Genomic DNA, 129,859 nt, shown 5'->3' with positions numbered 1-129,859 from the left:
GCACCCCATTTTTTGTGCCAAATGCTCTCAATAACCTAATCAATATTGGTATTTTTGAACGGGCTTTACAAATAGATACCAGAGATCTATCTTTGGCACCCTTCTGAAAACCAGGAAGGCGACTTCCGGTTTTGCGTTTTACATTTACATGAAGAAAGCTCACCTGGTCGTGTTTTCACTGCTAGGTAGTACTGTATATATCAGATTGTCACGACCAGACAACTTGAGTGGGGGGGGGGGGGGTACCCATTAGCCTCCCTCTCCGTTTGGCTGACTTCTATCTGATCTATCTGAAGCTTTGGTAAAAAAAATGAACTGCCTGAAACTAACTCAATTGCAGTGAACTCGATCCGTCAGTGCATTAGCAGTGCGTAATATTCGTACTAGTTTTTCACATACACATATTATGGCTCTGATGAAGAATGATGTTCATAATGCCTTTGATGATTGTTGAAATGAATAAATTTCCTTTTCCCTTTGAATCTTGATGATTATTATTCATATTTTTCCATTTTTAGTCAATTTTCTTAGGATGCCGACAACTGACCACATTTTTCAAAATGGTAAAAAAATAGCATTTTACTAAATTGTTAATAATTTTTTTCAAGTTGACAGAATAAATTAAATTCTTTCATAAGTTATTAGCTATGGTTCTAGCTTCCCATTCGTATGCTTATTCCCATATATTGTTCAATTGAAGTAATGTGAGCCAAAAACAAAAGTGTGCCGACAACCGAACACATTCCCCTACTGTTCTTTAAAAAAGGATCTATAACCCAGTGAAATGTATGGTTCACAACTCCCCACTAATGGTGGTTCACAACTCCCCACTTTACATATATTTGAAAAATACGTATCACCATCGACACACTAAAGGTTCATCCAATTTTTTTTGTCAATGAAAACCAATTGCCCAAGGAATGTTTTGCACTAATTTACTTAGAAATCAGCTTCAGAGAGGGACTTCACACACCACATATGGGCAATTCCACGCGAAGTGATCAAAAAAAGATGCAAATTTGAAATCGACCTTCACGCATTTGTACCAAATTTTGAGGAATAGTTCATCTAGGGCCAATATTTAAAAACCCAAATTTTTGTGTCAATCGAACCACCCCTCGGGCCATGGGTGCACCCCCCGTGTTAACAAATTGCCAAGACCAAGAGGATGACATGACGTCATATTGGCGTAGTCAACATAAAAAACTTTGTAACAAAATTAACGAAATTTGTCTAAATACAAATAAGGAGCACTTTAGTATGCATCAAAATAGAGAAAGTGTGCATTGTTTTCTATTGTTTACTGCTACGGCTGTTTGTTGATGACATTTCAAGCGATTTTGACGTTGTCAAACTGACCCCCATTGATCGGTGGAAAAACGATGTTGCCTATTGTCAAACTCTGTATGTAGAGATAGGGACGCCAGTTGCCTGACCAAGACCCTTGATTTTCTTTTGGTTATTTCTCTGGTTTTGTTTACTTTAGAATCAACCCGTAAGATGGCTTTTGAAGAAAATTGTTCAAGGAGTCTAGAAAAAATATTAACTTTTGGCGGCAGTGTTGCCAACTATGCGATTTTTTTTGTTAAATATTAAAAGTAATTTTTTCTCTCAATACATATTTTATAATTTAGAAAATTCTAGTGCCATCGTGTTCCTCAGACATTTTTACATAAAAAACGCTTTTAATCCACCTAACAGTGTGATGATACATTTCTTATAACTCTTATCGCTTTCTTCGGGTATTATATCGATTGAGAATATTTAGAATCACTCAAATTAGCATAGGACAATATCAGTGCAAGCAATGTAAAAGCGGAAATATGGCCAATAAAATAGAAATAAAAACGAATTATTGCTAATGCTCCGTTAAAAACATATCTGAATTCTTCAATCAATGCATTGTGTAGGGGAAACTGAATTTTCCTAAAGGGGTTATAAATGTTGTGCTGAGTCAAAAAATTCGAAAAACAAATTTTCGAATGGATTTGAAGCTCATACTCTCAATAGCGTTTACTCAAATTCCCAACGCGACTGAGAACTAAACACTGAAATTTCACCTCTTGATATCTCGCTACCTCTGAAGTGCATGCGTGCATAGTTCAAACCTTAATTCGATATCGATTTTTTCTAAGAATGACTTCCCAGTAGTATCACAGACTAACAGACATAACACTATGAGGGAATTCCCTCAAAAAACATCGATCCGACAATTTTCCCAGAACTCCCAAACACTCATTTACTGCTGGTTACCCCTCAGGTTTGGGAACAATTTTTCACTAGTGGTCTATCCCCCATATGCTTGTTCATATGTCAGTGGCGCCATAATTTCAAATGTGGCCACAGTCCCAACTACAAATATATTGAAAATGGCCGTTAAAGCGGGCGAAGCTTTGTTTTTGAGTGTTATGTCTGTTAGTCTGTGGTAGTATCTTTGATCTGAATTATTATCCCCAATCCTAATGCCAAAGAACAAATAAAAACTCGAAACCTGTTAGGGAAAATCATTATCATTACTGGAATTTTCTTTTGCCCAAAACTTTTCGATAACCCTCCATCACTTCTATTAAAAACTTTCAAATACTTAATCTTATTAGGAACAGTTGTTTAAGAAGCTTTTGTAATATTGTGTAGGAAAAGCTGAAAATTTATGAATTTTCTCTATCTGCAACATATAAACCCTTAAATATACAGGCCAGATTCGATTATCCGTAGGGTGCAGAAAAATTTCGCTTCGGATAATCGAATCAGCCGGATAATCGAAATAAAACAAATATTTTTTTCTTCATGAAATATATTTGTTATATGTTAAAAAACAGTATCTAAGGTACATGCATGAATGTTTGACTTATGGTACATGTATTAATGTTTGACTTATGGACGAATATCGATCACTTTATATTGTAAAGTAAGACATGTAATAAGTTATTTAGCCAACTTATTTTATTTTAAAGTATTGTGTTCGATTAATTTTTATTTATATAGGATGATGAGCCTTTTTTCACCATACTAAGCAAGGTGCCTCACTAATTCGGTAATTTCTTGCCTTACAATCAATGGAATGCGTAAAAATTGACATCAACCGCTTTGCTTCGTTGTTAAGAACCAATATAATAACACAAATGCGTTGAAAACAGTAAAATTCTCGTGTTTGATCACAATGCAAACTCGAATCGAGTGCCCCTATTGTTGCGCTACCATTTGACTCAATGCGTTGAACAAAGATGGCAGACACTGCTCTAACCAACAGCTTCAAATGGGCAGGGTGATAATAGAAACATGGCGCAAATAGGCTCATCACCCTACTTATGTTTGGTCAAATAATCAAAACGCATAAAACTGATTTCTCAGTGTGAAACTTCAGTCAACTTCATACTGGTTTTGGTTAATTCAGACAGAAATAACCACTGAGATTGAAATTACGCACCAATAGTTTGTATACAACAAAAAAGCTTTGGGAATCATCTAAAAGAAGCAACACGCTAGATTCCACTGAGAAGCCCAAAAATTTGTTTCAAAATCATCCAACAAAAGTCCAGTAATGGACGCCTGCTGAACGGTCTGCTGAGCGTCGCCCAACGTTGGTCCAACAAAGAACCAGCATTGGACGATTTTGAAATATGGATTTCTAAGGGGATGAATTTTGCACACGTTACAAGTATCAAAAATGCACAACTGTCTATGCGCACGACACCAAGAGGCGTACGTTGTTCAATCAGTAGCAGTATTAGCGCATTTCCCCAAAAGTCCACGTGGCCTTTTCTAATCGAATGGAACGGCCGTGCATCATGAAACACCGCGCTTAACCGTTCTGTCATAATGTTGCAAATTTGCATAACGAAGGGCTGTATAAGTAAACAAGTTGTGCCAAAAGCCAGCCCTGCGTTATGCAACGTTTTGTGCAGGTTAAGTATACCAGATGCAAGTGGTGCCAAATTAATCACGTTTAGTACAATTCAAAAATTTTGATTACAGAATTAATAAAATTGGTTTAATGAGCTGTACTTATCAATCAAATTCTTTTTTAAAAATTGTCCTTGCCTTTAATCCAAAATGGGAGGCTTATTACTGTTGCAACTAGCAAATACAAGTACTAGTTATCCAAAAAACTTGTTGGCAATCTAAGAGCGGCGGTGTTCAGTGCATCAATTTTGAAAAGAATTATGACGCGCTGTTCTTTTCAGAGCAGTGCAATGTACTGACTACAGTGAAGATCCTACTTTATTAGTCCCCGTGTTGGTTCACTACCGAATTTTTCTACAACAGATTTTGTCAGCCACATTTAAGAAAAAGTCTTCTGATTTAATTCCCCTATGTTACACAATGGAATTAAAGCGAAATCTGCGTAAGTGCGTTAAAAATTAAAAATGTCGATGTTCTTAAAGTATTTAAAAAGTTTCCATTGTTTTTAAAACTGATGCGATAATAGACTGATTTCGAAGAGTATTCTAGGGTTTTATTTCATACCTTCGATAATCTAAAACAATCTGAAACCAATATGTTCAGATTTCGTCAGCCATAATGGGGCTGACAAAATCGGTCATTGTATTCATTCTAAAAATTACGGAGAAAATCACAGACATCTACAGAAAAATGCAGTTTATAACCAATCGATTAGGGGCACCAAATATTATAGCACACCGCATTGCATTGAAATATTTGTTGATTAAATGAAATCTGTTTATTTTCCCAAATTATTGTAATTTTCAAGAGTTTAAAATTTTGTGCTTCCAGGAAATGTAGCTGATATCAATTTCTATCGATTTTTGTATTTAAATATTGGGATAGAAAAAAAATCTTTTATATGCTAAATTTCTGTATTTCCACGTATTTTTGTGAATATTTTGTGAATATTTTGTGAGAACATAAAATTCTGGTTTTCCAAAAACTATAGCTACTATCAATTGTAATTGATTGGTGTACGAAAATGTAAGTCATCGCATCGAGTTTAATTTTGATTGCTAATGCTAATGAAGTAAAATTTCTGCACTTCTATGAAGTTTTCATAATTTTTTAGAAAATATTTATTATTTCAGAAACTGTAGTTGGTATCAATTACAATTATAGATGTGTAATGAAGCTTTAGAAACAATAATATACAGATAATTGAAACAATTTCTTCGGACTACGGATAATCGACTCATTTTCTGCGGATAATCGTGTTACGGATAATCGAGTCTACGGATAATCGAGTCTACGGATAATCGAGACTACGGATATTCGAATATTGCCTGTACCAATTAAATTAGAATACCCTTTTAACATAAACTATCGCACGAATGGGAATAGGTTCGCCGAATTTTGGAAGAAGTCGATAAAACAACCCCTTGAAAACTACCTAAAAATTAGTGTAGTTCGATGCAATTGAAAGAAAATGGGATGTACGTATTTCTGTGAATAATAAATACAGTAAAGACCCGTTCTTATCATCTTCATGGTGTATATTGGGCTGACAAAATGGGGACATTGACTAAATCGCGATATTTTTTTTTCTTCATAATAAACTGAAGCTGTTAAAATATTCTTCCCTTCCCTTGATGTAGTCTATTAACTATTTCTGATTATTTAATATAGTCCTCTAGCGCAAAAATTTAAAAAAAAATATATTTAAGATAAAGAAAACATGGTCAAGAAAGGGTTAACTCAAATTCAGCCTTGTTTGTCTGCTAGAACCCATCAAACATATTTTCATATGAAGCTGATAAAATTGGGGGCTGATCAAATCGGGTCTTCAATGTATTATAATAGATAGGCAGTATTCGAAGATGTTTCTTGTAGACGAGTGTAGAACGACTTTGTTTCTACTTACTTGGAGTTACTTGGAGTCAGCGGGGTAGTCAGAAATTCGGTTTGGTGGGGATTTGGTGAAAATCTAACCTACTGTCCAAATGGCATAATTACGAAATCGCCATCTTTGAAGTGTTAATATTATGGAGAAGAAGTTTTTCAAAAAATTGTAACAGAGTTCCTGTAGTTAGCGAATTTGTTGAGACTTTTTTTTTAAAACAACTTTATTGTAGGCATCAATACTACGTATATGGAGTATGTCGAGTTATAAAATGATATTTACGAAGTGTTCCTAAATCTAGTTTTTTTTCTAAAATAACTTCCTATTGTGAGCTTCAAAAACTCAAGCTTTGGATATGGGGGGCGGGGGTGTGGTTAAACCCCAAAGCATCCTCTTGGCTACACCACTGCTTGGAGTTATTCATTTCGCTTTTCATTTCCCGAGATATGTTTCAGATCGATCCTATGGTTATAAATCAGAAGGCTCGCGCAAATGAAAATTTTTGCACCGATAAGTGATCAAGTTCCATCTAGACATCTTGGAATTGTTCGGTGGTTATTCTAGCGGTTGTAGATTGAAAAATGAAATACGAAATTCGTTTTATCGTAATAATATTTGGCTCATTTAAATCGATTATCACTATATTGACTAATAAATAGGCGACAAAGAGTAATCCACAAACAACAAGCCATAACTTTTAAAGTATTCGAAATATGTATTTGATGTCTTCAGTTATTCGCAAAAGTAAGAGCTACAAATTTGCTGAAGCCATTATTTCAATACAATGACTTCCAAGAAAATTTATGAAAATATCTACTCTTAAAGGGATTAATCAGTAAAATCACAATACCAAAAGAAAGGGGTACGCTTTAAATGCTCCGAAGATTGTATTGACCTAAAATTTTCCGTTTTGGCAGTAATAATACCTTGAATGTTTTTGGTCTTATTTCTGGCTATGGGAAATAATAAAAATCTTTCGTCCGCATTTAATGTTAAATATCTCTTTTGATAACAGTCCGATTTCAACAATCCATAGTTTGTTGGACAGGTATTCGTATAAGCTTTTTAAAAATATATAAATTGTTTAGATATGTCGTCAATTTCGGCACCAAATTTCAAAAAACTGCAAAAAACGCGATTTTTGCGCCTTCAAACATTCATATCTTGGAAACTAAACATCAGAATCAAAAACCATTTAATAGCGTTCTGTCTGGGTGAGAGGCCTTTCATTTAAAATTGGTTTGGATAAAATCGGTTCAGCCATTGCTGAGAAACGCAAATGAGTTTGTCCGTTACATACACACACAGACATGGTCTCAAATTGTCGAGCTGAGTCGATTGGTGTATAAGACTCGGCCCTCCGGGCCGCGGAAAAAAATTTGAAAAGTTTGAGCGAATTCTATACATTTCTTTTCTAAGAAATGTAAAACACTTATAATCTCAATATGATTTGAGCGCATCCTGAGATACGCCGTTTTGAAGGGAAAAGTCTCATTTTCTCATATAAAAATCCATTTTTTATCGGCCAAAATTGGAAAAAAAAACTTCAAACGGTCATAAAAATCGACCCTGATCTGCTAGAAGCAAACCAAAAACGTAGTTTTTCATCATTTCTCGTCTACCTCACGATAAATTATATGTTAACTCAGAATACTCAAGTTAAACTAATAATTCAATTTTTTTTGGTCTTTTGGCTTAAGTGCCAATACCTTATTTAGGACTGGTGGTATCCAACGGGGAAAAACGATCGGAAATGGTGAGTGAAGCTAAGCAATCATGTGAAAAAAAATTCCCGTCATACCTCTGTTCACTGGGCAAGGGACCAGAAATCGACAGTCTTCATTAGCTCTGTCACCCACCGAAGTACGATGGGTAATACTAAAAATTAGACATCAGACGATTATAAAAACCCGGGCCTTGGTATCTAGCGGGGAAATTAAATAGATCAAATGTGTTGGGGTGATCAGCTGCCGTTGTATGTGGTTCCTCGCTTTGCAGGCAGGGTACGATCACCGTCGCCAGTGGGATAATCATATGTTCTTTCTGGGATGTCACCATACTCAAGTTAGTTTTTTTATTGTTGTGCTCTTGTGGTTTTATATGGGAAATTGCGACTTTTTTGCTTAAAAACAGAGTATCTCAGGATGCGCTCAAATTATATTGAGGTTGTAAGTGTTTTTTATGTAAAAATGTCTGAGGAATGTATTAGAAGAAAAAGTAACGCTTAATATTTAACTGACATATTTAACATAGTTGGCAGCACTGCTTCCAAAAAATAATATTTTTTCTAGACTCCTTAAACAATTTTCTTCAAAAACCATCTTGCGGTTTGATTCTAGAGTAAATAGAATCAGAGATATAATTAAAAGAAAATCAAGGGTTTTGGCAATTTGTCAAAACGGAGGGTGCTCCCATGGCCCGAGGTGTGGTTCAATTGACACAAAAATTTGGGTTTTTATATATTGACCCTAGATGAACAATTCCTCCAAATTTGGTTCAAATCCGTGAGGGTCGATTACACGTGCCTTGATCACTTCGCGTGGAATGACCCATTTTTTATTCGCTTTTTTCACTTTATGCATTTTATTCACTTTTATTTGTTTAGTTTTATATTTAACAAGCTTACTATTGAGATTTTCGATTGTAGTGTAGTGCACTGGTTTTGCACTTTCTAGCAGAAGTGTCAATGGAACAAAGCCAGTTTTCTGCATTTCTGCTAGAAAGTGCAAAAATGGTGCAGTTCCAGTGCACTCCACTACACCGGTGTCAATCAATCGAAAATCGTATATTTTTCCGGTCATTTATTTTAATCATTTTGTCCAAATTATTAATTTGACGCAATTTAATTCATCCTATTAATTTTCCAATTTTATAATATAATTGATATTTGCATTTTATTAATTTAATTCGTTTTATTATGTTTATTTTTTCTTTTATTTACTCATTTTAGACATTCTATTCATTTTGTTTATTTTACTCATTGTATTCATTTTAGCGATTTTATAGTAACTCTACCCCTAACTAACAAATTTGCGCTGAACTAGATCCGATAACAATGAGACAAATAGAGGGACCAGAGTTAAAAATAATCGAAGCTCTTTTTTGACGGCTGAAAATGAACCTGATGTGACTCACGGTGAATAGAAAAAATATTCATTCAAATATCCATGTTATTCATTCAGTTGAATATCGTACAATATATTCATTTCACTAATTATCTAGGAAAATGTTTTCAAATGCCGGTAAAGCATATGAAACAACAATCATCATCGCTTACATTGCGCCAGGGCCTACTTTGATGCATTTGATTCGTTGCTGTATGGTCGCTTCGTGCAATAATCGGAGACGAATGAAAATCTGCATGGATGAATGGGCGGCTTGTTCGTTTGACATTTTCAGCTGCGTCACTGAATATTGAAAGTGAATGCGGCTGAATATGATCAATTTTCATTCAATGAATTTGAATATTTTTAACTCTGAGAGGGACTGAGATGAATTAGAGAGCGTCCACCCTTATCCAGTTTATTTCAAAATATTATTGGCAACCCTCTGCACATATATATCGCTGTCATTTGGTCGATTGCCGGTTAGTCAGCAGCGAAGTAAAGAGAGGATCGTTTCGTGTAGTGCATTGATTTCTTTTACGCGCATTCTTCATTCCTTTTTTCGTACTTTATCGGCTTCTGTTATCAAGAGTGCATTAGTGATAGAGAAAAAAAAATGGCCAGTCAAGCTGAGGTTCCAGCGGTTTTGAAAAAGCTGTTCAGGTAAGTAGTTCCATACTTGGCAGAGCTTGTATTTTTCTCGTTTGGCGCGATACGGTAATGTTGATATCGACCCTCCTCCAGCCACATCGATGCCAACAAAGCAAAGTACATTGCGGCCTTGGCCGAAACGGTCGCCATCAAATCCGTCTCCGCTTGGCCCGATTCGAGACCGGAGATCTTCCGTATGGTCGACTGGGTAGCCGATCGGCTGCGGGCACTCGGAGCAACCATCGAACTGGCTGACGTCGGAAAGCAGACCCTCTCGGATGGGCGTGTACTTGATCTGCCCAAAGTGATCCTGGGATCGCTGGGAAATGTAAGTAGGACTGCCGGGTGGAGTAAAATGAATTGAATTGAGCGTATTGTGATTTAAAGAATAACTTTTATCAGACAAACAACCGCTAATAGAAAATTTATCTCATCCCGCCGCGTATATGGTTTCTTGGTTGAAACCCGCACGAACGAGTGCAAGAAAAAACGATAACATTGTGGTTGAGTCATTCATGTCTGCGAAAGCTGAAGCCGCATTGAAAAAAAATGCACAGCGTAGATCAAGTTTAAGGTCGGCAATATGAGCATTCTACTATGTACTAACGGTTCGTGACAGTGCGCCAGTTTTCTGTCGTTGTGTCAGCCTTTTTTAACTAGCTATGAGCTAATTGTTTTAATAATGAAAGTCAGCTTTTTTGCTTTGTTTTGGAATTTGAAGTTTACTATTCTTTTGTTGTTTACGCTTCTGGTTGTACTGCAAGTGCGGAGGCGACAGTAGCGATCAATGACCTGCGTTTTTTGATCGTCTAGTGTGAGTGCATATCACGATGTGGACGAATGGGTTCTACATTTGCATCAACCATAGTGGGACAAACATTTTGTCGGGGTTTATATATTCAAAATTAGAAATCAGTATTTGCTTTATATTAGCGAATACTGCTTGATCAGTTTCAGACCTAAGTAACGAACAAGAGTATAGGTACAATACAAAAGTAGATTCAAGTCATTTTTTTTTAAATAGAGGACATGATATTACACTCTGGGACAAATGTGCGCAAAATCTCGTCCTGAGAACCAGTGTTGACTTGGTAGACAGTCGCCCCTTCATCCAATTAAATTTTTGCGTGGGACATACTATCAGCCAAAAAAACGAGAATACCTATACCTTCATAATAAGTAATTGAATGAATATCCCATGGGATCGCTAATACCCCCATCGCTTGGAGATAGTAAGCAAAAGCCCAAATCAAACAGACCTTCCTGCGTTATCATATCAAGTACCACCATACCGTCATATCAAAATGAGCGATTACCTCATTATGATGTTAATCTTTAAACACCTTCCACACGGCAGAAAAACACACTCTATTGTTAATAAGCTAATATGTTCCATCAATCATCCTCCACCTACCGTAGGACCCAGCTAAAAAGACAGTCGTTCTCTACGGACACCTCGACGTTCAGCCAGCGATTCTAGAGGACGGTTGGGACACCGAGCCGTTCGTGTTGACGGAGAAGAATGGCAAACTGTACGGCCGTGGTGCCAGCGATGATAAGGGACCGGTGCTCGGTTGGATCCATGCGATCGAAGGTTTCAAGGCGATCGGAGAGTCCCTTCCGGTGAATTTGAAATTTGTCTTCGAAGGAATGGAAGAGTCCGGCAGCGAAGGCCTAGACGATCTGTTGTACAAGCGGAAGGACGATTTCTTATCCAACGTGGATTTCGTGTGCATTTCGGATAACTACTGGCTTGGTAAGGATAAACCATGTGTCACGTATGGACTGCGAGGTATTTGCTATTTCGAAGTCGAGGTGGAATGCGCTGCCAAGGATCTGCACAGTGGCGTTTTCGGCGGAACAGTGTAAGTCCATTGATTACAGGAAAAGATAATAATTATATTTCTCATTTTGAAACTCAGATACGAAGCGATGAATGATCTGGTCTACCTGCTGGGAACACTGACCGATAAAGAGGGTAAGATCTTGATTCCAAACATTTACAAGGAAGTATCTCCGCTGTTGCCCAACGAACAGGAGATCTATGATGCAATTGAGTTCGACGTAGCCGACTATCGCGATCAGTTGGGTGCGAACCGGCTTCAACACAACGAGGATAAGACGAAGATCCTAATGCACCGCTGGCGCCAGCCAAGTCTTTCCATCCACGGTGTAGAGGGAGCTTTCTACGAGCCGGGACAGAAAACTGTAATCCCTAAGAAAGTTATTGGCAAATTTTCCATCCGTATCGTGCCCGATCAAACTCCCGATCTGGTGGAGAATTATGTCTCCAAATACCTCACTGCCAAGTGGGCCGAACGTGGCTCACCTAATAAATTTGCCGTAAGAATGGCCCACGGTGGAAAGCCCTGGACAGAAGACCCAAATCATCCACACTATCAAGCCGCAAGGATTGCCACTCAACATGTCTACCAGGTGGATCCGGATATGACACGCGAGGGTGGATCGATTCCGGTGACACTAACTCTGCAGCAGACTACCGGCAAGAATGTACTGCTACTGCCGATGGGTGCCTCGGATGACGGCGCTCATTCGCAAAATGAGAAAATTGACGTTCGCAACTATATCGAGGGGGTTAGTGTAGATTGCCGCGAAAGGGAAAATTTCACACTTATATTTAAAACTTTTTCTTTATATTTGCAGACTAAATTGCTTGGAGCTTATTTGTATGAAGTGTCAAAGATCTAATCTAGAGGAATACGAGAATGTTATGGTTTCAATAACACTAAATTTATGATAAGAATACTTGCAATCGTCGGGAAAAGTAAATTTCAACTCATTGTAAACCTTGTAATGAGCATTATATTTTCTAGCATTTGAAAAGAGATCACGTGAGTTTGTCACACGTTGCGTACTGTATAAGATTAAGTGTTGAACTATCAATTTTTTGTTATATGATTAAACCGAATAAACATCACACATGAACATCACAGAAATTATTTTTCTTTTAAATAAACCAAAATCAGCACTTACTAATTGTCACAATTTTATTGAACAACAGTTGCACATGCTACATCAAATTTACTCAACAATCCTGTATCGGCTGAAGAACAATACCCCCTCATTGTGACCAAGTATCGCCATACTTATTTTTGGGTAGCGATGGCTGGGGTTGATCCTCGTACTTCGGTCGGTCCACCTCGCGCCTAATCGGCGGTTGGTCGTCTAGAACCGGCGACCGATAGGGGGCCTGGTGTCGTTTTACATACTCCTCCCGATTCTGTCGCCGTAGTTCTTCGTAGGATTTGGTCACCTGAGGACTTGGCGGCAGCTGGAGATCCTCGTCAAATGCCTGATTGGCTGCAATATAAATCGTATTAAATGGCTAGTAAGCTTTTGCTTATGACGAGTATTAAAATTAGTACAATCGAGTGTAGGTCGCCCACTGTCATCCAGTCCGGAGTACTGCGGAACGTGTATATCTAGGTTGAATGTATCGGACCGATCCAGTTGTTTCTCGGTGTAGCTGTCACTCGGAGAGGTTGGTCCAAATGGAGATAGCATGCTACCGGCACCTAAACCTTGATCAGGCAATCTGGTGAAATAGGTGTGTAAAATTATATCAAAGTATGAAGACGTAAAATTTAATCAAAATAACTCACAGTCTCTCAACACCCCCAGGACCACCCTGCCGGCGCTGGCGAATCAATTCAGCAAGTCTTGAATTGGGAATACGCATAATTTTATCAGCGCACCTGGTTTGGTAGCTCAGCTTTCCCATAAAGTATCCCAAGGTAATACCGATAAAAACTTTTGGTCCAGCACCGAAACGTTGACTAGCCTGAAGTGATGATTGCAAATTATCAAACCGTACGGACAATATTCCGTTTACTTTTATAAGCTCATCATTTTAAAAATTTTGAACGTTGAACGTGAGAACCGGTAATTTACCTTTAAATATCCTCTCTGAACAGCATACCAGGTTCCGATGCCGCAAATCGTTCCGAACGGCAGTGACCGTTGGAAGAACGCTTCGCGGTTACATTCCTGCAGTACTTTTAATTCTTCCGGGGAAAACTTATAATTCTACAGAAAGCATATGAAAAGTATTAAGAAACCAAGAAAAATTAGCTAGTATTTTACCAGAGCATTGCGTTGTCCATCTTCCAGTGCGTGTACCTGTTCTGCCCTATCCATTATTTAATTTAGGTGAACGACAGTGTGAAGTAATTAACTATTCAATTTCACAATTTTAATGAAAATAACCGAAAATTGTACATAACGCGTAATATGTTTTGATTTAGGATGCCGGGAAGTCAGCAAAAACATCTGATTCTGACAGTTACGCAAGAAGTCTTGTATGCAAGTCTAGGTGGGAACATTTTTTATAGCAAGGGTACTTTTTTCGAAAGGTCTCCCACCGTCCAAGAAGGGTTGGTTTCAAAACCGTCCAATGCAGGACGTTCGTTGGACGACATCCAAATAACCGTTCAACAAACGTCCAATGTTGGACCCGTGTTGAACGGTTTTGAAACATTTTTTTGAGCTTCTATCGTTTATCGTTCAGGCTAGAGCCTTGTTGTCTCTTGCTGTATGCAGAGTCGCACGGATAGAATTTTACAATAGCATTTACCCTACAAACAATCATAAAACAATAAATATTATAGTTATTACTGTTTCAACATTGTTCGATGCCACCCCAAGTAACCATAAGCATTAAGCCATTGCACTATATTGGCTATACATTTGCACTAATGTTGCATTGAAACTCCATTACAGCATTAACAATGCAATAAAACTCTATATTAGCATCAATAATGCATAACTGCACAGCCGACATATAGCATTATCGCTTGCTCTATATGCGTATATAAAGCTGATATAACGCGTACATGCTTCAAGGATCTTTAAAGCATGTAAGCTTTACAAGTGCATTTAATGCCATTATAGAGCAAATAAAAAGCCGATATAATGCTATTGTAATGCTGTGGGTTTATTTGTTATGCAACTCTTCTTGAAGATTATATTCGGCATATTTCATTTCAATCGAACATATGCAATATAGTCCTGGGAGCAAACGCAGCACACTTACCGTGAAGGACGAGGTAAGGTACCTCAGTTGAAGACTTACTAAAGGTAATTTTCGTAAAATTGTCATATCATGTCAGAACGAAAACCCATTAAGGATATTCATTACAATGCTTTAGAAGAGAGACAATTGCGGTTTTAAACAGAACATTTCATTTTATTTTTTTTCCTTTTTTCTCATCATACCGAAAGGAAATATAAGAAATGGTTTTAAAACCATGGCGGACAATGACAGCCAGATGAAGCCTTTTAATAGCATTAGTAATGCTAATATAAGGCTTTCAAATTTGACATTTGTGCGCTGGTGCTATATAATAGCATTAGTACTGCAGAAACGAGTTGTCAATCTCTGCACAGTAATAGCACTATATTTCGCCTTTTCTGGCATAATACCAGCATTATATAAGTATTTAGGGCTTCACAGCACTATAAGACTGCATTATATGTGGATCTAAAGCAGATATTAGGCTACGTTATAATGCTTATTGGTTACTTGGGACGTTCTCACAGTAGATTTACAATAAAATTTCATGTAACAATAAATTTCTCTGTTCAGCAAAAAACTGATACAGTGCATTCACATTAAATTTTACTGTTTTCGAGAAAAAAATGTATGAGAGAAAAATGGATTTTTTTAATGTTAAGATACATAACCACCCCCCTTTTTCGCTGTAAAAGTCTATTTTACATTGAACTTTACTGTAAAAACGTTAAAGTTTATTGTTTTTGTATTGTAGCATAACACTAAAACTTACTGTAAATTATTGTAAAATTACTGTACTGTCACAGTGAAAATCACGAGGGGAACGACACTCCTCGATTTGTTGATGAAATGAACATAAAATTTATATTTCTGAACGGATTGATAAAGATTTACATTAGTTAGTTCGAAATTGATTCGAATTTTCAACATTGCCAAAAAATAGTTTCAAATGGCCGAAGATGGTTTGAAATGTGTCATGAAAAACAAAATGAAATGCTCGAAATTCACGTTTTGACAGCTTCAGTGCTCGATGAAACCAAAACAAAACATTTCCAGCAACATAACTGCATGACCAAATCAAAACAAAAACATAAATTTTGTTGCCAGAATTGTTGAAAGATTCAAACATTGAGTATACAGAGTTGCCAGTTCCATCAAAATCGTCGAAATTCGAGCAAAATTTGCTTGAGATTTGATAGATTTTTTGTAATTTCTGCGATTTTTCTTAACAATGCTCGAATTGTTAGAAAATTGGGAAAATTTTCTAAAATTACCGGAAAAAGTACGAATTCATGTAAAACTGAACGGAATAAAACAATCATTCTGAAGTGACGTTCCCCTCGGAAAATCATGGTTTTGTTACTGCATATTTCGATTCGGGCGTCTCCACTCCACTCGGTCCATTGCTGCTTGTCGCCAGCCTCGCAGTCTTCGAAGGGTCCGCAGGTCGTCCTCTATCTGGTCGATCCACCGTGCTCACTTTGGGTTCCTGTACACTGAGGAAACTAAACATACGGTATTCATAATATCTTTCGTATGAACGATTATTATGCGACCTAAAATTTATTTCATACGTCACGTATGATTTCCATAAGTTTGCTTACGGAATGTATACGCCTTAGATATGAATTTCATACGATGCGATAATGAAACTTATAAGAAATTCTTGTGTGAAAAAAATCATACGCTTGCTGTATGAACCAAGCTTTTGACATCTTTCAAATGAGAACAAAATTGCGTTTGAACAGAAGCTGCTCGTTGATCTTCCAGGGGCGGTAGAAGCTTTATCTGTATTTAGAAGTAATTAAATGAGAAATAATATTTAAATATTCAGCTCATATATTTGTATACAGAGTGCGGTTTAGATACTGTTGCTTTAATTACTTGGTCAAGAGAAAATTTGCCAGGCGTTGTCTCGTGCCGATTTTAATTGAAAATTCGACGTCATATGGACATGGATATCAGAGTGGCGTGAGCGAAACGTAAGCTAAACAAATTATTATGTTTAATTCATCTAATTGTTGAGTTGAATGTTTTCCATGTTCTCTCAAATGCAATAGTGCTTACTGGAGGGCATTCGATTGTGGACGAGGACGTCGATGCGAACACCAACGAAATCGACGCTAAAGAAGCGACCAATAATTCTACTGACAGCAATATCAATATCAAGCAAATTCCAGTCTTGGCGTGGAAACTGGGAAATTTGCTGAAAACGTATCTGACAACTCTGACACAAGCGAAATCGAACAAGTGATTCATTCCGAAGGTGAATGCTGTGGTGATAACAAGATCAGAACTGCAATCCAAAATAGCGAACCGGATGCATCTGAGTCTGAAGAGGAGTTCACCGAAGAAGGCCTTATTATCGATAGCCACAGTGAAGGACAGGTCAGGGAGGCAACGATCAACGACTTGGAAGAAGCAAGAGTGTTATCGCCGGAAGATTTGAAGAGTCATCTTAAACAGTCAGTTTTTGGGAAGAAGCTACTCCAGAAAGCAGATGATTTGGAGTTGTCAGCAGAAGGGCAAAAGTTTGTCACGGACGTTGTAGCGAAATACCACCTGTCGAGAAAGCGGAAGACAATAACGGAGCAATTGTCAGAGTATGCGTCAGCAATTATTAAGTTATTTAAAAAAGAACAAAAGGTATTCAATGTGCCAATATCACTTAGCTTATACTAACATTTTCTGCATCTTGTACTTACAAAGGCACGCTATTTAAGACAGGTCGATTTATAATTAAACTGATAGAATCAGACAACCAATAATTGGAAATTGAAGAATTCATAAAGCGCAATGGAGAAATTTCTTTTGATAGCTAGAAAATGGATAAAAGGCGCTTACGACCAGCATTTTTTGGCAAGAACGGCGACTCAACGAACGAATTCAATGATCGGCCCACCATTCTTTGTTCATCATATCAACAAAAATTATTATTTTAGACCTAAGCAAAATTTCAATGCACCTCTATAGATTTAATTAGCTTTTAAGTTTAGAAATAAATATGTGTATTATATACCAATATAGAATTGTTTTATATAATAATGGTAATAAATCTTATAAATAATATAAAACAAGTCATAGAGGACAAAACTATTCATATTGAAATTCATAACAGATCTGATTAAATATTATATTGCACTGCTTCGTTATTCATACGATTGTAATATGATATTCATGCTGAAAATCATAACATTTTCTTACGATGCGTTTATGAAATTCATAAGGATATATTGCAAAAATAATATCATATCTAAAGTAGATGCCATAAGCCTTTATTATGATTTTCGAAAGATTTATTTCTTCAGTGAGAGTCGCCCTCAAGAACCACGCAAAACCTTTCGTTCGAAAACTACAAGGGCACGCTGGTCCTCCACGAGCATAGCCCAGGTCTCGTGACCGCCGGTCTAATCAGCGTCTTGTAGATAATCAACATCTTGCGGCGGCGAATTTTGTTCGACTGGAGCGTCCTCCGGAGGCCAAAGTAGGCACGATTTCCTGCCATGATCCGTCTCTGAATTTCTCTGCTGGTATCATTGTCGGCGGTTACCAGTGAGCCCAAATACACGAATTCGTCGACCATCTCGATTTCGTCACCGTCACTCCGAACTCGGGATGAGAGGTTCACATTGTCGTCTCTAGAACCTCTTCCTCTCATGTATTTTGTTTTCGAAACGTTGATGGCAAGTCCAATTCTGCTGGCTTCAGCTTTCAGTCTGATGTACGTTTCCAACATCACCTCAAAGTTCCGTGCCATTATGTCAATGTCGTCGGCGAAGCCAAGAAGCTGGACGGACTTCCTGAAGATCGTGCCACTCGTGTCTATCCGCTCTCTCCTTATTACACTTCCGTTGAGTCACCTTTCCGTAATCCTTTTCGAGATTCAAAGGGACTCGAGAGTATCCCTGATACTGATACAGCGCTAAGTAGTGTGATCGCGCGGTAGTTGCAGCAATCCAACTTGTCACCATTTTTGTAGATTGGGCAAACGACATCGTCCATCCACTCCTCCGGAAGAGTCTTCTCCTCCCAAATTTCGGCGATTACCTAGTGTAGCGCTCTAGCCAGTGTTTCACCACCGTATTTTAATAGCTCGCTGGGTAGTTGATCTACACCGGCAGATTTGTTGTTATTCAGCCGACCGATCTCCTCCTTGACTTCTTGGAGATCAGGGGCCGGCAGCTTATCGTCTTCTGTGCGTGCTCCAAGATCCGTTGCTATACCGCCTTCGTCCTCTGCTGCTTCACCGTTGAGGTGCTCGTCATAGTACTGTTTCCACCTCTCAATCACCTCACACTCGTTCGTAAGAAGGTCCCTGCACATATCGGCTTGCGGAAGGTAGCCTTTGCGCGTACTGTTCAGCTTCTCGTAGAACTTCCGTGTGTCGTTTACGCGGTACAGTTGTTCCATTGCTTCGCGATCTCGTTCCTCCTGTTGGCGCTTTATTCACCGGAGGAGCGAGGTTTGCCTGTTCCGTGCTTGTTTGTATCGCTCCACATTCTGTCTCGTTCCGTGCTGAAGCATCCTCGCCCATGCTGCATTCTTCTCCTCTATTAACTTCTTACATTCGTCATCGAACCATTAACTTCTTACATCGTCATCGAAAAAGCCTTACGTAATTAGTGTACGGCCCCTAATGAAAATTTCTTACCACAATTTGAAAATTCTTTCTAATGCCGAAAGATTGACATTTGAAAAAACTTCATGAATATTTTGCATACATCTCAATATCGTGGCGGTACCATCGCATTCAGGTACGTTTGCCTCCATAAATTTAACCAACTCCTCATTCATGATTTTTTCTGTAGGAGTGAATTTCATCTTATCTTATGGGTTGAGATCTTTGGCTGTCAGACCGAGTTTTAGAAATATTGAAATTACCTGAAGAAAAATAGTAAGTGTAATAAACGTTTAAAAACCAAGTCGAATATGCAGAAAGAGAATTAATAACCAATCATCATATCTGCCTTCAAAATTCGGTTTCGAATTTTGTTAATCAGATGGATAGAATCCTGTATATAAACTGGCATGTGTTCATTATTTACAATAAACCACCGACCCCATCTTGATATTTCCATACATGGTAAAAAATTTGTCCGTGAAACCATAGCATTGACTAGTTTAGGATCGCCGTCGGAGCTGTAGCCAATCACGTCTATACCTTCAGTTCCCAATAGTTTTTCGGTATATTTCCATCGATTCACAACATCAGTAAATCGAAAGGTGTTATCAGTTCCACAGTAATACAAAACGAATGGTGCTGCGCCTACAGCCATTGGTAATGCCAGTTGAACGTACGCTGTGTCCGCTAATATACAATCTTTCAAATGGTATGCATCTGAGGCATCGAAGTAGCGATGAACTGGAATTCCGTTTTCATTTAATGGAGAAACACATCCATCCATTAAAAAAAAAAAACTGTGCCTATTTTTTCGAACAAACGTATGCAATTACAATATTGCTACTAGTATTGTTCACTTATATATTATTACCTTCTTGCACATTTCTGGTGCTAGCAGAAATATGACGCAAAATCGTACTACGACCAGCAATGTGCATGTTGGCCTTTGTTGTGTTACAGTAAAATGTGTAATTTAAATGTAAAAAGGGAGGAATAAGAGATTAGTGTGTACTGCAAGAGGTGGGCATTTGACAGCCCGCTTGAAAACAAAAGATCGCTGCACAATTTGCTTGAAAACAAATCCCCGGAAGAACGGGTGCCAAAATAAAAATGGATAGTCTGATAAAAGAGGTTGACCGAGTACGGTCGGTGGCGGTCGGCGACTCCCGCCGAAAAAAGTTTAGTCGGAGAAAATAGTTGAACGAGTGCGGTCGGTGCTGTGCTTCCCGCTGGGAAAAGAGGAGGAAAAAGCCCACGAGGGCAAGGACGGTGGAACCGTGGTCGGTAGGTGCGTTTCCGTCGCCAATATCATCGTTGTGAACACCAAGTGGAAACTAGACGCGGATCCTGCTGTCGCGCTATTTTTTTAGTCAAGCTCATATTCCTGATTAATGAGTGCGTGGCTTCGTAATTTCGAGAAGGATTAGTGGAAGCAGTAAAACGGTAATCCGTGCGTTCTATGATATTGTTGCCAATAGTCTTTCGGAGTCCTGGATAGCAAAATCAGCTTTAACAATTGAGTCAGCTCAAAGCTTGGGAACCCGAGTGAAATATATTCCGCTAACAGACATCGATTTGCTCAACCGGTTCCTTGAATTGGTCGATGGATTGGACAGAAGTGGTAGGTCGTCCGAATCGCGCCAGCAATTTCGGGGAAGAAACTGCCAAGAAGTGTGCTGCCGCAAATATCGTTGAAGGAGGAAGTGGAAGAATAGTACCTTAGGCGACGGGAGAAACCGACGACAAAGGAGCTGATCGGTTACACGGTCCAGCAGGAAGCTCATGACGACGGCTCAGGCGACCCGGACAATTGATGACGTCAGCATTATCGGGTAAGCGTGCACATCTTTGACATTAACACCTCCCCTTATTAGCCCTTGCTATTTAATATTTGTTTTGGGATTACTAGACATTCTCTGTCTGTTTTGGGTGAAGCCAATTTTTCGTTACACCTTTTTAAATGCATGACATGAGTTACCAGTCGATATGAATTCGTAAGTAGATATATCTTTTTGTACATTGGTATACCTTTCGCCACATTTTTTTCTATTCTTGTTGCTGATATGAACAGCATTATACTCGCTTAACAGAGGTTGATTGGCCATTCGAAATGAAATGGAACGATCGGCCTTATCGTCCCATTTCCTCAGTTTTCCTGGTCGAAGTCTTGAACAGGCGTTTCATCTGATTCTGAACCCGAAAGCACATCATAATCCATTGATTCTGAAGTCAGTTTCTCGATTTCCATGCAGTTTTGGCCATTGCGATCTACAAATTGTTGTAAATATTAGTATAGTGTTAAACGCAAATCATTATTAGTTTAGGAATGGTTTTCTAGAACGGCATTAGTGTATATACACCTGAAGCAAAATTGACCGGCAAGCATGCTGTTTGTTCCTGTTGCTGCTGACATATATTTTCGCCAATCTCAGGTAGTTCTAACAAAGCAGTAAACAATCAATAAAAATGTCAAATCAAAGTATGTATGTTGGATTTGTTGTCTGCTTACCACATAACACATTTTCCATTATTGACGAGAAATCGTGATGTTCTCTGCTCTGCAAATTCCGTAACCTCTTTTCGTGTGTGTTTATGTGTTGAGCGAAATTCGACACCGGCCATGAACGAGACGGATATCTCACAACTTTAACATTCTTTTCACAAACCGGACACGTGATGAATGCTAACAATTTTCCACCCGAACCTGCTATGCACCGAATCGTCAGGTTGGTCAGGGAGTGCCGTGAAAGACAAGTTTTAAAAGGATTTTGCCTGGAAAATAAATAGATTGAAAATTAATAATTTAGTTTCAAAGTATGTTTTAACGTCGTACTTATTGTAGTAGTTTACTATTCTGTTAGCTAACACAGCCTTCTCTGTAGGGTTATCAATAGCTGCCAATTTCTCAGTATGTTCTACAGGTTCATCGTTCATTCCATTGAAGTAATGGATTCCATGTCGTTTTACAGCTGCGATTATAGCTTGGATACATTTTCTCTCTGCCATGGTCAATACGAATTCTTCCGGATTGTCAACAAATCCACCAAAATAATCTTCTTTCGCTTTGTTATTCGCCTTTATCGCTCGATCCACAGTTTCTCTCCCCCTAGCTTGCATTTCAGCTTGCATTGCAATAATATCAATGTCCGTAATATCACCCAACCAACTGGTTGCTGATAAACCCTGCAGGTCGAGTATATTTATCACAAGAGGAGGCATAAGTCCAATCGTTCGTTCCAAGCGATGCCAGAACAGCTTCTGCAACAATTTATTATTAACCCTTCGGAAGTAACGTTAATAGTAGCCATTAGTTCCTAAAAACGTTTCTGCACGTGGCGCAACTAGCGCGACTTCCGGAAGGTGAATTTATGGAGGTTGTTTAACCTTCCGGCAGTCGCGCTAGTGCACTGAGTGCACGCTGCTATGGAAATGTAGCGAAATCGTTTTAGTGTACCAGCGGCTTCTCGCTCAGTGGGCCATTTGCGCGACTTCCGGAAGATTAAACAATTCAAAGCCGCATTTGATACTATCGAGTATCGATAAAGATTGGTTATGATGACATATAATGCATGAATATGGTTTCCCGGAAAATCTGATACATTGGAATAGCGTTAAGGACATGCTGAATAGAGCCACAAGGTGGCAGCTAAAATGACTACCGTCGTTTCTGCTTCTTCTTTTTATTTCATCGTCAAAATCAAAACATTGCATTGGTGCGCAAGACAAAATCTTTTGTAACTTGAATGTCTTATCTCAGATTGCTTAGAAATTGTATCACTGTATGCAGGCATGTTAACACAAGCTGATGAATAGGTTCTCTTCACGGAATTTTGATTCGTTTGGGAAATTTGTACCTTTTTATTTTTCAAAACAAATGAAACACGTGGTGCAAAAACCAGTCAGCTGATTACTGAACGATACGCTTGTGTGCGTGCCATCTCATATCGGTATAGTACTTTCTAGCCGCACACAGATGCTGAACGTAACCCGAACATAGCCGAACATATCCGAACCTTTGTTGTGATTTTGGCATCGCTTCACCTTAATGGCTCGAATGCTGTGTTACGTAAGTATGAGAGAAACTATCCGGTCTCTTTGAATCTAAAAACGGGTTACAGCAAGGTGTTTTGTAGTGTAGAAACCATTTGCATAATTTATTTTTGGTAAACTTTTTCGCTTCGAGGACTACGTTGCACATAACTTTGGGACGTGGTGGAGATACGGTCTGATTGAAGGCTTAAGTAAAGCAAACTGGTAATAAAGGCATCGACCACAAAACACATGACAGCATAGATTAGAAGGAAGAAACTTTACTCTTCCCCCGAGAATATAGAATATTCATTTAAAAAAACATTAATTACACCGATTGTCTTATTCGGCGCCGCGAAATCGGAACTATATTGGCGGATAAGGTGAATAAGGCATTTATTAAAGTGCAAATGGGAATAATAATCGCTGTTACTTACAATTGCCTGGCTCCTGCTAGTATTTTCCATTACGGCTCACAAAATGCAAACTTAATAATACCGTGACACTTTACTGTTCATTTTCTTATCGACGTTCCTGTATACAGTACGCTTTTGCAAGTATGAATGTGGTGGTGTTTTGACGTTTAATCCCAGTTACAAAGTAGATGTGAAAGATGGAAATAAAATGCATTTTTTTTAAATTAAATGTAAATTCAATGCGCATTCTTAGAGTGATCCGCCCCTAGTGTGCACCGGTGTAGTGGAGTGCACTGGTTTTGCACTTTCTAGCAGAAGTGTCAATGAAACATACCCAATTTTCCGCACTTCTGCTAGAACCCAGTTAAACTCATTCCGGAACCGGTTCGGATTTCTGAATGGAGTCAGTATGGTTTCGAAATTAAATGTAACAACCGATTCCGAATCAATCGGTTTCAGAATGGGTTGTTGCGTTTGATCTGGAATCCATACTGACTCCATTCAGGATTCCGAATCAAATTCCGATTGGTTTGACCGGGAAAGTGCAAAAATGGTGCAGTTCCACCCGGATAGAATTTTACAATGGCATTTACCCTACAAACAACCTAAAAACAATAAATATTATAGTTATTACTGTTTCAACATTGTTCGATGCCAAGTTTCATGTAACAATAAATTTCACTGTTCAGCAAAAACTGATACAGTGCATTCACATTAAATTTTACTGCTTTCAAGAAAAAAATGTATGGAGAAAAATTGATTTTTTTAATGTTAAGATACATAACCACCCCCCTTTTTCATTGTAAAAGTCTTTTTTACATTGAAATTTACTGTAAAAACGTTAAAGTATATTGTTTTTGTATTGTAGCATAACACTAAAACTTACTGCAAATTATTGTAAAATTACTGTACTGTCACAGTGAAAATCATGGTTTTGTTACTGTACATTTCTATTCGGGCAGTGCACTCCACTACACCGGTGTCAATCAATCGAAAATCCCAAATGTTTACGTTTTACAGATAGGCCCTTTTCAAATGTGTAGAGTTTTTAGTATTGAGTGTTCCCACCTACCGTTGCTCGACTGCATTTATTTTGAAGTGTCAATTTCGTTCCATGCCGATTAGTTCCCAAGCTGTCACGCAATTTTAACGAAAACGGAGCGAAAAGTGTAAACACAACGCAGCTTTGCTGGTTTTACACGATAGTTTTTAGTGGTTTTGTGCTACCAAAATGGGTCTTGACTTCGAAGTGCAGGACTACATCAAAACCCTGAACAAGCACTGTCCGCCGTTCAAGTGCCCCAAGTGCGATAAAAAGTACAAATCGGTGATTGGACTGCAGTACCACTTGAACAACTACGACCATGACAACCCGTCTCCGGCAGCGGGTACTGTAAACACAGTTGCCGCTGCGGTTGCTGCTACTGCTGCTGCCGTAGAATCCGGTGGTGGTGAAACACCACTGGCATCAGGATCCGGTGCGTTGGTCGATAAAGGATCCGCTTCATCATCCAAAGCTGGAACCAGTGTGAAGAAAGGCACGACTGAAACACCTGTTCGAGCAGTGAAAAACAACAGTAACAAGAGGAACCAAAAGAAAAAGGTGGGAGTTACTCCGAAAAATAAGATTCCGCCTGCCGTTCCGCGAGAATCGCTTACATACATTGAGAGCGAGAATCTGGTGAAGATTGAGTTCGGTGGGAAGAATATTAATCTCTCGGTGGATGAGGAGTTCGCTTTGATCAGTATGGAAGATCACAAGCAGCGCTTGGAGGATTCGGATGTTGAAATGTTTCCCGTTCCACCACCGACGGAACCGAGCGTGACGTTGCCGGAAGGTAAGGTGGTTGACTATGTTGCATCGAGCTTTTAACAGCGATATAATTTCAGGTGTTTTCAAGGAGATTGAAGACTACACGATATGCGATGCACCGACCAGACCGAATGCTTATATTCGGTTTATTGAAAAGAGTACGGAAGAATTGGACGGTGAAGTGGAGTACGATGTTGACGAAGAAGATACTACCTGGTTAGGTATCATGAATGAGCGACGGGCGTCGCAGAATTTGTGTCCAGTTGCGGTTGATTCGTTGGAACTGTTGATGGATCGGTTGGAAAAAGAGTCCTTCTTTCAAGCATCGGTTACCGGGCAGAATGGAGCGATCGTGGATGATGACGCGGTTTGTTGTATCTGTATGGATGGAGAGTGTCAGAATACGAACGTTATTTTGTTCTGTGACATGTGCAATCTCGCAGTTCATCAAGATTGCTATGGAGTTCCGTACATTCCGGAGGGGCAGTGGCTTTGTAGACGATGTTTGCAAAGTCCCAGTCGATCGGTGGACTGTGTTTTATGTCCCAATACTGGTGGAGCTTTCAAGCAGACGGACAGTGGCCAATGGGCCCACGTGGTTTGTGCGCTTTGGATTCCGGAGGTGAGGTTTGCCAATACGGTATTTTTGGAACCAATAGATTCGATAGAAATGATTCCTCCGGCTCGATGGCGGCTGGTTTGCTATATTTGCAAGCAGAAGGGAATGGGGGCTTGCATTCAGTGCAATCGAAATTCCTGCTACGCCGCTTTTCACGTGACTTGTGCCCAGCAGGCTGGCCTTTGTATGCGAATGGATCAGGTTCGAGGTAACGACACCCATCCGGTTGTGGTGCAAAAAACTGCTTATTGTGACTCCCACACCCCGATCAATGCCCTTTCTTCGCCGGGAGAATCCGGGGGTGATGTCGATCCACGGGAGGCATGCCGGGAGAAGATGAAGAAAGCCCGCAAAATGTTAGCGATCAAACGTACTTCCGCGCCGGTCATTCTAATTCCTACAATCCCACCTGATCGCGTAGAGGAAATTGCATCTCTGGTAAATATTGCGAAGAAGCCGCAGTTTATCCAGCGGCTAATTGCCTATTGGACGCTTAAACGACAACACCGGAATGGAGTACCTCTGCTGAGGCGCCTCCAGAGCCAAGGACAAGCACAAGGAGGTCCGGTAGGTCGTGACAAAAATGATGGTTCCCCCGACGCCCGAGAACTTTATCATCAGTTGAAATATTGGCAATGCCTCCGGCAGGACCTAGAACGAGCTCGGCTTCTTTGCGAATTAGTCCGGAAGCGAGAAAAACTCAAACTTATTCTTATCAAAACAAGCGAACAGTGCGTGATGGCTCAACTGAACCCGATCGAGTCCGTACTGCACCGAATTCTGGATCAGCTGGAAGCGAAGGACGTGCAGGAGATCTTCCGGGAACCGGTGGACACGGATGAAGTTACTGACTATTTGACCGTCGTGAAGAATCCAATTGATCTGGGAACGATGCGGCAAAAACTCAAGACTGGATTCTACACCAGCATCGAAGATTTGGAAGCCGAGGTTGCACTGATGATCAACAATTGCCTGACGTACAACAACAAGGACACCATATTCTACCGAGCGGGAATAAAGATGAAGGATGCGGGGACGATAATTTTCCGAACGGTTAGGAAGGAACTGGAGCGAGCGGGAATACTGGAGAAAAATCATTCGCCATCAGCAATTCAAGTGATGGAAGACTCGCTGGTCATCGACATCGACGCGGAGTTGAATGTGTTGGTAAAGGAACCGCCCAGTTTGGGATTGATCGAGAAACTTCAACAACAGGTATCGAAGGCCAACGGAATCAAGCACGCTTTGACACGATCCAAGAAGGTCAGACACATCAGGAATGAGATCGCCAAAATCAAGCGGGCCATTGCTCGGGAGCCGGAAAAACCAAGTGCTGTAAGCTTCTGAATTAATATAGGTCAATCGTAATGAGAGTTATGTTTACATTTCCTCTTCTATTTTCAGCCAATCGAGAAGGTTCCGGTGGAAGTGGTGAAAAAAGCAGAGCCAGTAGTAACAAAATCACCGAAGCTTCAAACACCACCGGCCAGTCCGTTGAAGATTCTCAATAGTAGTCCATCGCCATCCGGAGTCAACCGACGGTATGTATTGTACTTCCTCACGAGATACATTTGCACTATCATTTATTTCAATTGATCTCGTTTCCAGAACGGCGGTCCTGTTCACGCGTAAGGCCCAAGCTGCCCTTAAGAAACCGGAAACCCCATCGAAGGAGGAAGCAGTAATTGCCGAGACCACCGAACTTTTGCAGAAAACGGCTAAAAAGGCTAGCCGTGGAAAACGCGGTAGTTCGGGCAAAACAAAAGGTACCCCGTCCGGACCATCCATCGGGGGAGAGGCCGGATTTCTCGGTCTACCGGGTCCTTCACGGTGTAGCAAGTCGTCAGAATCGGCGGAGAAGAAATCTTTCGAAGCCATTCCTGACAGTTTCCGGGTTTATCGAGGTGGCCAGGACAAGGAGATATCGGATTCTGACGATAGTAATCTCAGCTTTACCGGCAGCACCTGCAGTAGCTGCAGCGGGTTCAGCGGAAGCGGAACCGAATCGGAGTTTGGGTTTGTTTTCTTCTTTTATAACGCTAGGGTGATCAAATTTAATCGATTTTTTTTATCAACCAGCAGCTCCAGTATGGATGACGACCAATCGTTCTGCGATTCGGAAATGTCGACCAGTGAAGCGGAAGCCTTTCCCGAGAAACCTTCGCTCGAACCACTCAAACTGGTTTGGGCTAAATGCCGGGGCTATCCGTGGTACCCGGCACTCATAATTGCTCCCGACATTCCCAATGGATTCGTCCACAACGGAGTCCCGCTACCGGCTCCGCCCACGGACGTCCTAGCCCTCAAAGCTAACTATGACGAGCCGGTTTTTCTGGTGTTATTTTTTGACGTGAAGCGAACCTGGCAGTGGCTTCCGGCGAACAAGTTGGAACTGCTGGGTGTGAACAAAGAACTGGACCAGAACAAACTGGTAGAATCGAGAAAGCCCACGGAACGGAAGGCCGTCAATAAGGCTTACCAGGAGGCACTGCACTATCACAGTCAGGTCTCGAGTGCGGATGGGCCCGCGGGGAAACTGTGAAGATCGGTACGGACCGGTCGCGTCTAGAGATGTTATTGTTTGTGGCTTACGATGTAAAGAAAAGTTGTTGGAAAGTTATCGCAACGGCGAGCGTTTCTGTTTTATCACGATGACCCTGCACAATTGCTGGAATATGTTTTTTTTAAATAGGAATAGAGGCATATAATTATAAGACTACACTGTAATATTTATGATGTAGAATTCGTGTTATACGCGATGCATTATCCGATATGAATAAAACTGGGAAGTACTAAAATACACATTTGTTTTTGTAGTCAAATTTCTCCCCTGCCATGTCGCATGTATAAAGTACGTGAGACGATTCCGGGTGGAGCGTAGCTTCCGGTTCACTGACGCCCTAACGACGCTATTCGACGCGATTTAGTCGCTCTAATCCGTGGCGGTGGATCTAGCCTATTTACGAGTTACCGTCGAGGTTGATCCGGTGAAGCCCGACATCTAGTTCACTGGCGCCCCAACGACCCAAACCCTGTGGTATGTCGCGTACTACTCAACCGGTCCCCGTCGGTGAACCTAGTCTACACCGACGAAGAGTTCGCTGGCGGTGGAATTTCTCCCGAAACCCGATTTGTGGTTTCACGGCGGCTTTCTAGCCAACGGCGCTACTTTGTTGGTCCCTTCGCCACTTTCTCTGCAGCTCGGAGAGTATACTCCTAACCACTTTGTTGACAGCGTCCCAGATATGCTCGTCGTGGCACAATATTGTCCACTGGGGCATTCGAAGATCACGTTCCGGTGTCTCTTGCACCTTCATACACTCCAGGCAAAGGGGTGACGAAGCATGTCCAAACCGATGCAAGTACTTCTGGAAGCATCCGCGCCTGGACAAAAACTGCATCAAATGGAAGTTCACCTGCAATGCTTCCTATGCACTCAAGCCGACACATTTGGGAAGAGTCGGAGGGTCCACCTTCCGCGTTGTCCCGCGTTGTTGCTGCCATTTAGCCAAAGAGTCCGCTCGGACCAGTCTCCTTGCATTACGTGCACTTCTTCGCTGGCCGCATTCCACGTACTCGTCCAGAGTAATGCAGAAAGGGATCATCCCAGTGATAACGCATACTGCCTCCGACGATATTGTTTCTAAGCACTCGCGACGGCCATCAGCCAGAATGTCCTGTTCAGCTTTTTACGGTTCCACTTGGTTTTCAACACCCCAGCCAGGAACCCCATATCGGAGTATCGATGACGAAACAGTAGATAACAGACGTTTCGTGGTGCTTCTCGGACCACCTACGCTTGGTATGATGCTCGCTATTGCGTTCGTTGCTTTCGCCGACTTTTCGCAGGCGTAGTCGACGTGGTTGTTGACGTCGATCTGCATCCGCTGAAACGGTTTGCAGTTGCTGACCAACAACAGCTTCGTCGTGTGGTGAGCTATTTGCTGCTTGACTCCGTTCATCCAGCTCTCCATCGCGTCTATTGTCTCCGTCACCGACACCTCCACTTCTTCAATTGTCTCACCCATCACCGTTAGCGACACGTCGTCTGCGAAACCAACGATTTTCACTTTCCTGGACAGCCGCAGTGCTAAGACCCCATCGTACATCCCATTTCAAAGAGTTGGACCGAGAATGGAGCCCTGAGGAACTCGTACAGCAGCACTCTGCTCTGGAAGTAGCTCCCAAGGATCGCTGCAGCGATGACTTCCCAGCTGGCGCTGTTAAATGCATTCTTCACTTCTATCGTGACCACAGCGCAGTATCGATCTTCTCTTCGCTTCTGTTTGGAAGCCTTCTCAGCACTCTTGAGCACTGTCCGAATTTCACTGTCGATGTTCCTTTGCGGAATCCGAACTGCATCTTGGACAGTCCGCGCTCACCTTCCGTGAATTTCGTCAACCTGTTTTCCGAGTGTATCCAGCAGACATTTGGGCCTGTACGACATTTGGGCCGGATCATCCTGCGGCTTTCCTGGCTTCAGCAGAAACACCTGCTTCTGGACCTTCCTCATTTCGAGGAAGTTGCCTTCATTTGGACACTTCTGCAACACCATTCTGAACATGTAATGATATGCCAGGATCGCAGCTTTCAGCACCACGTTTGGTATTCCATCCGAACCGGGGGCTTCCTTTGATTTCAGGCGCTTCAATGCTTCTGCGAGCTCATTATTAATCACTACCCGATCGTCCCTGCTTGCTCCTTCTTCTTCGCCGTACGGTGCTGTTGGCCAGACAGTTGGATCGTACTTCGGGAAAAGACCCTCGACGATTATCTATAGCTTACTCGGGCACATTTCGGCTGGCGTCGTCGAGCCCTTCATTTTCGCCATCACGCGCCGCCCTGGGGATTGGCGTCTACTGCTCGGCACAGCTCCTTGACAAATTGACTTGCTAAGTTTGATCTGCCGTTTTCAAGCGGCCCAAGCGTCCCGAAACGCTGGCTTGCGCTGTTATTCATCTGGCTCCGATATTACTCTCTGAACCCGCCTTCTGGCTCTGAGACAAGCAGCGCGTAGCGTACTAAGCGTCTCGTTCCACCAGTAAGCTGGACGCCGTTTATTGCGTGTTCCAGTTTTCACGGGATTGTGGCAATCTTTCTGGTTAGATCAGCCGCATCCACGTTCTCGGTCCCGCCGTTCGGCCGAAGTACCTCAACGAAGAGGCCTCTGTTGAAGGCTTTCGTCTTCCACTTTCGCTCACCGGTCATCCTTCACCGTACTGCGGCTGGGTTCCGTTTTCCGGTATGGTAGCGAATCTTCTGGTGGTCACTATGCGTATACGTACCCTCTTGTGTTGCTTATTCTACTGACCCACTCCACAGCCCAGCCGTCGAAGTCACCACCAATAACTACCGGCTTTCGATCGATCAGCTGCTCGATTAATTGCTCCAGCTTTAGGCTGAACTGCTCCACTGTCCACCTTGGAGGAGCGTAACAGGTACACGCGAAGATGCCTTTGATTTTGGCTGTTTAGCTCCGTTATTCTCTCCATCCATTACGTTGTTTCAATCCTCTGCGTTTCTATGCTATGTTGTAAGAGGGATTCTGGTAGGGCCTGTAAATACTAACCTAACCGTACCGCAGAATTCACCCCCAGTTCCTCACCAACTTCAAAATCGGCAAAATACGGTTGGAAAGTCACGGGCTAGGAAACTGTACGTCCAGATGCTGACGAAGCCTCATTGTCTCATCATGGATGATGAGACTTTCGTCAAGGTGGACTTCCGGCAGCTTCCTGGGCTACTGTTTTTCATCGCCCAGCACAAGTTTGATGTTCCGGAGGAAGTGAGGAAGCAGAAACTTTCTAAGTTTGTCAATACATACATGGTTGGGCAAGCCATCTGCTCATGTGGTAAACGGTGTGCGCTGCTCGTGACTACCGTGACTGTAAACGGGGAGATCTACCTCAAGAAGTGAATACAAAATGAATGTCGAACAAGATTCGTCGCCAAATATCCGAGTTTCCATTTAAAATCAAACACATTGAAGTGGGTTCGACCGTATCCGATCTTCTTTCGGATCAAAGACAGTCCGCGAAGTATTCTAATATTCCGAAAGACGAATATGTATTCAGCTGTGCTAGATATCTTTGAAAGTTCGCCTAGATAAGCTCAAGATTGCGATATTTTGTGTAAACAAATGACGTTACTGGCGACAAGACTTTCATGAACGCGTTTACATGCCCGCTCACAAAGTTGAGATCGATAGTGTAGTTATCGATTCGAACTTGACATGCGTGGATCTACTGAAGGACGGGATTTTCTGTTTCCATTGTCCCTTGCTCCAGCGAGCGAAGATTTTGAGTGACTATCGCACCGGACATTCAAACTAGTGTCGGGTGACCTTTTGGCGAGACTGCTTTGCGAATTCTTCGACAAAGATCGTCTGCATGATCGGTTGTTTATGCCGCGCGTCATGCATGCAGTACTGCACTAATTGCAAGCAAATGAGTCTTCGTAACAATATTTGTTTCTCTTTTTAAAGGGCGTTACATATACCTGCAAGAAAAAGCTCTACCACAAATCCAAAACAAACAGCACCTGGTCGATTCAGAAGAAACAAAGAGCTTCCAACGCTTCCAGGAACACCCAAAAACTATGTGACATTTCAACCAGAGATTCAACTTACTACAGGATTGGTTAGACCTAGGTTGTGAACCGGCAACTTTGTGATATTACGGAACTCCTCCCGGCATCGAGGAGAATTCAATTTTTATGCTATGGCATAGGGTTATCTTCTCGATGATAATTGATCTTGCCTACTCTACGATCTTTGCTACAGATTTAAAAAGGCAGTCTGCAGTCATTTCTGTTCCCCTTGTTCCTATGAAACTGAGAAAATAAGCGGAAAAAGTTTACAATAGTTTTTGCTATTTTTATTGAAATTTAGGTCTTTGTCTTGTTTGTTGTTTATTCTGGACTAACAGGACCGTAGCGTAGTCTTCTGACGTGTTTGGTAGAGGCTCAGTTATGCGCATTTTTGCTGTTTGCTTTTTTCAGTTCGACTTTCAAAGAATAATTTTGTGTGTTCCAAGGAATGATACGCCTATCCTGACTAATTTCATGACTTAACCTCACTTATTTTAAAAAGCAGATTAAGATTTTAGCGCTTCCCTGAGTAGCTTAAGTATTATACTGATAACATTTCTAGTCTAGTCTACACATACACAGCCAATGCATGTAGGGATCCTAGAAAATTCCAGACATTCGCCTAAATTTCTTCTTGTCAATTTTTCTTGTCAATATTAATATTTGTGGTACATGTGGTATGTGACACAATCAATATTGTGGCCAGACCAACTGTGCGTCGTACAGAATGAAGTTGATTCAAAATTATACGGCAATCAAATTATTCATTTAATGAATGATTTAATCAATGAACTATTTTGAAGCTTGAATATGGAAGAAACGTGGACAACCGTACCGACTGTTTCAATTTGATGGAGGTTTGATAAATCGTTGGAAGTGACTTGGCTAAGACGCTTGAGTCACTCCTTTGGTCTTAAGTTTCAGGAATGGAGCAGAGATTATAAGCCCTGCCCTGGCTAGTGAGCCCCAAACAGCTCCGAGCGTGCATAATTTGACGGACGCACAGTGGTCAGAAATCCCGAAAAGCTGGCCAACAATCGAAAAATGAAGTTCTTTCTTTACAGCTGTTGAATTTTTTTATTTCATTTACATTCCTATTGCACCATATAATGATGTCAGTTCACCACAGATGAACTCCGTGAACCGCTGAATTATTAGGGGAGACTGAGGAGACTTGATCCCCGGGGAGACTTGATCCCATCATTGTAACTCAAAGGCGGATCAGAATACATTAATCGAAAATACTAGAAAGTTGCGTAGTTTTATCTAAACAACAGTTTCTTTAACACAAAAAAATAAATTGGACATGTGTTACCGAATTTTTACAGATTTAAAGAAAAAAAATCTCAGAAGAACTGAAGAAGATTTATTTTCCAAATTTTCAAACTTTTATACAATTGATAAAATCTACCACTGCATACTAGACTTTTGCATGCAGTAATACAGGAGAATGTCAATTATATGAATACGCTTTGATTGAGCTGATTTTTTTGTTCAACTATATTTGTACTAAAGTTTGCAGAAATAGATGATATGGGTTCACTTGATCCTTTCAAATTCGTGGAGATTTGATCCCCTTCGCCATGCTTCATACACACTACTGAAAATAACCAAATTCACACTAGAACAATTGAAGTCATTGTTGCCATAAAATAACAAAAAAAAACTGTCAAAAATGAACGCTTCATCATACAAAAACTTAACTGTAAATGTTTACTACAGCATACGTAGCAACGATGCATCCCACATTTGACGTTCCTCAACCATAATAGCGACAGCTTTCAAATCATTGCACAGAGATTTGGGAAATTCGTAATAAAAATCTGGTGAGAGATGGATAATATGTAGTATCAAAAATAGTAAATCACAACAATTTAATCAATACAACAATACATTTATAACATTGAATGGGGTTAGGTACCTATTTTTGCCCTATTAGGGAGGGTACCACATTATTTCATTTTTAATTTTATTATTTCAGCTTCTTTGCTTTGTTATTAGGAGCCATTTTATTTCGATTATGGAGGTTTTAGCCTTAAGGTCATTCGCCTCTTATTAAGAGCCAATATAATAACAAAATTGTCTTGAGAATGCTGAAAATCTTCTGTTTGAGCACAGCAAAAACTCTAATCGAGTACCCCAATTATCACAACACCATTTGAGCCAATGCGTTGAGCAAAGATGGCAGACGCTGTTCTAACCAAAGGCTTCAGATTGGTAGGATGATAATAGAAACAGGGTAAAAATAGGCTTATTACCCTACATGCTCTTTTAAACACGTTTTCAAAAAATAATCAAGTATCCCCAAATTAGGGATCGAGTCTCCACTAATCAAAGAATTTTCCATTTTTTTGTTGTTTTCCAAAAATGCTCAGTATAATATTTCCATGTAATTTTTTTATGATTATCAGTCAACCCTAGAAACAATATAAAACTACAAAAAATACATAGTTTTTTTTATCATTCCACGGAGTAGGATTGAAAAATAAAAAAGGGGATCAAGTCTCCTCAGTCTCCCCTACCGATAATGTTGCTGTCGGAAACGTTAAATCCAATGGAAGTTTGTGTCAGATTTTTTTTTTTAAATTCTGTGTTTGCAAGTGAATTAAACTACGATAATTAAGAAAATGGCTTCTCACGCATCATTATTCTTACTTCCAAGTGACATGCACTTACAATTATTAATTGTTTGAAAATTATTAATAGTTGTACGAAATACACACTAATTGAAAAATAGCTAAGTTAAAAATCACACTAGATACGATTGATTTTTCAATTGCTAAATGTTTGTTAAGCATTTTTTCAACATCTTTGTAAATATTACGGGCGAATGACCTAATGGTTGAAAACCAAATAAACAAAAAAAATCTTTGTAAATTGTAAATATTAACTGTAATTACCTGCAACTTTAGGTTTTATAGAATTAACTGTGGCCTCTTAAGGTTAGAGTGAAAAACAGTCATAAATTCTTAAGGATAAGAGAGCAAGTCGGAATGCTCCGCAAAAATGTGACTTTTTTATGTATTTAACTTTCTGAAGAATTACAAAAATGTCAAAAATCAAATAAAATTGATATAGCAAAAAAACTCTTTTTAAAGGGGTATATCGACATGTACATCTATTTCACTTTATAACTTTTTTCTCTTACGAGATAGATATTTTGCATCTTCGACAAAGTTCCTCAAAATAAGATACTGTAGATTGGACCTATTGAAAAAAGGCTTCATTTATCAGGACAGCACACAACCCTGTTAGTTCGGACACTTTCGCGAGTAAATTCTACCGTTTCTAATACAAAGAAGAAGGAAGATTGACATAAAAAGTACGCACCAAATATTTTTCCTTGCGCCTGCTACCGTAGCTTATTTCGATCCATCGTGACTTACCAGGCAGTATTCCCAAATGAACGCAATGTTCGCTATGGCTCTGTGGTCATATTAAACCCACACTTCGTGTATGAACTCGAACACGCTATTTCGTACCAAAACACGTACACATGTTCGCCTGCACAACCGAACCCCAAAAGAAGAAAGAAGACCTTCGGCCACGCCAGCAGAAGCAGAGGGGAGACGCTCTAGTCGTCAAAGTAAACGAAGGCGTGACGTACGCTGCGATCCTCAAAGGGGTGAGAGAGGATCCCAAGTTGAAGGAGCTGGGGGAGAACGTACTCAGAAAGGCGAAATGCTGTTCGAGCTGAAGAAAGATCCATTGATCAAGAGCTCGACCTACCGGGAATTCGTGGCAGAAGCGGTGGGAGGAGAAGCGAATGTGAGAGCATTAGTTCAGGAAGCAGTGGTCGAGTGCAGGAATCTGGACGAGATCACAACGAAAGACGAAGTGAGAAGCGCGCTAATAGAGCAAGGAAACCTGGAGAGGGAGCAGATATCAATACGATTGAGGAAGGCGTACAGTGGCACACAGACAGCAGTGATACGCTTATCGCCAACCGCAGCCAACAAGCTTATGTCGACCGGTAAGATCAAAATCGGGTGGTCGGTGTGCTCGTTGCGATTGATCCCTAGAGCCACTATGCAAATGGAGAGGTATTTCAGATGCCTAGGTTTTGGCCATCAGGCAAGAAACTGTAGAGGCCCGGACAGATCTGATCTGTGCAGAAAATGTGGGGAGAAGGGACACACTGCTAGAGACTGCACAAAGCAACCGAAGTGCTTGCTCTGCACAAATGAAGTCGGAAAAGACCACATGACGGGAGGCTTCTTATGCCCAGAGTACAAAAAGGCGAAGGCAGGCCAATAATGATGGAGGTTACCCAGCTCAATCTCAATCATTGTGACGTTGCACAACAACTGCTGTAGCCAGTCAACAACAGAAATGAAGTGCAACGTTGCAATTATTGCAGAGCCGTATCGTGTCCCTCCCGATAACGGTAACTGGGTGGTGGATAGTGCAGGGATGGCGGCAATCCAAGTGATGGGCGGTTTCCCTGTTCAAGAAGTGGTGGATAGCACACACGAAGGTTTCGTGATCGCCAAGATAAACGTCGTATTCGTGTGTAGCTGTTATGCTCCTCCACGGTGGACACCAGAGCAATACAACCGGATGCTGGACGCATTAACCGACTCGTTAGTTGGGCGAACTCCGGTTGTTATAGGAGGAGATTTCAACGCTTGGACCGTGGAGTGGGGTAGCAGGCTGACCAACGCACGAGGTTACAGCCTATTGGAAGCACTGGCGAAGCTGGACGTAAAGCTGTGCAATGAAGGTTCAGCTAGCACATTCCGTAAAGTCGGTCGGGAATCCATCATTGACGTAACATTCTGCAGCGCGTCGCTGATGGATGACATGAATTGGCGAGTTAGTGAGCAGTACACACATAGTGATCACCAAGCCATCCACTACACCATTGGTCGGCGAAATCGTACGGTGACGCAGAGAGTGAGGACTGGCGAGCAGAAGTGGAAAATAAAGGAATTCGACAAGGACCTTTTTGTGGAAGCACTTCGTGCTGACAGCGTCACTCCAATTCCGAGTGCCGATGAGCTGTCGGAAACAATAGCTAGGGCATGCGATATAACAATGCCAAGGAAAATGGAGCCGAGGAACTACCGGCGTCCGGTGTACTGGTGGAACGAAAGGCTAAGCATCCTTCGGGCTACTAAAAGCCAGAAGACGCGTTCAGAGAGCAAGATCTGAGGAAGAGTGTAAGGTAACATTCCGGGCGGCCAGGGCCGCTTCTAAACGTGAGATAGTGCTAAGCAAGTCCACCTGTTACAAGGAGCTGTGCAGAGAAGTAGACTCCTGGGGCAATGCTTATCGTGTCGTTATGGCCAGGATCAAGGGTCCAATGAAGCCAGTCGAAATGTGCGGCGACAAGCTGAAAATTAACGTGGAGGGCCTTTTCCCGAAGCACGACCCAACCGCATGGACGCCTACACCGTACGCTGATGCAGATGGTGGAAATGCAGGTGACAATCGGGTTTCCAACGACGAGCGTCTTATAGTGGCAAAAGGGCTGAAAACGAAGAAAGTTCCCGGACCGGATGGTATCCCCAACGTGGCACTGAAGACTGCGATCCTGGTGTTTCCGGACATGATCAGGATAGTCCTACAGAAACCTGGACGATGGCTACTTCCCGGATAGATGGAAGATCCAGAAGCTGGTGTTACTGCCAAAACCAGGGAAACTACCAAGAGATCCAGCATCGTATCGGCCTATATGCCTGCTGGATACTCTCGGTAAACTCCTGGAAAGAGTCATCCTCAACAGGCTGACGACCTACGCTGAACGTGAGAACGGACTATCGCAGAGATAGTTCGGGTTCCGGAAAGGAATATCGACGGTGGACGCTATCCGCATCGTCATCGCGAGCGCGGAAAAAGCATTGAAGCAAAAGTGAAGGGGTAATCGCTACTGCGCCGTGCTAACGATAGACGTGAAGAACGCGTTCAACAGTGCTAGCTGGGGAGCCATCGCCGTAGCGCTGCATGGAATGCGGGTTCCGGACTATGTGTGCAAGATTCTGAAAAGTTACTTTCAGAACCGAGTACTGGTCTAGGAAAAGAACACGGGGCAGAGGTCGATTAGGGTAACGGCGGGAGTACCTCAGGGCTCCATACTCGGCCCAACGCTCTGGAATATTATGTACAAAGGAGTGTTAACACTGGAACTGCCCAGGGGAGTGGAGATCGTCGGCTTTGCAGATGATGTTGTCCTGACGATAACGGGCGAGACCCTTGAGGAAGTGGAGATGCTGACGGCAGAGACAATAGGCATCGTGGAAACCTGGATGGTTAACGTCAAGTTGCAGCTGGCTCACCACAAGACTGAGGTAGTGCTGGTTAGCAACCGTAAGCAAATCCAGCGTCTCGAGATCCACGTCGGGGGACAATCCATTCCATCGATGCGCGCGCTGAAGCACCTGGGTGTGATGGTTGACGATCGGTTGAATTACAACTACCATGATGTGCCGCGACGAGCATATCTGGGACGCTGTAAACAGAGTTGTTACGAGTATACTCTCCGAGCTGCAAAGGAAGTGGCGAAGGGACCACAAAGTAACGACATTGGTTAGAACGCCGCAGTGGAACCACAAATAGGGTTTCGGGAGGAATTCCGCCCCCGGGAAACTCACCGACGGTGTAGACTGGGTCCACCACCGGGGACCAGTTGAGTAGTACGCGATGTAGCACCGGGTTCGGGTCGTCGGGGCGCCAGCGAACCGGACGTCAGGCTTCACCGGAATCGTCGGACCGACCTCGACACTCTACCGGGTAGCTCGTGAGTAGGCTAGATCCACCGTCGGGGATTAGACCGAGTAGACCGCGTCGAATAGCCAAAAGCGGGTCGTTGGGGTGCCAGTGAACCGGAAGCTACGCTCTACCCGGAATCGCTGGATGGACCTCAGCATCTGCTGGCTGGCCGTTGAGTAGGCTAGGTCCACCGCCGGGGACTAGACCGAGTAGACGAGGCGGGGAGCTTAATGGCTCACAGAAACGTACATCGCCGGGGAATTCACGATAGGGCTGATTCGGCGCCGTGGACTACCCGACAGAATCGTGACGAAAAGGGGAGCCAATTGGCTCACGAAACAAACACCGAAAGAAATTCCGTTGTCGGGGAACTCTCAATCGGATTAGGATGAGCGATAAAGCTGGAAGATTTTAGTAGAGCTAAATGGCTCAAGAAAGCGGGTATCGGTGTCGGGGGAAATTCCTCCGTCGGGGAACTATCGGTTGGAGTAGGATGAGGTCACCGTTGAGCACTATCCAAGCGGATCGTGATAAGGCCGGGAGCTGAATGACTCACGGAAACATGAGCTGAATGGCTCAGGGAATCAGCACCTAAACGGCTCACCACAGGGACGAGAAATAAACGGCGACGTAATGAATGGAGACAAGAAGCAGGAAGCAGTGCCACTCCATGAACCAAGCGAGGCTCCGAGATAGAGCAGCAGAAAGAGGTGCGACGAAAGCGCCCCCTCCCACGAATACGATGACGTAGTTCCGTGGGGAAGAAGGGCGTAAAAAGTAAAGAATGTTTTTAGTGGTTAGGCACGAACGTGAGTCGTGAGTCCCACACAGTGCCAATACACTACAGGCCAGGCTTTTGAAGCTTTTTTAACCTTACTATAAAAAAAAACAACCGAACCCCTTGTACGTACACTGTGTGCGTATACATAGGTTCGTGGTACCAATTTTATCTTTCTCACCCTCATCTTCACTAGCGTTGACTGTGTACGTACACGGATGTTTGAACTAGAGTTTGTACATCGTTCGCTTGGGTTCGATGTTCGAGGCGAACCTGTACATCGAGACGAAGCATGTTTGAGGTTGAACGCGTGCACGAAATTTTGTACACAGGTACAAACTTGTCGATGTTCATGGGAAGTCTGCTTACCACGTGTATAAGCTTAAATCCCTTTTTTGTCAAAAAACGAATTTTTTATATAGAACTTCCATCTCTCGGGTAATTTGTGTATACCACGCCAAATAATTTTGACCGGAAAAAACCACTCGTCAAGCCATTCTCGGACGCCTTCGTACGAATCAAAGTGCTGTTCTCCGAGCGCGTGACCCATCGATGAAAACAGATGATAATCGGAAGGGGCCAGGTCTGGTGAATTAGCGGGATGAGGTGACACCTCCCAGTTGAGTGTCTCCAAGTATTTTTTTTATTTCGGTTATAGAGGTTTTAACCATATAAGGTCATTCGCCTCTTCGGGTTGGAAATATCTCATAAGAAAAATCACTTCTCATGTCTTTGTTTATAACCTGGCCATTTTCACACAAAGCACGGCGCAATTTGATTAGTTATTGGTGGTAGCGGTAAACATTGACAGTTTCAGTTCCTTTTTAATTTTTTTATTCTTTTTAAATATTTTTTTTATTTTCCTATAACGCACTATCACTATAAGCCTCCACAAGGATTCGATGCCATTAGGCAGACGATTTTCTCAAATTAAAGCAAAAAATTAGAGCTTGCCGTTGTTGTTGTATGAAATCACTGATTATGTGCCATGATTGATGTCTGGTGATGAGCCCATTTTCGCCATGTTTTTATTATCACCCTACTCATTTGAAGTCGTTGGTTGGAGTAGCGTCTGCCATCTTTGTTCAACACATTGAGTCAAATGGTGGCGCAACAATAGGAGCACTCGATTCGAGTTTTCCTTGCGCTCAAGCACGAGAATTTCAAGATTTTCAGGTCATTTGTGTTATTATCTTGGCTCATAACAACGAAGCAAAGCTGTTAATGTCAATTTTTACGCATTCTATCGATTGTAGGCCGAGAAATTAATTACTTAATTAGTGAGGCATCCTCCTTAGTATGGGGAAAATATGCGACTCTAAATAGGTGTCGAACTCACACACTCTTGTCACTCTTTAGTGACGTTTCTCTGGTAGCTAAATATTCTCAGTAATGCCATCTATGAAGAAACAGCGGATTTAAGATTATAAACCTGGTATACTGAAAAAATGTCAAACAAAAAGATGCTTAAAGTGGTTGTGAAAAAAGAGGCATTTCAAAAATGTAGTGGGCAAAATGCGACACCTGCGATAGGAAAGATGGACTTCCCCCGCTCAAAACCTTCATACTCGTTTGGCTGCACTTTTTGACACTTCGCTAGTCTGTGTATAATGTCTCTGTAGTTTTTACCAGCTAATGGAGATTCGAGACTCATCTAAACCCTTACAGATCAGTCTACCCTCTAATCTCGCACATCCCAGAGGCTAAAAACACACCATTTATTCACAGTAAATCAGACGAACAAATTTTACCCGCGGCGCTTCATTGTACTGAAAATATTCGATACGATAAAACTTTATGCAATTAAACGTCACTTTTATGTGCGTTCTCATGTCAAAAAGTGAAAGAAATGAAAATCCATTAACCCTCAAGCACTCGCGCTGTTGTACTTTGTAGAACACTTCGAGATTTTTCGTTATCATTTTGTTGCCAAGCTATTTATCAATGCTAAACCACTATGTATTCCTCAGAAATCATGTTTTGAACAAGATACAATTATTTGTGTGCACTGATATACCTCAAGTGCAACAATACAATCTGAAATTGTTTGATAAAACCAGACCAATTGAACGCACGATGTGGGAAGTTCGATACAACAATATTCTGATCAATATATCTCGTGATCTCAATTATGTGGAGGGTTACTTCCTTCGGCAAACTTGTTCAGAAGATCAAGAGCTAGTCAATGGAAGATACAATAGGTTGTAATAAAATTCTGCCGCTAGATGGCGCCAGCGAGCATGTTATTTTCTCAGCTTACTGTATATCGAGATCTAGATTTTTTAGAAAGTCAGTATCTTCGACGAAGTTGCTAAGCAAATCAAAACCAATGAGGTGGTATAACTGCTGCTTTAGAAAACTACCGTTAGGCGGCGCAGTTGTTCAACCTAATGTATCTCAATTTCCTGATTGTTTGGCGAGTCAGTGCATTCGGTTCACGAGATCAAAACCTTCGAGGTGGTATATCGAATAGTATAAGATTCTTCCACTAGGAGGCGCTAGTGAGCTTGAGCATTTTTTCGACCTACTATATCTCAGTTCCCTGACTCTTTGGAAGGTTGTTGTTCTCTTTTTTCTTCAAACTAAACGGAAATGGTGAATGTTACCAAGGGAAAGAGTAAATCGATGATATCCCGAAAATAAGTTCACTGAATTGTCAGATGACGTTCCTTTTACTCAACTGAACTAATTTTTTCATTCATGATTTTGGAATATGCACGCAAAGAAATTAAAATTTGGAAGTCATAAAAATCCTGTGTACCATTTCTGTAACACCATTCAACCACCGACAAACTGACATGACACTGTATTTTCAAATTTGGCAAGATATTATTAGAGAGTCGACGCAAAATTTTGTAACTCGTACTGTCAAACGGACGTTCGTTTGACAGTAAGAGTTACGAAATTTTCAGTCAACTCTCTAATAATCATCGAAGCTACTCTATGTAACTAGAGTTCCTCCAGTAGAAGTTTGGACAAGAGAAAATAGACAACCATAGTTTCAAGGCACTTGGCTCAAAGAAGTTTGGCTATACTTGAAATAGTTAAAGGAAACTATAACCTTAGAAATATATGTTCTAGTTTTGTTGAATATTTGATAAACAGCTGAATCAATTTTGTAAACATATATATATAAACAATATTTGACAAAATATGAGGTAAATCAGGGCAAATGACATACACTGCATTTTCGGCGAAAGATCTACGGTCCGATCGTAAATCGTTTCATTCTCGGAAATGGAATAGTTTATTAAGCAATGTGATGATAAATCCCGAAGTTGTTGTAACGGCATTTAATTAGCATGACACTGGAAGTTGAAGTATATTTTTCAATATTATGAGCCATAGTACTCAAGGGAGAGCAAGGATGTGAGGGAAGAAAGTTTAGTAAGCGTGGAATAGGGTCATTTGAGCAAGCTTAGAGTTTCCCGGCTACTTAACCTTTTGCATGCTACCGCAGGAGTTAGGATCTTTTGGCATTAGAATACAAATCACCTGAGTCTGTGGCATGCCCGGACGAGCGTAAAGTAACTTGTTACTTCATGCTGTCGGAACCGACTTGAAGTTAATTCAATTTTTTCGATTCACTTTTCATGGAGTCTCCAGAGAACAAAGCCAGTCAATACCGCAATATTGCCCGTGCTTTTCCAAAGGAGACACGACGATTATTTTTCGTCGCAGCAAGATTCGCAGCGCTATTCGGCGCACGATTCATCGCAATGTATTTCTTATGGAAGGACACTAATAAAAGGTGGTGCAATTTTGTGTAAAAAACATACAAAAACCTGAAACTTTAGAAGCACAGTTTTAGTCAGTTTTATTGAGAAATTCAGTTAAAGTAAATAATTAGCATACATTAAACTTGGGTAATGCATATTTTTTGACGTTTTCAGCATTTATTATCAAATGCGCCAATTCAATGCGTCGCCTCAAAATGATTAAACGACTCGTTTCCAATGAAACGTGCAATACTTTCTACTTAAAACGTTAATATACGATGTTCCGCTCATTTGAATTCGAAAAACTTCTGCTCGTTTGAATATGTCTTGTCCAGACTTTTACTAGAGGACATTAGTGTTCTTTTACGAAAGACACGTTAAGTAATGATGTGTAACTCATTATACAGATGGAGTTACTGTTCCGAGTTTAAATTATTTGCCAAAAATTTTCACTGAAATCGTTCTAGTTGTCATGTCAGTTTGTCGGTGATTCAACCACTCCCGATGGTAATCGATAAAAGGGGCTGATTGATTCGAAAATCGTATAGCTCACTTATGACATGAATTATTCTATCACACTGTTTAGAACAATATTGATTATAACTATTGAATAGAATAAAACAATTTTACGTGAATGTGTTATTTTTACTTATTTGGCTGCTAAATACATCTGAATACTATGTCCAAAATCATCTTCCGTTGACAAAGATGATCATAGAACAAGGCAAAGTGAGACGTATCTCAGCCAACCAATTTTGTTTTCTTTTGGCATATCAGATTTTTGTGATAATAAAAAATACCCTGATGTTATGCAATTTGATGGAATTCTGCTTTGTAGTTTAAGAAATATTTCCATCTGTTCAACTGGTAAGCTATAAAATTTTCTTGCGTGATATCACGGTTGACTGGATGTTTCCTACCTTCATTTTTGCGTAAACTTGGCGCCGGCGCTAGTTTAGTCCGATCCTGAGTTAGTGTCGAGTTCTGATGAGATGAAGTCAATTACAGAATCAAACAGCAAATTACAGAATCATTTTTTTTTGTTGAATTTTGTAGTTTGTACGAACATAATATATCGGCTCCATAAAATTGTGTCAAGTAAAGGAATAAAAAAAAACAAATAACACGACTCTTTAATTTTATTAGTAATACTTGCAGCAATATCTGTTCTCTTCTGTTTTCATCTAATATGCTTGAAAAAGCACGTTTACTACTAATACAAATTTATTTCGGCTTGGATGAATCATTGCAGTGCTCAAACCAGACGCAGTTAACGTCTTTACATCTATCACTTTTCCCTTTTTTCTGTTTACACACTTAAATATTATTTTTCTTGCTCGCCAATTTTTGTTGACTTTCCCTATTTATTTATACAAAACATTCCGCCCGAAACGAGTCGATTATCTAATAATAGCTCTTGTATTTATAGATTTTTAGTGATTATACAATGCTAACGTATAAAACTAAAACTGGAAGAAAAGTAAGTTCGCTGGCTTCAGACCTCTTCAGCAATCGCTCTCCACCGGTCATGAGATTCCTGATCGAGACTCTACCTTTGCTAAATCTGAACACACTTGCGTTGAATTCACTGGAGTTTTCAACTTTTTCTTCATCCTAATCACGACTTCCATCTGCAAAACAGCCCTTATTTGTAGTACGATGACTGCATTGGTCGACTGTTGGATGTGTAGGTACTCATTGGTATGTTACTCTGGGCCTTGGAAGTCGGCACCGGTGTACTGCCCCCAAGGGTGCTGCTAATTCCGTATAGCTGCTCGGTTCCTGCCGGGGCGTAATCCACATCATAATAGATTCCTGACTGTAACGAAATATGCATTAAAAGGTAACCATATGTTCCAAAATCTGCGGCTACATACAGTAACGCTGGCATTGCTTCGGCTCTTGGGACGTGGCACGTTGAAATTCCTACCGAGCAGATCAGCTCGGTCTTCCTCCTCGCTGGAACTGGAGTTCTCCAAGGTTCGCATACCATTCCGGTTAAGCCCCATGCCCCTGTTGGAGGACAACAACATATGCCTACAGAACCACGATATAGTTTGTGTTTCGATTTTACTCACCTTGGCAGAGGAACTGGCGGCAGGGTGGCCGCGTGCATTGGTGGCAGCGTTCCGTGCATACTCAACGTATTCATGTTCCCGATTGTCTGCAGGGTTGGATAACCGAACATTGCCGACCCTGGTCGGGGTGGTGCTACTGGTTCGGCCTATAAAGGGATGCATTTTATTTTCAAATTCATTAATAGTTAGGTTAATTTAATACCGCATAATGATTTGTCTGTGCCATCACATCCGCTATCTGGGCCCACCGCATGCGATCCTCCAGGGTCACCTGGTAAGGCGCTTGTCCCATCACCGGGGTTTTGACCTGTCCACCGCCCATATATCCGAAGACGGGGCTGCCCATTGCGTTTTTGTGCTCACGTTGCCATTTGCGGCTGGAATAGGAAAAAATAATTGTAGAATACATAAAGCATCTTTTCACTTCCCACGGTGCCCTTTGAAATGCAAATCCCTTCACTCACCTCCACATGATCAAACAGATTAGAGTCAGTACGATAATTACAACCGCGGCGACGGAAGCTCCGACAGCCACGCCCAGCACCTCGCCATCGATTTCGCACTGTGTCCCATAGTAGCTGCCCAAGCACTTGCACACCTGTTTGTTGTTGGAATTGTCGTACATGCAGGAACCCCGGTTGTTGCAATATGAATCCGGACAGGACAAACACTCGCGTCCTGCTCGCTGTGGTTGATCGGCCCAGGGATCCCGATACCCATAACCGCACTCGCAGCGGAATGTTCCGAACATGTTGGTACAGTTGGCCTCCTCGTCGCAATCGTTCAGCTCATCGGAGGTACACTCGTCCACATCCTGCACGCTGGACACCGCACCCGTCGGACTGTCGACGTATAAAGCCGAATTTCCGATGTTGTTGTTTCGTCGGTGAATTACACCCAGTAGGTGCCGTTGGATGTCGGATTTGAGCTGTGGTCGTAGCGTTTCCGCATTCTCATCCAGGCTGATTGTGTAGTTGACAAACACTCCTTTCAGGCCCTGCGAGGCCGGATTTGTGGTGTAGATTCCGTTCACCCGTGCCTCCATGAACTCGTCCGAAAATGGTGTCATAGACATAGCGGAATCCATCTGTGCAGGTTGATTTCGGAAGCAAATGAGGGGAAAGAAGAAATGGAAAAAAAATATTTAGATTATGATAGCAGGTGAGAGTGTTCTGCAATGAGTGGCTGGATGAATGAAATGATCGAGTGCGCGCAGCGTGAAAGAGAAGTGGACGTAGGCAAAAATAGATCACCTATGGCCACGGGGAGAGGGGTGTCATTACGACGGCTATCGCTGTGCCAGCTTTGAGGCGTTGCGTGCAGATTTCGATCGATTCCTGTTAAGGAGATAGCAGACGGATTTTCTCTCCTCTTCACACATCGTATACTTAATCAAAGCTGGTTAAAATTTACATCGGGGTATTTCGAGCAAATCAATTGGCTTTTCGAAAACTTGCTAATTTTCTACACAATCTGGGCGTTTTAACTTCATCAGCTCGTATTATCGGTGCCCATTGGATAATAGCACGACTAATTGGAACTTATTTTGGCTTTTCTTCTCTATTTAGGTTGGTCAGAAGCATGTTTTCAATAAATATGTTAGTTCATCAATGTAAATAGTGAGAGTAACCTCATTTGATTTGTGGCCTTCGATTTGAATCTACCAAATAGCTCTAATCAGACCGTTTTGAACATTCGTTCGATTTGAACAAAACACTTGATAGCACATGGACTGCCCGGAGTTTTTCAACTACAACGGTAGATCACAAGACTACCTACTTTTTCCTTTAATCTGTCTTTCTCGAGACTAGTGAAAGTGAGTAATTAATGATACAAGTAAACAATGCAATACTAAATTTGCAATGTCTTCTCAAATTAATCTATTTGGACTAACTATAGATCTCTGAGATCTCCCAGATAAGTCGGACGAAAAGAAATTTCCATAATAATTGTATCTGACAAACCACATATATTTTTGAAATTGCGATTTTCTTATGAATCATATCTTCCATTAAAATGAAGGCAATAAGACATAGCATAAGAAAGATCATCGTTATAAATTTCATTCCAATCGCACCTAAAACGGTGCAATGATATAAAAAAATTGAATGTACTTTTAAAGTGGTCTGTTAAAGGTTGTAGGTCTAGTCAAATACAACACAAAACCACGTTTGATCAATTTAATATACCCTCGAAATCTTAATTTATAGCAAGAAAACTATTTTTCAGGATTTTCAGCACGTAATTTTTTACGCGGTCATTTTTCAACCGAAATTCTCCAAATGTTTTGGAAAGAGAAAGAAATGGCTTTTCCAAAGGTATGCTATATTATGTTCTTTTGTTAAAAATAGGGGAGACCGAGGAGGGTTGAAACAATTTTTTGTTTTTGTTAGATAAATCGACAAAAACTGTCATACGATGATTGCTTATTTTTAAATTTCTTACTTCTGTTTATGCTTTATCAAATTACATCAGAATAACTGGTACAAATCAATAACAAAGCATCAATATATTGATTATTGTAACAGTGTTCTCTTTGTTTCAACTCTCCTCATACCGACGTAAGTTGAAACAGCAATTAATGTGGGTTGAAACAAGTAACCAATTACTTTAAATATTAGCAAAACGTTCTCTAAAGCATTAAATGTTACAATTGTATCATTTTTATTCGTTCACGCTGAGATAATTCCTTAAAATGACATGCATTTTTATCATTATTTTCCACAGTGTATATCTATGTAAAAACTGACACTTGTTTTTAAAATTAATATTAGATTTTGGTTACAAATGCAGAAATTTCTGCACTTATCCCAACAGTAATAACAGTAAGATACTTTACCTAACCACTAATTAACAATAACTGTAAAATCAAGAAATTTGATACCCATTTTTCATATATTTAGTTATGTATTATTTTCCAACCACATCCCCTAGAACACCCAGCAAACCAGCAATCGTATATAAAAGTTTACAATAAATTACAAATAATGACAGACTAAATCAAAATTACAAATAGTGCAAGCAAAAATTATGTTTTGTTGTAAAAAGTTCACATAAAATGCAAATCTGTGATCGAAATACAATGTTGACTTGAAGTTATTTATTAGTCCACTACAACTTAAAACAAAATTGTACATGCGGAATAATAAAGACAATTTTGAAACATTGTATAGAAATTAATTTGCAATTGGATTAAACTGCAAAATCGTTCAAAAAAATAGTAACCTCCTTATAGCACTTCGCAAATTCTCTGCCAGACTAGTTCAATATTTGAGCAATATAAATGGCTTGAGTACAGAATATAGATTGTGATTTGACAGGTATAGAACGTATCATTGGAGTGCAATATTTAGGTTGGATTATGGTATTTTTAGATCGTAATCACAAAGCGATAAAAATGATCAAATATAATCGTTGCTTGACAGTGTATAAATAGATGAGTACATAGCGGCTATGCTGGGAATACGAAGATCTCAGGTTCGAAACTGGAAGTAAATCGTAGCAGGTAATTTTAATAATTGATGTTCCAGTAACTCCAAACTCGCCCATAAAAAACATATCTACCAGTATGGGCGTAAATGTCTTATAACAGAATTATGGAAATTTCATACTGATTTTTTTATTTTCATAATATTATTTTTAAAAAAATACTTCTTGTTACCACATTTGGGACCTGAAGCTGCATAAGCTAAATGATTGTATAATGCTTCTGATGAGATCAAAATTCGTCGTAAATCACATAGTTCTACTATACCGATTTGTTGTACGTATATGGCCTCCACTTTTGTTCACATAGAAGAGATCTGTGCATTTTATACAATCAATTCATATCGTTGAAGAGTACAGTTATTCAAATTGCAACTTATTAAAGTGAATCAAAATGTTGGCTGGGCATCCTACTTTTATTAAAATTGTTGATATGACCAGAGATACTAATTATGACTAAAAGTGATACGGGTTTATGAAAACAGGTAATTTGGTAACCATGTCGGTAGTATTTAGTTCATTTTGAATTATGGTCACTTGGCTCCAAGCTTCAGAAGCTGATAGGAGTAAACAATTATAACAAATGCATATTCCGTGGTTTTAAATGACCTAGATCTAATAAATTGAGAACGTTGATCACTGTTGTCAATTCAGAAAAAAAGATTCTTGTTTATTATTATTTGTTCAGGAACGTTAATGTGACTATAGCATTACCATAAGACTAGAGGTTCATCATCAGGTGTTTCAACTCTCCTAGGTCGAGAAGTAAAGCTTGATCCACAATTCACAATTTATACATCGCAAAGGTAGAAAAAACGCCTACAATTCATAAATGAGGAATCCCACGAAGATCCGTCCGAAAATCTTTAAAATCGTGACCGACCATCTTAGATTCCAATGAAACTTTACACGTTTCACCTTCATGCAAGACTAAATATTTTCCACAGGTAATAAGATTATTTTGACTCAAGAGCAACTTTTCAAAAGGGCGTTAACGTTTCTACGTGTATGAATTTCAAAATTTTTTTGTTCGATTACGGTATTTTATACAGCAAAACTGTCTGAGAACGAGTAACTTTCAAATGGTTTACAATATCGCCTTGATGTCAAAGAGAAAGTTGCACGAAAGTTTAAGGGCCTTTTGAAAAACCTATTATTGTTGATGGAGAAACGCGACTAACTTATGAAAAGGTCGTAATAAAACAAAATAATTGTGTTGTTAAAACAAAAGTTAAAATATCTCGAGAACTACTACATTTTAGAATTTTTTTGTTAAGAGCATTTCAATTTAAAATGGCGTTTAGAATCATATTCAAAAAGAAAATTGTATTTTTGACTGCAAATAGTAAGAATTATAAAAAAATGTCAAAAGTTGTTGTTAGGAAAACTTTTTTATTGAAAGCTTCTCCATGATCCAAATACACTAAAAAGGTTGCTTTTACGCTTTTAAATCGATAAACATTAAATTTTTGACATTTTTTGATGGGGTAACGCGAATAACTTTTAAAAAGAGCATAATTACACGAATTAATTGTTTTTAAAGTAGCAAAATTTCAAATATCTCGAAAACTATCGCATAACTTGTTCTCAGATAGTTTTGCTGTATAAAATACAGTAATCGAACAAAAAAAAAATTGAAATTCATACATGTAGAAACGTTTACGCCCTTTTGAAAAATTACTCTTGTATCAAAATATTCCAATTGCCAGAGAATATCATGGAGATTCATACAGCGAACACACCTGCAAAGTTTTGTTCGAATCGACGATGGTCATATTTTGCGGTCGGCCGTTTTCTTATGGAATCCCTCAAATGTTAACGCTTAGACTACATAACGGTGATATTTTCATGATCGAACATCACTTAACCCATTCATGCCCATGTTGTTTGTGGACAACAACGTTTTTAAACAGCTATAACTTTTGATTGAAGCGAGATTTGCTCACAAAAACAAGTAAGGCTCATTAATGTGATTATTGCCTTTAATTTGAGTATTAACAGTTACAAGGATCAGCTCTTGAACTGAAGTTATTGCAATTAGACTGATTGGATTCCGATGGAGAAGTGCTGCCAGGGACAGTTTACGATGACGACGGAAAATGATTTTTTCATATATCTTCGTTATGGTGCAATATTATTGAAAACTGATAAAACTTATCAATTTAGACTGTCGTTGGCTACGTTTTCCACGTAATTGGACTATTGTAATTATTCTAGGAGAATTGTATTGAGCATTAGAAGGTAAAAATTGACCAGCTTCTAGCACTGCCATGGAAGCACCTATCTTTATGAAAATAGGCTTTACGTGTTTCCGAAACCCACCGTTTTCAAGGAAAAATAGTTTTGAAACCCTTCATGCACTAGAAAAAAGTTGGGCATGAAAGGGTTAATATCCTATTTATACTAATTTGAAGAAAATAACGAAAACTTACTTTCGCTCATTTTTGTAGTGTGTTTGCCGTAAATATAACTTATATAACGTAGTTGGCGTGTATTGGAGGATTTGTTGGCCCGATATCAATAAAACAAATGCAATATTGTTTTATCCCTAATGGTACTGTTTCGCTAGTAATGGGCACTGTTTCAACTCTCCTTTGTTTCAAATCTCCTCGGTTTCCCCTGCGGTTTTTGGACAACAATATTAAAGTAACCATTATTTTGCGATTTTTTCAGTATTAAAATTGCTCAACATTTTTATCAAGAAGCGTATTTGCTTTTATGAAAACTTAGAGAGAGAATTCAATTTTGCATCCAACGACCTATTTATCATCAAAATCGGTTGAAAAATGCCAGTGTTATCATTTTTTTTTTTTACAACGGACGGTCTCATATAAAATTTTCAAAAAATAGATTTTTTTGATCGATTACGTATTCATTCAAAAGTAAATGTGTGAACTGAAATTGGAAAAAAATAACAGAAGATATAGTTATAGAATCCTATATTGCGAGGCAATACCTCACTAACCTCTTAAGAGTTAATGCAAGCAAGTTTCTAATTTGGAAAAAAATGAATAACTCTGCCATTTTTCAACCGATTTTGATAATAAATAGGTAGTTGGATGCGAATTTTCTCTCTAAATTTTTTTTATTAAAACCGTCACTTCTTTAGGAGAATGTTGAGCAATTTTCATAATTTTCATGGAAAAATCGTGAAATTGTGGTTGTTTTCATAATGTTGCCCCAAAACCGCAAAGTATTTTTAACAAAAGTATATAACATAGCATAGGGTTGGAAAGCTCGTTTCTTCTTCTTTCCAGAACACCCCAAATTTAAAATCGGTTGAAGAATTTTTTTAGCGCCGAAAGTCCAGAAAATAGTTTTTTTGCTATAAATCAAGATTTTGAAGGTATACAACATTTTTCGAACATTGTTTGTTACATTTGGTGAGATCTACATCCTATACTGGGTCACTTGAAAAGTACAAATTCACTGAAATTTTAAATCAAATCAAGTACTATAAAATTACAGAAAAACTGCGAACCTAACACCTCAATATTTTCTGAAATAAGGTTCAAAATGATGTCTATCGTTTGGCATAATCTTGAGTTGTGGACTTTTTCCAATACAAAAGATGAACTACAATTATCGGTAAAAACATGGTCTCTATTGCAGTGTCGAACTAGTGCATGGAAGTTTTGAAATATTTAACGCTGAACTCTAGGTAGGTAGGTAATATCCAATAACAATAAATTCAAATTAATGAAATTGATAAATTGTATAAAGCGGTGATTTTTTTTTACTTCCGATGTCATTTTCTTTCTTTAAAAAGAATTTTAACACCATGTGGGTGTTTTATTTCAGTTCATTAAAAATTGCATTTGCGGAGTTCATGTAACTGGTGCTATGATTGTCGTTTAAATTTTGAATAAATGCTGAAACGATTTTCTTCAACAGGAATTCAATATGAACTGATTAAGGACGTAGCCAGCCATAGGGCCCGAAGACCACCTCCCGAAACCAAATAATATTTTTGATGCCAAATAAAAATGGTAACTACCCGACGTATGGGGTCCCTTAAAACCCGTGGTGAAGTTATTTTTAAAAAATTGAAACGTAGCTTCATAGTTTAGAACCTAAGTTTGTATGGACACGTTTCTTCACGACAGTTAGTAGAAACATTAAACCTCTAGTAATTTTTGATTTGCTCCGCAGTTCACTTCTTTGGAAAATTCGAAGGTCAAAATCAAAGTCAAAGATTTAGTGTTTCAAAAATTGTCCTTAGCAAAATTTTGCCTGTCAAGCCATTTGTTTATAATTACCAAGGCAACAAAAGATTTTTTTCGAGGCTTAAATTTTTACTTTGCCATAAGACCACGACCATCTAGCATTCAAACGAAATTTTTGTTTTTCGAAAAATTCCCACGAATTCCTTTTTAAATTTTGTTACACAAATGCCAAGGTTGTCTATTGTCCGTTATAAGGTTGGCTGAAAATTATCATCAATTTATTTTGTAAAGTATCAAAGCATAAATTATCATATATTAAATTTTATTAGTTTTTCTATTCTATTCTATTCTTCTATTCTATTCTAACCCTTACACAGCCAGTATTGAAAAGCATCCTGGAAAACACTACAGTTATTCTGTGGTTTTTTTCTTGTCAACATTAATATTTGAAGCATATTTTCATATGTTGCAAATATTAAAACGGCCAGGCCTACTGTGCAGAGTTTGGTTTAAAGATGTTTCAAAACTAAACGGCAACCAAATTAATCAATTAATAAACAATTTGATTGACGAATAGTTTTGAATCTTAAAGGAAGAAGAAACGAGGACAACCGTACCAACCGTTTCCGTTTGAAGGGGATATGATAAATCGTTGGGAGTGACTTTGCTAAGAAGGTTAATGTCACTCCTTTGGTCCTTTGAGATGGGACAGAGGTATTTACACCTTGCCCTGGCTGTTAAACCTAGGATAAAGCGCCTTTACTCGCTATATATATATACATATATATATATATATATATATATATATATATATATATATATATATATATATATATATATATATATATATATATATATATATATATATATATATATATATATATATATATATATATATATATATATATATATATATATATATATATATATATATATATATATATATATATATATATATATATATATATATATATATATATATATATATATATATATATATATATATATATATTAAATTTTATTCGGTTTATTCAGATTTTATTAAAATATTTTATTTGCGGTCTTGACTAGCTGATTACACTAATCCTTAATCCGACCAATGTAACTATTGCGTTAATTTTCACTATCACTATAAAGCGTGGGTTCACGCTGAAATGCTTATGAGAAGAATGGTAGGTACAACGAATTGATGAAAACGAAAGATAGCAAATCTCTCGGGTAGGTGTAGGAGCACATTTAAAAAACAGCTAAGCTTATTTGCCACTAAAACGCTGGTTTTCTTGCCGAATAATTTTGGTTTAAATTGTTAGTTACATTTTAGTCCGCCATATTGGAATCGCCATATTTATTTTTTATTTTTATACATATTAACTTAAATTCGTGTTTATGAATAACAAAACCTTTTTCATTTCCCACAAAAGAAATGTTTAGAATTTGCTCAAACTTTGAAACCTTCATAACTTTATCGCCGGAGTTGGACGTCTGTTCTCTTTGATTTAGGCTATACTGATCAAGGCGCAAAAATTACTAGCTGCATTATTTATAATAAGAATGTAAGCAATCATTATATCGCTTAATATACCTATAAAAATAAGGCCACTGCATTAACCATAATTTGCCATTCCTCATACGCCTCCCGCCTCTCTCTTTCTCTCTCTCCCAACATGTTCGTGGCAACTGTCACGACTCACATCTATCTTGCTATTTTTCTATCCATTTCTAAGTTGTTTGATGCGATCTTCTGCTAATATGTGAGAAGATAAAAAAAATTTTGTCTGCTGTTACTCTATAAATAGTTTTTTGCATTTTAGTGTAGAAGAGAGCCATTCGCGGAAACCACTTTAATATTACATCCTGCATAGAAAATAAAATATTTGCAGCCCTGAAAAACATTCCAAAATGTTTGCATTATGGGAAAACTATAACTACTTTCAAATGTTTACACCCTTAAGATGACGGAAAATCTCTTCGAAACGTTGCACTATGGGTAGGCCGGTGAACAGAAATCAAAACCTACATCAACACCAATTTAATTCAGTTTTATTCAAAGCTTTAGATACATTAGAATTAAGGAAATTCATGGCTATTTCAGAAAAAAATGACTTAACTGTAACTGTAATATGGTAGTATGGATGTTTGAAGATGAAAATTTTGAAAAGAGACATTCCACATGCGTTATTTAAACTCTTCGTATCTCTATTGAATTTTGAAAGAAAGATATGCTCAAATATGTCATGGAATGCTAAGCACACCTTTTTTGTGATGATATTATTGAAAATGCATATTCATTGTACTGCCGTGATCCGCATAACAGTCCCATTTGCTATGGGTTTCCTATGCAGGTGGGACTGTTATGCGTATCACGGCAGTGTATTGGTATGAACTATCAACAACGGATCAATCCAAAAATTTACCCGAATTAAATCCGGGAAAAGAAGCTTCCTAAAGGTTCCATTCTCGAGGGGGGATGCAAGTACAATGATTTTTCTAATGGATCGTTGCCCATTATTTGCTCTATAGAGGGATTCCATTCCAAAATATGACCATCGTCGATTCGAACGAAACTTTGCAGGTGTGTTCGCTGTATGAATCTCCATGATATTCTTTGGCAATTGGAATATTTTGATACAAGACTAATGTTTCAAAAGGGCGTAAACGTTTCTACGAGTATAAATTTCAAATTTTTTTTGTTCGATTACTGTATTTTATACAGCAAAACTATCTGACAACAAGTTACAGGGAATGAATACTTCTATCCGAAAAAAATAAGCACTGAAAAAAATGTTGTGTCATTTAAAAAAAAAACAAAAATTTAAGTTAAAAATTCAAATTGCGGAAAAACCCATTTTTTTAAATTTTTTATGTTTTAGAAAAAAAAACTTAAAGAGAAAAGAATCATTTTGAATGTAATTGCATGATGGATAAAAAATCGGTAAAAAAGTTTTCCTAACAATAACTTCGTACATGTTTTTAAATTTCATACTAATTGACATACAAAATTGTAATTTTATTACAGAATATAATTCTTAGCACCATATAAAATCAAAATGCATTTAACAAAAATCTTCCAAAATGCGATAGTTTTCGAGATATTTGGAATTTTGCTCCTTCAAAAACAATTAATTCGTGTAATTATGCTCTTTTTAAAAGTTATTCGCCTTACCCTATCATAAAATGACAAAAATTAATGTTTATCGTTTTAAAGACGTAAAAGCAACTTTTTTAGTGTATTTAGATCATGGAGAAGTTTTCAATACAAATTTTTTCCTAACAACAACTTTTGACAAATTTTTATAATTTATACTATTTGCAGTCAAAAATACAATTTTCTTTTTGAGTATGATTCTAAACGCCATTTTAAATCAAAATGCTCATAACAAAATTTTTCTGAAATGTAGTAGTTCCCGAGATATTTTAACTTTTGTTTTAACAACACAATTATTTTGTTTTATTATGACCTTTTCATAAGTTAGTCGCGTTTCTCCATCAACAATAATAGGTTTTTCAAAAGGCCCATAAAATTTCCTGTAACTTTCTCTTTGACATCAAGGCGATATTGTGAAACATTTGAAAGTTACATGAAAACAACCAAAATATGATTCAACTATATAGTTTAATCATCAGACCTTATGGTTGAAATATATTTTGGTTGCTTTCATGTAACTTTCAAATGGTTTACAAAATCGCCTTGATGTCAAAGGGAAAAATGCAGGAATGTTTACGGGCCTTTTTAAAAACCTATTAATGTTGATGGAGAAACGCGAATAACTCATGAAAAGGTCGTAATAAAACAAAATAATTGTGTTGTTAAAACAAAAGTTAAAATATCTCGAGAACTACTACATTTTCGAAAATTTTTGTTAAGGGCATTTCGATTTAAAATGGCGTTTGGAATCATATTCAAAAAGAAAATTGTATTTTTGACTGCAAATAGTATGAGTTATAAAAATATGTCAAAAGTTGTTGTCAGGAAAACTTTTTTGAGGAAAGCTTCTCCATGATCCAAATACACTAAAAAGTTGCTTTTACGTCTTTAAAACGATAAACATTAACATTTTGACATTTTATGATGGGGTAATGCGAATAACTTTTAAAAAGAGCATAATTACACGAATTAATTGTTTTTGAAGGAGCAAAATTCCAAATATCACGAAAACTATCGCATTTTGGAAGATTTTTGTTAAATGCATTTTGATTTTAAATGTTGCTTAGAATTATATTCTGTAATAAAATTACAATTTTGTATGTCAATTAGTATGAAATTTAAAAACATGTACGAAGTTATTGTTAGAAATTTTTTTTACCGATTTTTCTCCATCATGCAATCACATTTAAAATGTTTTTTTTCTCTTTAGGTTATTTCCAAAATATAAAAAATTTAAAAAATGGGTTTTTTCGCAATTTAAATTTTTGTTATAAATTTTTGTTTTTTTTTGAAAAATGACATTTTTTTCAGCGTATATTTTTTTTTTGGACAGAAGTATTCATTCCCTGTAACTCGTTCTCAGATAGTTTTGCTGTATAAAATACAGTAACCGAACAAAAAAAAAATTAAATTCATACACGTAGAAACGTTTACGCCCTTTCGAAAAGTTGCTCTTGAGTCAAAATAATCTTATTACCTGTGGAAAATATTTAGTCTTCCATGACGGTGAAACATGTAAAGTTTCATCGGAATCTAAGATGGTCGGTCACGATTATAAAGATTTTCGGACGGATCTTCGTGGAATTCCTTTATAGTGAGTACACTTCAATTGATGTTTCAATGGCAGTCACAATTTGCAGAGAGGCATTCCTCTGTCGCTCTCTGCTTAGGGGGCTTGAAAGCACACGTGACCTTGTCTCAATTTATTATTTCCATTTGTACGTTAAAACACTGGAACAGAAAATTCTAATCTGCACAAAAATCTATTTTTCGGGAATATATGACCAGAAAGACAACTTTGAATTCCAAAACAAATTGAACGTTCTAGGTTCCTGATAACTAACTAAGGTCCATCAATAAAGTAAAAACACCCGGTAATCTTAAATAACGCCGTCAAGTAAAGAAGAACGAAACGAAAAGATGAAAACAAAAAAGAATGGAAGCCCCAGAAAATCCATTGTATATTTATTAGCCATTTTTCAGATAAAGGGATTTTCAAAAACAACAAGACAATGGTTCTCAAGTTCATACAATTCGGTTTATTCATTTACTATACTCAAAATTGTTTTTTACTTTCATTCTAAATAGCCAATTTTTCCAGTAACTTCATTCCATGAATTTTAGTCGTCTTGGTTATTTTACTCATTTTGAATATTTGACTGATTATAAATATGTGATCGTTGCATTTTAATTATTTATTTCATTCACCTTTTTTATTCATTTTGTTCATTTGGGTTCATTTTATCTCTTTTATTGGTTTCATTCTTTCACTCTGATCAGTTTTTTTTCGTGCATTTTACTCATATCATTCATTCAACTTATTTTATTCATTGTTTTCATTCCACGCATTCTGTTCATTGTTTGCCAATTCATACATTTCATTCAGTTTTTCCATTTTAATAATCTGACTATTTTTTCAGTTTTATTCATTTCATCCAAATTATTTATTTGACACAATTTTTTCTATTAATTTATAACCTTTTAACATCGTTTTATTCTGCTCTATTTCTTCTTTTTCATTTATTTTTCAATTCTATTCGTTTAGTTTATTTGGTTTGTTTGTTTCATTTATTCATTTCATTTATTTTTATTTTAATCATTTTAACCTTCTGGTAGTCGCGCTAGTGTACTGAGTGCACGATGCTCTGGAATCTAGTGGAATCGTTCAGTGAGCCATTTGCGTGACTTCCAGAGGGTTAATCATTTCGTTCATTCGATTCATTTTATTTATTTGATTTGTTCCATTCATTTGATTTATTGTATTCACTGGATTCATTAAATTCATTTGATTCATTTGATTCATTTGATTCATTTGATTCATTTTGTTTCTTTCATTTTATTCATTTCATGTTTAGTTATTCCTTTTAATTATTTCATTCAATTTGTTAGTTTGAGTCAAGTTAATTTATTCTATTCATCTGATAACAATTTTTAAATATTGTCTAGTTTTTCATTTAATGAGATAATCTAATTTGATTTATGTATGTTATAATTTGGATTTATATTAATAATTCTACTCATTTTATGAATTTGAAAACCTTTTATTTAATTTTTTGCTTTTTATTTCGCTCGTTTTATTATTTTCTATAATTTATTCAGTGTATTCGAGGTTTTATTTGTGTAGGACTAGAAACTGTTTTCATCCCACCTCTAGCTGAGTGCTTATTTTGCATGAATTCTGTAAACTAATGGATGATCCAACAATGATGTGTGTGAAAAATGTCTCATCTCACTGTTAGATGGATTAAATCGGCTTTTTTCTCTATTTTGGCTGAAATACCACTTATTTTTTTAATGAGGGTCCACCATATTGGATCGGCTATTTTGTATTTCGAAAAATTGATTTCAGATTCATAATCAGCGATGTCCAAACCCCATATTTTAATATTATTTTTACAAAATATTAACATTCTACCACGAATCATTCATCGAAAGTGTTCTCAAAATTTTAAACACGTTTATTTCAAAACATGATTTTTCAAAACTGCATACAATCTTATTTGAAAACGGTTCAATTTAAAGACTTCATCTTTTGACCTCTCAAAAGAAAACCTTTTCATTGTATAAAATATACAAATTCTTTGCATTTACTATTTTTATTGGAGCCTTGAATGGAAAAAAGTGTTAATAAATTCATCTCGAAGTTCGAGATATCACCGTTACGTTAAATTTGAAGTTTTTTACCCGTGCTTAGGTCATTCCTCAAATAAATTTAGTTTGGTTTAGAACCTCAGCATTAGTTTTGTGTTTCAGATCGATCTTGAAGCAGTAGGCTGTACGCAGTTTTGAAATTCCACGCGCACCCCCTAACCTTAGACAGAACGTCACCACGGGCGTCGTTTTGTTTATTGCGTTTTGAAAAAAATCGTAAAGGAAGATGAAAATTTAAGCTTGTTGAATCCCAAAACTGTTTCCTGCTATGTATTTTCATTGACCCACAAAAAATTTTGCTTACTTTTTGATCATTTTGAATGAGAACCTCCTCTTAACGCACAAATGACACTGAACGAGCAGCCGCTGCTGCTCTAAGAAGATTTCGCTAGATTTTCAAAGCAGCGTGCACACAGTGCTCTAGCGCGACTGCCGGAAGGTTAAAACCAGTACAGGAAACTGTTTATATACAACAGCGGTTGCCAGGCGAAAGGAGTGCTCTGAGTTACTATTAATCGAGCAAACAAGTAGAGAAAGCACAAATAGACTAAGGATTGAGAAGGGCAGAACTCTTATAAGTTGGAAGTGAGCGACTGTAGGTAGCAATCCATCGCGTGATCAGCATAATCTGAGTGAAAGAAGAAATGCCTTCGTTTTCATTGGACGAGCTCATATGCTCCATCAACAAGAAGGGTCATAACATCACGGCTATCCTCAATGCCACCTACAAAGCACTCTCCCGTGTTCTGTTTAGCAGTTTATGTCCGTTGCCCGAATCTTGTCGGCGAATATCAAAGCAGGTTTCAAGTAGGGCGAAACGACGAACCAATGATCACTCTATGACAAATCCTTGATACAGTTCGGAAATACAACCTACGGTCTCACCATCTCTAAATTTCAAAGCAGCGTACGATTCAGTAAAATGTGGTAGGTAGTGCTTCAATATGGCTTACTAACAAGACTGATGAGGCTGGTTCGCATAACACTCGATGAGACTAAATCAAGCGTCAGAATAACCGAACGTGATTGTGATTATGCTATATTTCCGACTTCCAGCTATATTTTTGATTGTGATGTTAGATGGTTTGAAGCATGGCGATGCACTATCTTGATGCTCAAAATAGCGAGCTTTGGCGTGGTAAAGAGGGACAAGTCTGTCTTAGCCGGGAAACATGTTGGTATACTTGAGCGATTCGTAATAATGCTGCCTAAACTCGACTCCTGCCAGCAGAAGACAAAAGATTCGTCTGTAAGATTTAAAGCCTGTTTCTAATGGCCGTGCCACTTCTAGTTTTCCAATCTGTATGTTTCACATCCTTGCTCTCACTTGAGTACTATGGCTCCAAATTTTCATATCTCATTCTCTAGCTAATTGAATGTTGTTAAAAAGTAAAAAAGAATATGTGACTACTTATTAGTCGAAATAAACAAGAAAAAAATCAAAAATAATAATTTAAAATTCAATGACAAAATCACACAGTGACTGCATAAGACTACGCGACGGCACGCCCTTTGATATGTACATATGAAAAACCTGTTTTAATCCACCTAGCGGTGCAATTGTGCCTTTCTCATTTCTCTAAACTATGGCACGGAGGCTTTTTATGTTCAACATAATTGTGGAAATGTCCATTACATTCTTAGTACACTTTGCACTTATACACAATGGCATGCCAGCCACGAACTTGATGAGCTACGTGTCGACGGTGAAACACTTGAAACAAAAAAATATCATACTCCATTAGCCTAATCATCATTAGATCAATGTTATCTGCTTGCTAACTCATTTTGTCATGCGGGGCTGGGTATGTGAAGAGGGCGAAAGTCCCATGAACGAATGACTCCCCAGCTTAAATTGGTATGCTTTGTGATACAGTGGTGGTTTAAAGATGATGGGGTTGAAAGGGAGGGGTATGAGGGCTGGATGGGGTGGTGGTCTGAGGGGTGATTTAAGGAGATTTTTAAAGGAGGGGCGCGAACAGTAGAGGGGGGGGGGCTGTAACCCCTCTCCGTAAACCATCAACTACGCCCCTGTTAAAATCCAGAAACCCTAAACGAGTCGAAAAAAAAATTTGGCCGGGATTAGGTTGACGTTTTTCAGAGTGATTGCATAACCTTTCTATATGAGAAAGGCAAAAATGTGCCAAAATCCAAAAAAGTGAATCGTAGTCAAATTTTTTTTTCGAGTTTGCATCAAATCTCGACGTTTCATGCACCTTGAACACATTTAGCATCAAAAATAAAAATTCTATTTTTAATTTTTCCTATAGTTTATATGAGAAATTTCTGTGTGGCCGCACTCTGAAACCCGTAATTCCGGAACCAGAATTCCGATCGATCCAAAATTCAATAGCAGCCGATGGGAAGGTTGCACCTTTCATTTGAGACTAAGTTTGGGCAAATCGGTCCAGCCATCTCTGAGAAAAATGAGTGACATTATTTGACACATACGCACATACATACACACACACACATACACACACATACATACACACATACATACACACATACATACATACACATACACACATACAGACTTTTTCCGATCTCGACGAACTGAGTCGAATGGGATATGACACTCGGCCCTCCGGGCCGGGATTAGGTTGACGTTTTTCAGAGTGATTATATGAGAAAGGCAAAAATAAGGGTTTAGATCATCTTTAATGAAATGCAAGCTTCAGAGAACAATAAATACTCAGTTTATAATTTTACAAACAAATTCCAAATTCACTTACCGCTCGAACCGCCTCATAGCTAAGCTGCTGGAATCGTTCACTCTCCCGGCTAGCGAGCACGTTGTCCCACTGAATCCGCCGCTCGTAGATCTTGTCCACTCTCATTGAAAGCATGAGCGAAACGATTCTCCGGCAGGGTTCACGGTGTTTTCGTCGGGCATAGCCGGGCCGACAATGACAGCTGGAGACACCGTTTTCAGTTTTGCAACGTTCGTTCTGGGCCTGATCACAGGTCGAATCATCACCGACGATACAGGTGTCGATTCGTACCGGTGGCAGAGGGTACTTTGGCCGATGAAGAACAGGTCGATGCGGTGGAGATTGTTGAGTAGATGGTGGATGTGGGAGTGTCGTTGCCGGAGGTTGCGATACCGGTGGTCGCTCTTGCGGCTGTTCCGTTTCAGCTACGGCGTAACCCGTTCCAGTTATTCCCGGACTGAGAGTTTTGGTCGGCCGTATCAGCTCACTAGTAGGTGTTGGAGTAGCGGTTTTCGAATCCCCGAACAGGTCAATGTATGAACGTTTGCCATCGATCGAGACGAAACCATCGCTTCCACTAGCCGTCAGAATGATACTTGCATCCTGTTGGTCACTCGGTGGCCGGTGGTAGTAAGGGTTCAATTTAACCGTTTGCTTCGAGCCGGAACCAGCCGGACCTTGGATGGCGGATAGCGTTACATCGAATATCTCACCGTAGTTTGGCAGTTGCACTCCGGTCGACGAATGGATCTCCGGTTTTGAGACGTACAGGTTTTGATTGCGCATCGGATGACTACCGCCTGGTTTGAAATCCGGATCGTCGAGAACGAGACCTGGGCGTGGATGGAATCGGTAGTCGGTTGTGGTTGAGGGCGCTGTTGCTGTAGTAGTAGTTGTTGTTGGCAGCGTTGGTGTCGGTATAGAAGAACTACTAGTTGACGGCTCTGGAGTATGAAGTTCCGCAATGGGTGTAGTAGTCGATGAATAGATGGTACTAGTGGTAGTTGAAATGGTTGAGATCGTTGCCGATGTGACTGTTTGCGTGGGGATAATTGACTCCTTTGGAGGAGTAGATAATTCATCGCTGGTGGACGGTTGAATTGTGTAACTTTCTGTAGATTCTGTTGTCGTCGGCAGGTACTCGATTGAGTTGATTTCGTAAACGCTCGGCACCTCGGTTTGAAAAGTGATCGACGAGGTTGAAGTTGGATCAATTGAAGTAGTCGTACTAGTAGGTGTCTCTATCGTATACTGAAACTCCGTCATTGAAGATTTCGTACTATGCCTATCAATTTTCTTCGCTGGTTTTTTGTCCTCTACTTCCACGGTTAATTCTGTCGTAGTTTCGTGTATTTCGTTTTCGGTTGTTGTCGTAATGGGGGTTTTTAAAGTTTGATCTACATCTTCACCCGTCGAAAGTTTTTCGGTTGTTTCACTGATTGAGTTACTCTCGCTTGGAGCCTCCGTCACCGGACTGTGCTCGAATTCCGGTCTACCGTAGTCCACTTGAGTGGGGAACGGTTTGTAGGGTGGCATTGGTCGTCGGTTTGCTGAGATCGGTGGTCGTGGTTTGGGTCGTTGCCATGGAGGCCTATTCTGTGATACGAAGCCTGGGCGATAGTTCTGCTGCATAGATGGAACAATTTGCTCCGGAAGTGGAACTCCTGTCAGGAATGGTCTAACTGGGGGCTCAGGCCTTTCGAAGTTATACGGTGGTCTAGACGAGGTCGGTGGTACGTTCATATCAATTTCGAACTCATTGGGAACGGGTTGTGCTTCGGAAATTCTTGGCGGACCCCGGTTATTGATTCTGGTAGCCGAGTGTCTTCTGGTGGGCTGCGTGTTCGTATGTACATTCACGTTTCCATTGAGCAACTTTACAATTCCCGTTATGATGTCCTGTATATCCGGATTGGAATTCTGTCGTCCGTTTATATTGTTGGCCACAATGAAGGGTGGCGCGTTCGGGGACTTTCCCGTTAAATTCATCGCCAAGTTTTTATTAAGCTGAAACGAATCATCCAGTAGATCCTTCCCGCTCCGCTGCTGTGTTTGTGCGGCCAAGCTAGACGACGGTTTTACGTCCTGATCCACTTCATTATTTTCAAATAGTAGAAAGTCTTTATTTCTACCGCCTCCACCGACGTCGTTAAGTATCGGCGAGGCTGATCGTTTCGATTTGCTTGCGACGGGTTCGTTATAGTCTTTTGGGTTACTTCCAATCACGTAGGTGAGCTGCGATGCCGCCAGCAGCCCGACCATGCCGCAGACAAACGCCTGATGAATGAGCATTCCTATACTAAATCGTTTAGATGACATGTTTTCTCCGTTTTGTCGGGTTCGTTGTGTACCGTTGCGACCAAGGAACCAATTTTACTTTCGATAAATTAGTTTTTTCCCTTTCGTTTTCGATTTATTGTTCACAGACGATTCTATTGTGAAACAATTTCATACTTAAATTGGTGCTACCTTCCGCGAGTTTTCGCTGATTTATTTATTTATTATTATACAATGTTTTTTTGGTTTAATGGCAATCTTTTTGCTTCGATGTGTTCGGTTCCGTCCGAATGAATACGTTGATGATACATATGTGGACGACTGTAAAGGGTTTGCTGCTGTCGTCTGGTACTGGCACCGGAACTACTGCTGCCTGTAGGGGCAATAATGTGCCGTCTCGCTGTGTTGATTTGTTTGTTGTCTTGCCGATGCCGGATAATCATCTTCCGAGGACTTCATTGGAACGAATTGCGAAAACAGTGGACTGATTATGTGTGGCTGATCGGTGGTAGTGATCTGCAAGAAAGTGAAAGAGACAAATTTAAATACATGTTATTCGACTTCAGAATAATTTAGCTATTTTTTATTGGAAATTTGAAAAAAAAAATATATAATAGTCGAACAAATGAGACCCGAGTTCAGACCCGTCGAAGTTTTTGAGTGACAAAATATAAAAAATTAAATTAAAACTAGAGTGATGAGCTTATTTCAACCCCATTAGACAACGGGCCGCACTTTATTCTGAATAATGTTTAATTGATGGTGACCTGTCACATAATGAGCTATCATCATACTACACATGTCCTGATGTCCTTATCACCTTTTTGAACTGTTCCAACAACCGCACATTTGGTCGATAGTTTTCTAATTGCACTATGCAGCCAGAGGAACGATACTGTCATGTGTGTGCTGTGGATAAGCAACAAAGCTGTAGAAATTGATGACTTGCTTCATTGATAGCTATAACAGAGTATTTCTTTGCTTCTGCTCTGGGCGAGATCAGAAGGTAGACAGAAGCATAGCTTACCAATAAACGTATATTAAAAAAAATATTTCGCTCGGGCGTTGCTTAGTTTTTTTTTTTGCAAAAATATACCAGCATTGGTATTTTACCGATTCTAGCGGTACTGAGGGTAGGGATGCCTCTTTGAAATCTGTGTTTGAATTAAAAAATCTTTTTACCATCTGTGATGCCTAAAATAGAAAAAAAATCTGTGCAAAATTTCTAAAAAAAACCTATGAAAAATCGCAATATTCCTAAAAATCTCTGTAAATCTTTGAAATTTTTATCAAAATGCCAAAAATCTGCCATCTATGAAAAAGAATCTGTGACCAAAAATTATGAAATAAATATACGACATTACAGAAAAAATTGTGTATATGAGGGGTTTAGTACCGTAGAACCGGTACTCACCAAAAAGGGTCAGTACTAAGACCCTAATAGACATCAGATCTAATTTTCGAAGCGTAATTGGGCATAGAAGGGAATGGACGAATTTCGCGTAAACTCGAACAAATGTTGGCAGCATCCTCTCAGATTTTAGTGAAACTTTCTGTACGTGAGAACTTTGTCACAAAAAGCCCCTTTGCATATTTTGTTTTTCCTAAAATGATGTAAACTGTCTTTTGAGAGGGTCAAACTTTTTTTTACCAATTTTCTTCAAATGGCTATAGTCTAAAAATGACAAATCCTGCAAAAAAATGTTGTAGGACTGATTTTCATAAAATTAGTAATTTTTTTTAATAAAAATAATTGAAAAAATGTCATTGACTCCTGAAAAAATCGATTTAAAAAAATTAAAGGCGATTTACAAAAAACCATCTTTGATTTAGATAAAATTTTGTTACAATATAGGTTATTATGTTCCCTGCCTATTGTCAAAAATTCGATTTGGGCACTCTCAAGGAAAAAAAAATATTTGAAAAAAAATGAACCCAACTGCTACTTGCCTGATACATGCAAAATGTAGCAGTAACGAATTTGGTATAGCATCTCGGACTGGACTGGAACGAGGCCGAAGGGATTCGTTTAACGGAGATCTGGTACTTGAACACTTAGCGCACGACCAGACAACATGTTTAATATCGCGTTAACTGCCACCACAAGCGCAGAGATCGCTCTCCACGACCTCAATACGCTGGAGATGGGCATTCTACGTATAATGATTGTACATGTACCCGAGATATCACCCGAATTAAGTCATGACCCTCATCCATTCTCTTGGACCAAGGTATGTTGATACCTTTGGAATTCCTGAACTTTCATCGCTCCACGAAATTTGCCAATTTTCGAGCGTCCTTCGAGAAGAAATATTTAAAAACTCGTTGAAGCTACGCGATCTTTCATGAATATCACCTTCTAATGCCTAAATGTTCATCTTCTCATTTATCATTCTAATCCAAGTGTCCGCCTTCTCATTACCCGCAAAGGAGCACTGCGAAAGAACTCAAACTAGGGTAATGTGCTTTTATTTTTCAGATAAAGTTGTCAAAACTCCCATGTTTTCTCCTAGAAATACAAGAGTGCTTTCCATGTTCCATCAAACAGAGAGCCTCTTGTAACTGTAACGAAGTGAGCATGGTCGTTGGTAGGTAAATATAAAACCATCAGTTTTGTAGGAGGAATTTTGGCAGCAAAGCCTCTTTTATGATTGCACTGACCACTACTGTCTTAATAATAAGCATAAAAGCGATGCATAGCTGTCATCATATGACGAAAGTTCCGTGTATTCCAATCGCAGGATGAATCGAATACACAACGTAGATTCTAGCCTCCAGACGAAGCATTGTTTCTCTGATGATCCGTCCGTTAATACATCGACAGACCGGTGCCAATAATCGCGTTTTTCAGCTTTCATCAAGTTTTTCGCGTACAATTCTAAGCAATCTCCGCCCACCACGAAGTAGGAGACTGTTCACGGTTGTTCGCGTCGGGTACTCATTTCGTCTGACCTTTAATCGTAGTGAAAATGCATTGTGTAAAACCTGGGGGAAAATGTAGGGACTGAATTATAGGGACACTTGAGGTTTTTGATGTCCCATGTGAAAATTCCTGCTAGTTTTTAAAATTACCGAGACCAGGAACCACTTACTTCGGTTTTGTAACAGCACCCTTCAAGGGACACGCTCAGGCCTTTACGAGCAAGCTTAGGTGAGAAAACTGATTTTGCTCTTTCGGAAATTTATAGGCAGATTAGAAAAGGTTCCCACAATGGGATGGTCAGACTCTCGCTCCTTAGTGTAAAAAGGAAACGTAGAAATTAGTCGGTGGAGTAGCACTCTTTTGCATTTCTTATCGGAGCGTTCCTTAAAATAATGTTTCGTTTTGTCCCCACATAATTTATATGCGGGATATGTCGAGAGATCATGCAGAGTCTCTGCACAGTAAAAAAAACTTTTCATGATTCTCTCCGCATTTTCCACAGCGTGCCTTGTTTCTACAATAAGTCGCTATAGGCCCAATTGTTTGCAACGACGGCAGTTCATGCCTCGCGGCACAAGAAGGCGAACAGGTAGACTAGTTTCGTCCAAAAGATCAAAGTTTTGAAGAGCAGATTCGGCGAAAGGTTCGAAATGAGGCTCCTGAACACAATTGCTGAATTTTTCCTGAACACAATTGCTTGCGAACCAGAATTTTCACTGGTCGAAGCAAAGGGTTCTTGAAAGAGCGAACCCCATACTTCACAATTAAGGCCCCTGTTGGAGACTACACCATCAATTTCTACTTCCCGGGCGGGTACATAGACAAGATGCTTCTTCGTACACAGCTAAGTGGTATTTATATAAGATTTTATGGTCACCGCAACATATTTATTTCATGGACTTGTTAACTTTTCTCGGTGAAAATGAAAACTCCAAATTTTCCCATTACCACATGTAACGTTTCGGCTTACTGCTCTTCAGCCATCGTCGGACGCCTACAAACATTTATTTAGTTAATGATGTTAACGTTAATGCTAAATAAATGTTTGTAGGCGTCCGATGATGGCTGAAGAGCAGTAAGCCGAAACGTTACGTGTGGTAATGGGAAAATTTGGAGTTTTCATTTTCACCGAGAAAAGTCAACAAATCCATGAAATACAAGTGGTATTTAGTTAAATCTCGCATACATCAGTGATGGCTTATCTTTGCCCTCATTCAAGTTTGTTATGAATATATACCAAATTCGTACTTTTTGCGTGTATCGGGCAACTAGCACTGAAAAAAAAATTCAGTTTGGACAAGGAAAAGTTAACTTTTTTTCCTTGAAAGTGCCCAACTTGAATTTTTAACGGTAGGTAGGGAACATAATTACCTATCTTGGAACAACATTTCATCCAAATCAACGATGGGATTTTTTGGTAAGTGGACTTTAAATTTTTAAAATCGATTTTTTCCAGTGTAGGAGTCAATGAAGATTTTTTTCAATATTTTTATTGAAAAATTTGACTATTTTGTGAAAATCTCTCCAACAACATTTTTTGTAGGATTTGTCATTTTTAGACTATATCCATTTGGAAAAAATAGTAAAAAAAATTTTTACCCTTTTCAAAAGACAGTCTAGATTATTTTTGGAAAAACAAAGTATGCAATGTGGCTTTTTGTGACAAACTCTTCATGTACAGAAAGTTTCACTAAAATTTGAGAGGGTGCTGCCAACTCTGATTTACGATTTAGCGCGAAATTCGTCGGCATCAAAATGTAGCTGAGGTTTCAAACTAACAGTGAGGGCCTTTGACCGATAAATTTTTTCACATTTATCCACCTAAAAGGGCGACCTGCTTAGGTAGGTCCGAATAGCCCCGGGTTCCCCTACCACTCGAGATCCCAAACTGATATAAACATGAATACCCTACACACTTAGAAAAAATGAAAATTACATTTGACGTAAACAACATTGCGACGTATTTTGCTGTCTAATGATGGAATTTTACATGTTTTGCAATGTGAAATAAAATGTCTCTTTTGATGTAGAACTCGGTTGAACGGAGATAGAGAATTGTAAACAAAGCGCCTTTTTATATTTTCTTGAATGTAAATTCAAGTGAATATTTTTAAGTGTGTATTCATAGGGTTCCAGAATGCCACGGATCAAACCTTCTTATCTTTGTTATGCATAGTCTGAGCATTGAAAGAAGTTGATTTGCACCTTTCTTTCTTATACCTAGTTGGAGTTGGTGTAAAAAATGTCAAAATCTACAATATTTGTTCGCAACATCATTTGCACAAAAAGTCACAGTGGAAAAAGTTATATTGAAAAAAACTACTTTAAGGGGGTTGCCATAGAAAACGCTTCATAAATCGATAACCTTGAATCCAACAAGTTCATGTTCATGTTCAACAAAATCCGAATAGAATTTTACAATAGCACTTACCCTACGAACAAACTATAAAACAATAAATATTATTACTGTTTCAACATTGTTCAACGCTGAGTTCTCGCAGTAGATTTACAATAAAATTTCATGTTACAATCAATTTTACTGTTCAGCAAAAAACTGATACAATAAATTCACATTACATTTTACTGTTCTCGAGAACAAAATGAATGGAAAAAAAACCTGTTTTAATCCACCTAGTGGTGCAATTGTGTCTTTCTCAATCATGAACACGAGAATTTTGGCGTTGTTTATTTTCATTAAAAGCTTTCAAATGTACATATTACATTTTTATTATACATGATAACTATATACAAGAAAAGAAATCATTATTCGAGTTCTAAAAATTTTTAAAAGTAGAAACAGCCCCGGTAATCAGTTGACACATTATTTCGTGACGTTAAAACGATTTGACGAATCTTTATTCCATAAATATGTTATAACTTTACCAAATGAACGCCTACATCAAAACTTATTACACTTTCAGAAAGTAGACAAAATTTCACGAAATATTCAGTCGACATAAACTGAACAAACTGGAAGATGGTTGTTTTATGACCAATAATGTAACGTGACGTTACAACGCGTCACAAATTAGAACCTTCAGCGTATTTCATTAAAAGTCAAAATATCTGCTCTATAAGATTTTTTTCAAGAACCTATCTTCTATGAAGTATTTCTAAATAACTTACGAATAATTAGGTGTCATTAAATATAAAGTTTATTGTTTTGTTTCTTTGTTTCTTTATAAGCATCTTTTACTTTCGTGACGTTACAACGCTCCTTTCTCAGGAAAAGCGATATCTCATTGCGTTGTAACGTCACGAAAATCTTCAACTTTTCTATAACTCTGTAAATCGCACTGGTGCTATTGTTTTGAGTGAAATTTTAAATATTTATTACATATAACCATGTTAATGATATTTTACTCGAATAAACATATTGGGTTGTCCAAAAATCACGATACAGTTTATTTTTTAAATTGTGGTAGAAATAATCGATCAAACCAAGATTTTTTTCTTTTACATCTGTTATAGATAGATTTGAACCATTTGACACATTTATTTATTTGATGCGGCTCAATATGGTAGTTTAACGGAGCCGGAAAAGTAGATTTTATAACATATTTCACAAAAGAAAATAAACTGGCAGTATTGCTTTGTTTAATTTGGAATCAGGTTCCCGATCCGAGTTTATAGTATGATATTTGTATTGCTAGGCTTAAACAAGTGTATTTATATGAGGAATCGAGCATAATTTAAGCGACAGACAATCGATAGGGCTCGGTACACTGAAGTATTGTATATGTAATAGTTACTTTTTACTTGGGGAGACGACCGAATGAAGATCTTATAAAAAAAGTTATAGTTACAAATATTCAGGAAAAAAGAACACGTCACATCACCGTGATGTTACGAAAGGATGTGTTACATCCAGTCGTTGATTCGACGGGGTTTAAAATGTCGGCAGACTCCAACAAACACTCTCCATCTATCTTTTTCGTGCTCATTTGAGACCATGACCACAGCCAAAGCCTTCTTATCCGACTCTAAGCAATTGAGACGATTTAGTGTGGTCAACCAGAAAGGTCTCTGTAGCCCAAACTATTGCGTTGCAATCTCCCGTAAATTCGAATAGATAATCGTCCATAACGGATTTAATACCACAGGCAATTCGATGATGTAGCTGCTTCAACGATATATTTCGGTTTGTAACGGAAGAATTGGTTGGTACCTGACTGACAGCTCGTGCGACTACAACTGTGGTCGCGAACAACCTTATAACAGGCGGCTCGTCGAAAATAGCGAAGTGTGAAATGGTTGATTGCTGGGAGGAAAGAAGTATTCAGGGAACGAATTAATACTCATGCCTAAATACTACCCCAAATACAAAACTCGGAAATTCCCTCACAACCTTCCAACGCATGTCCTGGACTACGTTGCTGTTAGCGCGATTGCATCGAAACGTATCATATGACCAGCCAGCGGCGAGGAGAATACAGCGGGGGTGAACTTTAACTCTCCAGCACTCGCGCCGTTGTATTTTGTGCAACACCTTCCAAAACTCTAGCGAAATCTTCTTCCAGACTCATTGTGGAGCCATTCGCGCGAGTGCCGGAGGGTTAATGAAATATAATGTGACGTTGTACAATCGTTTATTAAAAATACTTCGCCCAGTGCATTCAAGTTTTGTAGATCGAATCTTATATAAAAATTTGTTTATTTTCTGAATCTTTAATTAGGTTTGATGAAAGATTGCATTTGAAAAAGTTATAACAGATTTATAGAATGAAGGTCAAATCGTTGTAACGTTGCGTGTGTTGATAGTATATAACCCCTAAAGCACTTGAGGGTATACATTCTGAATTTATAAATATCACGCTAGTATAATTTTCTGTTTATGAAACAACTTGAAAGCGTTTTAATAAACCATTCGAAGTAAGCTTTAACACTTTATATGAAAAATCATTTAAGCGTCTGATAAAAGTTGATTTACGTGACGTTACAACGCAAAGTGTATCCTGTTGTAACTTTGTTGTAGTTCCGCACATCCAATAAAAGAAGTTGGAGGCTTTTTGGAAAAGAATTTTTGAATACAAAGAGAATCCGGAATATAAATTTGAACAAAATTGTAATTTTTTGATAAACTGAATAAATATGCATTTTTCGTGACGTTACAACACAGAAACAATCAAAACTTCTATTAGTTCCAAAAAATTTAGTAGTCAAATATGAGTGAAAATCTTTCTAGTTTTATTATTCTACACACAATAACGAACTAATTCCTTTAAACAGATTAAAATTTCAATAATAGTTTTGATGAAACAGAACTTTTTTAGAAGTCAATAATTCAGAAACCATTTTTCAACCATAAGTTTTCAATGGTTTAAACACTACCGAAACGAGAAAAAAATTTTGTGATGCCAAAATAAGACAAAACAAAAATATCCTTCTGGTGTACAAGCCCGCGGAATGTGTCATATGACTCTAATTTTGGAACTTGGCAATTTGCTCGGATCTTCCAGAATCCTCAATGGTTCCCAAAGTGGTCACAGAGACTTTGATTTGCAGTTAGTGATCAAGATCAACAATTTCAAGCAATTTAAAACTAATTTCAATTAGTTTTGCATCATTTAGATATAATAATTAAACCGGTTTATATGGAAATATCGCATGTGACCGCACCCGTTACACTGGAACCAGAACTCCGATTCCAATGAAATTTAATAGGAGTTAATAGGGATGCTGCTGTTTCTAATTGAGACTGGATTTGAGAAAATTGGGCCAGACATTTCTAAGAAGCAGATGTGAATTCAATTCAGGAACTTTGTCATCTTTCCGAAGCTTCCGGTTCCGCCGAAGGTGTCGCAAGTTGTTCACGTGGGTTTGATTGGGCATCAGTGAGCTAGATATATAAACCTTAGCAAGTTAGAATACATTTTATGAAGTTTTGCATCTCTTAGATAACTAGCTGATTCCGATTTATATGGAAATTTCATGTGAGACTACACTCTTCAATCCGTAACTCCGGAACAGGGAGTCGGAATTGAATAAAATTCAATAGCAGCCTACGGAAACGTTGTACCTTTCATTTGGGATTAAGCTCGGTTCAGTCATCTCCGAGTAACCGATGTGCATTTGTTGGTCACATACTACATACACGTTGTGTCGTATGAGGCGTGTGGTATAAGAGACATAGCCCTTCGGGCCTCGGTTAAAAAGTCGGTTTTCAGAATTATTTCATAGTCTTTCTATAGAAGAAATGCAACAATATTTGTAACATTGAAATCTTTAAATAAAACGTAGCCTGTCAAAGTAATAACTATTACATAATTGCACATAATACTCATTTTGATTGGGTTACAAACATTTACTAACTGACACCACTGGTTCTAATTGAATAGTTCGGGTTCATATCTCTCCAGGTACGGGTCAACGCGTTTTTCTGAGGCTTCCTGTAATTGAGTGGTGTTTAGGAAATGGCTAGCGACGCTGTTATCGAAATACCGATGCTGCACCATTGATGATGAGATCTACATCAAAGTGGAAAAGCATCCATTTTGATCAAAACAATTTCTTTTTGTATTGATCTGGCCCAACTGTTAACAGGGAAACAGTTTTGGAATCCTATATACATTAGGAAAAAATTAGGTATGGAAGAGAACAATCACATGGTCCCTGTTTGGAAGAATGACTAACCACCCAATTATTACTTGCGCACTATTGGATGCTTTCGAAATACGATTTTATACGAACCGTTGATATCCTCCCACGATCACTGATTGGTTTTTTAAATCAAGGATCCTTTCGCTGGATACTGACATTGACGAACAAACTGTAATTTCACGACCTGAATGAAAGTGATGTGAGCTAATAAAATAGACAATTATATATAGACGATACAATTAAATGCATAAAGCTTGCACCACAAAACCATACAAAACAAAACAAAACGCGCAACCGTTTTCGATCGGTGTAACGCTGAGCTTTCATAGAAATTGGATAACAAGTCGAGTAGTAAACAATGTTGTAACCTTTCGTACTATACGTACATGACAATTGGTACAACAAGCCTACTGACAACAAGTACCCCTACTGACCGCAGATCGAACATACCAACGAGCGGCAACCGACTTATCTCTGTACTTATCACTCTGCCAAGCCGAAGTATCGACCCTTGTCAAATAAACGAAATATCGAAATATTAAACCAAATGAAGCAACGTTAAAATTCACCAAAACTTCATTTTTCACCAATGTTACATCTCACCATGACCATCGAAAAACGGTAATGTATCACATTTCGCTTGTGTGTCACCTACATCCAACGTTCGGTTGGTGGTTCCAATTCGTTCAATTGATGCCCAGCGTTGTGGTAGATGAGAGGCACCTGTGGGTGGGTGGGCTGACAGGACGTGGAACTGAGCTGAGGTAGCCGAAGAATAGTCTACTCAAGAGACGTCCAAGGTACCGTAACAAGAGAAGAGAGGGAAACACATCACAAAACAAAACACCACTGATGCGGATGGTCGCCGCTGATCGATCGAAGGGGTATACATACATACTTCAACCCATATTTGAGAGAGTGATCGGTTGGCTAGTGGGTTGGAAATCCCACTTCGATTGTGCACATTTACTGTAGACAGATGGGATCGGATTGACGCGAATGGATTTTCGGTACTGCTCAACGGTGGGTGTTGCGATTCGCGTAAAATCTGTGAAAATCCTACGTCTGTAGACAGCTTAATCCTGTGACGATTATTTTATGGCTCGAGCAATCGTTTTTTTGCTTCCTCCTCAATAATAAGCGGACAATGGGGAATCCTCCTCACTTACTCGATATATGGATTATATACCTAATCGGAAGGTGGAAGAAAATTGCGTAACACTCTTCAGAAGGCGCGTACTTTTTCGCGTTTAACGGATACCATATTTTTGTGTCTGTTTTGGAGGACTTTCGTTGAGGGAACATACTGAAATAACCGGAGCTTCGTGTATGAGTCATGATGGAGCTGACCGGATTGCGTTGAGATTGATCGTGGAGTGTAAATAACGTCACGTATCGTCGAGTCATACCTAGAGGGTTTACATAATTGTACTGCGAAGCTTTGTATTGGACACAGAAGACGCAGTTAGTCATTTTCGGTCTATGGCTTCAATGAAAATAGATCGAGGTCGAATACATCCGGACTGTCGGTAATGGTTTAGTACACTTACTGAAAACTAGTTAATACCGTCACATGGTATGATCTCTGATGCGTAAACATGAGTTTAATCCGGTTTACGATATTAATGCCAGTCAATGCAAACGAAAATCATCGCAAAATGCTGCCAATTTTCTCTTGCAAGCATATCAGAATTTTGTATCAAAACATAGACATCCAATAGAGAGGGTAATATTTCTTTCAGTATTTTTTTGTAATCATAGTGTTAAATGAGCCAAAGATTTAAGGGTAATTCTAGGGACTAATGAAAAATATTTCAACAGCTGTTTATTAAAACAGAAAGAAAGAAGGTGTCTCCATTTTGTCAGCCTAAGGTACACCAAGGGTCTGATAAACATGAGTCTTCATTGTCACACCCACGAATTTGTTAAGTTAGGATTTGGGCCCTTCACGTACAAAAAGTGGTCTCAGCCCTAGGGAGATTTTTTTTGTTTACCCAATTTTTTCTCCTTAGGGGGAAATATTTCATATGTCGTTTTTCATTGAAAAACCCCGGGATAGTGGTTTTACACTTTCTAGCAAAAGTGGGAATGAAACACGTCTAGTAGTCTGCTCTTCTGCTAGAAAATGCAACATTAGTACAATTTACTGCCCGGGATTTTTCAACGAAAAACCCCAATAGTATCGCAAACTTCTTTTTATAAGTCAAACATTTCTCATCCACTGCTCTGCGATCAACGCCAATGATAGCAATGTCGTCTGCGAAGCCAAGAAGTATGCGAGATTTCATGATCATGGTTTCGTTTCTTTGCACATCCGATCTTTGTATTGCACCTTCGAGCGCTATGTTTAAGAATACATTAGAGAGTGCATCACGCTGCTTCAATCGATCCAACACCACACCTAAAATCCGACGGGTATGTTTCTATTACTGTTGGGTAAGATTCTATTGCCTTTTCGGTAACAGACTATGCAATTGTGCATTGCTGTAACTTATTACCGCGAAGATAGTAAACGGTGAAATGACGAATTTTGGTAGCTGTTCATGTATGTGCATCACAACCAAACACTTTTTCAGTATGTGTCAACTTCGGCTTTGTTCGTATGTAGGATAACTCGGTCGATTGCTATGATAGTATTAGTATAGATTCAAACCAACCAGAATTATTGCGGAATTCTGCTCGAATTCAGGCTGGAATCTGCGCTATTATCGTCAGAAACCAGCCACGATTTTTTTTTACTGGGTAAGTTGGAGTGAAATAAAAATTTTGGGCAGTTTCCGGCACAGTTCTCAGATCCGGCACAGTTCCAGATCCAGACCAATTCCCAAATTCGGACCTCCCGGATCCGGACCAGTTCCCGAATCTGGACCAGTATCCGGATCTGGACCAGTTCCTGGATCTGGCCCATTCTCTTTTCCCAGGCCCAGACTTGGTGCTTGACAAGGGTATTACGGCCTAGTTTTGGGTGCACAAGCGAGTCGGATGTCTCTCCGGATATTTTGACGCTCGATTTTGGCCCATACAGCGTTATACTAATTGGAAACCCATGTTCAACAATTTTTTGACACAGTTCGTTTCGTTTCACTCAATCGTATACTGCCTTGAAATCTACAAGCAGATGTCAATTTCGCAAGTAGTATTTCCGGAATTATTACAGGTTTTATTGTAGGGCAAGCATTCGGTCTGTCGTTGGTAGTCCTTTACGAATCCCGCTTTGGTATTCGCCGACATAGAATTTAGCCAAGGGGCTCGGCATTCTAAACAGAATACGGGACCATATAGGCGGTATTGAAAAACATTTGTAATTTGTAATTTATTTATCAGCTGAACGAAAACTTGTCAGTTACATAAACTTTGTATCAAGTCAACATTATACCTTGATAGTTATTTCACTCAAGTTTAGGAATCTTCTTGCAGATAGGGCATAAAAGCCCATCCAACCAATCCGAAAGCATTCCTTCGAAACACGAATTGTATTTGCTCGTACAACTGTGAAATTTATTCGCACAGTGACTCTCAGAACGTGTAGACGCATTTTTTTCAGTCCGTGCAGTGTAGCACAGTAAAGCGAAGGTAGCTAAAGCTTTCAAGGTTATCTTGAGCATTCTCCGCCACTTCGAAGTTTTGGAATTTTTTCTTTATTTGTGTGGGCGCGTTACCCGTAATTCGAACAGCAGAGTAGTGGCAGTGTTTCTCATCTTGTGAGCTATTTGGATACCGTTATAAATACCTCGCCTTAAGGTGAGATGGATGTCGGGAAAAAATCGATTCCTCGGTTCAAGGTACATGCTCGGGCCTTACGTAATATTCTTCCGGGTCAAAGACAAAAAAATACTTGGATGTATTGCAGATTTCTCGAGTTCTTACAGAGTGATATTTGGCCGGGACAGAAATACGATATTGCTGGCTACGGACCCTTTACGAAGGAGTACGTAGTATATGTACCAGTAAATCGGGTTGAAGTCTGCGGGGTCGGCTCCGATTCGAGTTTGAATTGCGAGGATTTGGTGACACATGGTGTAGGCTGTTTTAAAGATCTCATACTCCAGCCAGTAAAGATACTGGAGTACAAATGTTTGCATTCAGCATCAATCGCAGCTGACGGAAAGAGGATGTATGTTAACTCTGCCTCTTATCGGGTGACCTTTCCGGGCATGCTCTACCCAACAACCTACTAACTTTGTCTACCTGTTCACCTTTTTGTGCCGCGGGTCATGAACTGGAACACACAGCCTTCCATTGTAGAAACCCAAATATAATGGTACCCGTACATTATTACTGGAAATGTATCGAATGTTTGCATTACATTCACATAAATCATTTGCGATGTGTGGCAAATTTCAAATGTTAGGCTTATGTATATTGAATCTTATTTCTAGTCTTAAGATAGCTGTAAACTTTCTTTTCTTTTGCAAAAAAAATATTTCAACATTGTAACCTCCTAGTTTTAAGATATCCAAAATGTAAAAACAAAAGAATTTGGCACCGCCAAGCTAACGCATTTGTGCCTATCAAATAAACGAAATGAATAAAAAAAATGTTAGGCTTGGTTCAAAGCTTCAACTCACTAGGTTATTTTCGAGTGGGTAGTACTATCTATACTACCCACATTACCCATCGGCCCTGATTATTATAATGAATGTGGAATTCTCGCAATAACTGTGCAATTATCATGTATGATAAAAACCGACAGCGAATGTTGTACCAGAACATTACATTTAATAAAGCATTTAACTTTGAGCCGCAAAATTCACAAACAAAATAAGTAAAAGAACATTGAGTCATTAAGCCGAACATAAAATAAACCCGTCTTAATGTGGATGTACAAAGCCCGTCATACATGCACCTGTTATACAATTAATCTGATTCTACGGACCGTTAGAAAACTGTGTTGATAGCAGCATATATGCTGATATGTTAAGCAATTCGTATCATTTCTTCAGCAGAAATTTACAATATATAATATATAATTATATAAAAATCGATGTTTCTTACAAAATTCCCATTGAAAAAGATGTGATTTTCTGGCAATCGATCTTTTTGTCTCGAAAATTATTTTTCCACCGATCTTTCCCGGTCCGATATTTGACAGCACCGATTTTTATTATATAAAAAATCGATGCAGCAAAATCGATTTTATTTTTCGAAATGCCCATCACTAACCAGTGCTAATCAAATCGTCAATCACACCCGCACTACAGCTTGCCAGCGGAAAACGAACCAAAGAGCTCACTCCAATCTAGACTTCAGTGTATACAACGCAGTGCACTTTGGAGCGTGGGCCGTGGTGAATTTATTTGAACACGTCACACATAATTTAGAGTGCAAGAGAGAGGGGTCTCTCACGCTCAACCATCCCTTCTCCAGCGCAAAGAAAAGGTGTGAAGATTGTATGTATGAAACTGGCGCGCCTGCGCATCGTTGGAATGATTGCTGACTGCAGTCATGGAATACTCATATTTCCCCGAAGAGTTTGTTCTGGCATACAACGTTTGCTTTCTAAGAGGTCAGAAAGTAAACTGACAAGTGACGATTTTTTCCATGTGTTCTGTTTTTATACGTGTGTCGCATTTCATTGGATGACAAAGAGGCAGTCCCAGCAACGCTCGTAGCTTGGTAGAATTGGCCTGTGTTAAGCCAAAGAGGACCAAGCGCCATTTTGAGGTACTTTATCTAGAATCGCTCCAGCATCCAATGTAGCACCAGGAACTCTAATATCTGTTATGTTTTGGGAACCCAAATAGCAAACGAAAGCAAGCCAGTGTTCTTTAACTTTCTATGTAAATGATAAGTTATCGAAAAATTAATTTTGGTACGAAAAATACACGAAAAAAATTATGACGCTTAGCTCGGTTTGGCTTAACGCAGGCCAATTGTACTGGCCAATCATGGAGTAGATAATTACTGCTTTCATAAACTCCATTGTTTTCATTATTTTCAGTAATTGTATATACTACAGAATTACACAAAATTGTTGTACATATTTCCAATGAGAAAGCTCGAAAATCTTTGTTTTTTATTCAATACAAGGGCAGATATTCACGTTCAAAAACTCGGGTAAAATTCCGGCCGAAATTTTTGAAATGGAGCCCCTATATTGAAACGTTAGACTTCAAAAGAGTTCGCAGTACTTCCTGGGACATCTAAAACCAAGTGTTCTCATATCTCAGCCAGAGAAAGAAACCAGCGCTGGTTTAATAAATTTCTTTGTCATTGTGGACCGTATTTTTACAGCAAAAAAATATTTCTGGTCCTCTTAAAAGCATCTTGATAAGCTTTCTCTCCACTGCAAAAACATTTTTGATGCAGTTCACTACGAAATAGCCTCTCTTTTCAGCGATTGTATCCTTCGATGGCTAATTCATCAAGCGAGGTCACGAATCTGATCACTGTTCTACAGTAGAATTGCAGGAACATTATCCCGAAAATCGATTCTTTTAAAATTTTGAAAAATAATTTGAAATGCGATGCATTTGCATTATGCGAAACATGGATTACCTTAGAAATACCTACACCTCAACTTTCACGATTTTAATACTATTTGCTTGGATCGAGAAGACTTTTACTGAGGAGTACTTTCGGGGATTAAAAAGTTGTTTGCTAAACTTTGCATCACTTCCACCTACATTTCTCCTAGAGCCCCAGTTGGCCACCGACGGTCCGGCGATATAACGGAACTCTTCCCCTCCCCGAGGCTAGATTTAGGCGATCTTAACTACCATGGTGCTCAGATGTATAGTTGTCAACAGTATGCGACGTTAGACACGCGAGTGAAGAGTTTGATGAAAGCCAAGATACGGAGTTACTGGCGCCGGTTAGTGGACGGACTAAGCGAGAGAAATATCGAAGAGCAGTCTTTGAGGCACGACCCGGCGTATGCGATACCGGAACAGTACTAGTGAGAGCGTGGAGTATTCAAAGCGTTAGATATTCGATTTTGTCAAGAAAGTTTGTCCGAATTCCGCCCAAACCAGAAGATCCGTGGATGTTCTCACTTGCTCTATTATCCTGCAGCAATAAAGCTCCAGGGCAAGACAGAATCAAATTCAACTTGATGAAGAATCTACCAGACTCTGCCAAGAGATGCTTATTGAAATTATTTAATAAGTTTCTTGAGGGTAAAATTATCCCTTATGACTGGAGGTAAGGGAAGGTTATCGCCATCCAAAAACCAGAACAACCAGCCTCCGACCACAACTCGTATCGACCGATTGCAATGCTGTCCTGTATCCGAAAGTTGTTCAAGAAAATTATCTTGTTTCATCATATCGTGTAGGTAAATTACGAAGTCGTGACAAAGACAAAAATTGCGACTAAGATCCTAGAATCGTTAACACGAATTACTCTATTAATGATTAAAATATCAAGATGGAGTGAATAGAAATTACGAAAATTACGACCAACATCCTGAAATCCTCGCTAGTCTGACAGAAAAATCCGACAGCAAACTCATAACGGTAAAGTGATGAGAAATTACGAAAATCGCGAATAAGCTGCTGGAATCATGAACATCCTTTAACTGTCGGTTGTGTATCCCCAAATTATGAACCAGAATAACAAGAAAAACTAAACGTGTCCAGGGAACAACAACAGTAACTCAACCAAACATTCGAATGTAACGCCATGCATATAGTCGGGGCGAACTTTTGGAAACACAAATCATTTCATGAATACGAGGTTTATTATTCATAATTTCTGGAACTTTTTTTATTCATTTCGTTTATTTGATAGGCACAAATGCGTTAGCTTGGCGGTGCCAAATTCTTTTGTTTTTACATTTTGGATATTTTAAAACTAGGAGGTTACAATGTTGAAATATTTTTTTAAAAGAGAAAAATTTAACAGCTATCTTAAGACTAGAAATAAGATTCTATATACAAGAGAGGGGAGCAAAAGATTTTTTTTTTATGAAAAATTTTAAAACAAGGTATTCAATAGTAATAGTTTTTTAGGAAATATTTACAGTTATCTTAAAACTTACAATATAGTTTGGTACACAAAAGGGGGAAAAATATTTATGAAAAATTTCACAGGTGTTTTAAAACTAGGGATACAATTCTATTTACAAGATGGGGAACAATAATTTTAACATAGAGGTAAAATTACAACTATCTTAAAACTAGGAACACGGAATACAAATTTAAACTATTTTTACCGGAGACTTATGCTTGGTCAAGATATTCAGAGGGGGGCTTATTTCCAAAATCAGTGTAGAAGCAGTTGTATCAAGGACAGGGGAGAGAAGGCGTAGATGGTGATCGGGAGAGAAGAGCAAAACTTGCAACTTTCGGGCAAACGGGAGATCAGCGAAACAAATTAGCGCCTCAGTCTAGTAGGTCGGATTGGCGGATGGTATTCTTCGGACCCACGGGGAATCCTTCAAAAGTCATCGGACCTCGAGTCGCTCTCGCTTCAGTTTCCGTAGTGGTAAAGGCGACGGCGGTTACATAGTGGCAGTCTGGAGCTGATCGGTTCCACAAGGCAATAGAAAACTTCTAAAAACGAGAAATAAAAAGAGAGGGGCTAAATTGGGATATTTATCGTTTTTATGAAAGTATAAATAAGGGACATATAGGGGAAATCACGATTTGCCAGCATATCTCGGACTGGGACATTGGGTGGTCTACCTCGGGCCTGAAGGGAATCCTTTAACTGAGACCTGGCGTCAAAATATCCGGCACATACCCAGACAACGTGCTCGATGTCGTGATAGCCCTCGTCACAAGCGCACAGACTACTCCCCGCAAGCCCAATACGCCGCAAATGCGCATCCATGGTGTAGTGGTTGGACATAAGTCGGGACATTACACGAATAAAATCCCGACCCACATCCATCCCCCTGAACCAAGGCTTCGTTGATACCTTTGGGATAATGGAATGTAGCCATCGTCCAAGTTCACCATTGCTCCACGAGGTTTGCCAACTGTTGAGTGTCCTCTGACGACAAATACTAAAAAATTCGTTGAAGCAGATTGGTCTTTCGTATATGTCAATTTCTGGAACTTGATTACGGTTTTCGTAAATGGTTCAGTTCACGAAATCGTGATCTTTGTTTGATGAATTCATGAACGGAACGGAGAGTGTGGCCAAACAGCAAATTTCCATATAAACTGGTAACCCTATGGTGCCCGAATGATGTAATACATATTCAAATACGTTCAACATTACTTGGATTTGCGGGTATAGCTCACTAATGACCAATTAAAGTAGTTTTGACCACATTGGTCACCTATGACGGATCTTGATGCCCCCTGGGAACTCGCCAAGTTCCCGAGCTAATGTCATACCTATTTTCCAGCCAACTCTTAACCGATGTGTACAAACTTGATTTCAAATGAAAGATATATTATTTCTATTGATAGTTATTGAATTTCATTCAGTTCTGACTTTTGGTTCCGGAGTTACAGGTTGGTTATTGCGGTCACATAGAAATTTCTCATATAAACCGGTACAATCGTATTACCTCATAGGTTTAAAATCTATTGAAATGAACATCAAATTACTTCGATTCGCAGGCCTAGATCACTGATAGCGAAATTATTGGAATGTATTGTCCACTATCGATAATTCCGGAAGTCCCGGGGTTCCGGACGAATTCCAGATCTAAAGCTACTTCGGTGATGACTGAACCAAATTTCGCTAACCTAGTCTCAAATGGAAGGTATAATATGAAGTTCTGTGTTGAATCCTCCATCATGCATTCCTTTCATCCACCCCGTATACTAAAATAAGTTATATGATTTCCGACACATCCTCCCCCTTACACTAATTATATCCCTTCCCTTCTATACCATGAAGTTAACATAAAGAAAACATTGAATTCACGCTGATTAAGCTATATAAATATCATATTTTTGTTTGTTTCAAGTGTGTCAGTATCTACATGTTGATCAGGTTCGTGACAGTCGTGCACTTATATATGGTCATCAAGTGTAATAAGAATGTAATAGACATTTCTACAATGTTATATTGCCATTAAATCATAGCTTGGATAAATGAGAAAGGCGCAATTGCACCAGTAGGTGGATTAAAACAGGTTTTTCCATGTGCACTTGTGATTTCAGTTAGCTCAATCAAATGCGAGACACATCAAATAGAACGGCGTGGTTGTGACTATTTCAAGTGTTTTGGTAGAACATTTTTATAATTAGGAGAAGAAATTAAATTATAGTTGGATTTAAAAAATGGTTAAATTCGACAACAAATAAATGTTTCCAAATTTTGATGACAGCATTGTGTAGATCAAAAACTACTTCAGTGATAGACTCCTAGATTAGCAATGTTCGCCCATCGACCAAGGAAGTCTGGCATCTACTATCATAAAATAGCCCCGGAGTGAAGGAATTCAGAAGAAAACCGTACCACTTGATGTATTTAAGAAATGCAAATAGTAGAGCGCTTCATTCCTTGCTTCTTTGCTGGCAGAGACAACAAAGTTCGAATGGTGAACATGTCTTCAACCTGCCATGCTTCATTATCCCTCATTCTGTGCAGAGACACTTCTCATCCTAAATCAGCAGTATGTAAATATGAAGTCTGATTATATTAAAACTTTTATATTAAAAATAGGGGAACCAAGCGCCCCCTTAGTATATCTTCCTGGAGCCTTCAGTGACATTCTATATATATTTAATTTCTTCCAATTTTACCTGCAGTAGAATTGAAAGTATCTAAATCGTCTCTATACCAAATTTAGTTAATCAATTTCGCTTTGATACTACTTTCAGCAATTCAAGTATCAGCGTAAAAAGTCAACATGTTGAACAAGTAGCATCGGCTCAACTTCTCCTGAATCCGCATCTCGACTGAAGTCCACAATTGATCGAATAAACAGTTTAAGGCCCATTGTTTGGTCCTTGATCTGGATTGCATCATGATCACCAACCAAACACTTGCTCCAAATAATAAGGCATTTAAATAAACCTGAACGAATGTAGTAGGTAGCTATCGATCATATGCTCTATTCGTCTCGAGACGGTGTTAGTGGCTATGCTTGTGTAGATTTCCACTATCGCACAGGAGGGTGGTAATGGAATGATGAATGACGCTCATCATAATCAATGAACGGCGGCGGAAAGAAGGAGAAAAACTTTCTACTAATCTGTCAGTGTATGTACAAGAGTGAATAAATAATGCGATAATCTCAAAGTCGCAGCACGGAGCAATTGTTGCTGTTGTGTGTGTGTGGTTGTGGTTTTTTTTGTTGCTTCAAATTCGTTCTCATATAAATCACCTGTGAGATTTCCAGTGTGAGCACCACACACGCGAGGAAGAGTGAAAAGACCACCACGCGATTAAAAAAATCTGTCGGTTGCTACGAACGGAATGGAAGACTCCGAAATGTAGAGAGAAATGTAGCGTTTAATTTATAATGAAAGCAGAAATCCGCCGCTGCTGCCATAACTTTGTTATCGACCTCCGCAACAAATCAACCTAAATGTGTTAAAGGCATAATCGGAACGAATCAACAGCTTCGATAGTTGGTGAGGTAATGCCTACACACGATCCAAGTGCGAAGAGATAAGTCCAAATTTGCCCTATTTTGCAACTTGTTCGATCCGGGAGCAAACCGCGCTTACTCCCCCATTTCCCGCGCCGTTTCTATCTTTGATAAGCAAAAATGTGGAAATTCTAACGGTGGTGGCTTTCCTGGCTGGCTCACCGCGGTTCGGTTGCTTTGAATCTGGTTATTGAATCTTGTTTGGCAAATCTTACCCACTGAACTGAAAAATAAGTAGCACTTTAGCGGTGCGCTGTCATGAATGCGTATGCTCGTACAATACATCAGCTAAGCGTAGGTTTGTGTCATGCAATAAATACGGCTTGGCTCGGCCCGGGTGCCGAAGCAAGTGGGCTGCTTATCGTACCGCGCGTATTTGCCTTATTCGCTGCATTCTCCTCCGCTCAACGTGCTGCCACATGGTACTGAGGAAAGCAGTATATGTATGGCAGAAGAACAGGATGCAATTGTAAAAGTAGCGTAATGTTTATTACTCCAGCAAAAGTAACAGACCCAGTTTCAAGGTAGTTATAGTATGCTAGCGCCATCGGACGCGGTAGTCGGTTGGCAAGGGGAACGAGCGAGGTGTGTGATCTACTTTGGTGATTAGATGAAGGCAATGTGGTTATTTAATTATGCACCATTGGAGTGATTGATGGGTTTTACGCATACGAAATAGTGTCATTTGAAAATTATTGATCGAAAACGGTCGTGAAGTGGGGTTTGTCGCTTGCTACCTGTTGGAGTCTTTCGATTACTTGCTGCAATTCCGCGTGACACACACAGTCAAAAAAAACTTTGTAACTTTACATCTTACAAGATGCAAAGTCATCAAAAATATATATTAATATTACAAAATGTATGTCGTTTATTATTCCATAGTTTATTCAGGTTACGATTGTGTTCTACCTAGCATTAAGATGAAACCTCTCTTATTATAATAATTTACTCATCATCAGTAATTAGGTTCGATTTATTTTAATTATTTCAATCGACAATATTTCCAAACTGTTTCACCTGATTAAAGAGAATACATTTGTGAAAAATAATTCGCTATCAGTTCACCTAAAATATATTTGCAAAAATAAATCTGCGTTCGAATTCCCTTTAAAATGAAACTAATTGTATTCAAATCCGATCAGAATTGAAAGAACGAAGTGAAGTGAAGATAGATAGTGTGATTTTAAAAATGAAAATTTTTAGAATTTCCTGGCATAGCGACGTTTAGATTACCATTAAAAATCTAATCCTCATTTAATGGTCTCAGAATTTAGAGTATGTTATTCAATAGATAAGAAATCTAGGAAAAATAAAATATATCAATATTTAAAACGTAGGTTTTGTCCGGCCTCCGATCACTGTACCTCGGTAGGGTAGAATTTTGTATCGTCTTTAGATGACATTTCCTAAATCCAGGACAGTTGAAAGGGGACTGCCTCCCTCGGTACCTCTAAATCGATAGTGCCTTCTCCACAGGTTTTCGGAAGTTAAAAAATGCTGATGTCTGGCGGGTAGATCTTCGGCAGTAAAAAAGTTCTAGGGGTCTGCAAGGAAGAAATCTGCCAGAAAGTCTTTCATGGGAATTCGATAACCGTGCACTTTTCGGATTTACAAACACGCAGTTCTTGCTACACCATCATGCTGTTATTGTAGAAATTGGCAATCCTGAATTGAGCGGACGAGATGAAATATTTTGAGATCGTCAGTACAGGACTCCGGTAAGGAATTTTCAGCACTAAAAACCAGTGTTTCAAATAAACCACACATTTCACACCAAGGAGCCTGTTTCCAAAGGAGCGGTGGAAACCAATCATTGTTATGCACGTTTTTGGGAGTGAGTAAAAAAAATCAAAGCAATCCAAGTGGGTTTTGACTCTTAGGTTTTCACTCCTGGATTTGGCTCCTCCTGTCCACTCCGGTTTGTGATTCTTGTTTGTCGCCGCTTATAGACCGAATTTAATTTCAAACTTTGCTAACAGGTCTTCAAGATTTGTATGTTTAATTTCTCAATTATCCTAGCAGTAGGTACAGGGTGCGCCAGCTGGATGTATCCTTTTACAACATTGAACAACTTCGCAATTTTTAGTCGTTTTCACAAGTAAACAAGTTTTTTTTAGGATATTTTATGCCATTTAAACTAGGTTTATTATACAACGTAGATTATATAAACACCCCCATTTGATACACAAAAAGCAGCTCTTTTGCGGGCATTTTGCATGACATTGGACAGCATATCGGGCTTAATCGCAGCAATTTCATCTCGTATATTAGCTTTGAGTTCGTCAAGGTACTTAGGTTTGCTAGAATACACTTTACTTTTCAAGTAACCCCACAGAAAAATATCTGGCACCGTTAAATCCGGAGAAGGAGGAGGCCATTCCAAATCATAATTTTTTGAGACAACGCGTCCTGGGAAGCTCTGCAAGAACTTGATTGCGGTGTGGCAAGGTGCCCCGTCTTGTTGAAAATATATGTTTTGCAGACCTTTTTTCTGCATTTGTGGACAGACAAAGTGCGCCAAAATCCAACGGTAGCGCCCGTTGTCGATGGTCTCTCCCTCTTTGAAAAAATAAGGACTGATGCTTGTTTTGGAGCACACTCCGGCCAAAACAGTTACTTTCTGGTCGTGCTGTTTGATGTATAACTTGTGGGTTCTGTGTCCCTTAAATTCGAAAATTTTGTTTATTTAATCCGCCGGAAAGGGTGAAGTGAGCGTGCCATATTTTTTTACGATAAACACGCACAGTTTTCACTATTGAACGATCGTTTTCAATGTAAAGCGCCACGATTTCTTTTGGTATAAATCGACTTATAGCTAAAATGGCACTCCTTCGAGGTCTATCGAAAAGAAGCTTTCGCCATGAACTGTACCAAGGATCTGTTTTACTTTTGTATTTGATAAAATGAAAATTGAAAATCTAATGGCAATTTCGTCTTTGACAGTGCACTACACCGGTGTAGTCGGTGCTACACTCATTCAAACTTGGGTGTAATCAGTCTATCTTTTTCTTTGTACTACACCGGTGTAGCACCAAGAAAAAACGAAAACGCTATAAATTGAGCTCGGGCTTTTAAACTGCATGCTGCAATTATAATCTAGTAACCTGTTTTCATTCCTTGGCGGTTTTCACTCCTCAGGAGCCAAAAAACCATGAGTGATGAAATCATGGATTTTAATGATTTGTCAAACTATGGTTTTTCCAACGCATGCTGATTGGAGTGATTTTTGAAACACTGCTAAAAACACATTGAAGAAAAGAAACATCAACGGTCCCTAGTAGCTTTGCGCATTCGAAACAGTGTCATTTGATACGCTATACCTGTCAATTTCCAATGACAACCATTATCTCTCGATCTGAGAGTTAAAATAGAAAGAGCTGCAAAACCTTTCGTTGATTCCAAATTTCTTCATTTTAACGATTGTTATATAAAAACCGGCGGATAGGTTGGTGTAAATAGTATCAGTTTGAGCTCACTTTTATGTAGGATGCTAGACTCGGCAGGTTAGTCGCTGTTCAGCGTCCAGGCGTGAAGCCATGTTAATCGTGGATTAGGAAAAGTTGGAATTTAATGTTTCGTGTTCTACTCGTCAGTAGCTAACACCAACTTGCTTAATAGCAGGAATCAGGAATCAGAATATATTGGCTCAAATGGCACGTTCCCCGTACATAGTCGGGGATTTGTGCCTTGCCGTGTGTTTTCATCATTTCCTGAGCGGAAGGAAAGGACAAGGAGGTGTGGGGAAGTAGACTTGGAAGGGTGGGAAAAACAGCACAAAACAAAAAATAAACAACAGGTAAATTAAACTCACAAGTAGTTCAACTTGCCTGTGAATTTACCACATTGGATAAGAAACTTTAGTATGTCTCTGAGTTTCAGTCGACCAAACATGGTTTCGTCTATATAAGGACGGCTGAAGACTCGTAATCGCAATTGCGCTAGCGCTGGGCAGTTGCATATCAGATGATATGAAGTTCCGTAGTCGGATTCACAAAGATCACATGAAAAAGACTCAGCGCGCTGAATAGTTGCCATGTGATAATTGAGTTTGCAGTGGCCGGTTAAAGCCCTGGTCAGCATGCCGCAGTGGAGCTTCGAAAAATGTAAGAGATTTTTCGAAACCACTGGGCATGGTTGTTCTAGAAACGCCTTTGTTTGGCGACACGTTTGTAGATTTCTCCAATAATTGCGGTGCTCGGACGAAGCCCAGGACCGTATTTTTTCCCTTATCCAACTTGTCGAAATTGGCAGCGCGGGCTCAGGACCAATGAAGTCAATCGCTGAACCTGCCCTGGCCAATTCGTCAGCCCATTCATTTCCAGTAATACCGCAATGTCCGGGCACCCAGACAAGGTAGATAGTGTTGACAATGCTTAGTTCTTCGATTTGGGCACGCGATCACTAGCTTGGACCGGGATTTGTCTGAGCTAAGGGCCTTGATTGCAGCCTGACTATCGGAGCAGAAGTTTATAACTCTGCCGGATAAACTCAGTTGAAGGGCCGATTGCACCCCGCACATAATCGCAAAGATTTCTGCTTGGAATACAGTACAGTATCTACCTAGTGAGTGAGATTGTTCCAGTCTCATTTCACGACAGTAGACACCAGCACCAGCACGTCCCTCCATCAGAGAACCGTCAGTGTAACAAACCACTTGCGTTTGTTGTTGTCTTTCCATAAAGCCAGACAACCACTCCTCTCGAGAGGGAATCTTAACATGGAATGTCCTGTAAGGAAAACTACAAGTGAGTGTAATATCGCTGGGAGCAAGAATATCTTCACCCCATGTAACCATTTGTGACCACAATCGTGTATGACTGGTAGCAAGATCAACATGATTACTGTTCCAAAGCCCAGTAACCTGCAGTCTGTATGCACATGATAGTGCTTCTTGTTTTAAGTGTATGTGTAATGGTTTGATATTTAGAAGTGCCTCAAGAGCAGCAGTCGGAGTCGTGGTGAAAGCACCAGTCAACGCCATGAGCGCCATTCTTTGCAGATGGTTTAGCTTTGACTGGACTGTCACCACCTCTCCCCTCTGCCACCACACAAGGCATCCGTATGACAGTATTGGACGTACAATTGTCGTGTAAATCCAATAGATGTATTTAGGTTTGAGACCCCAGGTCTTTCCAAAAGTTCGTCTGCACTGCCCGAAGGCCATGCACGCTTTCTTGACTCTGAACTCAATGTGAGCAGACCAATTCAGTTTGGAATCCAATATGACTCCAACGTATTTGACTTGATCTGCACACAGCAGCTCAGAATCAAAGAACTGCAAGGGACGAACCCCGGTTGTTATTCGCTTCTTCGTGAAAAGAACCATTGAAGTTTTGCTTGGGTTAACTGATAGTTTAACTTGTCGACACCACTGTTCGACAGCTCTTAATGCCTGTTGCATCAAGTCAAAGATTGTTCCGATGCAAAATCCAGTAATTAGTATTTGGTAATCGTCAGCAAACCCGTAGGTTGGAAATCCAAGCTCATTGAGTTTCTTCAACAAGCCGTCAGCTACTAAGTTCCATAACAAAGGTGACAGAACGCCGCCCTGAGGACAACCGCAAATACTCAACTTCCGTATCTCAGCCTGTCGCAGTGACGAACAAAGTATGCGGTTACTAAGCATTGCGTTTATCCAACCTGAGATACATGCAGGTATCCCATGACCGCGCGTCGCTTCCAGAATAGACTGGAAGGACACATTGTCAAAAGCACCCTCAATATCTAGGAATACACCCAAGCTAAACAACATCGTGAAGCAGAGTGATCGTGGATTTCCCACACTGATATGCATGTTGCATTTTGTGCAGAGGATATTCAACTAAACTAACGTTCCTGATGTGATGATCGATTATCCGTTCCAAAGCTTTCAGAAGAAAAGAACTTAAGCTGATAGGCCTAAAACTCTTGGCTTCTTCATAGCTTGAGCGCCCCCCTTTGGGAATAAATCAAACAGTTATTTCTCGCCATGCTTTCGGGATATACCCGGTAGCAAGACTGGAAAGCAAAATCTTTTTCAAGACATGTTTAAGAATATCAAATCCCTTTTGCAGTAGCACGGGAAGTATTCCATCTTTTCCGGGTGATTTGTATGGAGCAAAGCTGTCAACTGCCCACTTGACCGATTCAGTGGAAACCAATGTGCGTGCTAGCGCCCACGAGTCCGAATCACCAGAATGAGATCTGTGAACATTGATCAACTCCGGATCGATACAACCTGGAAAGTGTGTGTCGAAGAGACAATTAAGAACATCTTTTTCGTCTGTCACATAAACACCATCTCTGGTTTTCAAGGAGTTCATCTGAAAATCATTCGATTTGGAGAGAATTTTATTTAATCTGCTAGCCTCGTTCAGACTAGAGACATTAGTGCATAGGCTTTGCCAGCCAGCCCGTTCTGCAGATCTAAGACATTTCTTATATGCACTACGAGCTGACCTGAAAGCCCTGGAGTCATCACGCTGACGCCGGTTCCAAGCTCTTCTCATAACTTTCTTCATTCTATCAAGCTCAGCCCTCCACCACGGGGTTCCCCTAGTCGATTTAACAGTACGAAGTGGACAAGCTTCTTCGTAGGATGCTAATATGAATGAGTTTGTCGTATCCACGACGTCATCTAAGTCGTCTAGTTGACTAATTGTTGGAAAATATCCATGAAATTTAGTCGCTAAGTTTTCCAAAAAGAGGTCCCAGTTTGTAGACTTAGGATTACGATATGTCACCACATTGAAGGTGACATCAAAATGCTCGAAAAATATATATTTATGATCGGATAGAGACGGTTCAGTTTCATTTGGAACCTGCCAATTTCCCAGTTCATGCAAAATTCTATCAGAGCAAAGTGTTATGTCTAACACCTCCTCCCTCCCAGACCTCGCAAAAGTTGGTCGGTTTCCCACATTCAGAATATGGAGATTTGTACTACTTATGTACTCCATCAGTTCAGAGCCTCTCAGATTGATGTCTGAGCTGCCCCAAATGATGTGATGAGCATTCGCATCACTGCCGATAATGAGCGGAAGCCCATTTCTGCTACAATATGATACAACGCTTTTGAAATCATCAGAAAGAGATGATTCGTTATGCGGTAGGTATGCTGAACAGTATATATATTTTTTGTCTACGTTTCCGACAGTCAATGTAACTGTGACAACACAGATATCGCGAGTTGTGAGCTCCGATATGAGACACGCGTCAATAACCTTATTTGCAAGAATGCAAGCACGAGGCATTTCACGTGGGTTAGTCATGCCTGTCTTGTTGTAAGCAATGAAGGCAGTGTTAAGTAACTTTCCAAAATAGAAGTTTCCTTTATGGAAATACGGTTCTTGAACCAATGCTATGGAAGCTTTACCTTCCTGCATGAGTCGAGATAAATTCATAGTTGCTGTACGTTTATGCTGGAGATTGATTTGTGCTATTCTAACCATTGTTGATTAGAGAACTGTACATTTCATCTCCAACACAAATTGCACAACAACTAGAGGACACCAAGCGAGTTGGGATGTTAACGCATTTAGCGAGCCATATCAGGTTTAAATGGGACATGATCATTTGATTCCCACGATTTGCGAAGAAAATAATGGTCCACTGTGTCAGAGATTCGCATAACACAGCAAGGGCAAAACCCAAAATGCTCCGTGCGCGACTGGCATATTTTAGACCCTCCAATCATTAAGTCCTCGGCACGGAACTACACCTTGACTTAGGGTCTCCTACTTTCAGTCGCCTCCTACGACATGGCAGCAGGACTCCAGTGGCTCAATTCTAGGCCGGATACCACACAGCCTCTGGGCAGGTTCATCTGTACACATCGAAATTTGATAATCGAGACTCAACAAAACTTCACCGAACTACCATCAGCCGAGAGTCTCTGCAAACCCCCAGCCAACAAAAATTCGGCAAAATTAAGTGGATCATCGGTGAAAAAAATCGGTGTGTAGAGTGAACGTTCCGCTGCGTAATGCAGCGTACTGGGGAGTTCGCCCGACTCTTCCCAGGCTCCGTTCGCCATTGAGAATGTTTTAAACCCCCTCAACAATTTTACCCATAGCACGGGTCGCATGACACTATGGAATTGGGGTTCCCTGTTTGGTAGATTTTTACCACTGAAACAGGTAGTCCGTAGTGTAATTCTTAGCCGGTTGAAACAACCACTACCGACACTACATGGCTTATCTAGGCTGTTCGGTGAAAGAAGCTGACATTGAAGAACAGCTTCCATATTTAGATGGGCGAACAGCCGCAGAAGGAAGGAAGGAAGGATAACGGGAGGAGAGGGATTTGGGCTAAGCGCTTATTTAAAGGCGGCACTGGCTCGCCTTGTCAGGGCTGCTTTAGGGCATGTGGTATTTAGGCCTAGGACGTATAGGGCCCACTACCTCGTCCTACCACACCCGCAGTCAGCCCCCGCTGCTGGTTCGGGTCGCGAATCACAACTAGCTGCTATCGCGATTAAGCATTATCCACCACCTATGACCCGCCCGGTTGCTTGCAGCTCAGCTTCCCACGTAGCGTTCCTCCACCACCACGGGGCCCGGGCAACAGTGTCATTTGATACGCTATACCTGTCAATTTCCAATGACAACCATTATCTCTCGATCTGAGAGTTAAAATAGAAAGAGCTGCAAAACCTTTCGTTGATTCCAAATTTCTTCATTTTAACGATTGTTATATAAAAACCGGCGGATAGGTTGGTGTAAATAGTATCAGTTTGAGCTCACTTTTATGTAGGATGCTAGACTCGGCAGGTTAGTCGCTGTTCAGCGTCCAGGCGTGAAGCCATGTTAATCGTGGATTAGGAAAAGTTGGAATTTAATGTTTCGTGTTCTACTCGTCAGTAGCTAACACCAACTTGCTATTACTTAGACGATGTATCAAAACTAACACCAAATTTGCGTTAGTTAGACACTAAATCCAAACAGTTCACGCAACATGCGTGAACGCCTAAAGCAACTAGCTGGTACCGAGTGATGTCTCGGTTAGCCAAGCACAGATGCTATGGGTCGCTGACAAGTATAGAGAAACGAATTATTTGGATTAGGAAGTTTTTTTATTTCGTTTATTTGGCACGACTCAATGCGTTAGCTTACCTGAGCCGTGGATCTTTTAATATTTATAATGAGTAAATATCTTTTGCTTTGCGTAAACATCTTCTTTCTTATTGTAGATCAATTAGCTGTATCGCCTGCTGCTACTAGTCCGCCTTCTCTCGGTTTATCGTTTTTGTCCATGCTGTCCTTGCTATTGATGTTGTATGGGTTTCACGGTTACTTGTTTTGAGTTGTTTGTGGGACCTACTGGTTACGATCGTGTATCTGTGTTTTTTGTCATTTACTGTATTGTCGGTGGTGCTGACAGTTGACTGGGAAGTAGTAAGCGCATCTCAATGATCGGATACGCTGTGTGTAGGTTCTGTCGTTCCAGTATTCGTTGGTGCCTGACCGGCACCTCCTATTGTTTGTAAATTAGTGTATGTTGATGAGGGCTGTGTGTAGGGTATGCCTGCAGTTGATGGTGTTTCGTTCGAGCTTCTTGCACATGGTTTCACGTAGTGTTTCTTCTTGTTACAGAACTGGCACGTAGGGGTCTGTCCTTTATATGTGCACAGTGTGGTTTGACATTTGGTTACGCCTTCAATTTCGTATTGAAACTTCAGGTATAAAGGAATAGGTTTCAAAGTAAACGGATTCCACCATACGTATTCAGACATGATGGTTGTATTGGATTTATTGATCGTACGCGGCGATATATCGTGCAGGAACACATAAATCTTATCATCGTCAATATTAACGGATATCTTTATTCTAACATTGTCACCCTTAACAACCTGTTGCATGTTGGTTTTCCATATCAAAATCTTTCCGCTAGGGCCAAAGTTTTAAATTTTATCAGTACAGCAATACGAGTGTAGTGGAATTGGATGACGACGGCTTCCGTAAGTCTAGGATGCATTTGCACCTTTAATAACTCCACTTCACGAACATCAGGGCGGATTGGGCAGTGCTTAAAACAGACGGCCACTGTATTGTACCGAAAATTATTCAAATTTTGCTGTTGAGTTTCAAACATCTTGAAATAAACAGTCGATACCGCGTCGATCAATTGTTCCCATTGGCTTGGGATGGCTGTCATTTGCCGATTGCTTTGCTTGCTTATAGCACTGGTGCGGTACATGTAGACAGCAGACTGAAGGTAGAAACGCACTGTAAACAAACAGCAATTTTAGCATCCAATCCGATCGAGATGAAAAAAGTAGAATGGTTAACTACTGATATTGTTCCAGAAGGCATTCCATAATCACCAGCTCGAGAGAGCACTCAATTAAGTTATTCCATGATAGTTATTGATGCTTCACTATTTTCGTTTTTATGGAACGGATTTCCAGTAGGACGAAAAAACTGCCACTAGAGAAGAGCTCAAGAAAAAGCAGAGTTACGAACTCGTCGAAAGTGTTCTCAGCGGTACCAAACGGAATTCTTTGGACCCCGGATTGAAAGTCGTTTTAAGCCGAGAAGAAACTCTGGGAATTTGGTCGGTTGCCAAATTTTCTTTCAAACGGACTACAGCTGATTCAAATGGACGTATATACGAACCCCTCTTTGTCTTTTCAATTTCCATGTAAGAAAAACTAGTTGACAAGAGAAATATCGCGGCACTATTGAGAGATTTAAAAAGACTTCGAATGGTATAATTGGAAGCTTGGAGTGTATTAAGTTTTAGTTGTACTCTGATTGAGGATGAGTATTTGTTGCAGCTATGGTTAGGATTGGTCGTAACTGAGATCTAGAGGAGGGTGAATAATGCGAAGATTCAAAATACAAATATATTGGGCTTACAGGAGAAAAACCAGGACAAATAAAGCATTTTCCTAAACTTCCCAGAACACCTCATATCTGGATCAGCCTTTCGGAATGCGGGACGTTTTATTGCTATGGCAGAGAAATTGCACGAGGATAAAAAAATATTTTTTTCATCGCACTAAAATTATGTGACAATAAAACTGTTATCCTTGAAATTTGCTCAAAAAACTATTGAAAAAATTGTTTTTTTTTTAATTTTGAGCTCCCTTGCACCTATAGTTGATCTAATGTACCTATAGTTGCAAGTCCCATAAGAAATCAATGTACATGTGTTCCTATAGTGGTATAAGCGGTTTTGAATACATATATTGGTTATTAAACCATCTTTATATTATTCCTATGAAGTAGGGATTGAAAGCTTTCGTTTGATGTATTAACATTGCCCATAGGTCTATTCATCGATTTTTTAATAAAAGTTTTCCTTAAGTGTGCAACTATTGGTACATCCACCCTAGACAGTTTTCCGAAAAAAAATTAAAATCGTGACCGATCGTCTGCAATTCCGATGAAACTTTACACGTTTCACCGACAGGAAAGGCTATGTCTGCAAATTGAACCAGTCCGTTTCTTTTTGGTTAACTGGTTTTGTGATGGATCAAAATATTAATTATCTTTTAGATAAATCGTTCTGCTCACACCTTTGTGGGGGTATGAGGTGGGACCATCATCATCATCATCATCATCATTACACGAAAAACTTAACGTTTCACATAGTTAATGTGGTTATTTTGACTCAAGAGCAATTTTTAACAGGGGGTAGAAGTTTTTGCATGCAGTTTTTGAAAAAAAGTTCAATTATCGCATTTTATACAGCACAACTGTCTGAGAAAGAGTTACATGAAATGAACATTTTTGTACAGAAAAAATGTTCACTTAAGAAAAAGTTGTGTCATTTTTCACAAAAACAGAAAATTATGTCAAAATTTTAAATACCAAAAAACCGTTTTCAATTTTTTTATATTTCATGAACAAAAACCTAAAGAGAAAGGAAACAGTTTAAATGTGATTGCATGATGGAGTACTTATCAGTAAAAATTTTTTTCTAACGATAACTTTATACATGTTTTTAAATTTCATAGTAATTGACAGACAAAACTGTAATTTCATTTCAGAATATGATTCTTAGTCTCATTTCAATTCAAAATGAAATGCAAAAACAAAAGTCTTCCATAATATGATAGTTGTCGAGATATTTGGGTTTTTGCTCCAGAAAAAATAATTAATTCGTGAAATTATGCCTTTTTTAAATTACTTGCATTTCTCCATCACAAACTATCAATAATCATATATTTATCTAAATTAGTTATGGAATTAACTCAGTGATAGGACTAAGTTAGCACCGGATTCACGCTAGCTCCAAAAAACGAATACACTATTTATGTTTCTGAGTAAACCCCTAGTCTTGCGTGATGTAGCACAAAAAAGGAGTTCTGATTACGCTGATGATAGTTAATAAAGTCCATACTTGGTTTGGCTTAAAAAGCCATTGCAATATGCACTATGCTATATTTCTCTTTAGTGGAGAAAATGTTTAGGTCAAAACTATTTTTCCTAAACTAAAATTGTTTTAAACCAAATTTACGCGTTGAAGGCACAAAACATATAACTAAAAAAGTTATGGACTAGCGGTTTGCACAGAGAAACAAATAGTGTTACAGTTTTTTGGAGCTAGCCCTGTCACTGAGTTAGTGTCTTATTCTGATGAGACACAGATCTCAAGTCGAAACGCAAATTTCATAACTAATTTATTAATAGGCTTCGTGTCCTTAATGCGCAAATTTGGTTCAAAAATTTTTTCTCTTTAGTGGAGGGAAAACAGTTTTCACCTAAAATTCTTCTCCACTAAAGAGAAATATAGCATAGTAAGCAAGTAAGTATGTTTAGTTTTTTTCCTCTTAAGAGGACGCCAAATATAATAGCTCAAGAAATCTCGGACACTAAGTCGAAGCAAACAGCTCCTTGTCTTAAAAAGTTGAGATCCGGCGCATCCAGAAACACTAAAAAATTCCTGTGACATTTCAATCAGAGATTCAGCTTGGTGCAGGATTGATTGGGCAACTTTGTGATATTGCGGATATCCCGGCACTGAGGAAACTTCAGCTCTCACGGTGCGCCATGGGATTGTGTGCTCATGACAATTGATCTAGCTTACACACGATTTTTGCTACACCTACAAGAAGCTGGCATGCTCTACTGCCGATGACCACATATCCGTCATACTTGTGTTTCTATGAAACTGAGAAAAAGAGCGATAAAGTTCATAATGATTTTCACTATTTTTAAATTTGAAATCTTTCTGATTGAAAATTTTGTGTCGTGCAACTCAAACACTTTCGCTGTTTAAGTTGAATCTTTATATTGATGGTTTTTTGGAAGGTGTGGACGAGCTAAATATATAGAAGATCGTGGCTTGCCAGTATATTCCGGACCGGGATAATGAGTGATCTTCCTCAAGCCAGAAGATAATCCAATAGTTGCGATCTGTGAGTGATAAACGTCGCCACAAGCGCAGATACCGCTATTCGCGAGCCCAATAGGTCTACCGTGTAGTGACTGGAAATGAGCCGAGACATCACCCGAATGAGATCGCGATTCACATTCTCTCCTCTAAACCCAGGCATCGTTACTACTAACGGGTATTCAAGAAAAAATGAGAATGATTTCAATACCTTTCCGTAATTAAAGTAAAGAGCGTAAATTTTTTTTCTCTTCAAGAGAATTGCTCTCTTGAATGGGGACATGTTTCTTTTCACTCGGGTGCTGTCAGTTCAATCGAAGATGCCGTCGAAACATGCCCGTGAGCACAGTCTACCGGATCCTGGCATCCTTGAGCGTCGATCGGAAGGCCTCCGGTGAAGATAATGTCGAATAAGAAGAAGGAAGCGTTGAAAAAGTTATCCGTCAACAAGGACGGAACGAGTTTACGTGCCACCGGCCGAAAATATCACTGCTCCCATACCTTGATTCATCGAACCCTCAAGATGGAGGACGTCATCTGTCGGAAGAAGACTCGGTCACACGAGTACACGGACGACCAGATAGCGATCGTAGAATCGCAGTGCCGGTGGATGACGAAGAACTACCGCCGGACATCGTTCGTGCTGGACGACGAAAGTTACTTTCCGCTCTCGAAGACCCACATTCCAAGAAATGACAGCTACTATTCCAGCGACAAGTCGTCCACACCCCCCGAAGTAAAATATATGTTTAAGCATAAATTTGAAAAAAAAGTTATGCTGTACATCGCCATATCGGACAGAGGGATTTCAAAGCCGTGGTTCAAACCAAGCCTTCTGATCATCAATAAACAAGTGTACCAGGAGGAGTCTCTTGAGAAACTTCTTTGCCATTCTTAAAAAAGCATCATACGGATTGGGAGTACGTCTTCTGACCGAGCAAGGCGTTTTCCCGAAGAAGAAGCTGGAGTATCTTGAACAGAAAAAAACCGTACGTGCCGAAAGGAAGGAACCCGACCAACTTACCCCAGTGCAGTCCCATTGAGGATTTTTTTCGGCTCCCTCAGTGCCTTAGTGTACAAAAATTATTGGCGGGCCAAGGATATGAAGTTGACCACCAGGATCCGGAATTGTATCTGGAAGATGGACGTCAGTGCCGTCCAGCGCTCTTGTGAGAGCATAGCGACTAAGTTGCGTCGTACGGCTGACCAGGGCCCCTTCTCCCCTAAACATTATGATTTTAATAAAAAATACTGAATTCGTTGAAACTAACTACATGACTGAAAAAAATCTCATTTTTTATTGAACACTCGTTATATTTTATTCTGCTTGTTTTTTAGTTTTGTTTAACTTGAGTTTGAGTCTGTACGACAACGCCTGGTTGCAACTCAGTTACTGATATGGACTTCCTGAAATTGTCATGGTAAATAGTGAGAAAATGTCTCAATCGATTTTTTTTTCTTTTTTATATGATTATATTAGGAAAATTTGCAAATGAAAAAGAACAAAATAGTCATGAAAAGATTAACGAAGGGTAGTGACAATTCGACTTTACAAAAGAAAACCATCGATTTTATTTGTGAAGAAAATATGCAATAACAAGATTTACTTTGTATGCCGAAAGATTTACTTTGAATAATGGATACGCTTCATACGTGCGTCGTTTGATCTCCATTCCCTGTCTGCATATGACCACAGATCCCAATTGATCTTCACGAATGACGATTCTGTTCGAAGCGAAACCGTGTCAGTCTCCAACCCTGTCAAAATATATGAACTGACAGCAGTTGGGGGTAGAATCGTACACAGCCCCGGTTTCAAGCAAAAACATAAGGTGGCCTGTACCACGTTTGGCCCCGTGGGGTAGTTAAGGCCTTAGGAGTTCTGTATCAGAGGTGAATGGTGATATAGTTTGACCACATGTTGCACAATAATACAGGCTTGCTAACCAGGCTCTGACTACGTACCTGCAACTACCCGCAAAGTGTGTCGGAGTTGAATCGTGCATCATCAACTGCGGTTTAACGTCATTCAAAAAATTATAGCGGATCTCAATATCTTGGATTATGATTTGGCAAATTAACTTTGTCCTAACTGTTGTAGTGGCCGGCGAATCCGTATACGAGAAAACTGAGAATATTTCTGAGCAAGTAAACAACCCAGCAGCGAACAGTGCTGACGAAACTCGATGGACGTTTCTTGATCAACGATGAAACCTATGCGTACATCGATTTCGAACAAATCGCAGGGTTCACATTCTATAAGGCTCCCGCTTGCGGTAAGGTTACGGGCGAATTGATTTTTTTTCACGGATGCTGGCGAACAAAATTATGATTTGCCAAAAGATTTATTCCTGTGACAAGAAAACCAGACTTTTTGTGTCGGATTAGGTTATGAAGTCGAAAGAATACAAGAGTGTGCCTCAACAAATGAATTTTACCCTTAATCAAGTCCCATGACGTTCCAGTTTCGTTTTGGGCAGATCTAGCAAGCTACAATTAAAGTAAAGACGTGCTACAATGGTATAACGTCAATGGAGTCTTGTTTATTCCAATCCCAAAAAAATTGTCCCCAGTTCCGTCCAATAGAGATAGCATGGAGCAATAATGAAGCTGAAACTGAAATTGAAGGTGAGGATCTTCGATATTGGTCGGATGTAGAAGCGGCGGGATCAGCTAGCTAAGATCGTGACTGCAGATAATGAGCGGCAGCTGATGGGAGGAGTATCTGCGAAATCCATGATTAAGCTTGGTTAAACTTTTTGAATGATGAATATGGAGTACGTCACTTCGTGTGAAATTTCGATAGTAAACTCAAGAGTAGATTATCACCATAAGTCTCAACGAAATTATGAAAAATGTGACAAAGTTCATGAAATCATTAACATTAATCACATTTCTTCGACAGAAAAAATCGATCCTAAACTCATGATTAAAATATCACGAGTAGAACAGAGCTAATATAAAAATCGTGACGAACCATTTGAAATAATGAATTGTTGAACTCTCGGCGATTTAGTCGATGTGCTTAATACACGAAAAACAATCAGATCATAAATTAATGAAAAAAGATCACGGTTTCGTGAACTGAACGATTTATGACAAACGTGGCTAAGTTCCTGAAATTATTAATAATGAACCTCGTATTCATGAAACTGTTTGTGTTTCAAAAAAACTATTTCGCGCCGAATATATACATGGCATTACATTTGAATGTTTGGTTTTACTGTGGTTGTTCCCTGGGTATATTTAGGTTTTGTTGTGATCCTTGTTCATATACAAAGTTGAAGTGAAAAAGTGAGCTAAGCTCGTGATTTTCATAAATGTTTATATGCAAATTTTCTTTTAAAAAAGCGAAAATCAATTTGTTGGTAGTATCGAAGAAAATAAAAACAAGTTGTTCAAAAAAAAAATTAAATTTGTCGGAGTGATGGCTCCTTCTCCGAAGCGCATTTTTTTCGCAGAAGCTTGTGGTGAATACTGTCCCAGATGGACTGTTCAACTTATTGAAAAAAGTTTAAAAAAATATTGAAGAAAAATGTATTTTGGTGTACTTGAACAGTTCGGTTTCCCAAAAAGTATTTTTTTTTTTCGACGAAAAAACAATGTTCCGTTGAACCAAAGTGTTGATATGGAATGTTTCCTTTTTCTAGTAAATGGGATAATGATTGTTTTGAAGGGATTTATGTTCAGGCCCTCCTTTTTACACCACTTCGAAGTGAAGTTCAGTAGAGATTGCATTTTATTTGAGATAACATAGTCACAACATCATGTATAAATCTAATCACTTCGTATCTCATTGCAGATAATGATTTCAATAACTCGTCAACAACTATTGAGCACAATAGGGGTGATAAAACTCCTTCTTAAGGACACCCATTATATGTTTTCATAGTCAGTGACGTATTTCCAAGCGTGCTAGTTATTTCACGATTTGTAAGCATTGAGTTGATCCAATTTATTGTGTAAATATCCAATCAATGTTTTCTCACAACATTTCGCATTAAATTATGAGATACATTGTCGAAAATCATTAGTTTATTAATTCAATATAATGTAATATAATACAACGCGAACCATGCATGAATAATATTTGATGATTTTATGAACTATTGGTCGAGTACGGATATTGGATCGTGACTAATATATTAAGAATCATGAATTAGTTCACAAGGATTGAATGTATTCATGAATCAAATTTCGTGTTTCGTGAAATAGTTCACGGGATAGTATCCAGAGGTATGTTTCGATTTTGTGAACTAATGTTCCTAAAGCTTCCAATGAGTCAACCTTTGATTTAATGAATAATGTTCGTAAAGTCATGTACTAGCCCACGTTTAGAACATCGATTTGGCAATGATATGGCGGAAACCGTGACTAAAGTTCACAAAACAAAAACATATATTTCTACTGATAAAATCGCGTTACTGAGAGGAAATTTAACATAATTTTAAAACACCGGATTTTTGCTCATGGTCCTGTTTCCGTAACGTAAAAACGTGATTGTTACAAGGTCGTCAAACGGTGGGATAACAAAATTCTCACAAGTTTCCTATCTCATGCCTCCACGCGAGTCTAAGTCTATTGATGACATTTGGTCCTTAGACCGGCGACGTCTGGGTGCTATCAGCCTTCTGCCGATAGTAGCAGAATAAGAGGGTGCGAACAGATCTAGTCGAGAAAACATTGCCGTAAAAATGAATAGTTGATCGGAAATTAGCCCCAATACGACTAATCTGACTAGTATCTATGATCACGGGTCAATACGTATTGAAAATTCGCCACGTCTGTTTTTATGAACCTAATTTCAAGCTCCGTTATTGCTAACAAGCCCGTGCATCAGGTTAACAATCCTTTATATTTCCCTTCAGTTATTATCGCTCGTATATTTGTATTCCACAAACAATCCGATATGGAAAATAAGAAATACTTTCCTTGATTTATAATATCTCGCACTATTTTTGCCTGTATAATGTGTTATCACTCGATAGTTTTCAAGCCAATAAATATATCGTAGAGAAGAAGTAGCGAATTCTGTCCAAATACTGTTGCAATAAATAGTGATCCGGCCCATTACGCAGATAAGATTAGCTTTTCTAGGCAATACTCCCACGGTCGGCTGTGTGGAGTCAAATTGCTTTTGTTTAGGGAACATAGTATACTCTCGGTAGCCGACTGCCCAGAGTTTAAAAAGAACAAATAACTAAACAAGATCTTCTCCTTTTCGAGTGATCGTGCACTTGAAGACTAACTAAACAACTACCTAATAAAATATGCTTTACAGGTCGCATCGCTTGCTTGGAGCGAATCCTAGACCTGATGCCCTTCCAAACTACCAACTCCGCGACACCTATGGAAGAGTCTGATGAATCGTCGTCCTTCCGTTAAGTAGATGGAGCATCAACACTTCCTGTCTACCTTATCCTTTATCCTTCCCCGTGAACGATGAAGATGGTGGCGGCCGGCAATGATGGCTATCATGCTGCTGAGGTTTTAATATGGGTCGGATTGGTATGAATTCCTGCTTACCATTTCCTAAGCAACTCTTATTAGATAATCAGCAGTCAAACATGATGAAGTCAGTGTGCAATCCGCCAAAATCATCGTCACAACGCAACGCAACGTAAAAACGTGATTGTTACAAAGTTTATGGCACTTTAATCGCGATTTTGGGAATTCTTTTTTCCGTGTAGAAATTAGCGACATTGTGAATAATAGTCATAAAAAATATTCTGAAAGGTGTTGCCAAGCTATATCTCTTCTTGATGTATAATAAAACTAAAAATACAGGAGAAACATTGATTTCGATGATCCTAGCCAAACATTCTGGTGTAACGCCGTGTATTTGTTGCGTGAACTAGTTTTGTGGAGACACAAATACATACATACATGGTTTACTTTTCGGATATGTGACAATTGAACTTATCAACAGTTTTTTTTTCGTTTGAAGGAATGTCCATGTGAAGTGAATATATCGACTGTCACCGTCTTGATCTATTGATAATCAGCAATAAATGTTAAGTGCTTATGTATAATTTACAAATCCCACTAAAAAGTTGAATCCGTGTTTAATTGAACAGATAATGTATCGAAAATAATTACTAGTGTTATTGATAGTTTGACTAACGTTCGTACAATGGTACAATACATGCCAAAATCTTAAACCAACACTTCCTTTCATTGTGGAACAATAGAAAGTAACGAACGGCATTTTTAATAGCAGTCCAACTGGGATTGGGTATTGTTGCATCGACCCCGGCCCTGATTTGAAAAGAAATAAAAGCAAGATTGATTATTCGCCGCCAGGAGGAAACAACCGGAGTGCGTGACATTTGAATTAGTTCACACATTGTTTACGCTGCATCAGTGTGGGCTGAAGAGGTTTACGTACGATCGCACAAACGTAGACTGGAATGATTATGGTGAGACGCAGCAGCAGCAGCAGCAGCCCGGTATGCTCGGCTTTCCAAAACGTGTGTGTGGAATTCATGTCTCTCACGTCATGCGGCAACGTTTGGAACGGAAACATGCCTTTGAGTTTTTTTTTATTTCAGTTTCCTAAAACCAGATTAATGGAATGGAATGTTTGCCGGCTCGTTTTTGTAGCTCTCTGCATGACTGGAACTTTGTCTAGAAAGTGCTGTCTTTGCGGTTCAGTTATCCTCAATCGTATCGAGATTCGTATTTATGACACGGGAGATTTAATGAGAGTATTTTTATAACTACTTCAAATGACCACGTGCGTGCCGCTGCAGTCCTACTTTTCGTCGCAATAACAGAATTGATAAACCCGGATTTCAGATCTGCGCGCAAACTGAGCGAAGCTGACTCAGCGCGACCGGATTGCGCGAACGAACGGAGTGACGGTTAGTCATTTGCCTATGTCGCAGTCATTCGCTGCAAGTCGGGTGGGTTTTTTTTCTGCGCCCGCTTCCAACCATTTGAGCAATTTATTATTTTTCACAACGCTATTAGCGAGGTTTGACGGTGCAAGGAAACAATAAAACAAGTACCTACCTATCTACTGTGTGCAGATCGCAGCATAAGTGTGTGCACAATTGTTACGAAATGCAGTTTGGTCATGCAGTTTTTCTACATTGCGGATGTGTGATGTGATGTCGTATAGCTACTGCTATATGATTGGTTGATGCAGATATGCATGCATTTTTAGTAATTATGCAAGGAAAGGAATGCACTTATCTCTTGCATTCTTAAAAAAAGACTCGTTCGAGTACTCAAAGAACATCAAGTTGTTAATAAGTAACTTTCAGAGATGTTCCAACTTTAGTCAAATTTTTTGAAGTAATTAGGATTGTACAGTTAAAAAATAAAAAAGAGGGTAACTGTTATCCTCTGAACTTAACGAAGTAGGGTGATGAGCCTATTTTCACCATACTAAGCAAGGTGCCTCACTAATTCGGTAATTTCTTGCCTTACAATCAATGGAATGCGTAAAAATTGACATCAACCGCTTTGCTTCGTTGTTAAGAACCAATATAATAACAGAAATGCGTTGAAAACAGTAAAATTCTCGTGTTTGAGCTTAACGAAAACTCGAATCGAAAGCCCCTATTGTTGCGCTACCATTTGACTCAATGCGTTGAACAAAGATGGCAGACACTGCTCTAACCAACGGCTTCAAATGGGTAGGGTGATAATAGAAACATGGCGCAAATAGGCTCATCACCCTATACGATCGAGTCAGTCATTACCAGATAATATACCAGCTATGGTTTGAAGCCATTACGTCTAGCCGAGCCTTTGTATAATATTTTCAAGTCGTTAGAGCAAGGCACGTTTCCGATGATTTGGAAACAGTTCCTCAGGTTTCCATTATATTAAAATGATGATCGTCGAAAGGTAAGAAGCGAGCATGGCTTAACAAGTTTATTTACATCATCATAGCTATTTGAAATAGCACTGTCGTACAGTTCTACCGTTCAGCTTGAATTTATGTGTAGACTCTAGACGTCTCGCGAACAGAACACATTTCTTCTAGATTGCGCTTCAACCCAAATTTTGCAGATGGAGAAAATAATTACCTACAAATATGTGTAGTTTATACTAATCTGAAGTAGACGTTTGACAAATTAAATCACAATTTTAAAGAACTTTTCACGGCTTTTATCATCCCGCGTTCTGGGCTACAATGGTGATTTTATCGAGGATCGATTCCATTACAAACTAACTAACTGTACGGTCAAACATCCACCGAACACGGACTGTTACTAGTTTTCACCCGAACTTAACCTTCTCTCCCACCCACGAACTCCAACCGAACTCACCAGGTCATAAAAACAAAAGATTGTAACCCCTTTCACTTTTTAACTCCTCCAATAGCGTTTATTGGTAGAGCAACCGCACCGATCTGTTATAGGAGCTGCAATTTCCCGCATTCATCTATTATCAACCACAACACGCTCGCGCGCTGGATGTGGCCATATGGCCGTGGCACACAAAAAAAAAGATAAATTAAATGATAGCACGTAAACGAATAAATGGTCCGTCCGCTGCTGGTTGGTGTGTACTAGCCAACAATGGTGATAATAGAGCAGCAAAGCAATGTGTGGTTTACTGTTTAGATTCCATCTTATCTTACGGTACACTACCACCATACTGCTACTCTGGCGGTTGGTTTTTTATTTACGACCAAAAAAATATACACTCCGCTAAGCCACACGAAGAGGTTCGTCGCTTTAAGTGTGGAATTGAAAGTTTGCTGTTTCGTTTGGGAAATTAGATGTTTGTAATTAGACATTGCTTAGATTTGAAAATACAACTTTCATAATGAATCTGATTGCGTGGTTATATCATGTAAACAAATAGCTTATGGGGTTACAATCCTTCTTATTTTTCAAAACTTTGAATTTTTTAATTATTTTATGTAAAAGTACCGCTCCTTGAGAATATTTTCCCAAAAAAATCTTAGATATCCGTGAAATAGATCGAAAGTCACAGCACTTCCAAGCTTGCTTCATCTTCCAAGAGCAATGGTAACTTGACATTTTAAACTCAATTATGTCGAACGCCATTTTTTCAAAAATGGTTTTTCCGTGATCACGATTGCCGAAAAACCACTCAACCGATTTCTTCAATTTTTTTTTCAAATTGATCGTAATTAAGTTTTCTCGTACCTTAACAATTCGTTGTTATACATAAATTTTTGTTATGTAAATGAGATTTTTTAATACAATGTTTAGAGTTTGAAACAGCGATTTCACTGAAAAAGCTACTATCGAAATACTATAATTTTGATCTGATGAAATCATTGCTTTATGTCTTTAAGAAAATTCAAACTTTCTTGATATTTTTCTCACAAAAAGGTATGTAACCCCTAAATTCGGTTGTACTACTTCTACCAATAGAACATGTTCCCTGAAAATAAAATACCGATGACTTTTCCCCAGAAAATGTCGGTTAACAATATGGGGACAATGACAAATCAGGAATCAGTAGCGTCTGGCTCAAATGACATATTGACCTCATATTGAGCGGAGATTTATGCATAACTCGAAGCGGAAAAGCCTCTTGGTATGCTGCTACTATGAGTGAGCTTGTTTTATCCACGACCTCATCCTAGTCAATTGGAGATTCAATTGTTGGAAAATACCCATGAAACCTAGTCACCAAGCCCTTTTAGTAGATGCCCTAGTTCGTAGATTTGGGATTACGATGTGTGACGATATCTAGCGAGCTGTTCACATGATCAAAGACGATGTACTTATTTATTTATTTATTTATTTATTTATTGATTTTTCATCTGACCTACATGGTCTACATGAAATATGAAATATGGAATGAGGAAAAGCCCATTTGCAGTTAGTGTGACACCCTCCAAATGCGCGTCAAAACCTCATTATCTTTTCACACATACACATTAAACAATATTGCACGTTAAATTACATTACATTACTTAATTAATAATACATCTAACAAATCAAAATCTAATGCACTAAGTCAACCGCTTAAGCCTATTTCTAAAAATATCACATGAAACAGAGAAGTCAAAAAATTCATACACACTATTAAAAACACTGCACATCGCCCTTACGGGTTCGTTCTGTCCATAATTAGTACTTTGATAGTCGAGTCTTAGAAAATCCCACGATCTTAAGCTTCTAGGGGGTGCGTTTACATTTATCTGTGAAAGTATATTTGGGGCATCTATTTCACCTGTTAGAACTTTTCCTACAAACACTGCTCTGGAGATATTTCGTCTTTTTGAAAGGGTGTCCATATCAAGCAAACGACAACGATCAATGAAAGGTGGCAGCTCTATCGGGTTGCGCCATGGCAGAGATTTAAGAACAAATCGGAGAAATCTAGCTTGTATAGATTCAATCCTGTTAATCCAGATACTCGCATACGGACACCAGATGATAGCTGAAGCTTCCAGGACAGAGCGAACGAGAGAGAAATACAGTGCTCTCAGGCAATATGGATCAGTAAACTCTTTGGCTATTCTGATGATAAAACCAAGGTTCCTGTTGGCTTTCGCAATGATGTAGGAATAGTGATCTCTGAACGTCAATTTAGAATCCAGCAGTATTCCAAGGTCCCTGACAACTGACACTCTTTCAAGTGTTTTCCCTGAGATAGTATAACACCACAAGATTGGATTTTTTTTACGCGTGAAAGAAATTACTGAGCATTTAGAAACATGATCAGATAACGACGGTACGAGCTCGTTTGGTACGAGCCAGTTTACCAACTCATGCGTAATACCGTTAGAGCAGAGAGCTACATCTAACACCTCTTCTCTGCCAGATCCTGCAAAGGTTGGGCGGTTTCCTGCATTAAGTATGTGCAGAATTGTACTGCTTAAGTATTCCATCAATTCGGTGCCTCTCAAATTGATATTTGAGCTACCCCAAATTATGTAGCGGGCATTTGCATCACTGGCGATTATGAGTGGAACTCCATTTCTGACGCAGTACGATACAACCCATTGGAAATCTTCAGAAGGTGATGCTTCATTGTACGGCAAATATGCCGAACAACGGACGTATTTCCTGTTTATGTTATTAACAGTCATATCGACTGTGACAGCACAAATATCGCGAGTTGTGAGGTCGGATATAAGACACGCTTCAAAAGCTCTATTCGCAAGTATATGTGCACGAGGCATTTCACGTGAAAATGTCATGGCATTTTTGTTGAAAGCTACGAAGACGGCGTTAAGTAGCTTTCCAACATAGAGGTTTCCTTTACGGGGATACGATTCTTGAACCAAAATTATAGAAGATTTTCCTTCCTGTACAAGGTGAAATATATTCATAGTTTTTGTACGTGTATGGTGAAGATTAATTTGTGCTACTATAACCATTGTCGATCATAGGACTACACCAGCACTTATTGTACAGAAACTAGAAGGTGCCAAACACGTTGGTTTATAGACGCCTATAGTAAACCCCGAAAAGGGTTTTTTTTATTTCGTTTATTTGACACGGCTCATAGCGGTAGCTTAACGGAGCCGTGGATCTTTTATGTGTTTACAATATGTAAAAAATAAAAACAAATATTATTGTTTGTCCATTGGATCTCGTGCGCGCAACTTTTTATTGCGAGCGGAGACCTTCTGTCGCGGCTCGCCTACTGCGTCATGGGGACCATTTAATTCTCTCCTGTCCTCCACATCAAGGTGATCAGCGTTAAAAGTGCCTTGGTGCTCGCGTCCAGATGTTCTTTCCTGCTTCTTGCACTTACGGGTGACCAATGTAAATCCGTCGCCATTGCTATTATATTCATCACCGATGTTACTTACAGTGTTTTCTGGGGTGCTGGATGCTGCTTTGGCAGTTGTCAATATGGACTGAACACCTGCCACAAATTTTGCAACAGTATGTGGTTCAGGTATTGGTATTGAAGACTCTTTTTTGGGTTGGTTTACCGTGGATTCGTTGGCAATCGGTAGAGATGCGTTCTCCTCTGTATCTTCCGCGCAAGGTTGTCCGTGGTGTTTGATTACAATACTTGCACGTGGGAGGTTTGCCCCTCATGGGTGCATAACATAGTTTGATTAATAGTAGCTTCGTGGGTTTTGAGTTTTATAGTCAAGTGGGAGGGGATAGGTTTTTCGATCCGCATCCTCACCACAATAACACCGTTAGATGTACCCGGGAAGAAATTTCTCCACGTATCACGTGTAACTGATTCTACTTCGCCGTATTGCGACATGTATTTTGCGATTAGATCAGGAGGGGTACGCGGTGATAGGTCATGTAACTTTACATCTACATAGCCTTTTTCTATATACACGGGAATCTTAATTCCAACTTTATCACTTTGAGCCACGTGCTTTAAGTTGTTCTGCAAAACGAAACGTTCGGCTTGTGCTAACGTGTTGAATGATATGAGTACGACATTACGAAGATGATGATACTGTAGATACATAACCTCCTTGAGCTCAATCTGCATCTTCACCTTCAGCAGGTATTCCACTTCACGAAAACTCAATCTTATTGAACAGAATTTAAAGTCAACGACCGCTGCGTTGGGTCGGAGCAGAGATTTTTCGTCAACTTTACTCATGATGGCAAAAATAAATTAAAAGTTTCCTTTGTTCTCGAGACAATGCACACTAGATCGAGAGGTTGCTAGTTTTTGTTCACTTGGTTCGATTGTTCGTCTGACTTGGGCATAAGTAGAAAGTAGACTTCGAAAAGGGTATTAGGGGCCGCACAATAATGGAATCCGACGATTTTCGAAGAAACAAACGTCCACTGTGTCAAACAATCGCTCACAGACACTACGTGTGCGACTGGCATCTTTTGGTACTGCCAGCCATTCATTCTTCATTTTTCAGTCGAGTAGGAACCCAGTGGATCAATTCTATTTCAACCCGCCGCCGGATGCCACACGATTTCTAGGCTGCTTTTGTCCGGAAAAAGATAATAGACTGTTATCAACCTACTAGTAGACCATAGCAAGTATTTGTTTATTTCGAAAAAAAAAACTTCAAGCCATGTTGTTCCAATATTACTGTTTTTTTCTGAAAACTCTTCAGCACAGTTTGTTAGAACAATTAAATACACATTTTTATGCATACTAGCTAATGTCCATCGCGCGTTGCTGCAATTTTCAACGAATTAGGAGAAAAACACAATTTGTTCCGAAGCGCCATCTGGCGGGCAGATAATCCCCAACCAATAGCACACAAACACGCTACATAACAAATGTATAAATTTTGACGGCAATCGGTGAAGTCGTTTGGGAGTCCATAAATCATATACATACAAACATTGACTTTTATATGGATAGAAAGATAGATAGATAGATAGATAGATAGATAGATAGATAGATAGATAGATAGATAGATAGATAGATAGATAGATAGATAGATAGATAGATAGATAGATAGATAGATAGATAGATAGATAGATAGATAGATAGATAGATAGATAGATAGATAGATAGATAGATAGATAGATAGATAGATAGATAGATAGATAGATAGATAGATAGATAGATAGATAGATAGATAGATAGATAGATAGATAGATAGATAGATAGATAGATAGATAGATAGATAGATAGATAGATAGATAGATATGAGTATATATGACTTTCAATGAAGAAGTTATATTGAAGAAAATATACAACTCAATATGCAATATACATACACGGAAAAAAATCCATTCATAATTCATTTTTTTCGAGAGTTGTCCTACTGGAGCTGTAGAGCTAGGTTCTCGGAAGGGCTCCCCGTCAGAATCACACACTACAATTTGCAGACGAGACAGGCAACGTCGCCCACTAAACACTGCTTTAGGCCAATTGTAGCGGGTCGTGATTCTGAATGTGATATTCATTGTACGGTTCAGGTATGTGCGGGCATCCGCGTGTATCATCGCGAAGGGCTCGAACATTTGTACGTTCACGTGCTCGATCGCGTGTGCGTTTGTATGTCGCATGTGCTGACGTGTATGTAACTTCGCGTGTATAAATTCTATTTCATAACCGTGTGCCTTTCGCATATTCACGTGTGTTCCAGAATGATCGCGCGCGGACCGTGAAACTGATACTTAGTTTTTTGTGTACGATTCAGATTCCAGGTGAAAGTGGGTTCTTCCATATCATTAGAGTTTCCAGTCATGTCGCCGTAGAACGTGTGGTCTAGTGGATATGAGTTTTATTTTTTTGATTGGTCCAACTGAATGTATGGACCTAAATTGCTAGAATGAAGGCTAAAGATTTCCGGACGCGACCGATTCATGATCGCGTGCGTTTGCGGGTTCGCGTTTGAGACCGCGTGTGTAACTTCGTAAGTACTAAAACGTTCACATAATAACCGGAGTGTTATCAAGTTTGCGCGATCGCGGGCATAGGTGTGCGTAGATGATCGCGAAGGGCTTAAGCGTTCGTATGTTAACGTGTTTGTTGCGTGTATGTATAAATTCGATTTTGAAACGCTGCGGCCATTCATATATTCGCGGACCATTATTCTGATATTTAGTTTTCGGTGTACGGATCACATTCTGGCAGGGAGTGAGTTACCCCATATCACTAGAGTTCCCGGTCATGTCGCCATGGAACGTTTTGTGTAGTGGATATGGGAGTTATTTTTTTTCTTAATTTTTCAATTTTATTTTTGTTATTAATAAACATGGACCTAGACTGTTGGTACCGAGGATAGAGATTTCCGGACGACCCCGATTCATGATGGTACGAACGCGGGAGTTTGTAAATTGACGCTTGAGATCGCGTTGGTAAGTTTATGAGTGCTGAGACGTTCACCTTATCATCGGGGTATAATCATGTTTGCGAGTTCGTGAGCGTAGGTTGCTTGGAAAATCGCGAGGGGCTCTAACGTTTGTACGCTGACGTGATTTTGTAGCATATTTACGTGTGTTCTTGAATGGTCGCGCGAACCGTTAGTCTGATATTAAATTTTCGGTGTGCGGTTAGAATTCTGGCAGAGGGTGGGATCCCTTATATCGATAGGGTTCCCGGTCATGTCGCCATGAGACGTGTTGTCTAATGGGTATGAGCGTATTTTCTTGATTGGTTCAGCTGAAGGCATGGACCTAGGCTTCTAGGATCAAGGATAGACTTCCGTAAGTGACCGATTCGTAATCGCGTGCGCGAGGGCATTTTTGTAGGTTCCCGCTTGAGACCGCGTTTGAGAATGTGTGAGTGTTAAGACGTTCACTATCACCATGTTTGGTGACCCAGCTGAAGGCGGGTGTAGAATGGCAGTATAGGACTCGAAAAGAAGAAATAAAAGACAATATATGAGAGACGTAATAGATTAGATAGGTACAAGATACAGCTGAAGTTATGATCATCACATGAAAGACATACATTAGTACTTCAAACTCTACTAATACTTGAATAGCCAACCACCACACATAGCACATCCTTTCTCAATTATCTATTTGTTACTGGTTGATTTTTGGTTATGAGCGGATAAATAGAGGAAAGGTATAGAACAGGAAAAAGGCTCATATCAGCCCTCCCGGCCTCCTCGATACACCACTATCGAGGCGTATTGTAATCAACATCTTGAAGCGGACTTCTTATATAAATAAAATCTTGAGTAATCATAATGATTGGTGGATTATTAACATGAGAACTAATTAACCTCTAGTAGTAGAACTTGGTGCAAATAGAAACTAAAAAGAGCGAATGTCCTTATATTTAGATAACTCTATTGAATCTATTGTGGCTTGATGATGTTTACAATTCCGTCAATACCATCAACCTGCGAGAGGGAAAAAAATCCATTCATAAATTCATGATCAAAAATTCGCGATTTCGTGACTTGAACGAACTACAAAAATCGTGACCAAAGTCCTAAAATGACGAATAATAAACTTCGTATTCATAAAATTATATCTGTATTCAATAAACTAGTTCGCCCCAAAAATATACATGGCGTTACATTTCTATCTTTCGCTGGGTAGCTGTGGTTGTTCCCAGGACATGTTTTGTTTGTGTTATGAATCTTGTTTATAATTTGGAGATAGAATAGTTTGTATTAAGCATATCAATCTTTTGTAACAGACATTTAAACGATGCTTTGTCGCAATTTTTGTAATATATTATTACGTTACCGTGACATTTTATTCATGAGTTTACTATCGGATCTTTTGGTTAAGTGGTGCGATTTATGTTTATGATTTCAGGATGTTTGTCACTATTTTAACAATTTATATTGACGTGATCGTTTTATTCACGAGTTTCGTATCGGATATTTTTGGCAGCGCAGTATGATTTATGTTCATGATTTCAGAATCTCAGCTACAATTTTCGTAAATGCTATTCATGTTATCGTGGTATTTTAGTTACAAGAAGATATAGTATAGCAGTAGTGTAAGTAGTGTAATTTATTTTCATGATTTACGGATTAGTCACGATTTTCGTAATGTATATGCACGATATCGTGATATATACCTGCAGATTTGCATAAAATTGAAAATGACTAAGGAACGTTTCTAATGCTGTTTTTCATTGAAAAACCCTGGGGACTGGATTGCTTTGATGTTGCATTTTCTAGCAGAAGAGCAGGCCACTGGATGTGTTTCATCCGCACTTCTGCTAGAAAGTGCAACACCACTGCAATCCACTGCCCCGGGGTTTGGCAATGAAAAACGGCATGAATATCATAAGCACTAAAGATAGATCGCGAATCGTGTACTAAGAATCATAACCCAGTTCACGAATCCATGAATAATATTTTATGATCTTGTGAATTAATTCACGGCCTCTCATGGTCGAATGTGACTATTGTACTTAGAATCATGGCCAGTTCACGTTTCCATGAATAAGATGATGTCATGTCATGTCATGCTTTTGTGAATTATTTCACGAGTACGAATGGTGAATTGTGACTAATAAACTAGGAGTCATGAACCAATTCACGAATACATGAATAATATTTAATTATTTTGCGAATTATCTTACCAGCATGAATATTTAATCGTGATTAAAATATTAGGAATCATCACCTAGTTCACGATGATTGGAAGGATTCACGAATAAAACCAGATCGTGTTCAAGATGTAATACATTATGAATCAGTTCACATCGTATAGCATCGTATAGTCGGACTCTGAATATTGTTCCTAAATCTACGAATAAAATCACGAGTCAACCTTTTGTTTTATGAATAATGTTAAAAAAGTTGTGAATTAGTTCATGTACAGAATATCGATTTTGTAATAACATGGCGGAAACCGTAACTGAAGTTCACAAAAGAATATTTGTTTTTCTTCACTAATAAAAACGTTATGTAGTCGTTATCGAATGAAAATTGTACATAATAATAAGTCATGATTGTTGTTCGTGGTCCTATTTTCGCAACGTAAAAACTTGATTGTTCCGGAATTCAGGGCACTTTTTTTCACGATTTCGGGAATAATTTTTCTGCTTTGATGTCTTCAAAATAGTTGTTAAATGTATCATTCTCAACTTTACTGAAGACACCAGGACCTCTTATTTTTTGTGAATAGTCAATTATTCATTATTACTAGTAGGGGGATTATTCACCAAATATATTGTTTAAGAAGATGCGCTGTACTATGGTATAAAACTTCTCTGAAGATGCCAAATTTTCCAAACTTGTTGATTTCGAAACTATATATGATCTCGACCGTAAAAACTGTTTTGGACATTTATTTCAGCGTTGTTGATTTTAAAAATGCATAACTTGAGCACGCAGTCTAGTATACAATACCTAATTGCGATATTCAATTCAACACCCAAATGTACAACATAAATAACTCAATTTGCAGGACAATTTTTCTTTGATGAATATAACCCTTATCCTTGTTTACGACGAATGCCAGATTTGTTAGAAAGCGATTCGAGCGAATAGTTAGCCCATTTGATTTTGCTGTCGTAAACGGAAATAGGGCAAACCGGCCCCTCTTAAGCAAAAATAGCTATATTTCAACATTCGACAACATTATGTTATATTAGTTAGAAATTAGTACCCGATTCATTTTTTTATTTAAAACATCCTGATATAAGTATTATTAAATTTTAACGACATTCAATTAGCTAGAGATTACTGGGTAGGGAAAGTTATGAAAATTAGAGCCATAGTACTCAAGTGAGAGCAAGGAAGTGAAGTAAACACCGGTCGGTTGTCACGGTAAAGATGGACTAGTCTGTCTATACCAGGACACATGCTAGTGAACTCGGGTGATTCGTAGTTATGCTGCCTAAGCTCGACCCCCATTAGCAGAAGACAAAAATTTAAGCCCGTACGATATTAAGCCTGTTCTAATGACCCTGCCACTTCTAGTTTTCCGATCTGTTTACATAACATCCTTGCTCTCACTTGAGTACTATGGCTCTAATTTTCATAACTTTCCCTACCCAGTAATCTCTAGCTAATTGAATGTCGTTAAAATGTAAAAAAAGGAAAATGTGACTAACATAGTCGAAATAAAAAAGGAAAAAAGTATTATTAAACATTTTGCAAAGATTCTAGTTTTTTCTTTCATCCAAGGTAAAATGCCCCCGGTTACAGTATAATATGCCCCACAACAAGAGGATGGTATGCCCCACAACAATGGGTGGGGCGTTTTAGCCGGTGATGAGCTGTTGTGAATGCATGAATAATTTTACACGCACTCATAGTTTTAAGCCAATCTAAAAACTAAGGTAGTAACTGTAATATTCTAGTAAGCTACTCGAAATAGTTCTATCAAATCCGACTGGTTTCTAATTGGTTGTAATGCTATTGGAAACAGTGGGAACTTACATCGAAATAGCTCTTTTGAAACTTTTGTGTATATTGTTGCTTTGCAACATATTAAAAACATCAAACTAACTTAGTACGTTGATTTCATGAAACGATACTATTATCAGTCATTTTTACTTTTTAAATAATTCAGGAGTCCTGGGAATTGATGAGACCCTTTTACCCTACAAACCACTTTCGAATGAATCTCGCATTCGTCGTAAACAAGAATAAGGGTGTATGTCATGCAGAGCCGTAGCAACCTAAGGGGCAAAAGGGGGCTTTGCCCCCCACGCGTTTTGCGCCGAGCGAAATTATAGATTAATCAAATAAAAAGCAAGAGGACTATTTGTATATTGTATACTGTGTTAATTAGTATCGACCCGAAATTTCATCGCCGCAAATGGCCGCGCTTCATGAAACACCGCGTCTAGACGATCTGTGATAATATAGCAAATTGCACAATGAAGGGCCAAATGAGAACACAAATTGTTCAAAAATTAGATGCAGTCTTGTCGATGTACGGCTGCTCCAACTGGTGTGGATGGGCACCTTGCACGGCTAGCCACTTCCACTCTGCACAGTGTTTTAAAACTTCGTTTTCGTGCTCAAAATTAATAGCATCTAAACCCTTTAACTTTAGAAGTATAGATTGTTCGGAGAAGTTGTTGCCCTTATGATTGCGCATCTCCAGAAGTATATCGTTTAGATAATTCACCTAAAAGTAATATAATGGAACGTTATTTCGGAGCTTAAGCCAGATGTCGGTGTGGCGAATCCCGGGGAGCTGCCGGGATCCGATATACTGATATGATTCGCCTCGAATCGTGTCCCGAATCATCTCACCTTCGTCGATCTCGCAGTCTCCAGTCTCGACCAATCGCCCTGATAGTAGCGGAGTAGATCGGCATTTCTCTAGGTCAAACGCTATGCTGATGTCGCCACTAATTCTTTCGGCTAGTTTGATGACTACACCCAGTCGTTCTGTCGAGTCAGCATAGATCTTGATGTCGTCCACGTAGAAAGTATGGAACGTCTCTTCCGGCGAGTTTTCTCTATACCTTATCTGATAGTCATTGAGGTGTCCTACTGTGCCGGATAAAAGAATCGTCTTGGAAGGTCCCCCTCAATATGCAAAGCATTCTAGACCACAACACGTCTTTTCCACTTCTGAGCTGAGCAGTTTTGTCGTTCCTCTCTCCATCACCTGCCGTAGGAACCTTAGGCTACAGGATCAGCTTTATACATCTTTGATACCTTGATGAGGAGCGAGTGCGATATGGAGTTGTATGTCTTCTTGTAATCGGTATACTAATGTTCCGTTGGTTACACACTACTTCTCCAACAACATCGCAGACCTCTTCCCCATTCTCGATTGGCTAAATTTTCTGGACCCCGAAGATGTTGATACGGCAGTTCAAACATTTTCCAACGTTTTGGGTTATGTTATTGACAGGCACGTCCCGAAATTCATCATCAACAAATTGGCCATCCTTGGCAAACGAGCACGATGCGACGGCTGAAGTCCAGAGAGCTGCTCTGCGGAGGTTGACCAAGTATCGCACAATTCCACTTAGAAACTTTTACGTCAGTCTCAACCATGCTTATAAACGAGCTAGCCAGGATAGTTTCTTTCGATATCAGCAAAACATTCAGCATATTCTCAAGTTGCACCCAAAACGTTTCTGGAAATATGTGAGTGAGCAGCGCACGGAATCCGGACTGCCGTTGTCTATGACTTTCAACGGCCGCACAGCTATCACATCCCAACATATGTGCAGAATTTTTTCGGAGAAATTCGTGAATGTATTCACATATGAGGCCTTAACAGTTGATCAAATTGAACTCGCTGTTAGTTAAGTTCCGGTTGTGAGCCAAACTCTAAGCGCAATTGATGTCAATGAAACGATGATTACCAGAGCTTGTTCTCGGTTAAAATCGTCTTTCAATCCGAGACCCGATGGTTTCGCTTCAGTACTTTAAAAAAGGCACATCGACGTTTTAGCACTTCCCCTTCTTCGCATCTTTAGAGCATCTATTGGCATTAGGCAATCCATGAGGCATTTCTGATCAGATGATTACTTCTTCTGACGTAACTCGGGTGGGTGCGATATCTGACAAAATCGTCGATTTGATCCAACATCAAACGTATCGGTCTAACGAAGTATGGTAGTTGGACGGGTTTTTCTGTTCGCTGGAGCAAACTTGTTGACAAAACCACTCGCTGAATTGCCAATCAAACGTCGTGGTGGATTGCCTAATTGGCATCTTTCCATCCTGCTGGAAGTCCGCGAACATGTTCCCAGTCCATAAAAAAAGTAATAAGCGAGACGTCAATAATTACCGGTGAATTACTTCATTGAGTGCTGTCTCGAAGTTGTTCGAGAGTTGGTGATTATGGAACCTCTTCAGGCTCACTGCAAGCAGTACCTAAGTGACGATCAACATGGCTTCATGTCTGGCCGTTCGACAACGACTAACCTGCTTTGCCTAACATCATACATAACAGAGAGTATGGAACGTCGCGCTCAAACCGATGTTATCTATACAGACCTATCTGCCGCTTTTGACAAAGTGAACTATGAAATAACAATCGCTAAAATGGAGAGATTTGGAATTAACGGTAGTCTGTTGCAGTTGTTTCGATCCTACCTTTCAGGTCGAGAAATAGTGGTTGTCATTGGAGATTGTCAGGCGCCCACATTTATTTATACGTCAGGAGTACCCCAGGGAAGTCACTTGGGACCGCTGATGTTTCTGCTTTACTTCAACGACGTTCATCTAGTTCTGAAGATTCCACGCCTGTCCTTCGCAGACGATCTCAAGATGTTTGTTCTCATCAGCTCTACTGAAGATTGCAGATTACTACAACCACAGTATGAAACCTTCGCTGACTGGTGTAACACGAACCGTATGTGTGTAAATCCAAAAAAGTGCTAGGTGACATCGTTCTCACGAAAAAAAGACCCGGTTTGTTTTAACTACTGTCTACCTGATACTGAAATTGAACGCGTTAGTCAGGTGAAGGATCTAGGAGTGTCTAGGAGACTCGCAACTTGCGTTTAAACAGCACGTCTCCTATACAGTTAGCAAAGCATATCGAATGCTGGGATGCATCTTCAGGATAGCGAAAATTTTTGCTGACATGTATTGTCTCAAAGCGCTGTACTGCTCTTTGTCGTGGTCAATCCTGAAGTACTGCTGCGAAGTTTGGAGCCCAAACTATAACAACGGTATTGAAAGAATTGAGTCCGTGCAACGACGCTTTTGACGTTTTGCGCTTCGTAGTTTGCCGTAGAGAGATCTCGTCCGTCGGCCAAGTTACGAAAGCCGGTGCCAGCTGATTAGTTTGGAACCCCTGTTTGTTCGATGGAATACAGCAAGGGCTTTCTTTGATGCTGATACTTTGTGAGGTCATCTGGATTGCTCAGCCACCTTGGAACAAATTAACATAAATGTTGCACCTTGAACAACGCGTAACAACCTCATGCTCCGATTGCCATTTCGACGCACTAATTATGCACGGGGCCATTACGGGCCTACAAAGGATCGTCAACCGAGTCGCATCAGCTTTCGACTTTAATTTGCCTCGCCCAACGCCAATGATTTTACCTAGCCTTCAACGGAAATTAACGGGCTGATTCCTTCATTGTTGATTTTTTCACTGTATTGTTATTATTTTTATCAAAGTTTGTAACGATTTGACTGTTAGCAATAAGTTTAGCATTAAGACATCATTGTGGCCTTGAGTTGCCTGTTGGTGTATATATGATAAATACAAATACAAATACAAACAATGATTGCATGGAGGATAACTTGATCTTTTCAGTCTTGTGTATTTTTTTACATCCCTTCTGCTCCTCTGGTCCTGATCTGGTGCTATTCTTCTCATAGTGTAGTGATGAAGGTGCTCATGATCTTGTGCAGACTTGTTAGACAGGTAATTGGTATGTCCTTGGGGATGAGAATTGTGGTACCACGGGTGATGAAATCCGGCGATAAACGGGGTTCGCGTAACGCCCAATTTCTAAGATACTGTGTACCCTCGCATACATCATTGGTTTCCACGGAGACAGCTGACATCTCGTCGATTTCTTCGCCTGTTCATTTCTCCACGCGTTGTCCTTCGCGATATTGTACGGGGACCTCCCAAATACTGATTCAAAGCTATAACATCGCTGATATCCCGTAGACCTTCACTGAAATTGAGCTTCTTGTGGCTGATTTGGTCATAGAAGTGTAACGCCTTAACCGTTTCGATAAACACTCCATTACTGAATTAGTGTGTTGTGTTTTTTCGTCAGCTGGCGAGCTCCCAGCATGCGAAGCTCAGTATGTGAAATGATAGCGGCAGAGTTGTTCGAGATCCGACTCTCCAATCTCCGCTACCTTGTAGGTAGTTACTTTTCCCGGTAATATTGAGACGGGTTGCCTCTAGGTGTAAGTCGGTATCGTAAACATCTTACGGTTGCCACTGTAGTAAGTTCTGCACAAATTCCAGGTGAATTGGGAGCACGTTACCATTCATGACCTGAAGTTCACAGGTCAACTTAAAAGAATACTTCAGCTTCGGGATCCTGGGGCATGACATTGGATCCGTGTCGCGACATTGCGCAATTGCTTCGACCACATTAAACACCAAATCGTCTTGAGTACTGTGGTTCTAAATATTAAAAATATTTTTTCTTCCAGTCCCTTGCTTTAAATATACGTTGAGCTTAATAAAAAAAATTTGCCCCATCACGCGAAACAGGATTGCTACGGCTCTGATGTCATGCGGCATATCAAAAAAAAACATCAGTTCGTTGAACTATTTGGAATGCGATAATATATGCCGACATCCGGATGCTGGATGACTGAGATTTAGAAACACAGTTCCCAAGAAGATTTTTTTGGACAATCATATCATGCATCATGGTCATTTTTCACTAATTCTTCTGAACATGTCCGTATTTTATCTCTCTAACCTTAAAAGTTAGTATTAGTGCCGGCTATGCAGTGAAATGTTGAATTAAATTTTCTATCCAAGAGATGACTCGTATTATATACTATAATACTTCCAAGCATACTGTTCAGCTAAATGCAACCATATTTTTCGCGAAAAAAACAAAGTTCGTGAAAATCGACTACTGTTTCATCACCATACGCTTTTAGAACCCATGCAAAACAGACGCAATCAACACATCGTTGAAAGTTTGATTTGTCTGATTTTGTGCAAATTAGGAGGTGGTAATCCTGTAGGACTGGAAACCGAATTTCGATTGAGTTTTCAAAAATTCGTGTATTTGGCAGTATGCAGAGATACTCTGCTGTCACCAATTATCATTTGTTCCGGATATACGATTTGCTATTTACTATGTTTCCCAATTTTTTTAGGGGAGTCATTTTAATTTTCTTAATTCAAAACTGCATTAAAATCGTGTTTTCCGAGCATTTTGATCGCTCCAGTCAAAAACCAACAACAGTCTTCTGCTACTCTTTTAAGGTGTAGAATATTTTGTACGACTTCAATAAAAGACAGAGATCAAAAATATTTTCGGGAAATCGCTTTGAACCATTCTAGAAAGATTTGTAACGCTTCTTTCTATCATTTCGTTCTATCTGTCATTCTTCTCAATTTCATTCTGTTTCGAACAGAATGACATTCTCGAAATCACCCAAAATCGTATTTAGAAGTTCTTGCCAAATAAGTTGCCTGTCAGACCTTTGGATAATATTTTTCTTTTAAAAAATATTCTGGTTTATGCTATTTCGCCATTGGGAGCAAATTGGATTAAATCTAGGATACTATACTTAATTTTGTTTAGAATTCACGTCATTAGCAGCTAACAGACCAACATGGTGGTGTATACGGTTAAAACGATTGGGTGGGACTGACTCCTCAGAAGTACATAGGTTCTAGTATGACAATAAAGTGCTTTTCCTCGCCAAGAAATAAATTGTATTGAGCTGTAAGAAGTTGTTATTTTCTCCCGAGCCAAACAAGTTTCCTCCCTGCTTGTCGAATTGGCAATCCGAAACTTCTGTATTTCTGAGACGATAGTGACTATCGAATTAATTGCTACGTCGGTCTGATAGGTATTGATGAGATGAATTCTAAACATAACGTCTAACTGAACTGAACTTGAGTTTTCTAGAGGAGCTGATTTATCAACTCAGAGAATGTTTTATATCTTTCTTAATATATTCGGGTAAAAAATTGAAAACTGTTCTAAGTACATAGTTTGAGTTGGGTCGATTTTCACAAGTCTTGGAAAGTCATTGTCTCCGAACTTTGAATGTTATTAAATATACATTACATTAGCGCATTTTCTAAAAACTCAACAGGTTGCACAAACTCCAAAATTTATGTCTATGTCACTGATTAAATATGTGCCTTCTCATGCTGATTATGACTCGAACATATTACGGCTGGCTTGTGAGTCCAATGCATAAGATTGGGTTTTTTTGCAATCCCCCTACCGATGGGGACAGATCATAACACGTCTTCCATAGACCAGGACCAGAACCATCTGCTACTGCTCATATTAACCATACAAACTGTAACAAACGATATTAATGAAATTAAAAAAAAAACGCATGTGTTGCAGCAACAAAAAATATTCCAATCACTGAAATTGTTAAACGAAAATATCTGAATTATTTCCAACTGCACAACTTCATAATTGTCGTTCACTGCTATCGGAATGTGTATATGTTCCGTCGTAGTGCAGTGTATCATTGCGGCACTGCGGTTTGTACCCGTACGGCGGAATGAACGGACAACAAGCAAAGCAAAACCAGCCCGAAACCAATGAACCTGCGGTTGTTGGCTGCACGGTAAACGAGTCGAAGACGATAAAAAGCTCGTTTCCACAGCAATAATCACACTTACACTTGCGCGCCAACCACCATACACACATACTCCCGGCGCACCTGAAGTCGTTTACTGACCTATAAATGATAATATTTTTTTTTCTTATTTTCGTTTCAAGCCTACATACAACGTACCTGTTCTTAATGGTGCTTATACCTTGAAGAAGTCAAAGCTCTGGGATCGAATGTTGTTTGCGTTGATATTTTTTATGTTATTATTTTCACCGCCTGTATGTGTATGTCCGTTGCTGTGCCCGGTGTGTACTTCGAACCCGATCGAATTCCTTAGCTTTGGGTAGTTTCACTTTTACTTCAAGATCACCGATCACCGTCGTCTCTTCGTCGTCGTTGTTGTCGTCGTCGTCCCTCGATCGTTCTCGCGAGCAACTTCCCTTTCTGTTTTGTCTTCCTTTCTTTCACTTTCGGTTGCCACACTCACCACAGCAAGATCACCACAAACACCTCCCTATTTGCATAAAACTCATCAGCATAATAATCTCATCGCCTTGGGTGCTATTTTTTATTGCATTTAACTTCCTTACGAGTTGGAGACCTCACACTCTCACACCGATCACCCAGCTTCACTGAAAGCATTCTTGGTTAGGAATTTTCCAAACTTTACTTCCTTTCACTTTGATCCTGGTTTGGCACTACAACACACTTTCACACTTCCACAGGACATTTTCAAGCTGACACGTAAGCGACGTCGCCATCGTCATCTCGCACATATGACGATCGTGTTCCGTCACTCATCTTTCTCTTTTTCAGGTGAAAATATTTTTTTTCTTTTCCTCTATGCCGCACCTCTCGCCACTCCTGGTACGATCGGTGATGATCGCGTGCGTATGTGTTACTTTACGTACGGCAGTAGGAATTTACTGTTCCACCATTCACGGTGTTCCGTGCGGACGGGCGATGGAGAAATGCTCACTCGACTCCCCCTAACCGCAATGGGACGGAGCGTCTACAGGGGGCTTGCGAAAGCTAGTCAACTTACACTTACTCGCTTACGTACACACTAACAAGACCGCGATACCGGTATACACTAGCAATTGCCGTGAATCGCCACGATCGGGGAGCGAACCTTAAAAAAAAGAAAACGTTCCACGAGCACCGCTAGCAGATCATACAGACAGATCCGATTTCTCCGAGTGGCAAATGTAAACTGACTTAGCCGGAGTCAGCCAGAAGAAGGAATAGTCCCAAAGTTGTGAAGCTGAAGCCAGCGCAGCCCAAGACGACCTCGACGAAGACGGTGAAGACGCAATGCAGCAGAAACAGCAGCAGCAGCAGCAGACCGATCAAAGTAGAGGTGGATATGCTTTCTTCTTCTGTAAATGGTGGTTGTTTCTGCTTTTCGACTGATTGCACGTTCCGCGAGAGACTCACACTGGAGACTGCTGTGGTCAGCATGGGATGTATGGTTATTATTTTAATTTAAATTATATTTAACGATATGTTTAATACACTGCCCAAAATTAGATTCTATTGACGTTTCATCTTCGGATTATATAAAAGATAATCGTATTAAGTTCGTCGCTTATCCATGTCTTCTTCTGGGCTTCAAATCTCTTTACTTGTACAGAATTCTTTGAATATTCACATTTATTTTTTTAAATTATTAACATAACATATCATTAAATGAATAAGGATGTTTCTTTCTCAATTTGTTTATCTCTCGTGATTTCAATTGAGTTTGTGAACAATTTTAATATACAGCCGTTTTACGCATAATCGTTTCATGTATGTAGGAAACCCCATAGAACATAGGACAAATATGCATACAACGGATGTTTATGAAATACAAAGGATTCGTTCCAGTTTCCGAGATATATGTTATAGGTATACGGTTTCAGACCAATTAACCAAAAGCCATTTGGCCGAACGCCGTAAGCCGTTTTGTCGAAAGGGTCATTTGGCCGAAAGCCAATTAACCGAAAGCAATTTAATCGAATGTCACAAATTCGTCATTTTTAATGCATACGTTGAATTGTTTTATTAAATGTCAATGTATAGCAAACAACAAATATTTCTAGAAAAAGATATGCAATTATCAGTTCTATGTCCTATGAAGAACTGTTCATGGTGTAAAGAAGAAAAGAAAGGAAGATATGATTAGAAACAAAATGCAAAATATACTATTTGATTGGATTTATATGATTATTATCCAATACAACTAAGCCGTAATACCTTGACTACAACGGTAATATGAAAAATCCTTAAGCGGCAATACCAACACATTCAAATCTCTGTGTCGCACTCATGTGGAATATGAGATCCTTTATGTTTCATCAATACTTATACAATACATATAACGCTTCCTCTTAAAACACTACATATTTTGTATTTGCAGATCAGCTCACACTCGGCCAGCTTTAAAACACAGTCAGACGAAAAAACTCAACTCGGAATAGTGGTGGGGTATTTTGTGCCGTATTATGTTGAAATCACTTTTCTATCCGGACGTCAAGAGGAAGGTAGCGACTGCACACAGTCATTCCAGTCCTGTACGGAAAACAACACCTAAAGTTTGGATCCATATATCCGAACCGAACCTCAGGATCCAGATACTTGTTTAGATCCAAATATCAAGTGTAGGTCTCGATCAGGTCCGGAATAGGTGTGGGGTAAAGGGCTATTGATCCGGATCTAGGAACTGCTCCAGATCCAGCTGAACTATTCCGGATCCGTGGTCTGTTCTGGCTCTGGATCTGGGCCTAAATCAAATCCAGTCATCTAGAACCCATGGTGAGGAGCCGGTACAAAGCATTGTATAAGTTTTTAATGTGCAATCCAATCTATCCAGTCAAAAAATTCGGAATTCCGGTTGCTTTTTGTCAATATCCCGGCAGAATCCAGGAAAGATTCCAATAGAAACCAGTCAGAATTCCGACTGGTTTGACTCGATACTAATACAATCACAGCAATCGATCGAAGTGTCCAACATACGAACAGAGCCTACGCACTTAGAAAAAACAGCCCCCTGTCAAGGATGGCGTCTCTGTACAGCCAGCATCACTGCCATGAAAATCAAAACATTAATTTTGAATCGAATGATTAAAAGCTGTAATTATTTACTAAATGTTGATTTTCTGAATAATATGGTATTAAATCATCCCACAAGATGCAAAACGTCGTGTGGAACGCTTGAATATCGTGTATAGTACCGAACATAATTCTTTGTTTGGGGCTTTATAGCTATAACGCCCCATATATGTTGGTCGCTGTCAAACTCCATATGATGGTATAGGGTTGCCAGGGAGCTGAGAAAAAATGAAAATTACAGTTGACGTAAACAACATAGAGACGTATTTTGCTGTCAAATAAAGGAATTTTCCATGTTTTGACATGTGAAATGAAATATTGTATCTCTTTTGATGTAGAACTCGGTTGAATGGAAATGAAGAATTGTAAACAAAGCGTATTTTTACATGTTCTTGAATGTAAATTCAAGTGAATTGTGACGCTCCTTTTATGTGCATCTTGCAAAATGTAAATATTTTTAGGTCTGTACCAAAAAACCTCCTAGGTTATGTGCTGCACAGCTACCGAAATTCGTCATTCTACTGTTTAGTACCTTTACGGTAATATGGATTTAATACCGCAATGTGTAATTGCATGGTCTATTACAAAATAAATAATAGTATCTTACCCAAAAATGATATAAATTTACCCGTCGGATTTTAAGCGTAATCATTTGTGTATGGCGTTTTATATTACATTTCACATTCTATTTAAACAGGCTTCGCAACCAATTATCATACAGAAATGTAATTCATTAGCGTTCAGTAGAAAATCTGATAAAAACATATTTAGGAAACCAATTTGTAGAAAAACGTAAAATTATACGTACTCTAAACTCACATATTTTGAACATTAGAATACAATAATTGTCATCGAGCCCCTCGTCACTGATAAGTGATAACGCTGCCAGCTCAGCCGGAAAGTCTACTCGTTAGATCAATAACGACGATAAACGGACATACACAGAGTAGACGAGTAAAATCAGAACAATAGGGTAGTGAAGTATACCCTTTAGTTGTGGATGCACGCTTTTCTGCTCAATGAAAATCATTAAAATTTATATTAGATTTATTAAATACATTAATATTATTATTGTGCTAAAATCTAAGGTTTGTAATTATTACATGCAATTTATACTTAATATTAACTTAAAATTATATTTAACGATATGTTTTAACTTAAAGATAAACTTACAAATATTGCTATCTTAAAATTAAAGGTGAATTTTATATTTATATTGCATATTGATTTCAACGCTAATTTATCAATTGCTCATTTAGAGACCAAAAGTGGTTAGATCTATCTAGTGGTCAAAATCTTGCCTGTACACGTAACGACAAAGGGCATTAAACGTAAGCAATCACAATTCTAACCTAAAATGCAAATGAATTTATAATTATGTTTATTATCAGGAAATTAAAGTTTGGCGTGAAACGAGTGAATCCTCTCTATAATGCTTCGAAAGAACAAATAAAACCGCCTACTACAATTTCGGAAATACCGCTCTTAGACTCTTGTTACCTGGAGTAACAATAATAAATAAAGCTAATAGTATGGTGGGCT

At 39.2% G+C, this 129,859-nt stretch overlaps 4 protein-coding genes across 5 annotated transcripts; 2 read left to right on the top strand and 2 right to left on the bottom strand.

Moving 5' to 3' along the window:
- Positions 1–9,374: 9,374 nt before the first annotated feature.
- LOC131689585 (cytosolic non-specific dipeptidase) lies at positions 9,375–12,500 on the top strand. The gene is made up of 5 exons (XM_058974784.1): positions 9,375–9,555; positions 9,637–9,871; positions 10,963–11,408; positions 11,466–12,138; positions 12,208–12,500. The coding sequence occupies exons 1-5, from the start codon at positions 9,509–9,511 to the stop codon at positions 12,250–12,252; spliced, it is 1,446 nt and encodes a 481-aa protein (XP_058830767.1). The 5' UTR covers positions 9,375–9,508; the 3' UTR covers positions 12,253–12,500.
- Positions 12,501–12,533: 33 nt separating this feature from the next.
- LOC131689588 (OCIA domain-containing protein 1) lies at positions 12,534–13,825 on the bottom strand. Its single transcript, XM_058974787.1, has 5 exons — positions 13,648–13,825; positions 13,456–13,590; positions 13,167–13,345; positions 12,930–13,099; positions 12,534–12,864 (listed from the first exon to the last, which is right to left on the bottom strand). The coding sequence occupies exons 1-5, from the start codon at positions 13,699–13,701 to the stop codon at positions 12,626–12,628; spliced, it is 777 nt and encodes a 258-aa protein (XP_058830770.1). The 5' UTR covers positions 13,702–13,825; the 3' UTR covers positions 12,534–12,625.
- Positions 13,826–24,750: 10,925 nt separating this feature from the next.
- Positions 24,751–28,873, top strand: LOC131689582 (bromodomain-containing protein homolog). The gene is made up of 5 exons (XM_058974775.1): positions 24,751–25,479; positions 25,532–27,408; positions 27,478–27,614; positions 27,682–28,089; positions 28,156–28,873. The coding sequence occupies exons 1-5, from the start codon at positions 24,873–24,875 to the stop codon at positions 28,613–28,615; spliced, it is 3,489 nt and encodes a 1,162-aa protein (XP_058830758.1). The 5' UTR covers positions 24,751–24,872; the 3' UTR covers positions 28,616–28,873.
- Positions 28,874–44,999: 16,126 nt separating this feature from the next.
- On the bottom strand, positions 45,000–126,418 carry LOC131689580 (uncharacterized). Of its 2 annotated transcripts, none has more exons than XM_058974773.1 (7): positions 125,408–126,418; positions 63,131–65,902; positions 46,412–47,034; positions 46,150–46,324; positions 45,948–46,093; positions 45,747–45,906; positions 45,000–45,688 (listed from the first exon to the last, which is right to left on the bottom strand). In XM_058974773.1, exons 2-7 carry the CDS (start codon positions 65,426–65,428, stop codon positions 45,515–45,517), a joined length of 3,576 nt encoding a protein of 1,191 aa, XP_058830756.1. In that variant the 5' UTR covers positions 65,429–65,902; positions 125,408–126,418; the 3' UTR covers positions 45,000–45,514. The 2 variants fall into 2 exon arrangements, with proteins under 2 accessions (XP_058830756.1, XP_058830757.1); XM_058974774.1 differs by having other exon boundaries at positions 45,747–45,882.
- Positions 126,419–129,859: the final 3,441 nt, after the last annotated feature.

This window comes from Topomyia yanbarensis, chromosome 3 (assembly GCF_030247195.1).
Source record: "Topomyia yanbarensis strain Yona2022 chromosome 3, ASM3024719v1, whole genome shotgun sequence".
Lineage (NCBI taxonomy): Eukaryota > Metazoa > Arthropoda > Insecta > Diptera > Culicidae > Topomyia > Topomyia yanbarensis.
The sequence above is the reverse complement of the archived record's forward strand: the minus strand, read 5'-3'. Positions and strand labels throughout refer to the sequence as shown.

Excerpts from the sequence above, each read along its gene's own strand:
- LOC131689582 (XM_058974775.1), top strand. The coding sequence starts at position 24,873 with ATGGGTCTTGACTTCGAAGTGCAGGACTACATCAAAACCCTGAACAAG. Across the intron at positions 25,480-25,531 it reads GAGCGTGACGTTGCCGGAAG|GTGTTTTCAAGGAGATTGAA; the intron begins GTAAGGTGGTTG and ends ATATAATTTCAG. Across the intron at positions 27,409-27,477 it reads AGCCGGAAAAACCAAGTGCT|CCAATCGAGAAGGTTCCGGT; the intron begins GTAAGCTTCTGA and ends TTCTATTTTCAG.
- LOC131689588 (XM_058974787.1), bottom strand. The coding sequence starts at position 13,701 with ATGGATAGGGCAGAACAGGTACACGCACTGGAAGATGGACAACGCAAT. Across the intron at positions 13,346-13,455 it reads TTCAGAGAGGATATTTAAAG|GCTAGTCAACGTTTCGGTGC; the intron begins GTAAATTACCGG and ends TCATCACTTCAG. Across the intron at positions 12,865-12,929 it reads TGGGCGACCTACACTCGATT|CCAATCAGGCATTTGACGAG; the intron begins GTACTAATTTTA and ends TTTATATTGCAG.
- LOC131689580 (XM_058974773.1), bottom strand. The coding sequence starts at position 65,428 with ATGTCATCTAAACGATTTAGTATAGGAATGCTCATTCATCAGGCGTTT. Across the intron at positions 45,907-45,947 it reads CCGCCAGTTCCTCTGCCAAG|GCATATGTTGTTGTCCTCCA; the intron begins GTGAGTAAAATC and ends GTGGTTCTGTAG. Across the intron at positions 45,689-45,746 it reads GAAGCAATGCCAGCGTTACT|TCAGGAATCTATTATGATGT; the intron begins GTATGTAGCCGC and ends ATTTCGTTACAG.
- LOC131689585 (XM_058974784.1), top strand. The coding sequence starts at position 9,509 with ATGGCCAGTCAAGCTGAGGTTCCAGCGGTTTTGAAAAAGCTGTTCAG. Across the intron at positions 9,872-10,962 it reads TCCTGGGATCGCTGGGAAAT|GACCCAGCTAAAAAGACAGT; the intron begins GTAAGTAGGACT and ends CACCTACCGTAG. Across the intron at positions 11,409-11,465 it reads GGCGTTTTCGGCGGAACAGT|ATACGAAGCGATGAATGATC; the intron begins GTAAGTCCATTG and ends TTTGAAACTCAG.